Source organism: Aotus nancymaae, unplaced genomic scaffold (assembly GCF_030222135.1).
Source record: "Aotus nancymaae isolate 86718 unplaced genomic scaffold, 86718_ANA_hifiasm-v0.15.2.pri h1tg000012l, whole genome shotgun sequence".
Classification (NCBI taxonomy): domain Eukaryota; kingdom Metazoa; phylum Chordata; class Mammalia; order Primates; family Aotidae; genus Aotus; species Aotus nancymaae.
The window spans coordinates 48,185,430-48,302,651 of NW_026988423.1; the positions used below are offsets into that span (position 1 = coordinate 48,185,430).

At 48.8% G+C, this 117,222-nt stretch overlaps 4 protein-coding genes and 1 non-coding gene across 10 annotated transcripts; 3 read left to right on the forward strand and 2 right to left on the reverse strand.

Annotated features, from left to right (window-relative positions):
- Positions 1-5,642: 5,642 nt before the first annotated feature.
- On the reverse strand, positions 5,643-42,163 carry FKBP6 (FKBP prolyl isomerase family member 6 (inactive)). Of its 4 annotated transcripts, XM_064375332.1 has the most exons (9): positions 41,872-42,163; positions 41,666-41,783; positions 40,905-40,994; positions 40,012-40,214; positions 38,425-38,544; positions 30,029-30,223; positions 29,485-29,594; positions 27,655-27,747; positions 5,643-6,088 (listed from the first exon to the last, which is right to left on the reverse strand). In XM_064375332.1, the coding sequence occupies exons 1-8, from the start codon at positions 41,926-41,928 to the stop codon at positions 27,657-27,659; spliced, it is 984 nt and encodes a 327-aa protein (XP_064231402.1). In that variant the 5' UTR covers positions 41,929-42,163; the 3' UTR covers positions 5,643-6,088; positions 27,655-27,656. The 4 variants fall into 4 exon arrangements, with proteins under 4 accessions (XP_064231402.1, XP_064231404.1, XP_064231403.1 ...); XM_064375334.1 differs by lacking the exon at positions 40,905-40,994; XM_064375333.1 differs by lacking the exon at positions 5,643-6,088 and having other exon boundaries at positions 27,657-27,747; positions 42,048-42,095.
- Positions 31,699-31,806, forward strand: LOC135274662 (U6 spliceosomal RNA). Its single transcript, XR_010342451.1, has one exon. It is a non-coding gene; the product is annotated as a U6 spliceosomal RNA (small nuclear RNA).
- A 2,686-nt stretch (positions 42,164-44,849) lies between the features above and the next one.
- TRIM50 (tripartite motif containing 50) lies at positions 44,850-60,707 on the forward strand. 3 transcript variants are annotated; one of them, XM_012449034.3, is made up of 7 exons: positions 44,850-45,033; positions 45,694-46,106; positions 52,129-52,224; positions 53,601-53,831; positions 53,942-53,964; positions 56,266-56,390; positions 59,729-60,707. In XM_012449034.3, exons 2-7 carry the CDS (start codon positions 45,708-45,710, stop codon positions 60,316-60,318), a joined length of 1,464 nt encoding a protein of 487 aa, XP_012304457.2. In that variant the 5' UTR covers positions 44,850-45,033; positions 45,694-45,707; the 3' UTR covers positions 60,319-60,707. The 3 variants fall into 3 exon arrangements, with proteins under 3 accessions (XP_012304457.2, XP_012304458.2, XP_021527906.2); XM_012449035.3 differs by having other exon boundaries at positions 53,945-53,964; XM_021672231.2 differs by lacking the exon at positions 52,129-52,224.
- Positions 60,708-63,623: 2,916 nt separating this feature from the next.
- NSUN5 (NOP2/Sun RNA methyltransferase 5) lies at positions 63,624-69,193 on the forward strand. The gene is made up of 10 exons (XM_012449032.3): positions 63,624-63,752; positions 63,884-64,006; positions 64,707-64,881; positions 64,960-65,068; positions 67,057-67,195; positions 67,289-67,404; positions 68,034-68,212; positions 68,401-68,611; positions 68,687-68,827; positions 68,900-69,193. Exons 1-10 carry the CDS (start codon positions 63,660-63,662, stop codon positions 69,012-69,014), a joined length of 1,401 nt encoding a protein of 466 aa, XP_012304455.2. The 5' UTR covers positions 63,624-63,659; the 3' UTR covers positions 69,015-69,193.
- LOC105714898 (nuclear envelope pore membrane protein POM 121C) lies at positions 69,187-93,552 on the reverse strand. Its single transcript, XM_012449031.2, has 13 exons — positions 92,966-93,552; positions 92,249-92,464; positions 91,763-91,921; positions 90,237-90,317; positions 87,967-88,138; positions 78,785-78,876; positions 78,058-78,131; positions 77,494-77,618; positions 76,952-77,054; positions 76,475-76,651; positions 73,934-75,610; positions 71,768-71,890; positions 69,187-71,364 (listed from the first exon to the last, which is right to left on the reverse strand). Exons 1-13 carry the CDS (start codon positions 93,523-93,525, stop codon positions 71,267-71,269), a joined length of 3,657 nt encoding a protein of 1,218 aa, XP_012304454.2. The 5' UTR covers positions 93,526-93,552; the 3' UTR covers positions 69,187-71,266.
- Positions 93,553-117,222: the final 23,670 nt, after the last annotated feature.

Sequence of the window (117,222 nt, forward strand, 5' to 3'; positions counted from 1 at the left end):
GTGCTCAAGGGAAGCTTCTTCACCTGCCGGGAGAGAGCAGGTGCTGGGAAAGCAGCTCCGCCTCTTCCCCCACCAGCCCACTTCTTAAGCCCATAAAAGAAGGGGCCTTGCTGGGTGCGGTGGCTCACGCCTGTAATCCCAGCACTTTGGGAGGCCGAAGCAGGTGGATGGATCACTTAAAGTCAGGAGTTTGAGACCAGCCTGTCCAACACGGAGAAATCCTGTCTCTACTAAAAATACAAAATTACCTGAGCGTGGTGGTGTGTGCCTGTGATCGCAGCTACTCGGGAGGCTGAGACAGAAGAATCGCTTGAACGCAAGAGGTGGAGGTTGCGGTGAGCTGAGGATGTGCCACTGCACTGCAGCCTGGGCAACAAGAGTGAAAATCCATCTTAAAAAAAAAAGTGGCCTCTAGCACTGATTTTCTGGGGAGCTCAGGGTCCCCTAAGGGTCCCCTCTGCAGACAGGAGGGGCTGGCTGCCATCATTTCAGGGCTCCTGCCGCTGTGCTTGGAGGACTGACTGTGACCGTGACTGTGCCTGCCACCTTTCCTATTCTTGGAGGGCAAGGGTGGTCTTTGTGTCAGCCCCCAATGCCCTTTCCTGAGCACTGTGTTCAGCATTCAGGTGGCAGAGGCCAAGTGCCCTTCTCAGCAGCTTCCCTGGCATCCAGGGTCAGGCCAAGGGCAGGGGGCCGAGGTGGGCGGTGAATTTCCCCTGGGGCCACCAGGCTCGCCCAGAAAGGAAGGAGTGGGTTATGTCGCCACCTATTGCTGGGTCTGCTCTGCAAAGGTCAGCCCGGCCTTCTGAGCGCAAATCATCCCTTCAAAAGAAGGACCCAGGCTGGGGGAGGAGAGGATCTTGAGAGCCCAGTGGGAAAAGCCCGTGGCTCCAGGCTGCCACCGGGGGCTACCTCAGCTCTGTCCCTGTCCTTGGGGGGATGTCCTTCCTTCCCAGGGCCTCACAACCTTCCTTCTGAAATGACCCTTGAGATTCCACAACGGGGAAAGGTGGGGTGCGACAAGGCAGGTCCCCAGGGCGGACCCAGCCCATGGTGCCGCGAGTGAGGCCAGAAAGGCAGCCCCCGACGCCGGGACCTGAGGAGCAGGTGGGGCTCTGGGAAGCCTCTGGAACCCGAGCCAGCTTCCCCTGTCCTTGCAAAGTGCAGATGCGTCGGTGGTCTCCGGTGCTGCTCGGAGAATGAACTTCTCCACCACACTGTCCGGCAGGCCACCGGGAGCCTGGCTTCATGGCACCAATGGCAGACACGTTGTGCAGGAACACTCTCAAATACGAAGCTGTACACGGAGCATGTGGGCACGGCTGCCCGTGGGAAGAGTACATGGGACGAGAATCATGAGGGTGTCACAGACTGGTGTGGTGCCGAGCGCGACGGCGGGGTGTCGTGAACTCCATGCTCTGCATCTGAGCTGAAAAAAGGGGCACTCAACCCCGAAATCCACCTCAGGTGAAAGGCTGACTGAGATCAAACTGTGATGTGGCTGGACAAGGTCATTGCCACCAGGCAGCCACTTCAGTGCCACGTGCTGCCTGCCTGCCTGCCTGAGTGGGGGCCTTAAGCAGCTCATCTGCGGACCTCCCGTGCGGAAGGTGGTTTCCATGTGCTTCAGGGACCTCATGTCTCCTTGGCAGACACAGTACACACCACCATCCCCCCAAGCCCCCCGCGTGGTGGGTTGGGGCACCCAGCTTGCCTTCCTCCTTGGTGCTCCCTGCACGGGCCTCCAGCAGAGGCACAGGCAAGCTGACGCAGAAGGACCCCACTGCACTCCTGCGCTCCCCAGCTCAAACTCCACAGTCCACGCAGCAGCCAGGTTGCAGTCCTCATTTCTAAAGTGCACTCATAATACATGGATACATCTCAAATTGTTTAGAGCACCCAGGAGAAAACACAGGACCTCCTTCTCCTCCCTGTGCTGTGCTCGCCATAGTGACAGCATGTCTAAGCCTGTGACCTCTGGTGCTGTGTACACACACTAGTCTCCATGTTTTTCTTGGAGACAGGGTCTTGCTCTGTCACTCGGGCTGGAGTGCAGGGGTGCAATCACAGCTCACTGCAGCCTCCAACTCTTGGGGCTCAATTGATTCTCCCACCTCACTTCCCCCTCCCCTCTGAGTAGCTGGGACTGCAGGTACATACCACCATGTCCAGCAAACTTTTAAAAATATTTTTGGTAGAGTCAGGGTCTCCTTATGTTGCCCAGGCTGGTCTGAAACTCCTGGCCTCAAGGGATCCTCCTCCTGCATCAGTTTTTTTTCTAAGAGAGTCTCACTCTGTAGTCCAGGCTGGAGTGTAATGGCATGATCTCGGCTCACTGTAGCCTCCGTTTCCTGGGTTCAAGCGATTCTCATGCCTCAGCCTTCTGAGTAGCTGGGATTATAGGCGCCTGCCACCACACCCAGCTAATTGTTTGTATTTTTAGTACAGACGGAGTTTTGCCATGTTGGCCAGACTGGTCTCGAACTCCTGACCAGATGATCCACCCGCCTCGGCCTCCATAAGTGCTGAGCTTACAGGTATGAGCCTCCTAAAGTGCTGGAGCTACAGGCATGAGCCGCCATGCACCCAGCCTCTTATTACTTTTAAAATGCAACATACCAACTTTATTTAACAAATGTAACAGTTAAAGTAACAGGTAAAGTCCCAGGTAAAGCACTTATCATGAGAACTGACTGGAAGAAATGTTCTCGTGAACACCATGCGGCTTCATCTTGCTGAGTGCTGGGGCTGTCAAAAACTCAGCTCGGTGCAGGTACAGGGGGTCTGTACCTTTCTCAAGTGCTTGCTGAGGACTCACTTACATATGCATGTGTGTTAAATTTGAAAAAGATGTATTGCGGGCTGGGCACGGTGGCTCATGCCTGTAATTCCAGCACTTTGGGAGGCCGGGGTGGGTGGATCACCTGAAGTCAGGAGTCTGAGACCAGCCTGGCCAACATGGCGAAAGCCCGTCTCTACTAAAAATACAAAAATTAGCTGTGTCTCTACTAAAAATACAAAAATTAGCTGGGCGTGGTGGCGCGTGCCTGTAATCCCAGCTACTTGGGAGGCTGAGGCAGAAGAATGGCTTGAACCTGGGAGGTGGAGGTTGCAGTGAGCCAAGATTGTGCCACTGCACTCCAGCCTGGCCACGGAGTGAGACTTCATCACAAAAAAAATTGAAAAAGGTGTAATGGATATCCTCGGACAGGTCTCATTTTGCTGCTCTTTTGGAAGAAGTGGTCTCTAAAAAGATCACGCGGTCTGGCTCACAGATCACAGCCGTGAACCCAGCCTAGACTCTGTCGGATGCCAGGTCTGCTGCCAACCTCAGACGCCAGGTGGGTTTTGGGTACCTGCACGGAGAGTTCTCTGGGTAACGTGACATGCTGTGACTCCCAGTGCTCATCACAGGACCTGTCTGGGCAGCAGATGTGCTGTGGGCCCCCCTGCCAGGGTGCAGAGAGGCAGGGGACGATGAGAGGGCAAGGAGCACATCCCTTCGGCCAAGGCATGGCTGTGATTGTGACCTCTTACTTTTTAAAAGCCACGGAGTCCTCCCCAGGTAGCTGTGCTGGCGTTTCTTTCACCAGTTCCTCTGAAGGCCTCACAGCTGCCTCAGTTTTCCCACCTCATCAGCGATGGTGCAATGAATGAACATCCTTTTAGTCCACACCGGTGCATGTCTTTGAAGGGCAGGGTCTCCAAGCAGAACCCCTGCATGGAGTGTATTCTTCCATTTGGAGTGTTCTCAAGGTAGAGAGTGACTTCCTGAAACCCCGTCTCTTCATGGAACTCCGTGCTGAAGTCCTTCCAACAACCCTCTTCCAAGGAAAAGCCTGGAAAGGAGGCTGGACAGGGGGCTGGCAGTGACAGCCAGCTTCCACCACTGCAGGCTGCAGGAGGCACGTCCGTGCTGTGGAGCAGGAGGCTGGGCGGGGACAGGGAGCCAGGCTGCAAGAAACGAGGCAGAGGAGGTCCAGGAAGGTGACCACAGAGCCACTTAGAGATGACAGGGCAGACCTTTAGAAAGACCATTCTGGGGGCTGAGCGCAGTGGCTCCTGCCTGTAACCCCAGCACTCTGGGAGGCTGAGGTAGGAGGACCACTTGAATCCAGGAGTTTGAGACCAGTCTGGGCAACATGAGGAAACCCCATCTCTACTAAAAATACAAAAAAAAAAAAAAAAATTAGTTGGGCACAGTGGCGTGTGCCTGTAGTTCCAGCTACTTGGGAGGCTGGGGCAGGAGAATCGCTTGAACTCGGGAGGTGGAGGCTGCAGTGAGCTGAGATCGCACCACTGCACTCCAGCCTGGGTGACAGAGCGAGACTCCAGCACAAACAAACAAAAAGCCCATTCTGGCTGTATGGGCATGTTAGAGAAGACGGAAAAGGGACAGCTGGGCAGGTGACCGTGCTGGTGGCTGACGCAGGCCTCAGCTGTGGCTAGGTGGAATGTGGTGTGGGGTCTGGGCCTTCCTGAGTCAGGAGGGATGAAGGGACGTCTCATGCCAGATGAGCCAGACCGTGGTCATGAGGTCTGGAGGTGTAGATGCAGGCACCATCAGCAAGTTCCTTATGACCTCTGAGAAAGCCACTCTTCTGGAGCCACCAGTCCAGCAATGCAGGTTGAAGGGAGCACAGGGGAGGGCAGGCACCTCCGGGGAAGGCCTCTTGGCACCCTGGGCCCCTGGCGGCATCACCTGCCCTCCTCCTCTACAGAGAGGGGCAGTGCAGCCTGCTCCAATTGTCAGAAGGTGAGGCCCTGGAGGGTGGGGGCACAGGCCAGGCGCCTTCTAGGCCAGGCAGCACACCCAGCCCTCGAGCACGACCTGGATAGGCCCTTTCCCAGCCCTCGGCTGCTGGATTACATCTGAAACGCTCTAAAGTGTTTTTGGGGTGGTGGGAGGCAGATGGTGAAGAGCACACAACCAGTGGGCAGCCTTCCCAAAACAGGAGCCAGGAAATCCCGGACCTGGAAGCTTGGAAATTCAAGGAAGACAGTGTCTTGGGGAGGAGGAAGTTTCAGAGGAGTAAAGTCAAGTTCCACTGGGACAAAGAAATGCCTGCTGGATCCAATGCTCAGAGCAGGTCAGCAGCAAGATAGGACGACGGCGGGCCAAGGAGTCACTGGCTGAGTGGAGAAGCCAGTGTAGATGGCACCCTTGAAGAAGGTGGGCCAGGGAAGGTGACCAAGGTGACCAAAGTCAGGGAGGGTGATGAGAGGGGACATGGGGCCGGGAAAGGCTCCGAGGGCAGTGTGGGCGCTGTGGGTGCCTGCGGAGGCTGAGGCGGGGCAGAGTGGGGGAGGGGTGCCTCCTGCCTCCGCCGCAGGAGGAGCGTGGGACCCTGGAACCCTGGAATCGGCCCAGAGAGGCCCGTGTGGAGCCGGGAGCCCAGAGCGTCGGGTGCAGGAGGGTGGAGCAGCTTCAACTTTCCTGTTAAGTTGCTGGCATGGGTTCCCCACAGTGGGAGCGGGTTGTGGGGAACCCCAAGCCTGGTCTGCAGCGTTTCATTATCAATCGAATCAGAACCGCTGGCTGCAGAGCCTGAGCCCAAGCCCCGCTGGCAAATGGCCTCCCCCGGCCCGCCTGGGGACTCTGGAAGCTTAGCGGAGTCCGCGCAATTCACTTATACTGGATCTTGCGAAGACAAGGAAGTGTTTTATTTATTTACAACAAAAACATTTGTAACATAATTCTCTCTTCAAAACAGAGAACCCTACAAAATACACAAAGCAATCTCTACTGGTGTTGACCCAGGGACATCAGCAGCCGGAAGCAGGGCTGGGACTGGGAGGGAAGCCAAGGACTAATTCCATCTAAAAAACAAGAAACTGCCTTCCAAAAAGTTGCAGTGTTCTACTTGTCAGTAGCTACGCTTTCCCCTCCCCTCTGTTATGAACATGGAAAACAGAAAACAGCACCTGTGAAAACACATTTCAGTGGTGGTTGTCAGAGACGCGGGCCCGGGGCACTCCAGCCCCTGCTCCAGATAGGCGGCTGCCACGGCTGCCCTAGGGAGTTCCCTTCCACTCCCCAACGATGGAGAATGCCACAGCTCTCTCCTCTCGTTGGCAGGTGAAGAACCTGGGAATCAAACACAGTTGTTAAAAACACCTCAGGACTCAGCAGCCGCCACACAAAGTCACAGTCACATGTGCTGGGGGCTAGGGTCAGGGAAGGGCATGGCCGGTGACCAGACAGGAGCCAATAGACAAATGCTATCACCGTGCGGCCCTACTAGATGGGCTCTGGGAAACTCTCTTTTTTGAGACAGAGTCTCGGCTCTGGCGCCCAGGCCGGAGTGCAGTGGCACAGGGATGGCTCACTGCAACCTCCACCTCCCAGGTTCAAGCGATTCTGCCTCAGCATCCCAAATAGCTGGGATTGCAGGTGCAAGCCATGACTCCTGACTTTTCTGTATTTTTAGTAGACATGGGATTTCACCACATTGGCTAGGCTGGTCTCTAACTCCTGACCTCAGGTGATCCACCTGTGTTGGCCTCCCAAAGTGCTGGGATGACAGGTGAGAGCCACCTCACCTGGCCCCTCATTCCCTTCTTGCAGAAGAACAGTTGCCTTTTTTGGGGATTGGGGAGACAAAATCTCACTCTGTCGCCCAGGCTGGAGTGTAGTGGTGCAATCACAGCTCACTGGAGTCGCGATCTCCTGGGCTCAAGCGATCCTCCTACCTCGACCTCCCGAGTAGCTGGGACTACAGGTGCATGCCACCACGCCCAACTAATTATTTTACTGTTTGTAGAGACAGGGTTTCCCTATTATTGCCCAGGTGGGTCTTGCACTCCTGGGCTCAAGTGATCCTCTTGCCTTAGCCTTTGAAACTGCTGGGATGGTAGGTGTGAGCCACCATTCCCAGCCCAGAAGAGCAGTTTCTGAAGTGAGGAGAGAAACCTGCCTGTGACACTTTTCTCCTTGGGCAGCAGCAGAGGGGCACAGTGCGGGGTAAACATCTTCTCATTTAAATCTAGGTTGGGCACGGTGGCTTATGCCTGTAATCCCAGCACTTTGGGAGGCTGAGGTAGGTAGATCACTTGAGGCCAGTTCAAAACCAGCCTGACCAACATGGCAAAATCCCATCTCTACTGAAAATACAAAAATTAGCCAGGCGTGGTGGCGTGCACCTGTACTCCCAGCCACTCGAGAGGCTGAGGTAGGAGAATCAGTTGAACATGGGAGGCGAAGGTTGCAGTGAGTCGAGATTGCACCACTGCACTCCAGCTTGGGCAACAGAGCAAGACTTGGTCTCAAAAAAAAAAAAAAAAAAATCTAGTACTGGCCTGGCATGGTGACTCTAACCTGTAATCTTAGCACTTTGGGGGGCTGAGGTGGGAGGATAGCCTGAGCCCAGAAATTTGAGGCCAGCCAGGGCAACATGAGGAGACCCCATCTCTACAAAAAAATTGAAAGATCTAGCTAGGTGCAGTGGTATGTGCGTGTAGTCCCAACTACTCAGGAGGATAAGGCAGGAGGATCACTTGAGCCCAGGAGTTTAAGGCTGCAGTGAGCCATGATTGCACCACTGCATGTAAGACCCTGTCTCAAAAAAAAGAAAAATCTAGGCAAGGTATGGTGGCTCATGTGGATAATCCCAGCACTTTGGGAGGCTGAGGTGGGAGAACTGCTTGAGCCCAGGAGTTTGAGACCAGCCTAGGCAACACAGCAAGACCTATGTTGTTTCTACGAAACAAAACAAAAAAACAACAAAAAACTTAGCTAAGCAGTGCTGTGTGCCTGTGGTCCTGGCTCTACAGGAGACTGACATGAGAGGACTGCTTGAGCCCAGGAGGTCGAGGCTGTAGTGTGTCTGGACCACTGCACTCTAGCTTGGGCAAGAGAGTGAGATTCTGTCTCAAAAATAAATAAATAAATAAATAAATAAATAAATAAATAAAAATCCAGTACGAATAGTGCTTTTTTCGTGCTGGAAATATCATGGCACTCTGTTGGTCAAGCTCTAGCGCACATTTAGCCTTTGTTGAACGGCCTTTATTACAATTCCTAAACATTATGGCACCAGGGAAATCCAACTTACAAAGTCACTGCCCTTACGGAGGGGAGTGGGACAAAGAGATGAATACTCAAATATATAACACGTGCTACGAAGAAACGCAAGCAGAATACGGGGATATAGAGTGACGTGGTTGCTACTTAACATAAAGTAACCAGGAAAGACTTCTCTGACGAGGGGACATTTAAGGAGACAAGGCTTCTTTATGAATGGTCAGAAGAACTTTCTGGGCTGCAGGAGTATCAGTGCCAAGGCCCAAAGTGTCAGGAACATGATCAGAGTGTTTACGAACATCAAGGAAGCCAGTGTGAACACGGAGAGGAAACCGAGGAAATGAAACTGGTGTGACAGCAAGAGGCAGACCCTGCAGAACCGCAGAGGCCTTCGGAAGGACTCTAGATTTTATTCTGAATGTGCTGGGAAGCCAACAGGGGTTGTGAACCTGGGAATACTATTAACAAAAGGATTGCTCTGGCTGCTCTGTGGAAAGCAGATTGCAGGGGATCAGAGCGGAAACACGGAAGGCACCCCTCGCTCTGGGCAGGCCGTGTGGCTGCTCTGCCGGGTAAAAGGGGGAAGTCACGGTGCTGAGCCGGCGCCCTGGTCCGGGCCCACAAAGACGGGCAGCAGCTACCGTGTCTTTTGCAGCATTTCCCTTCCCCTTTATTCCTACGAACCCGGGCTGCCACAGAAGTCCGACTACGTGAGACCATTACATGGACAGTCCTGCGGAGTTCAGGCTTCCCGCCGTCCAGCCAAGGTGCCAAAACGCACGGCTGAAACAACCATCCCCACGCGGCTGAGGCCATCCCCACGCGGCTGAGACCATCTTCACGCAGCTGAGACCATCCCCACGCGGCTGAGACCATCCCCACGCGGCTGAGACCATCCCCACGCGGCTGAGGCCATCCCCACGCGGCTGAGACCATCCCCACGCGGCTGAGACCATCCCCACGCGGCTGAGACCATCTTCACGCGGCTGAGACCATCCCCACGCGGCTGAGACCATCTTCACGCGGCTGAGGCCATCCCCACGCGGCTGAGGCCATCCCCACGCGGCTGAGACCATCCCCACGCGGCTGAGACCATCCCCACGCGGCTGAGACCATCCCCACGCAGCTGAGACCATCTTCACATGGCTGAGACCATCTTGGATGCTCTGGGCCAGCCCATCTGTCAGCTGAATTCCACCAAGTGACCTCAATTGATACCACATGGAGGAGGAGGATTACCTGGTAAGTTCAGCACTAATTCCTAATCTAAAAAACTATGAGACAGAATAAAATGGTGGTTTTAAGCCACTAAATTTTGGAGTAGGTTGTGACTACGTGGCGACAGATAAAGAGGACGGCGAAATGGAAGTATGCTGCTGTAAGGGCTTCCTGGTACAGTGAGGTGGAATAGCATTACTTAGACTGTGATCACTTAAAGCTGCAGATTACACTAGAGCAGCCACTCAAAGAACCACAGTGGTATAGTTAATAATACAATGGAATACTTAAACAAAAAACCCCACAAACCAGTCAATCCAAAAGGAAGAAAGAAAAGAGAAAAAACAGATACAGACAAAGAGAAAACTATGGTACAGCGGGGCTTCCAATAACGTCATTTCATTCAATGTCATTTCCTTATAACGCTGATGAAGGGAAAAAATTCCAGATGGGGCCGCTGTCTGAGGTGGCACATTCTGCTCATGCCTGTGTGGGTTTTCTCGAGGTACTCCAGCGTCCTCCCACATCCCAAAGATGTGCACATTAGGTTACTTAGTATGTCTAAATTACCCCGTGTGAGTGGGTGTGTGTGTACCCTATGATGGAATGTGTGTGTGTGCATATGTGTGTATACCCGATGATGGAGAAGTGTGTGTGTGTATGCATACCCTATGATGGAGAGAGAGAGAGTGTGTGTGTGAGTGTATGCATACCCTATGATGGAGAGAGAGAGTGTGTGTGTGTGTGTGTATGCATACCCTATGATGGAGAGAGAGAGTGTGTGTGTGCGCGTGTATGCATACCCTATGATGGAGAGAGTGTGTGTGCATGTGTGTATGCCTACCCTATGATGGAGAGAGAGAGAGTGTGTGGGTGTGCGTGCGTGTGTGTGTGGGTGTGCGTGCGTGTGTGTGTGTGCATGTGCGGGTGTGCGTGCATGTGCGGCTGTGCGTGCGTGTGCGTGTGTGTGTCCTCTATGATGGAAGGGCATTCTGCCCAGGGTTGGTTCTCAGCTTGTGCCCTGAGCTGCCAAGTTAGGTTCTGGCCGCCTTTGACCCTAAACTGGAAATAAGCAGTCTGAAAAACGAGTAAGTACAAATTACTGCAAAATAAAAATTCATAAAGTGTATGATACTCATACAAATGCACAACAATAAACAGCATGGTATGAAAGTACTCAGCAAGCCTGCCAGATCGGTTACTGTTTTTGAACTGCATGGTGACAGGAGGTGTTCCTTACAATTTCAGCTTCACAAACATTTACTCCTTGATTTAACCCACCTCTACTATGACCACCATCACTCACTGAGATTCACCAAAAATTGGGCAAACAATTACGTGTTTCTATTAATCTTTTCCTGAATGTATCTACAAGGTCACATTTCTTCTAATGTTTAAAATTAGAAGTGCTTGGGATCTTTATTTACGAGTTTGGCAATCAGAAATATGCCAGAGGAACTTAACACTTGTTTATATCAATTTGCCTATACTAAAATTAGTTTCATTATACTTTGTTTCACTTCAAGTCAGTTTCCAAGAACCTATCGAGGATGTTAAGCAAGGACTGACTTACACACAACCGTATCAATACATGTACTAAATATAAATGGTCTAAACACTTGAGCTGCTGAAAGGCAGAGATTGTAAGAGTGAAATTAAAAAGATGCAACTATGCTGTTTATGCTAAGAGATACACATTAAACAAACACAGGTTAAAAATAATAGGATGGGAAAATATATAGCATGCAAACAATAATCAGAAGCTGGCATGACTATATTATGATTTTAGAACAAGTAATATTACTGGAAATAATGGAGGATATTTTATACAAGGGTCAATTCATTAAGAAGCTGTAACAATGTATATGTATCTAATATCACAGCTTCAAAACACATGAAGCAGAAGCTAACAACTGAAAGAAGAAATAGACAAAACCACAATTATAGTTGGAGATTTTTATACACATGGTCCCAACTTCTAAAGATCAGACTTAGGATTTTTTGACTTTATGATGGTGCAAAAATGATATGCATTCAGTATACTCCCTTATGATGGGGCTACATCAGGATAAACTGTCAGCTGACTGTAAGTCTTACACTTTCAACTTACAATATTTTCAGTTTACCATGGGTTTACTGAGGCATAACACCATCATAAGTTGAGGAGCATCTGTATTCCCTTCTCAACTGACAGCACAAGCAGACAGAAAATCATTAAGGATACAGGAAACCTGAACAACTTTACCAACCAATCCAACCTAATTAACGTTTATAGAATACCATAACCAACAACTGTAGAATACATAGAAGTGCATACGGAAAAATCACCAAGATCATGTTGTATCAGAAAACAAGTCTCAATACATTAAAAAGATTGAAACCAGACTAAGCTCTCTGACCACAGCAGAATGAGAAAATCAGGAAAATCTTAAATATTTGGAAATTAAGACACACTTATATGTAACCCATGGGAAAAGAAGAAGAAAATACAAGGAAGAATATCACAATAATACAGCAGGAATAAATTTAGCATATTGAATATCTCAAGATCAAAGAGAGTAAGATTTTTTTTTTTTTTTTTTTTTTTGCAGAGTCTCACTTTGTCATCCAAGCTGGAGTGCAGTGGTATGATTTCAGCTCACTGTAACCTCCACTTCCCGGGTCAAGCGATTCTCATGCCTCAGCCTCCTGAGTAGTTGGGACTACAGGCATACACCACCATGCCTGGCTAATTTTTGTATTTTTAGTAGAAACAGGGTTTCACCATGTTGGCCAGGTTGGTCTTGAACTCCTGACCTCAAGTGATCCACCCAACTTGGCCTCCCAAAGTGCTGGGATTACAGCTGTATGCTACCTCACCTGGCCCAAGATCAGTAAGAATTTAAACTCACAAACAGACAAAGAGGATGAGAGTAAAAACAAACAGTAGGCCAGGCACAGTGGCTCATGCCTGTAGTCCCAGCTACTCGGGAGGCTGAGGCAGGAGAATTGCTTGAACCTGCGAGGTGGAGGTTGCACTAGGCCGAGATTGTGCCACTGCACTCCAGCTTGGGCGACAGTGCGAGACTCCAACTCAAAGAAAAAAAAAAACCAAAAACCAAAAAACAAATAGTAAGCTATCTGACATGACAAAAGAGCAGGACTTTACAATAGGTTAACATAGGGCAGGTGTGGTGGCTCACACCTGTAATCCCGGAAATTTGGGAGACTGAGGTGGGCAGATCACTTGAGGTCAGGAGTTCGAGACCAGCCTAACATGGGGGAACCCCATCTCTACTAAAAAAAAAAAAATAAATAATAATAATAATAATAATAATAATTAGCCAGACATGGTGGTGCACGCTTGTAGTCTCAGCTGCTTGGGAGATTGAGGCAGAAGAACTGCTTGAACCTGGGAGGTGGAGGTAGCAGTAAGCTGAGGTTGTGCCACTGCACTCCAGCTAGGTGACAGAGTAAGACTCTGTCTCAAATAAAGAAATAAAAACATAAAACCCCAATAGGTTAACATAGAAGGCTGCCAGGTTAGAAGCATGTTGTCAATATCTGTTACTCCTCTCAAAGGGGCGTCAGCTAGGGGAGGGTGCTCCCTCCATGGCGCTCAGAAGAATCCACTGGCATCCCAAAAGACAGCCACCATCTGGGTGTGCCCTGCTTGCAAGGTGTCAATAGATAGCCGATCAGTATGGCCAGAGGAGCAGTTCTGACCAAGAGAGAACCTCAGCCTCACCTGATTAAGAGAGGATACCCTTTCTGTTTCCTCTCTACCCCAATACAACCAAAGGAGCTAGCACCTAAGAGAGGAAAGGGAAGTGGGGCATAAAGAACAGACCCCTTTGCAGTCAGACTTGCAGAGCCATAGGCAATGGGAGAGAAATCAGTTAAGACTGAGGTGGTGGCTGGGTACAGTGGCTCACGCCTGTAATTCCAGCAGTTTGGGAGGCCAAGGTGGGTGGATCACTTGACATCAGGAGTTTGAGACCAGCCTGGCCAACATCATGAGTCCCCATCTCTACTAAAAATACAAAAATTATCCAGGCATGGTGGTGGGTGCCTGTAATCCCAGCTACTTGGGAGGCTGAGGCAGAAGAACCGCTTGAACCCAGGAGGCAGAAGTTGCAATGAGCCAAGATCGTGCCACCGCGCTCCTGCCTGAGCGACAGACTTGGTCACAAACATTTTCTTAACGTGATAAGAAACAAATACGACTCAGCCAAAGTCAGCATGGTGTTTAATGGTGGAGCCAGCAGCATCTCCATTACAGTCACGAGGCATGTCCGTCACTACTAACTCTGCTCTGGAAGCAAGCGCCCCCACCATCAGACAGGATCTGAGTAAGACACGAGAGGAGGGCCGGGCATGGTGGCTCATGCCTGTAATCCCAACACTTTGGGAGGCTAAGGCGGGGGGATCACCTGAGGTCAGGAGTTCAAGAACGGTCTGGCCAACATGGTGAAACTCTGTCTCTACTAAAAGTACAAAAATTAGCCAGGCGTGGTGACGGGTACCTGTAATCCCAGCTACTTTGGAGGCTGAGGCAGGAGAATCGCTTGAAGTCAGGAGGCGGAGGTTGCAGTGAGCCGAGATTGCGTCATTGAACTCCAGCCTGGGCGACAAGAGCAAAACTCCATCTTGGGGGGCAGGAAAATATATGAGAGGAGAAGACAAAATGCTGTGGTGTCACACGCCTCATGCATACAGTGAAGCTGCTGATAGAACTCACAGAACTAATGATGAAATTATCGAAAATAACTAAAAAACATCGGAAAGGTGTTTGGTTACAGAGAAGCAAACAGGCGATTTATAGAAAGGACGCCTCAGTCTGTGAGCATGTGCACAGAGTTGGTCAGGGACCTGCTAATGTTAGTCATGAGATCCCATTTGCGATACAGCAACCTGGCAAATATTAAAAAGTCTAGCAATCCAAATGATAGCAAAGTGACAAAATGGAATCTCTCAGACACACCAAGGGCAAACTGGTAGAGCCTCTGGAGAGGTCAGCTTAGCACTACCTAGTTCAGGCAAAGACACACCCATCACAACCAGTGACAGGACTCTGACTATCGCAGAAAAGTCCGACATAAGGATCAACTCCGTCACTAGGCTCCTGTCTGTCCGTCCGGTCTATCAGTCTCGTCTCTACCTACCTACCTGCGAGTCACCATTAAAACTCTTGCCACATCCTGACAGGACGGAATGCTATCCGGTCACTTCTTAAAAATGAGGTAGTTTTTTTTGTGTTAATTTAGAAAACACCCAAAACGTAATGAAAACATATTCTAGTGCAAAATGTATAATTCTTTTTTGTGGGCAAGTTACACATATACTCACGTTCTTGAATATTTAAAAAAAAAAAAACAACAACTTCCAGAAGGCTACATCTGAAGCATGGACAGAAGTCACCTCTGGAGAGGAGGCTTAGGGGCTGGGGATAATTTTACTGTCCTGTCCCTCGCCACTTCTGTTTAAACTATCAGCATGTGGCATTTTTGTAATTCAAAATTCAGTACTACCAAGAAATTGGAGGGTGGGTACAGGAACAGCAGAAGATGCTCATTGTCAAGCCTGGGTAATGATATGTGGGCAGTGATCATGTTTTTTTGTTTTTTTGTTTTACCTTTGGAAAAATGTCAATAATGACAAGTTTAATAATAATCAAGTGAAGAAAGACAGCTTCAATCTAGGTTGTGTCCCATGAAATGACTTTAGAAATAAACCCTAGAATCAATGTTCTGCAGGCATGAATGCAGGTGGGTGGAGATGAACTTCACGCTCCCCTCAGACAAAGGGATCCCACGAGGTTCAGGTAGCTGAATCTTCAAATCGGAGACAATAAAAATAACATTTTAGCATAAACGAGAACGCACCAACATAGGAGAGCTCAGCTCACATTTCATTTTGAAAACCCAATGCACGTAGGACACAGAGGTGCAAAGTCAGAAAAAAGCTGTATCCGTGGCTCAAGGAGAAATAAGCCTGGAGATCGACGAAGACAACGGCAGTTGGGCCGAGGCAGGGAACACAAAGGTCCACAGCCGACTCCAGCTGAATCCCTTCCTGCGAACCAGGCTGCTTCCAGGGCAGACGGGCCCCAGGCCGCGGGAAAAGGCACAGGGACCAAGAACTAGAAACCCAAGCAGCGGTGTCACCAGAATCGCACAACATAATGAGCTGTAATCAAAGAAGGGTGTGAAATGGAACAGAGAAGACAGAGGAGTGATGTCATCGCGGAACCACGAGCTGGAGGCTGCAGAGCCCAGGATGTTTCTGTCGGAAATCCAGGGACAAAGAGCTGAGGATCAGGGCTCAGCAGGTTCCGTTCCCACGGTGGCAGTGGGGGTCGCCTGCCAGCCCTGCCTCGCAGCCCCAGCCTCAGGCACCTCCCCGTATTCCTGCAATGGGGAGCTAAGGTAAACTCAGCCATGAACATCATCCAGTGAGAAGACTCTGGAACTTTTCATGGGTCACTGAGCCCTTCAAAAACACTGATCAAAGTTATGGCTACCTCTTCAAAATGCCAGCAGATGAACCAAGGCTGTACGTAGTAAATGTGGAGACTGGAAGACCTTCCTGCAACCATTCAACTGGTTCCCCTTCCCAAATGCATTACTCAGCCAATCTTAAGAACCTAATCTGGGTATCTCCAATAATTCCAACTGAGGGGAAACATTTTTTTGTGGAGCCCTTGTCCCTTGGGACTCTGCTGTGACACCCTGGCCAGCCCGTAAGGCAGCGGTCCTCTGGCCTGCTGGGTCCTCCACCTGCCCCTTCCATTCCTGCCAGGAGGCTGCTCAGAGCCCACCCTTGCCGTGGGGCCTCCCTGACCTGCTTCTCCCCACCCACCCCGTGTCCCTGGCTCTCTGGCGGTCACTCCATGCTGACTGCTGCACCTCCTGCAGCTGCCCTCATGGCAGGGAGTGCAGTTACCTCCCTACTGTCGGCTGGCCACCTAGTCCTGTGAGAATGTGCACGGAGCTGAGTGGAGCTCAGCTGTTTCCAGGCTTACATGGAACCAGAGCACTTGCAGGCAACTTCCTGGTTTTGGGGGTGGGCCAGGCCTCACAGCGTGGCTCTGCTGCATTTCCTCCGACAACCGCAGCTTGCCACCACCAGCTGCTACTGTGCTGTGATACACTGGCAAAGAGGGGTCAAAGTGCCACCCCAACTGCCACCCTTGTTTAAAAACAAGATTTAGGGAGGCCAAGGCAGGAGGACTGCTTGAGGCCAGGAGTCTGAGACCAGCCTGGCCAACGTGGTGAAACCCCATTTCTACTAAAAATACAAAAATTAACTGGGTGTGGTGGCAGGTGTCTGTAATCCTAGCTTCTTGGGATGCTGAGGTAGGAGAATTGCTTGAATCCAGGAGACAGAGATGAGCTGAGATCATGCCACTGTGCTCCAGCCCAGGTGACAGAACGAGAGCCTGTCTCAAAAAAAAAAAAAGAGAAAGAAAGAAATACTGTGATAATTACCAAAATGTGAATCAGAGAAATAAATTCAGCACTTGCTCTTGGAAAAATGGCACCAATGGACTTGCCTGATGCGGGGTTGTACCAAATCTAGCATCTGCTAACAATGTAAACAATGCAGCAACCCTGAAGGGGATAAAGAAAGAGCAGAAAGATGAGGTGAGCTGTGTCATCAGGCCCCAGCCACCAGAAGGGCGCACAAGAAAGATGGCTGTCAGCATGATCTCATCATCGGGGACGGAAAAGATTAAGCCGAGAATGCTGAGGGTGTAGAGTGCCGAGTTCTCTCTGCATTAGAAAGATGTGTAGTCCCCCACAGATGCTGATCTGTAAGAGGGTATGAGAGACAGGAAAACGCCCCCCAAGATGTCCTTGTTCTAATTCTTGGAAGCCATGACTATGTTACCATACACGGCAGAAGGGATTCTGTGGTTAAATGAGGGATCTTGAGCTGAGCGACTATCTTGGCCGGCCCAGTGTACTCAGATCCTTGTAAGAGGCAGGAGGATCAAAAAAAGAGAAGGAGCCAAAATGATGGAAGCAGAGGGGAGACAGGAGCTGAGAGAATAAGAGACTAACAGAGGGGGTGAGAAAGGGAGAGACGGGGAGGGAGGGAGGGAGAAATATTTGAAGATACCATGCTGCTGTTTGCGAAGACAGAGGAAGGGGCCGCTAGCCAAGAGACGCAGGCAGTCTCTCCAGGCCATTTCTTAGAGAAGCAAAAGGAAGTTACTGAAGATTAGCTCACATTCGTGGCCACGATACTCAGCGCACCAAAAAAATGAAGGCCTACGCGCTCAGGATGCCAAACATCCTGGAGATGCCCTCGGTCTGCCTCTCGCTGCCTTTTCTGTTTGGACGGATGCTGACAATGACTGCTATGGGTGCCCCACAGTGAAAGTGCAACCACATTCTTCTCACCTTGTGAATGTCTGACCATCCTCTCAGCTAGAGAGACCTTCTGCTCATAGCTCTTCACTTCTTTTATCTATTAGATTTGAAAAAGCTTCTCTGGGTTCCTGAACCTCTGGCCTACCCCAGTTCATCTCAGCTTCACCCTGGGTCAGCGGCTACTCGGGAGCATAGGGGAGCATCAAAAGTATGACAGTCAAAAACAGCTACAACCGAAAGTCCTGAGGGCATGATCAGCACCCGCAGAACAGGGGTCAGCCGGCAAAGCTGGTGGCACTCGTGCTCTCCCTAGAAGGCACAAGGCACTGGCTTGATGTCACAATTCCTTACTCAGGTTCACTTCTTTCACTCATTGCCTGTATGCTTAATTATCCAAGGTTGGTGTTTCAGATTATGTATGCTTGGAGGCAGGTGTATGCACTGAACGAACCCAGGAAATTAAAAGCAGACTAAGCCAATATCTGACAGTCTTAACAAAGCATAACCTAAACAACGCCACAGTAAGCTTCAAGATGTGACTGCTCCATGGCTGGGTGTAATGGCTCACGCCTATAATCCCAGCACTCTGGGAGGCCGAGGCAGGAGGATCACTTGAGGCCAGGAGTTCGACATCAGCCTAGGAAATATAATGAGACCCCATCTCTACAAAATAAAAAGAAATCAGCAGGGCATGCTGGCACACGCTTGTAGTCCCAGCTACTTGAGAAGCTGAGCAGGATTGCCTGCGCCTAGGAGGCTGCAGTGAGCTATAATCGCCCCACTACACTCTAGCCTGGGTAACACAGGAGGTCTTGTTTCTCTCTTTAAATAACAAAGTGCTTCAGCTTCACCCTACAGACAATGAAACCAAGGCCCAGAGAGGTGAAATGACTTGGCTAATGTCATAGCAAGTGATAAAACTGAGGATCCGAATGTTCTATCTTTCAAACCCGTAATGAATCATAAAGGACACTTCCATGATTGTGGAAGATCAGCAAAAGGAACCCGGTTACCTCCAGGAATTTAGCTCAGCAGCTCTCATTCATACCTCACCCGCAAAGAACACAGAATCCACAACAGTAAATCTTAGCAGGAAGCAGGGTTTAGGCCCGTTACAGCTGCCAAGGGAGGATGTGGAGAGAGATGAAGGGCCAAAGCAACCCTACCAGGGGAAATGCCTTCCCAGGAACGGGTGTGATGAAAAGGCAGCCACTGAAGTTGAGGTATTTATAGCCACACAACAAAGGGATGACTTCAGGGACACCTCCAGAGCTGGGAGAAAAGGCATTTCACAGATGCCCAGAAGATCAAGAGCCCAGGTCTCGCAGTCTGCCTGGAACACGGCATGGCCTTCATCTGACAACAAGAGAATGCCTTCCGCCCAGATGCCCTGCAGAAAATGCAATGCCATTTTGATGAGGAAAAAAAAAAAAAAGAGGCACAGGGAAGGAGAATCAGAAAAATTAATTACAAAAATCACCAGACATGGTGGCTCACACCTGTAATCCCTGCACTTTGGGAGGCTGAGGCGGACGGATCATCTGAGGTCAGAAGTTTGAGACCAGCCTGGCCAACATGGTGAAACCCCGTCTCTACCAAAAATACAAAAATTAGCTGGGTATGGTGGCACACGACTGTAGTCCCAGCTACTCGGGATGCTGAGGGAGATTGACCCAGGACTCGAAGGCTGCAGTGAGTTGAGATTGTGCCACTGTACTCCAGCCTGGGTGACAGAACGAGACTCTGTTTCAAAAAAAAAAAAAGAAAAAGAAAAAAAAGGCCAGGCATGGTGGCTCATACCTGTAATCCCAGCACTTTGGGAGGCTGAGGCGGGTGGATCACCTGAGGTTGGGAGTTCAAGACCAGCCTAACCAACATGGAGAAATCCCGTCTCTACTAAAAATACAAAAAATTAGCCCTGCATGGTAGTGTATGCCTGTAATCCCAGCTACTCGGGAGACTGAGACAGGAGAATTGCTTGAACCCAGGAGGCGGAGGTTGCGGTGAGCCGAGATTGTGCCACTGCACTCCAGCCTGGGCAACAAGAGCTAAACTCTCTCTCGAAAAAAAAAAAGAAAAAGAAAAAAAGTTAATTACAAAAATATATTTAAATAAGTCTTTGTTTAGGACTCAGAAGAGTCTCATTGGATGCATGAAGTAACTTTTAAAGGCTCAATATTAGATAGTTCTTAATCTCTTTGGGAAGAAGAGGATCAAACAGATTCCCTGCCTAGGTCCAGTCACATACTCTGAGAGACGATGATCTGCTCCTGCGGTTTCCTGGCGACTGAGCAGGACAGCCGGGTCACAGGAAGGCTATTTTGGAACCAGGGAACCCCTGGCCCCAGAGGCCTCCTGTGGCCTCGGCGCTGGCACTGGGCTGAGGGTCCGCTGCTCCAGGGCTCGCCTCAGGCCAGCTCTGAACCAGGATCAAACCCCAGAATCTCAACCGCAGGAGTATGCCCGCCACAGCCTGGCCTTTACTTCCACTGCGGCCTCCTGGGAGCTGCTCTGACTATCCAGAAAACATTGTTTTTCGTCTGTTGAGATCCTCTTTCCCCAAGGCTGGCCAAGCAGCAGGGCTCAGTCCTCTACAACCCAAAGGCTTCAGCTTCTCTTAAATGGGGAAAGCAGAGGAGAGGGAAATTTCCTCAACATCTGAGAGAAGGATAAAAATGCATGGCCACTCCAGGGTCACGTGCCACCCGAATAAAGCAGCTGAATATGTTTAAGACTTCAGGCATCATCTGGGGGCGTAACACTTCAAATCTAATGAAAACACTCAGTTGTTTATACACACGGAGGCCTCCTCAGGGAAAGGGTCCTGATTCTCTAAGGTTTACTCCTTGCCCAGTCTGAGACGGAAATGATCATCTCTTCCTCACAAGAATGCCGGAAAGGTTAAACGGGTTTACAGACATGATAAAGCACTGCAGACGTGGAGCGACACTTCCACTCTGGGACCACGTGGCGATGGACTGGCTCTTTACTGGTGACTACATGGGATTTAGTAACATGCCAGTATCTCTTGAGCTGGACATCGTTTTGCTGTTAAGGGGTCTGTGGCCAGAGAGAAGCAGGTGGACTGTGACATAGGCAGAAATATTTATTTGGTCTCTACCCACTTCGTGGCACACAGGTCCTAAAACCCCCAGAATCTCTGAAATGATGGATGTTTCTCTGTATGCTAATGGCATGAGTGGTGGCTGGGGATTCTTGGACAGCCTCAAAATGGGGGCTGGTTGCCAGGGGAACCAGCCATGGGACTAAGGGAGGGGCTGAAGCAGCCTTCAATTGGCAATCACCAATGGCTAACCATTCAATCAATCGCGCCAGAAAGAACAGGACTCAGAGAACTTTGGCGTTGCTGACCACGTGTGGGTGCTGGCACGTCCCGCCCCTCACACCTGTCCTGTGCACCTTCCCACTGGCTCATCTGTATCCCTTTTTTTTTTGAGACAGGGTCTCACTCTGTCACCCAGACTGGAGTACAGTGGCACCATCTGCAGCCTCGACTTCCCAGGCTCCAGCAATCCTCCCATGTGAGCCTCCCAAGTAGCTGGGACTACAGGCATACGCCACCACATCCAGCTAATTCTTGCATTTTTGGTAGAGGAGGAGTTTCACCATGTTGCCCAGGCTGGTCTTGAACTCCTGACCTCAAGCAATCTGCTCACCTTTGCCTCCCAAAATGCTGGGATTACAGGCCTGAGCCACCATGTCTGGCCCATCTGTATCCTTTTAAAAACCTCTGTAATAAACTAGTGACTGTAAGTAGGTGTTTCTGAGTTCTGAATGCCATATTCCCAATGACTCAACCCAAAGGAACAGGCATGGGAACCTCTGCTGTATATCCAGTTACTAAGAAGCACAGGTGAAAACCTGGAATCGTGACTGGAGTCTGCGCTGGGGACAGTCTTGTGGAACTGAGCCCTTAACCTGTGCAGTGTGCACTAAGTCCAAGTAGAGTCAGAGCTGTCATGTAGGACAGAGCTGCTCTCAGAATTGGCTGGTGTGGGGAAAACCCCTACATGTCTGGTGTAAGAAGTGAAGAGTTCTGCAAGTCCTGAGTCTTGGGAATGAGAGGACAGAAGGAAACAGGCTTCCCTGCTCTACAGGGAGGACGTGGGCGGAGTCACAGAAGGAAATCTTGGCTTTATGTTGTTATTGTTAAAGCTGGAGGTTGAGCACACGGGGGAATCTTAACATTATTCTCTTTAGTTATGTAAGTTTGAGATTTTTCAAACTACAAAGAAGGAAGGGAACGTGTAGTATTATGAAAAAGAGAAATCTGAGGAGCTCATAGATTCAAAACTTTGATTGCTGAAATGAAAATGGAAGAGTTGGAAAATTAAGTACATTTCACAGGGAGAAAAAAAAGATTTTAAGGAGACAAAATAGAGGATCCCTGAAGGAGGGCCAACTTGCAACCAACAGGCATCCCAGAACAAGACGACAAGGAAAAAGGGAGAAGATGTGATTAAGGAAATAGTACAGAGGAATTTCTTAGCTCTTAAAAGCTTAAGATGCGGTGGCTCATGCCTGTAATCCCAGCACTCTGGGAGGCTGAGGTGGGTGGATCCCGAGGTCAGGAGATCAAGACCATCCTGGCCATGATGAGACCCTGTCTCTACTAAAACACAAAAAATTAGCCAGGCATGGTGGCACGCACCTGTAGTCCCAGCTTCTCAGGAGGCTGAAGCAGGGGAATCGCTTGAACCCAGGAGATGAAGGTTGCAGTGAGCCAAGATCATGCCACTACATTCTAGCCTGACACCAGAGCAATACTGTCTTAAAAAAAAAAAAAAAAAAAAAAAAAGCTTAAGCCTCTAGAAGTAAGGGCTCTATCTAAAGGACTTGAGCAACAGGGTGCACCTGGACGTGCCATTGTGTAATTTTAGATGAATTAAGAATAAATAGATATGACTGGGTGCTATGGCTCACGCTTGTATTCTCAGCACTCAGAAGCCCAAGGAGGGAGGATCACTTGAGCCTAGGAGTTCCAGACCAGCCTGGGCAAAATGGTGAGACCCCGTTACAACAACAAACAAAAAATTAGCTGGGCATAGTGGCACGTGCCTGTGGTCCCAGCTGCTCAGGGGGCTGGGGCAGGAAAACTACTTGAGCCTGGGAGGTTGAGACTGCAGTGAGCTATGATCGCACCACTGTACCACAGCCTGGGTGACAGAGTAAGACTCTGTCTCAAAAATAAATAAAAACAAAGTGGAACACAAGAGATACTCTCTTTAGCTATATGAAGCCAAGAGCATCAGTACTGAATGTATTAGTTTTGCTACAATAATCTAATAGAGGATCTACAAGTAGTAATAAGAGAGGAAAGAGATTATATTATAGCAGAAAGTCAACAGATAAATGTCCAAAACATAAATCAAGAAATGGCAATAGAAACATTCAGCCCTGTGGAAGACTCTCCAGAAGAAAGTGAAGTTCAAATCGGGCTCCCTGTGTATATGCAGTGTTTGACTCCGGCTCTATCACTCAGGAGTTCTGCAACCTTGGCGGTTACATAGCTTCTTCATGCCTAAATTCATCAACTGTAAAATGGAGATCGTAGCGACATTACGCAGATCTTACTTTAAAAACAGTAACACACGTAAAACATGTAGAATACCTGGCATTTAAAATATGATTAATAAAACATTTTGAACCAAAACTTATAAAAATACACTAAGGAAAATGTAATAAATGGTAGGCAATACTAGCAAAACCACCTAGAAGAAAATGTTACGATAAACCAAGAGCAAAAGAATGGAAGCCATGCCTAGGTAAGCCGACGGCGCGGGGTCAACTCGCCCTGTGCCCTTGGTCCTGCCACGTGACCCAAGGCTCCCTCAGGTTCTGCCCACCCCTCATGGAGCTTTCCCTGTCACTCCTGGTACATGGGGACAAGCCCTGGACTCCTGATTCTGGCCCCTGCCCACCCACCTCTGTTAGCAGATTGCTGACACGCCACTAAAGCTGCTCTCCTCCACAATCAATAGCTTCGGTCAGGGCACATTCAGACCCTCAGGCACTACAGTCACACTCCCTCAGGTAAGCTCTGGTTTGTCGTGAGAACTCATCACAGAGAGCGCCCTCCTGTTGGCTCCAGATGGGAGGCCGCACCCTCCTGCTGCCTCTCTGCTCCTGCCAGTAGGTTCACCTCCAGGCTGCCTAGGAGTTGCTGACCTCTCATTCAGACACCTGCTGCCTGATGGACCTGCCCCTTCAGCCTCTCAGAGCAGCTCAGCTGTGGCTAGGTCTTCCCCTCCTCTATGATGCCCTACAAAATGCTACCCACGTTCTGAGGAGGCCCCAAATGAAGGGACAATAACAGGACCTCTCACAACTCACTCCTGGTCCCCTTGGGCCCATGTCCCAGGCCTGGCTCAGCAAAGCCTCTCTCTGATCAGGGGCCCTCGCCCACAGCCCACTCTAGAACACGCTGTGATTTAACGGACTTGTGTTGCTGTCCCTGTTTAGACCCCCAGTCCCTGCAGGGCAGGGCTGCAGAAGTGGTACTGGACCTCTCTCCATACGCCACATAGCATCCAGAGTGCCCAGCAACAGTCAGCTCCCCACATGGATGGTGGAAGGAGACAGTGATGGAGGCAGGTCACATGGGGCAAGGCAGGGCATGGCTTTCCCCTGTTCAGAATGCTGTTTCCTCTGGCAGCCCATTCCTTGCATTTGGTATGTTTGGGACCAGCAGGCAACAAAATCTTTGTCTGCTCTTGAACCGGTCTCTCCTGCTACTCCCCTTCCTCGGGTGATGTTTTTTGATGCTAAGCATGGGATGTAGTATTTCATCTGGGCTGGATGCCTTGGGAATGGGAGCTGCTACCTCTGCCTTGAAGGTCTGCAATTGCCTGATGGTAAAAAGGACCAGGAAGGCGATCTAATTTCTCCCATCACCAACCTCTCAGGGCCCTCCAGTTCTGCTTTGACAGACCCTGACAGGGACTGTACCAGCTCCCGAGATGCCCCACAGCCCTGTGGAACACAGTGGAGAAGCCTGGGACAGATGCTTCCCCAAGGGCATTCCCCAAAAGCAGTCAAAGTGGTCCCTTTCCACTGTGTACTCCATGGTGGGAGAACTCTCGCTAGGACCTTTGGCTAGTAAATCTCCTATCAGGCCAGATTCTCTCTTCCCATTGTGTTGGCTTACTGGTCCTGACCTTTGGAAACCACAGAACAAATTTCACCTGCTGTATGTTAACCACTTAAATGGCTGAAAATAGCTAGAGAGCTCCTTTTACAGCTCCTTTCCAGACACAATAAAGTGATCACAAGGGGGTGGTTCTCAGATACCAGCATGTCAGGATGGGAAGGACAAGATACAAACTCCCACTCACGGGGCTTTACACACCCCGTAATTCAAACTGGAGTTATGGTTGGGACAGGAAGAGGCGGGAGGTGTGGGGTACAGAACTCTCCATTATGGAGGAGGCTGCAGAAGGATGCGTGGGCACTCCCTACGGAGGGAGAAAACAAAGCCGAGGGGAAACCGAGTCCCTAAGGCCCTCAGAGCTGCCCGGCCACTATCTGCCCAAGGACTGCCAAACTCCTCCTCAGCTCTGTGAGCCACTCCCAGGACAACTTCTGCAAATCTTTTTTTTTTTTTTTTTTTGGCTGATGCTAAAGATGGGTTTCTGTCCTTGGCAATAGCAAGGGTCTGACAGCCAGTCCCAGAGCCGGCCCAGAGGACGTTTTATGAGAGGCTGGTCTACCACTTTGGCTAGTTCACACTTAGTCCAACCAACACTTCCCGAGCACCAATCATGCGCCAGGCATGGCTCCAGATGCTAGAAAATACAAAGATGGAAAAGGCATGCTGTCTGCCATACCCAGAGGCTTAGAGCACATACATAAGAGAACACTCATTCTACTAGAAGTGAGCTTACAAGTCAGTGGTATCTAACATCTAAGACAAAAAACAAAAGTTAAAATTGTCCTAGGCCAGGTGTGGTGGCTCACACCTGTAATCCCAGCACTTTAGGAGGCTGAGGCAGGTGGATTATCTGAGGTCAGGAGTTTGAGACCAACCTGACTGATATGGAAAAACCCCATCTCTACTAAAAATACAAAAATTAGCCAGGCGTGGTGGCTCACACCTGTAGTCCCAGCTACTTGGCAGGCTGAGGCAGGAGGATTATTTGAACCTGGGAGGTGGAGGTTGCAGTGAACTGAGATCGCGCCACAGCACTCTAGCCTGGGTGACAGAGGGAGACCCTGCCTCAAAAAGATGTCCTGGTTAGTGACAACTAGATTGTCAAGAAGACTGGATTTTTAGCTTCTTTAAAAAGACTAGGTTACAACAACAACAACAACAACAACAACAAAAAAAAAAACGGGGAGCAGGGAGAGCAAAGACACAAAAGCCGAAGCTTATCACAAGCTCGACAGCAGTGGCGATGTGACAGTCACAGCCGCTTCGGAACACAAATGCGGTCACTGCTGATGGTCAGACCACTGCTTGAGTTGGAAACATAGGGGAACCATCTGAAGATCAGTAGCCTCCAGTCCTACAGACTGAAGAGGCTGGGAGGTACACATGATAGAGAGGAAGCCTGCCGCCCAGCTGGGCTGCCCAAGCCCTGGTCTGGGATGGACCCTGGCAGAGCGGGACTTGTGGGGTCATGGTCTAAAATGTCTGGCCAACAGTTACTGCCCTTCATTTTTACTGGATACTAGAAGTGGCTAAACAAGGGAAGTCCCCGTGCTCCTGTCTCAGTTCCGAAGACCTGAGAATATGTACTCCAAAGGCCCCTGAAAGACCTGAAAGCCGGGGTTCACAGGGCCAGCATCGGTGACAAAGGCAACATTAACCTGTGATGCTGATGGGCACATCTCAAAGTGCAGATAGCAGTTTATGGACCACTGTGAAAATGTCTGTGATGAATAGGCCTTTTCATTGCCTCCTCCTTGAAAGCCCCTTTTGTAGGGAGATGGAGGAAGCAACAAAGAAGAGGTTTATCACAGGAGTCCGTTCAGCAGCTGTTTTCTTGTTCCTTGTTTAACTTCTCTCAAGAGAGCAGAGTTATCGGTGCAGCTAAGCAGGTGTTTCGGGCAGGTGATTTTGTTCCATTAATTTTATTAAATAGTAGACCAGACTGGAGGGTTATCTCACACACTTGGGAACCCCCGCCCTGTGCCTGCCAAATAACGAGGTGTGTGCTCGGGAGGAATGTCACATTCTGCTCCTTGTTGCTTTCAGCATCTTCAAATCTCTAACTATAATAGGAAGCAGAATTTAAGAGCTACAGCCCACCCCTACCCTGTGACATCCGGATCTTGTCTGCTTTAGTAATGTGTTAGAGAAACAGTCAAGTTGGAGGCTTTCGAGTTCTCGGGAAAAAGCAGATGAAGAGAAGCCTGACACGTCAAAGCCCAGCTACACCAACCGTCACGCTAATGACTCTGCTCAGTCTCATGCTCCAAGCAACTGCAAGGAGAGTTCCACATAAAACACGGAAAAAAGGTTTTTTAAAAAATAAATTTAGGCCGGGCGCCGTGGCTCATGCCTGTAATCCCAACACTTTGGAAGACCAAGGTGGGCAGATCACCCAAGGTCAGGAGTTTGAGACCAGCCTGGTCAACATGGTGAAACCCCGTCTGTACTAAAAACACAAAATTAGCTGGGCGTGGAGGCGCACACCTATAATCCCAGCTTGTTGGGAGGCTGAGGCAGAAGAATCACTTGAACCTGGGAGGCAGAGGTTGCAGTGAGCTGAGATCGCACCACTGCACTCCAGCCTGGGCTACAGAGTGAGACTTTGTCTCAAAAAAATAAATGAATAAATAAATGAATGTAAAGCTCAAGGCCCCCTCAACCCATACATTGGACTTGCAGGTCGGGGCGAACTTCCTTCTCAAGGAGAAGGCAGGCCCGCAGCACGTGCATTGTGCACTACAGTTGTGTTGTTCGCCACAGCAGGGAACTTTCCTAGCCCTCGCCAGGCCTTAGCTGCCGACAGCCACCACTCCCTCGGGGGCTGGGGAGAGCAGCACGTGTCTCCATCCTGAAGCCTGTGTGCCACCTGGCCCTTTGATTACCTTCAGCTTTCTTCTACTGTAGAGCCATTGTCACAGGGAGCGAACATGCGGTGACACATTTCTTTCTCTTTATCCGTGTAGTCCCTGTAATAGCTGGAGAGAGAAATACACACTTGTTAGAAGAGGTCTGTGTTTGGAGGCAGTGACATCTGGTGGCTACAATTCTCCACTCACGTTCAGAAGCACTGAAAATTCATCAGGACTCAAATTGAACTGGGAGGGATGAAGGTAAGCTTGAGAGGTGGAGAAGCAGGGAAAGCTCCCAGAGCTGGCCAAGGAGCCAAGCCACTGGATAAAAGGCCGGTAACTGGAAAGGATAGCCACCCTGAAGGGCAGGTGCCTCTGGCTATGAGGCTCCAGGCTGAGTCTCGCCAAGTGATCCCCTTACCCTCAGCAGCCTCTAACCTCTCCTGGTTTTTTCACTGAAGAATGGCCAGAGCCCCAAATTTCTGTATCTAACCTGACAGGATACTTTTTTTTTTTTTTTTTTTTTTTGAGACGGAGTTTCGCTCTTGTTACCCAGGCTGGAGTGCAATGGCGCGATCTCGGCTCACTGCAACCTCCGCCTCCTGGGTTCAGGCAATTCTCCTGCCTCAGCCTCCTGAGTAGCTGGGATTACAGGCACGCGCCACCATGCCCAGCTAATTTTTTGTATTTTTAGTAGAGACGGGGTTTCCCCTTGTTGACCAGGATGGTCTCGATCTCTTGACCTCGTGATCCACCCGCCTTGGCCTCCCAAAGTGCTGGGATTACAGGCGTGAGCCACCGCGCCCGGCCCAGGATACTTTTAAATACCAGAAAGGAAATTGTTGGCAAGTCCTAAAAGACCAGAACAGTAACCGCTGGATCCAAACCTAAGAGATACTCACATCTCAGACACCAACGCCAAGCAAGCTTTAACTAGCAATCTGGACGGAATGTTTAATAAAGTAAAGAATTTATTACAGAAGAACATATACATTAAGAGGCACGGATCTATTACCAAGTGATGGAATTACAGGTGACTCCTATTTATACAGATATTTTCAAGGTTTTCTATTAATGAACACAAAACTTCCATAATGAGAAAAAATTACATTACTAAAAGACTGCTGTGCTTAGTCACGTGAGTGACAAGGAGGTGAGTCTGTGGGTATGAGTCAGACTCGAAAGGTGTTTCCGGTCGCACCAGGACCTACTGGGGGCCTTTCTGCACTTGGTTAGAGAGCAGTGGTTCTCGGTGGAGCACATGGGGCAGATCGCACTGGAAGATTCTTTAAAAGTGTCACCATAGTGGCTCACGCCTGTAATCCCAGCACTTTGGGAGGCCAAGGTGGGGGGATCACCTGAGGTCAGGAGTTCGAGATGAGCTGGTCAACATGGCAAAACCTGTTTTTCCTAAAAATGCAAAATCTAGCCAGGCATGGTGGTACATGTAGTCCCAGCTACTTGGGAGGCCGAGACAGGAGAATTGCTTGAACCTGGGAGGTGGAGGTTGCAGTGAGCCGAGATCGTGCCATTGCACTCCAGCCTGGGTGACAGACAGGGACTCCATCTCAAAAAAAAAAAAAAAAAGTGACATCCTCCTGCCTCTCTAGGGGGTGCTTATTTGCGGCAGAGGAAACAGCAAGGTGGGAAATGATGGAGACGTGAGGTCTGGCAGTGTGTCCCACCTGCTTGCTGGGAACTGCTGGTGCAGGGCACCACCAAGCACTTCAGAAACCCAGCTGTAGAGGGGCTGCCTCCTCATGCCCTGGGCAACACCACCAGACCGTCGCTTACCCCGGTGGGCAGACCAGAGTCACAATGACATCCATCTCCTCTCCTCACGCTCCTGCAAACACAGCTCACCTGGCCAGTTTCTTCAGCTCGTTATTGATGTCATGATTGAAGGGCTGCTCCTTCTGGGCTCGAACTAGAAAATCCCGGGCCTTCTGATACTCAGTCAGAAGAAGACAAGCCTGTCCCAAGGAGAGAAGTTTAAAAGCACAGAAAAGGCAGCATTTAGCCAGGCGCAGTGGCTCACGCGCGTAATCCCAGCACTTTGGGAGGCCAAGTCGGGCGGATCAACTGAGGTCAGGAGTTTGAGACCAGTATGGCCAACGTGGCGAAACCCCATCTCTATAAAAATAGAAAACTTGGCTGGGCCTGGTGGTGCATGCCTGTAATCCCAGCTAGTTGAGAGGCTGAGGCAGGAAATTTGCTTGAACCCAGGAGGTGGAGGCTGCAGTGAGCCAAATTTGCGCCACTGCACACTCCAGCCTGGGTGACAAGAATAAAACTCCATCGCACACACACACAAAAGAAAAAGATAGCATTTTTGCAATAGCTGAGTTGAGCACTGCTACCACCTTTTCCTAGGTATTTGTTCCCAGGTCACTGGCTTCCAGCTCACCTGTCCACACCTGAAGAGGGCCTTAACATTCTTTTGGTCAATGATCAAAGCCTGCTCTCCATAGCGCAGGGCTATGGTGGGTCGGTCTAGCTTCAGGTATGTAAAGGACAGGTTCAGGAGAATAAGCAGCTTGGCAGCCTCCGTGAGGTGCTGCTCTTCAGGGGGTACAGATCGCCGGCGCAGAAGCAACAGGGCCTGCGGAGAGGGAAGGCAGACAGGCTGTCAAGAGGAGTTAACAGTCTATGTACAAAACCCCAAAGCATCCACACACAAAAACTATCACAGCTAAAAATCAGCTCTAACAGGTTGCAAGACATAAGATCAACATAAAAAGTCAGCTATACTTCCATGCTCTAGCAACGAAGAAGCCAAAAATGAAATTAAGGCAATGACTCCATTTACAATAGCATCAAAAATACAGTAAGTAGCAATAACCTTAAATCAAGTGAAAGACTTGCACACTCAAAACTACAAAATGTTGTCGAAAGAAATTAAAGATGATCCAAATAAAATGGAAAAACAACTCATGTTCATTAACTGGAAAACTTAACATTAAAGTGGTCATATTTCCCCAACTGGTCAACATATTCATGCAACCCTATCAAAATTTCAACAGCCTTTTCTGTAGATACAGACAAGTTGATTACATAATTCATACGGAGGCTGGGGGCAGTGGCTCACGCCTGTAATTCTAGCACTTTGGGAGGCTCAGGCGGGCGGATTACCCGAGATTGGGAGTTGGAGACCCAGCTGGCCAACATGGTGAAACCTTGTCTCCACTAAAAATACAAAAATTAGCCAGGCGGGGTAGCAGGTGCCTGTAATCCCAGCTACTTGGGAGGCTGAGGCAGGAGAATCACTTGAACCTGGAAGGTGGAGGTTGTGGTGAGCCAAGATACCACTGCACTCCAGCCTGGGTGACAGGGCAAGACCCCATCTCAAAAAAAAAAAAAAAAAAAAAAAAAAAGTCATATGGAAATTCAAGGGACCCTGAATAGCTAAAATACTTTCAAGAAAAAACAAAGCTGGGGAACTCATATTTCCCAATTTCAAAACTTACTAAAAGACAAAAAACAAAAACTTCCCAAAGCTACAGTAATTAAGCCAGTGTAGCACTAGCATAAGTACAGATATGTAGATCAATGAAATCAACAGAGTCCAGAAATAGATTTATATATCTACAGTCAACTGATTTTCAATAAGGGTGTCCAGACCGTTCAATGAGAGAAAAGAACTGTCCTTTCAACAAACAGTGCTGGGATGAGAGGCTATCAACATGCAGAAGAATGTTTACCTTACACTATAGGCAAAAATTAACTAAAGTAGGCAGGGCATGGTGGCTCCCACCTGTAGTCCCAGCACTCTGGGAGGCCGAGGTGGGTGGATCACCTGGGGTCAGGTGTTCAAGACCAGCCTGACCAACATGGTGAAACTCTGTCTCCACTAAAATTACAAAATTAGCCAGGTGCAGCAGTGTGCACCTGCAACCTCAGCTACTGGGGAGGCTGAGGCAGGAGAATCTCTTGAAGCCGGGAGGCGGAGATTGTAGTGAGCTGAGATTGTGCCATTGGACTCCAGCCTGAGCAACAAGAGCAAAACTGTCTCAAAAAAAATAAAAATAAAAATTAACTGTAGTGGAGCATAGCCCTAAAAGAGTTAAAACTCAGACTGTGCTCGCTTCAGCAGCACATATACTAAAAATTGGAAAAACAGGGAGAAGATCAGCACGGCCGCTGTGCAAAGATGACATGGAAATTCATGAAGCATTTCTTATGTTTTTAAAAGACTATCAGACTCTTAGAATAACACATAGATGTAAATTTCTGTGACCCTGGATTAGAAAATGGTTTCTTTCTTTCTTTCTTTTTTTTTTTTTTTTTGAGATGGAGTTTCGCTTGTTACCCAGGCTGGAGTGCAATGGCATGATCTCGGCTCACCACAATCTCCGCCTCCTGGGTTCAAGCAATTCTCCTGCCTTAGCCTCCTGAGTAGCTGGGACTACAGGCATGCGCCACCATACCCAGCTAATTTTTGTATTTTTAGTAGAGATGGGGTTTCACCATGTTGACCAGGATGGTCTCAATCTCTTGACCTCGTGATCCACCCGCCTCGGCCTCCCAAAGTGCTGGGATTATAGGCGTGAGCCACCGCGCCCAGCCCAGAAAATGGTTTGTTAAACACAAAAAGCAAAAATAACCAAAGAATTAAGACTTCATCAAAATTTAAAACTTTTGTGTTTCAAGGGACATTACCAAGAAAGTGAAGAGACGGCATAGAGCTTTTGCAAATCCTTTATTTGATAAGGGTCTAGTATCCAGAGCACATAAACAATATTTACTACTCAATATAAAGACAAGTAACCCAACTTTCAGATATGCATAGAATCTGAATAGACATATTTCCAAAGATAGACAAATAATCATTAAATCCATGAAAATATGTCCAATGTCATTAGTCATCAGGGAAATGAAAATCAAAACCACAGTGAGATACCACTTTGCACCCAGTAGGATGGCCCTAACTTTAAAAATATAAAATAAGTGTTGGTGAAGAAGTGGAGAAATTGGAAGCTTCGCACATTACTGGTGGGAGTGTGAGATAGTACAGCTGTTGTAGAAAACGGTTTGGCAGTTCCTCAACAATTTTGACAGTTCCCACACAAACCAGCAATTGTACTCCTAGGCACATACCCAAGAAAACTGAAAACATACGTTCCCATGAGAACTTGTACATAAATGCTCACTGCATCAGTCATCATAATCACGACATGGAAACAACCCACATGTCCAACTGATGAATGGACAAACAGCAGAGCCATTTGATGGAAGAGCAGCCTTACAAAAGAATGAGGGGCCGGGCGTGGTGGCTCACGCCTGTAATCCTAGTACTTTGGGAGGTTGAGGTAGGCAGATCATCTGAGATCAGGAGTTCAAGACCAGCCTGGCCAACATGGCAAAACCCCGTCTCTGCTAAAAATACAAAAATTAGCCAGGTGCGGTGGCGGGCGCCTATAATCCTGGCTACTTGGGAGGCTGAGGAAGGAGAATTGCTTGAACCTGAGAGGTGGAGGTTGCAGTGAGCTGAGATCACGCCACTGCACTCCAGCCTGGGCAACAGAGAGATACTCTGTCTCAAAAAAACAAAACATAGAATGAGGTTTGTATACGCTACAACATGGATGAACCTCGAAAACATGCTAAGTCAAAGGAGCCAGCCACAAAATGGCACATATTTGGAATTCTACTTAAAGGAAATGTCCAGAATAGGCAAATCCATAGAAACAAAAGAGAACAGAGGTTATCTGGAGCCAAAGAACTGCAAGTTTCATTTCGGGGTGAGGAAGATGTTCCGGAATTAGATAGTGGGGATGGCTGCACAACCTTGTGAATATACTAAAAACCACAGAATTGGACACTTTTTTTTTTTTTTTTTTTTTGAAACAGGGTTTCACCATGTTGGCCAGGCTGGTCTTGAACTTCGGACCTCAGGTGATCCACCTGCCTCAGCCTCCCAAAGTGCTGGGATTACAGGCATGAGCCACTGCGCCCGGCAGAATTGGACACTTTAAAAGCACACATTTTATGGTATGTGAATCATATCTCAACATCAAAAAAAATAGTAAAACAAAAAGTGGATGAAGAAGGCAGAGCCTGCACTCCCTGGGGCCCCATTTGGAAGGTGCAAGTAGAATGGAAGAACTGGAAGCCCAGTTCCGTAATGCCAGCACTTTGGGAGGTCGAGGCGGGTGGATCACTTGAGGTCAGGAGTTTGAGATCAGCCTGGCCAACATGATGAAACACCATCTCTACTAAAAATACAAAAATTAGCTGGGCATGGTGGCGCGTGCCGGTAATCCCAGCCACTTGGGAGACTGAGGCAGGAGAATAGCTTGAACCTGGGAGGCGGAGGTTGTAGTGAGCCGAGATGATGCCAGAACACTCCAGCCTGGGCAAGAGAGAGAGGCTCTGTCTCGAGAACAACAACAAAAACAAACAAACAAACAAACAAACAAAAGGACTGGAAGGTGTGTCAGGAGATGGCAGCACAGCAGAAAGTCATGAGCCATCCTTGGTCTTCCATCTCTAAGCTCTGGGCGTTCACTAGGCAAGTTTCCATCAACTGTCTCCACACCTTCTGAGTGGATTCAGCTCCTGTTCACGCCAGCTGAACCTCAGGCCTGAACCTTGCTCCTGTACCTAAATGAAATTGTGATGCAAGTTGTCACCTGGAAACAGTCTTCTACAGGTCCTGCTTACCTGGCCATTCCCATGAGTAATCAAAATTGAAAGCAACACATTTCTTTCCCAGTTATGCCTTGGTTTAATTTTTTTTCTCAGACCAGGAAGTTTCAAGTAATTCCATTCTTCTGTTTCCTTGATCACTTACATATAAAACCGCATCAAGTCTAACCATTTGTTTTGTGGAAGTACTTGCAGAACTTTTTCTATTTGCACAATTCACAGCTGCTGTAACTCATTCCTGGATCCTGTTAACAGGTTTAGCCGCAGCACGCCCAGCTCAATGCCCAACATGAAACAGATCCCCATGAAGGTGAAGTTTGCCGTCTGACCAGTCCTGCACGCAGTGGTGTGCTGGTACATGTTTAACAGCCAGCTCTCGGGGGGGAGGTGGAGCCCTGCTTTGTAGCACTTGCCTATTCCTGTGCTGTAAATATTTCTACCAGAGCTGATTTCAAGCTTCCAAAGTGACATTAACCAGGACACACAACTCCTGAAAATTTTACAACTGAAATTTTGAGTTTTCACGAGCTCCAGCACAACTGCTGGCTCTTCCCCAAATATGACTTTTATCAGCTCACTCTTCCTCAGTGGTTCCCTGCCATCCACTTCATCTAGTCCAAATTCATGCACACATATTTGAATGTCTTCCTGAATGTGGCCATCTCCTATTACCCGCTATTCCTTAGATATAACACATGTTTCTGACTAGAAATCTACCAACTGTGCCCTGAATAGGCTCTGATCACTTCTGTACCTTTGCTCATCTTTTTTCCTGCCGAGGGTTTATGGCAGATGGGACAAGACAGCTCTCTGGGACCTCTTTTAGAAGGCCACTAACTCCATTCATGAGGGTTCCATCCTCGTGACCTCATCACCTCCCAAAGGCCCCTTCTCCTAACAGCATCACATCGATAATTAGGTTTCAACACACAAATTCTGGGGAGACACAAACATTCAGATCACAGATACTGGTTAGCACTTTGAGCTGCATTTTATCTCCCCAGCTAGATTCAAATCCCTTGAAAGCATGAACCCCAATTCTTCTTGTGTGATCCAGACAATGCTGAGCAAAAGGCTGGAGACGCAGTGGAGCTCAATCAATGTCAGTCTGCTGCTCCGAAGACTGAGAAACGTTCCACTAGGAAAAGACATGCAAAACCTGTGGCTCAGCAAGGCTGGCTTTACACGCATGCCCACCTTCTCCAATCCTAAGGGACTAAGACAGGTAGTACTCCAACATGAGCAAAGGACAGGAAAAGGACCAACACCAAACCCAAGGGGTCAGAGTGGGCGGCAGAGTGGTGCCAATGTAAAAGGGACTGATCTGCCCCTCAGAGACTGGAGAGCCCTAGGAACTGATGGAAGCAGGAGTTAGAGCTATCTGGTGGGGCTGAGTAAAGGAGGTCAGGTCAAACGTTCCCCCCACTCACTGCCCCTATGCGTCCAGATGACCTCAGGAATCACAAGCTCTATTTTCTGGGAAAATGGAACCAAAGAGGCCCTTGATTTGGAGACAGACTGGAGCAGACGGCAGGAAGGTGGTATGATGGTAACAGGGCTATGAAAAGGAATGTCCATCGCAGACAGTGAGAACCTCTGACCCAGAATGCTGGTGCCTCGGCATGTACACGGGGCAGAGAGAGGACTCAGTGGACGCTGAGGTACCACCTACGTGCTCTGACATATGCAGTCTCTCTGACCACACTGCCACTTGCCCTGGCAAGCACCTGGCGTTTCCAATCAGCTCTGTGATGTCTCTTTCAAATCTTAGTGATCAAAGATCACCAGCCATTTGAGGAAAGCCTCTGTGAAAGAAGTGGCCTCCTGTCTCCCAGCAGCAGCTCTCCCTTCCTTCAGAGTAATGGGACTATATATATTTTTTGGGCCAGGAACATGTACAACTGGAATATAGATACTTGCTAGCCTTCTTTGCAGCTAGGCAAGGCCCAGAGAACAAGTTCTGGAAAACGTAATTCAGTAGAAGCGTCATATGACAAGGGCCTTCCTTAACAGAGTGGTACGTGCCCCCAGCCTTTCTTCCCTTCTGCTGCTACAACTCAGAGACCCTCATCCTGGACTACAAGGCCAGAGTCCCACCCTAGAAATGAGAACTGGGTATGTGAAAACATCTGGAGCAAAGCCACCAACCGGCCCTGGCTTGCATGCCTCTAGCCTTTCACGAGTGAGAAATAAACCATCTTTAGGTCATTGAAAAACTTAGTGCAAAAGGACACAGACCCCACTATATAGAAAAACCAGAAAAAGAATGAGATTAAATGATAACAGTCTAAAGAGATAAAATAATATATGCATGAAACAAGAACAGAATGCTGGGGACAAGGAGAACAAAGAGGCCCTCCATTTTCTAAAATTAATTTTTTTTTGTAGAGATGGGACCTTGCTATGGTGCCCTGACTGATCTGTAACTCCTGGCTTCAAGCGATCCTCCCACCTCGGACTCCCAAAGTGCTGGGATTATAGGCGTGAGCCACCACACCTGGCCCCCCAATTTTTAAAAGTCAAGGAAAGCTTCCAGACAATGAAACAAACAGGAGAAAAGATGGAAACTGGGAGGGGGCAAAAAAAAAAAAAAAAAAAAAAAAAGAACAGCCAGAAGCTCAAAGCAGGAGGTCTGACATTAGGAGTTCCAGGTAAAGTGGGTGGAGGGAACAACAGGAAATTATCAAAGAAACAACTTAAGAAAGTTTCCCTCCCGGAGTGGAGGAATAGTTTCCTGAAAAGATGCACTCATAGGCTCAAGAAAAATTTAAAAATACATGCACAAAGGCACGTCACTGTAAAATTTAGGAATACTGGGAAGAAAACATCTTCGTCTCTACAGCGGAAAAAATAGGTCACATTGAAAGGAATAGAAACTTAAGTGGTAATAAGATTTTTTTTTTTTCCTCTCTTTCTCTCTCCCAGAGAGAGTTTCAGTCTTGTTACCTGGGTTGGAGTAATTACATGGTCTTGGCTCACTGCGCCCTCCACCTCCTGGGTTCAAGCAATTCTCCTGCCTCAGCCACTCGGGTAGCTGGAATTATAGGCATCCACCACCATGCCTGGCTAATTCTTATATTTTTAGTAGAGATGAGGTTTCACCATGTTGGCCAGGCTGGTCTCAAACTCCTGATCTCAGGTGATCCACCTGCCTCGGCCTCCCAAAGTGCTGGGACAGGCATGAGCCCCCACGCCTGGACAAAAGACTTCTTGATAACAACACTAGACAAATATATATTTAAATAACTAGAATATTTTAGACATACATCGACATACTCTCTTAAAACAAAGGAGTATGCTGAGAAAAAAAACAGGAAATCCACAAACTAGCATTACAGGGGAGCCCCACCACAAGAGCTGTGTGGCGGGCCCCAGGGAGAGTCCCACCTGACGATGCCCTGTGTGGTCACCTGGTAGGAAGGAGGGAGGGGAGAAGAGCCTGGTGCTTGTGTTACGTTAAGAGCTTTCCAGAAGGCCCTCCAGAGGTTTCCCTTTATGTCTCCTCAGTTAGACCCTTGTTACACGGACACCGTTAGCTCATGGGAAGCTGGGAAGATGTCATTTTTTAATTAGTACACTGCTGCTTTGAATGAATTGGGAGGTTCTGTTAGGAGAAGGGGGAATAGATATTGGGTGACGGTCAGCCACATTTGGCCTATGTGAGCATGTTCCAGAGAGGGCACACATGCGTTTGTGCATGTGTGTGTGTATGGTTTTTTTTTGGGAGACAAAATCTTGCCCTGTTGACCAGGATGGAGTACAGTGGCATGATCTTAGCTCACTGCAACCTCTACCTCCCAGGTTCAAGTGATTCTCCTGCTTCAGTCTCCCAAGTAGCTGGGATTACAGGCTCCCACCACCACGCTGGCTAATTTTTATATTTTTAGTAGAGACAGGATTTGCCAGGTTGGCTAGGCTGGTCTCGAACTCCTGACCTCAGGTGATCCATGGGCCTCTGCGTGGCATGAGGGTTTTTTAAAATGAGATTTTTCTTCTTTTTTTTGCTCACCTTCAACTGTCTTGATCGAGTTATAAAAATGAGATTTTTCTTAATGGCTGCTCATGAGAAGTAGGGAGAGATACAAAAATCTATGTTTTTTAAACAAGGAAGTTTTCAGGATCTAAACCCACACTTAACTTTCAAAGCATTCTCACCCTTTTATATCTCACTTTGGCATCGTAGAAACGATTCTGGCGGAAAAGGTAGTTGCCAAACTCCCGTTCTGTAGCTGCCACCTTAAGGACCTTCTGAAGTGGAAACTGGTCTTGTTGCTCCTGAGGATCAGAGACCGGAAACTCAGCAAGGAAACCAAAACCCCTAACACCACAGTGGAAGTGTTAGTACACGTGAGCCAGGAGTTCGAGACCAGCCTGGGCAACACAGTGAGAACACGTCCTCATTAAAAAAAAAAAAGTCATTGAAGAAAAGTGTTATTACAGCTGTGGGCTCTTTTCTTTCAGATCATGAACTTCTGTTTACAGACTTCTGTGTTGGAGTCACCTCTGAATCCTGACAGAAGCCACATAGGCGTTATAACTGGTCCCATTTTACACACTAGAGCCAGAAGGAAGTCTACTTTTTTTTTTTTTTCGTGATGGAGTTTCACTCTTGTCTCCCAGGCTGGAGTGCAATAGCGCAATCTCAGCTCACCGCAACCTCTGCCTGCCAGGTTTCAAGTGATTCTCCTATCTCAGCCTCCTGAGAAGCTGGGGTTGTAGGCGCCTGCCACCACGCCTGGCTCATTTTTTTTGTATTCTCAGTAAAGATGGGGTTTTACCATGTTGGAAAGTCTACCTCTTTAGTCTTCCCCCAAAGGTCTCTGAGGAAGCAGATTCCCACGGAATTAAAAATGATGGAACGTGCAGAGAAGTCAGTGCTTGAAACCACCATTTGGCCACCAAGCACTGAACAGGTCTTGGTTTGCTCAGGGCCCTGGTGGTCTTTATGGTCATGATGCTCTACCCTGGCCATCTCAGAGTCACCTATAGAGCCTCTTTGGTCCCGGCCCCACCCCCACAGATCCTAAAGGTGGCACCAGGCATCTGCAAGAAACTCTAATCTTTGGAAGGATGGAAAAGGGTGAGCTCCCTCACTTAGAGTGCTGATAGTTTATCTAGGGAGACACCACGTGAAGACACAAAACCTGGGATGAACATCTGAGGCCACATATAGAGTCAGCGTGAGACAGCATGGTAAAGACGGTGCATGTGACTGCTGATGGGGTCAGAAGACTGCATCTATGGGACAGGGTTAAATGAAGAGCAGGCAAGACTTCCGTGGTGATGACAGTGGCCACACATCCCAGTTTGCCTGGGACTGTCCCAGTTTACACCCGATGTCCTGGGTAACCCCTCCAGTTAACAGCCCCCTTTACTCCCACCTGTGCTGGGCTGGACAATTATCCAGTCACCCTAATCATGAGCTACCAATGCCTGCCTTACTGGAAAGCAAACAATGATGAAAAGCAAGTGTTCACTGTCTCACAGGGAGAATCAGTTTAAAACACTAATCCTTAAACTCACAGCCTTACCTTGCCCCAGTACATTCATCTACATGAGAGCCATTACTGAGACAAACACAGACTAGGAAGCAGAGGAACTCCATTGCCACCACCGTGCAGGAGTGCGGGGGACCCTGGGGCAGACCATCAACAGCAGGGGTAGGCTCTCTAGAAGAATTACCAAGAACACCAACCCACTGGCCTCTCTCTAAAGTGCTGACATCTGTGCTTTGGAACTTACAGCTGAGAGATCACAAAACTTGTCCGACTCAGCAGAGTCTAGGAAGTCAAGCAGCTCAATCTCGAACAGGACGGTGGTATCTGGGGGGATCAAGGGAGGGCAGCCCAGTGTTCCATAGGCATAGGTTGGTTTGAAGAGAAATCTGGCCAGTTCTCCTCTCCGCATGCTCAGAAGGCCCAGCTCCATGCCCCACAGAGTAATATCTGTAAGAAGGGACAAAGGCAGTAGCTGAAGTTTGCTCAGTATCATGCTCAATGCCATCACTTCTTTCCCCTGTAATTCAGCAGTATTCTGGCCTCCATGTCTCTCTCACACAGTCCCCTCTTCCTGCAATGTCTTCCTCCTTAGCCTGTGCTCAGCTCCTACTCATAGAAATTTTATTCGAACTTCAGGGCTCAGCTCAAATGCTCCTCCTTCCAGGAAGCCTTCCCTGAACCTCCCAGCTGGAATTGATCATGCCTTCATTAAGCACACTCACAACACTGCTATCACCTCCCAGGCACTATCCAGTTCTACTAAGTGAGCCAAGTATAGGCCAGTCTCCTCCACTACACTGTGAAGTCCTTAAGAGTAGAGATGTTCTAATCTCCTGAGTACATCCTCTCTTTTTGCCACGTATCGTGGGAAGTAAGCATTCGGTTGATTTTTACTTAATAAATGAACGAAGAAACATTTCCAATGGTTAAAGTCAGAGTGCAGATACCTTCCCCGTGAAGCCATCTCTCAAATACCCAGGTCTCAAGGGCAGAGAACATGGCTGTTTTACCAAAACCCAGCCTCAGCAAAGCGAACTCAAATAATCTATGCTCTGACCAGTCTTCCCAGCCTGAAGCATCATGCCTCATCTCGCCCCTAAGCAATCCCTTCTTTTCCAGGTCCCACGCTGAATTTACCCTCTCCAAGTTTCATTAGCTTAGGAGTTCTCCTATGGCAATTAGAATCAAAGGGCCTGTCCATGTGTTCCAGGTATCCAGAGTATTTTACTAGAATAGAAAAAAGAATGTAAGCAAAATGGACCCAAAACACACGCCTCCATAACGTCTTCTCTCATTACCACACAGAAACAATGCGATCAGATAAGCTCAAGCTGTCTGACACCCCGAGGTACAGGAATAAATCTTTCTGCATTTTGGGTGTCTGCCCTTTGGCTCAGAGGTTCGAGAGCTTCAGGGAGGCATCATGCAGAGGGACATAGAGGTCCCAGGCTTTCCTCAAAAAAAAAAAAAGAAAAAACTTCAGGCCGCAAGTAGTGGCTCACGCCTAGTAATCCCAGCTGCTGGGGAGGCTGAGGTGGGAGGATGGCTTGGGTCCAGAGTTTGAGACTAGCCTGGGCAACATAAGGAGTCCCCCATCTCTAAAAAAATATTAAAAATTAGCTGGGCATGGTGGAACGCGCCTGTAGATCCCTTACTTGTGAGACTGAGGTTGGAGGATCACTAGAGCCCAGGAGGTGGAGGCTGCAGTGAGCTACGATCGCACCACTGCACTCCAGCCTGGACAACTGAGCAAGAATCCGTCTCAAAAGCAAAATACAAAAATCCACCTCAAACAAAGCATTTTCAATGCCATTAAATGCTTTTTGAAAACGTGATTTCTCTGGCCCCAACAGAGTGTGATGACATGGATCCTCCAGACAAAACGCCCCAGGGCATACCTAGCACTGTAGCGTCTGGCGCCACCAGGTCACCAGCTCCCTCACGGATGACATCCTTCAGCACGCCCCGGTCCCCGGAAATGTCCAGCATCCTCTGACTCAACCGTTCGTAGGGGGACTAGTGGAGAATGAAAGCCAGGCCTCAGAGCCGCGGACCCACCCGGTCACCCCTCGGCATCGACGCCCCAAAGCGCCCGGGCCCTCACCTGGCCGGGGGCGTCGTCCCCTTCCAGAACTCCCTGGTTTAAGGCGCTTCCCCCCATGTCCTTTCTGCCCTCCCTGTGGCGTAAGCCTTCAGCCTAGTGTGCCCTGCTGCCCTCCCTGGCTGTGACTCTGTTGGGGTCGGGGGGCGGTCACGAAGGACCTTTTATACCGTGCAGACCCCTCCTGACGGCGGCATTCCATTCCGGGTCCACGAGAACGCACTCATCACTCCGTTCCAACCGCCACCAACGGCCCTGGCCCTCGCGAGTTCTGGAACTACAGAGGCCGCGTGGTAGTGCACGAGGTCGGGCCTGTAATGGGAGCATATGGGATATGATGGAGCAACGTGCGGGGGCGCGAGGCCGGGTACATAACGGGACCACGCAGGGCACGTTGGGCACGTGCAGGGGAGTGAGGTGGGGCACGTAATGGGAGCACGCGGAGCATGATGAGGCACGTGCGGGGACGCCAGGTGAGGCCCGTACTGGAGCGCGCAGGGCATGATGGGGCAAGTGCGTGGGGTGTTAGGTGGTGTACGTAATTGGAGCCCGGGGCATGATGGGGCATCTAACTGGAACTTGCGAAGCATGATTGGGCACGTCTGTGGGGCACGTAATTGGAGGGGCACGTTGTTGGAGCCCGGGGCATGATGGGGCACCTAACGAGCACGGAGGGCATGATGGGGCACGTGCAGGAGCGCGAGACTGGGTACGTAATGGGAGCACGTGGGCCATGATGGGGCACTTAAGGAGCACGCAGAGCATGATGGGGCATGGGTGTGAGGTGGGGCACACAGTGGGAGCGCGTGGAGCATGGTGGGCACATGGCGAGGCGGGCAGGGCAGAGAGAAGCACTTTTGGAACATGTGACAGTACTGCCGCCCTTGAAGGAGCCCGCGGAGTGGCTGCGTGGTGGGGCACGTGGGGGCAGCTTCAGGAAAAAGGATGCAGCATGTGATTGCAGGGCAACCTGGTGACGACACAAGAGGCATCTGCCACCGGCGGGGTTCAGGCCTCCCAGCGGTGAGTTACATCCACCTTTTTCCACTTTCTCTCGTCCATTAACACAATGGAAATTTAGGCCCAGACAAGACATTGATTGATTGATTGATTGATTGACAGAGGCTTGCTCTGCTGCCAGGCTGGAGTGCAGTGAGGGATCTCAGCTCACTACAGTCTCTACCTTCTGGGTTCAAGAGATCCTCCTGCCTCAGCCTCCCAAGTAGCTGGGATTACAATAGTGCACCACCAGGCTCAGCTAATTTATGTTTTAGTTTTTAATTTTCTGGAAAGATAGTTTGTGACTTTGTTGCCCAGGCTGGTCTTGAACTCCTGGCTTCAAGTGATCCTCTGGTCTTGGACTCCCAAAGTGCTGGGATTACAGCTGTAGGCTACAGCCAGCTTTCAGTACTGCCCCATTGGGGGTTAAGTTTCCAACACATGAAATGAGGAGGATACATTCAGACCATAGCAGTATATTATGACCGTAATATTCATTAACTGATTAATAGGCTGGGTGCATTCAGGCACAGTGGCTCACCCCTGTAATCCCAGCACTTTGGGAGGCCGAGGCGGGTGGATCACTTGAGATCAGGAGTTTGAGACTGTCCTGGCCAACATGATGAAACCCCATCTCTACTAAAAATACAAAAAATTAGCTGGGCGTGGTGGCAGGCACCTGTAATCCCAGCTGCTTGGAAGGCTGAGGCAGGAGAATCATTTGAACCTGGGAGGCAGAGGTTGCAGTGAGCCAAGATTGTGCCACTGCACTCCAGCCTGGGCAACAAGAGTGAAACTCTGTCTCAAAAAACAAAGAAAACCTGTATAACAGAGTGTTGTTGAATTTCTAAACGTTGAAAGACTTCACTTTTTTTTTTTTAAAAAAAGCTCACTATTATTAAGTGAAAGAAACCAGACACGAAAGAGTACATTTTATATGATGCTGTTTATGTGAAATTCAAAAACAGGCCACATGACAACATGGTAATAAGGACTGTCGCTGTCCTCGTTAGGAGTTATGACTGGGAGGAGGCCGGAGGGAGCTTTCTGGAAACACTCTACAGCTTGCTCTTGAGAGTGCATGTACAAACATCAAGTATTTATCAAGCTGTGTGGTTAAGATTTGCACACTTGTATATGTTATACCTTGATTTTAAAAATCTAAATAAATATACTTTCAAACCTCTTGAAAAAAAAAAAAGAGGCCAGGCTCAGTGGCTCACACTTGTAATCCCAGAACTTTGGGAGGCTGAGGCGGGAGGATTGCTTGAGGCCAGGAATTCAAAACCAGCCCAGACGACAAAGCAAGACAGACCCCTGTCTCTACTAAAATAAATAATAAAATAGAAAAATTTAAATATAGAGATGGAACCATCATCTGCCAGTTTGTATTAGAAAAAAGAGAGAGGGGGGAGGCTGGGGCAGTAAGGCTCATGCCCGTAATCCCAGCACTTTGGGAGGCCAAGGTAGGAGGATTGCTTGAGCCCAGAAGTTGGAGGCCAGCTTGGGCAACAAAGCGAGACCCGGTATCTATGAAAAATTTTTTTAAAATTAGCTTGGTGTGGTGGCATGCACCTGTAGTCCCAGCTACTCAGGCAGCTGAGGTGGGGGGATGTTTTGAGCCTGGAAGTCGGAGGCGGCAGTAAGCTGTGATCGCCCCACTGCACTCCAGCCTGGGCAAAAGAGCAAGATGCTATTTTCCCCCGTGTCCTACATCCCCCTGCCCTCCCCCCAAAAAAGAGTAAGAGCAAGAATTTGAGATTCAGAAAGAACTGTTTCCCAGCACCTGTCTGCTAGTGTCAGGTTGTGAGGTGTGGACGGTGTGCCCAGTCCCTCTGTTTCCGCCCCTCCCCCACACTGGCCAAGGCCAGCACCTTAATGTTATCAGCAGGCCCAGTAAAGGCTGCCTCCCCAGTCCCGTGATGTAACCCAGTTTCCATCTGATTCTGGTGACCTTGGGGACACAGGGGTGTTGCTGGGAAAGGGGAGGAGAGAAGGGGTAGAGACCAGGAGTGGTGCAGGCATCTAGCTGCTCTTCCACTGCTGTCTCCGTGTCTGCTGTTCTCTGCTGGGAAGAAAAGAAGGCTGAGCGATCACTTGAACCACTGGATCAGTGATGCTGGCTTGAGGTGGTAGTGGGAGGCCCAGCGGATCGTGAGGAGCCAGGTATTCCAATGTTGGGCTTCCTGGGGGCTGCTGGTGCTTCTCCTGTCTCATTGACAAGCTTTTGCAGGGAAGCAGGTGGGAGATCAGGGGAGAGACCTCATAGGTCCCAGGCTCTCTAGAATTACCTGGGAATGTCCCCTATAAATGCAGAGTTCTGGGTCTCCCTGGAGACCCCCTGAAGCAGATCCTCTGAAGGTGGAGCTCTGGAATCTCTATTACGCCTGTGTTTTCAACAGTTTCTGGAACGTTTCGGAACTGATCTAGAAGGTTGGGGAGCTTTTCCAGGTTTTGCTGTCCAGTCCTAGGTCTGGGTGCCTGCTGGGGCTGGACCCTGCATTATTAGGGTCACTGCAAATGACTCTGCAGATGGCCCCTTTCATGTTTGCCTCCAAATTTGAGTAAAAAATGTAGACACACACACACACACACACACACACACACACACACACACAAGTATCTTCAAGGGACCAGTTTTTTCCTTGCAGTCTTTCGTTTTACAGATGGGGTAAATGCTCCAAGGTCATGTGGGTTAGGACTGGAATCCAGGACTGAAAGTCTTTCCTTTAAGATTCTGGTGGTCCTTGGAGTTGAGGGTGGTGGGTGAGTTCTGGACAGAGGGAGGGGAGGGGACAGGACTGAGGATGGAAGCCTGTGTTTCAGCCCAGGCAGTGTAGATGGCTTGGCAGGTGAGCCTGCCCGAGCTGGAGGACCGGCTTCAGTGTCCCATCTGCCTGGAAGTCTTCAAGGAGCCCCTGATGCTGCAGTGCGGTCACTCCTACTGCAAGAGCTGCCTGGTCTCCCTGTCCTGCCACCTGGACGCCGAGCTGCGCTGCCCCGTGTGCCGGCAGGCGGTGGACGGCAGCAGCTCCCCGCCCAACGTCTCCCTGGCCCGGGTGATCGAAGCCCTCAGGCTCCCTGGGGACCCGGAGCCCAGGGTCTGCGTGCACCACCGGAACCCACTCAGCCTCTTCTGCGAGAAGGACCAGGAGCTCATCTGTGGCCTCTGCGGTCTGCTGGGCTCCCACCAGCACCACCTGGTCACGCCCGTCTCCACCGTCTACAGCCGCATGAAGGTGGGGAGCGGGTTAGGGGGACGGGGGCGGGGGAGCGAGGGATCGAGGGTGGCAGGGCCCGTGGGGATGGGATCCTGTGCTCTCTGGCGCCGTCACCTGGCCATAAAAGGATCCAGCTATCCTCGATTTCCCTCCAGCCCGCTTCGGCGCATTCATTCCTCAGCGTGAAGCTGTACGCATGGTCCCCTCCTCCCCGCCCACCTCTTCCCTTTCTCTCTTCTCTTTCACCTCTTACTCTCTCTCTTTCTTTTCTTTCTTTTTCTTCTTTCTTTTTGGAGACAGGTCTCACTCTGTTGCCCAGGCTGGAGTGCAGCGGTGCAATCACGGCTCACTGCGGCCTCCAACTCCTGGGCTCAAGCACTCCTCCCACCTCAGCCTCCTGAGTAGCTGGGACTACAGGTGCACACCACCATGCCCAGCTCGTTTTTTATATTTTGTAGAAATGGGGTCTTGTTATGTTGCCCAGGCTGGTGTTGAACTCCTTTGCCTCCAACGATCGTCCTGCCTCGGCCTCCCAAAGTGCTGGAATTACAGGCATGTGCCACTGCCCTTTGCCCCTTGTTTCTGGACACTCCCTTGTTTGCACTCTGGTGCATGAGCGTGGAGACTTCATTTTGTTCCCTGGTGTATTTCAGTGCCTGGAGCCATGCCTGGCACATTGTAAATGTCCAAAATGCTGAATCAGTGAATTCCTGGCTTTATAGGCCATTACCCCAAACCTAGCAGATCATCCTTTAAGACAAGTACTAATAATACCTGGCTGGGTGTTAAATATATAAAACACCTGTAAGCCACCCAGCCACGTGTTTTATAACAGGTGTTTTATATATATAATACCCAGCCAGGTGGTATTATTACTTTGGGAGGCTGAGGTGGGTGGATCATTTGAGTCCAGTAGTTTGAGACCAGCCTGGGCAACATAGTGAGACCCTGTCTCTACAAAAATTTCAAAATTAGTCTGGTTGGCCGGGCGCCGTGGCTCATGCCTGTAATCTCAGCACTTTGGGAGGCTGAAGTGGGTAGATCATGAGATCAGTTCAAGACCAGCCTGGCCAAGATGGTGAAACCCCGTCTCTACTAAAACTACAAAAATTAGCCAGGTGCGGTGGCAGGTGCCTGTAATCCCAGCTACTTGGGAGGCTGAGGCAGGAGAATTACTTGAACCCCAGGTGGCAGAGGTTGCAGTGAGCCGAAATTGCACCAATGCACTCCAGCCTGGTCAACAGAGTGAGACTCCATCTTAAAAAACAAAATATTTAAAAAATAAAATTAGCCTGGCATGGTGGCCTGCACCCACAGTCCCAGCTACTTGTGGGGCTGAGGTAGGAGGATCACTTGTGTTTAGGAGTTTGAAGCTGCAGTGAGCTATGATCGCACCACTGCACTCCAGCCTGGGCAACAGACCAAGGCCCTGTCTCAAAAAATAATAACTCTGCCTTAGGTTACTACTCAGAGCTGAGGTTTATGAAGATGTTTCATCTACACAGTTTCATTCTTGAGAACAAATTTGCAAGGCAGGGAGGGTGGGGTTACTATTGTTTTACAAATGAGTAAACTAAGGCACAGGAAATGGGTTTGTTTTTTTTTTTTTTTTTTTTTAGAGACGGGGTCTCGCTATGTTGCCCAGGCTGGAGTGCAGTGGCTACTCACAGGCGCGATCCCACTACTGATCAGCATGGGAGTTTTGACCTGCTCTGTTTCTGACCTGGGCCGGTTCACCCCTCCTTAGGCAACCTGGTGGTCCCCCGCTCCCGGGAGTTCACCATATTGATGCCGAACTTAGTGCGGACACCCGATCGGCATAGTTCACTACAGCCTAGAACTCCTGGGCTCAAGTGATCCTCCCACCTCAGCCTCCCGAGTAGCTGGGACTACAGGCACGCGCCACTGTGCCCGGCGGAAATGGGTCTTATCCAAGGTCATACAGCTCGGCAGTGGAAGAGCCAGGACTCAGACTGCAGCCAGCTCTCCACTGCGCATAGATCAAGAAAGGGCAGGAAGGGCCAGGTGCAGTGGCTCAAGCCTATAATCACAGCACTTTGGGAGGCTGAAGTGGGTGGATTGCTTGAGGTCAGGAGGTTGAGACCGGCCTGACCTACCTCGTCTCTACTCAAAATACAAAAATTAGCCAGGTGTGGTGATGCACACCTGTAATCCCAGCTACTTAGGAGGCTGAGGCAGGAGAATTGTTTGAACCTGGGAGGTGGAGGTTGCAGTGAGCCGAGACCACGCCACTGCACTCCAGCCTGGGCAACAGAGCGAAACGTGGTCTCATAAATAAATAAATAAATAAATAAATACTAAGTTCCTCCCAAAGTTAGTTCAGCCTATGCCCAGGAATGAACGAGGACAACTTGGAGGTTCGAAGCAAGATGGAGTTGGTTAGGTCAGATCTCTTTCACTGTCTGTTACAAATTTGTAACGGCAGTTTCAAGATCACCTAGAACGTGGATCCTGCATAGTCTCAGGTGGTCAGGGATGGCTTCCTGGAGGAAGCGGGCTGCTAAGCTGAGACCTGTGCAACAAGGAGGACGTGATAGGAAAAGCAGAAGAGGAAAAGCATTCCAGGCATAAAGACAGCACGTGCAAACCAGACGGCAGACAGCATACTGCATTTGAGGACACAGAAGTTGTTCCATAAAGGTGGTGGGGGCGAGATAGGCAGTGTGAGGGCGAGGCCAGTGTGACCCGGGAAGGGATTTGGAGTTTATTCACAGTATGAGGGGGGCAGGGCGGGGGCGGGAGGGTTTTAAGCAGGTGAGGATGTGCTCAGATCCCTCTGGCACAGGGTAGCTTTGAGGGTGAGGCTGAAGGACGGAGCGAGGGATGAGGGTGCCAGGACCTAGGTAGGTGGGAACTGGGACAAAGGCCTGGGGCAGACCAAAGATGAATTTTGAAAAGAAAAAACCCTGGCAACTGTTTGTGGCAAGGACTCAACCTCCTCCCTCTCCCTCCTTGTAATTTTCCCCTTGCACAGATGAAGTGATCGCAGGGAGGATGCGGTGTGGGCAGGTGGAGTGGGAGGTGCCTGGGGATCTGCAGGCAGGTTGAGGGGTGTGCAGACCAGGAGAGTGATGGGGCTCGGCCAAGAGATGTGAAGGTTCTTCCTCCGGGCGGTCACTGAAGCCCCCTTTAGTGGAGAAGACCAACCCAAGAGAGTGCACAGTGATAAGGGAAGACACTGATGATGACCCCAAGGGGTGCCAGGCTTAAAATCTGGATTGAGTGAGAGAGAGCCCTGAAAAGGGGATGGAAAGAATGGTCAGAGTGGAACACTGGCTGAGTGTGGCCTCCCGGCAGTCAGAGAGGCAGAGCATTGTAGGAGGAGGTCATGTGTGTGGAATGGCTTTGAGGACTGAAAAGCGTCTATCAGACGTCGCTGTAAGAACTGTCTTGGCAAGAGCAGGTTGAGGGGGTTGTGGAAGGGAGAAGCCAACTGTAGGTGAGGAAGCTGAGTTTGTGTTTTATTAGTTGATGGGAAGGAGGGAGGGAAATAGGCTGGAAGCTTGTCCATCCTTTGTGGTTAGGATCTAGCAGCCAGCTCGGGTCCCTGTTTTAGATCTGGGCTTAACTTTTTTGAGGGGGGCGGGGGTAGAGACAGAGTCTCACTGTTTTGTCAGGGCTGGACTCAAACTCCTGGCCTTAATTGACACTCCCACCTCGGCCTCCCACTGCAACACGGAATGCAACTAAATTGCACTCCCTTATCACCCTCTTGTGGGCGTTCCTGTTGCCTCCTGTTTACTGAGATCTTGAGATGCTTGATTGATGGGTGTATTGATTTGCATAACTTAGTTCCTCTCACTGGAAAGGAATGAGTCCCATCTGTCTGCCTGGGGAGGGGGACATTGGAATCCCTTCTTGGGCCACTGTGAGATACCCTGAAGCTTCATTCTGCAGAGCAAGGACTCTGTCCGTTTATGCCAGCAAGTGCTTTATTCTTTACCCAACTCCCTTCCTGAAAGACCCTTGCAGCTCTCTGGTGCTTCGGCACGATCCAAGCCAAAGATTCCGTACATTGCGTGGGTAGAAACAGACAGGGGCTGTGGTCAAGTCGTGGAGTAGATAGTGGTCCAGGCTAGGTCAGATTTGGGCCCAGGGCAGTCCAGGAGAAGTGCATTTATGTCAGCCTGGGGAGGTCGTAAATCCATGCTGTGTCCAAGCCCACCAGGAATGGATTCAGGTGTTTATAGGTGGGGGATTCCCCAGGTTTAACCCAGGCCCATGTAGGCACCATTGGCCCTAGAATTAGCCTCACTTGGCGCCGGCCTTTTTGTGATGGCTCCTGATCAAATACCCACTAATTCTGGATCTGCTGGTGACCAGAGTTCATCTGGTGGGCCCCCTACAGGCAGCATTCAATCCAGAAAGTGCCAGCATCACATGGTAACTTCTGGTAGCTGTAACATTCAGTGACTCTCCATGTCATGCAGAGCGGGGGAGGGGTGACATCGAGACCCTCTTATGCCTGGGAAATTCCTGTTGTCAATGCAGAATATTCTTTTTTTTTTGGAAAAATAGAGCTGAGATCTCACTATGTTGCCCAGGCTGGTCTCAAACTCCCTCAAGTGATCCTCCCACCTTGGCCTCCTAAAGTGCTGGGATTATAGGCATGAGCCACTGTGCCCAGCCTAGAATATTCTTGAATTATTTTATTTTTTGAGATGGAGTCTCACTATATCACCCGGGCTGGAGTACAGTGGCACCATCTTGGCTCACTGCAACCTCCACCTCCCAGGTTTATGCGATTCTCATGCCTCAGCCTCCCAAGTTGCTGGGACTACAGGGGTGCACCACCATGCCTGGCTAATTTTTGTATTTTTTTTTTTTTTTTGAGACAGAGTCTTGCTCTGTCGCCAGGTGCCAGGCTGGAGTGGAGTGGAGTGATCTTAGTTCATTGTAACCTCCACCTTCCATGTTCAAGCAATTCTTCTGCCTCAGCCTCCCGAGTAGCTGGGATGACAGGTGCGAGCCACCACGCCCAGCTAATTTTTTTTTTTTTGAGACAGAGTCTTGCTGTGTTGCCAGGCACCAGGTTGGAGTGCAGTGGCACGATCTCGGCTCACTGCAACCTCCTCCTCCCGGGTTCAAGCAATTCTCCTGCCTCAGCCTCCCAAGTAGCTGGGACTACAGGTGTGCGCCACCATGCTCACCTAACTTTTGTATTTTTTTAGTAGAGATGGGGTTTTACCATGTTGGTCAGGATGGTCTTGATCTCTTGACCTCGTGATCCACCCACCTTGGCCTCCCAAAGTGCTGGGATAACAGGTGTGAGCCACCGCACCTGGCCTAATTTTTGCATTTTTAGTAGAGACAGGGTTTCACCATGTTGGCCAGGATGGTCTTTATCTCCTGACCTGGTGATCTGCCTGCCTCCTCCTCCCAAAGTGCTGAGATTACAGGCGTGAGCCACCATGCCCAGCCAAGTTTTTTTTTTTTTTTTTTTTTTAATAGAAATGAGGTTTCACCATGTGATGAGGGGTTTCACCTCAAGTGATGTCCTACCTCAGTCTCCCAAAGTGCTGGGATTACAGGCATAAGCCACTGCTCCCAGCCTATTCTTTTCTTTTTTGAGACAGAGTCTTGCTCTGTCACCCAGGCTGGAGTGCAGTGGCATGATCTTGGCTCATGCAACCTCTGCTTCCGAGGTTCAAGCAATTCTGCCTCAACCTCCCAAGTAGCTGGGATTACAGGCACGCGCCACCACACCTGGCTAATTTTTGTATTTTAGTAGAAACGGGGTTCTGCCATGTTGGCCAGGCTAGTTTTGAACTCCTAACCTCAAGTGATCCACCTTCTTTGCTCTCCCAAAGTGCTGGGATTACAGGCGTGAGCCACTGCGCCTGGCCTATTCTCGAACAATTTAACCTGTTTTGGACTCAGGGGCACCTGGGTGGCTCTGGTTTCCACCCTGGTTTCCCTGGGAGTGCTTGTGCCATTAAGATACTCCCAAGAAGGTGACTCAAGGAGCTGGGAGGGGAAGGGATCAGCTGCTCATGGAGCCATGGCCTGCTGCCTCCAGGAGGAGCTTGCAGCCCTCATCTCTGAGCTGAAGCAGGAGCAGAAGAAGGTGGATGAGCTCATCGCCAAACTGGTGAACAACCGGACCCGGATCGTCGTGAGTGCCCTTCCCTCTGCCCCTGCCGGGGACCGGCCACCTTCACTTTCCTGTAGAGCTCAGTTCTCATTGGTCTTTTACTGAAAGCCATGCCTTCCATATAAAGCCAGAACTCAATGCATTCCGGGGCAGGGTGGGGAAAGCGCAAAGCCTCTTAGGGGAATTCAACCCAGTTGTCGTCAGGACTGGCTCCAAGTTGGTTTTTGTCCTCTGTGTCCTTGGGACTGAGATAACCCAGGACTTGAGTCCCAGGGGTAAACAGCTCAAAGCACGGGTGTGACTCCTCCGCCCCTGTGCCACCTGTGTCTGCTTGACCTTGCCAGCCTGCCATGGTGCCCTCCTAGTACTTGGGTGCACAGGCATGGAGAGGTTGGCAGCCCTGGGCGCTGGCTGATCTCCCGAAATGAGAGGTGCATGGGGCTGGGAGGTGTGGAGCCCCAGCCCTGGAGGTGGCTGTGAAGCGGAAACAGGAGCCAGGCAACATCCAGGGGCAGCAGGCATCCCTTGTTTACCCTCCTCACTGTTGCGCTACAGGTGGTATCAGTCCTGCTGCGCGGAGGCAGAGCTCAGAGTTCTGCGGGAAGTTCTGCTCCCTCATGGTGAAGCCTGCTCTCCCAGGGCCTTCCAAATCCTGTGGTAAAACAAAAGCCTACATGCACTTTTAGCAGCTGAAATAGCCAGTGTAGAGTGTGGTGGCATGCACCTGTAATCCCAGCAACTTGGGAGGCTGAGGCAAGAAGACTGCTTCGGGCTGGGAGTTCGAGGCTGTAGTGAGCTATGATCATATCACCACACTCCAGCCTGAGCAACAGAGTGAGACCCTATCTCTTTTTTTTTTGAGATGGAATCTCACTCTGTCATGCAGGCTAGAGTGCAGTCGTGCAATCTTGGCCCACTGCAGCCTCTGCCACCCAGGTTCAACCGATTCTCCTGCCTCAGCCTCCCGAGTAGCTGGGGTTCTAGGTGCATGCCACTGCGCCTGGCTAATTTTTGTAGTTTTTAGTAGAGACGGGGTTTCATCATCTTGGCCAGGCTGGTATTGAACTCCTGACCTCATTATCCACCCACCTCGGCCTCCCAAAGTGCTGGGATTACAAGCTTGAGCCACCGCACCTGGCCGAGACCCAGTCTCAAAAAAACAGGCCAAAGCAGAGCCACTGCATCTGAAATGGGAGCTGGGGGTCACCCTCCCCACGGCCACCTCCAGGACTCCCCAAGCATGGTGTGAACTCCCTGTCTGGCGTCAGCCCATGCAGCCTCCCCTGGGACTCAGGTCCCAGGACCAGCCCGGTCAGGAAGGCCCTGGGGATACCGAGGCCAGCCAGAGCCTGGCAGCCTGGCTGTGACTCCACAGTGACCAGCCCTCCCTGTCCCAGAATGAGTCAGATGTCTTCAGCTGGGTGATCCGCCGGGAGTTCCAGGAGCTGCACCACCTGGTGGACGAGGAGAAGGCCCGCTGCCTGGAGGGGATAGGGGGTCACACCCGTGGCCTGGTGGCCTCCCTGGACATGCAGCTGGAGCAGGCCCAGGGAGCCCGGGAGCGGCTGGCCCAAGCCGAGTGTGTGCTGGAGCAGTTCAGCAATGAGGAGCACCACGAGTTCATCCGGGTGAGTGGGCAGGGAGGCAGCCCCTCCCCATCGCCCCAGGACCTTCCTCTTCTAACAGTGCCCTGGCTTCCCACTCCCTAGCCTTAACTTCACTCTCTCTTGCCTTCCAGAAGTTCCACTCCATGGCCTCCAGGTAATAACCTTGGAGAGAGCTCAGCCAGGGTCTGGTGGCTGCGGGAACGGGCATCTCAGCTGCACTGGCTCCTCCATTCAGCTTAACCAGCTCCTCCCAAGCAGCTGCCCACAGCTGGCTCTGTAACTGAGCCCAAAAACAGAGGAAAGTCACCTCCCTGCCTTCAAGGGTCTCGCAGATGGGTGGGGAGGCAGATGGTGAACTGTGGGTACCTAGAACAGCAGAAGTTCATTCAAGCTACAGAAATACTAGAGGAGGGTAGTTCATGCCTGCAGTCCCAGCACTTTGGGAGGCCAAGGCAGGAGGACTGCTGGAGGCCAGGAGTTCAAGACTAGCCTGGCCAACATAGTAAGATTCATCTCTACAAAAAATACAAAAATAAAAAAATTAGGCCAGGCATGGTGGCTCACACCTGTAATCCTAGCACTTAGGGAGGCCGAGGCAGACAGATCACGAGGTGAGGAGTTCGAGACCAGCCTGGCCAGCATGGTGAAACCCCCGTCTCTACTAAAAATACAAAAATTACCAGGCATGGTGGTGCGTGCCTGTAATCTCAGCTACTCAGGAGGCTGAGGCAGGACAATCACTTGAACTGGGGAGGCAGAGGTTGCAGTGAGTCAAGATCGTGCCACTGCACTTCCAGCCTGGGTGACAGAATAAGACTTGGTCTCAAAAACAAAAAAATTAGCTGGGCGTGGTGGCATGTGCCTATAGTCCACGATACTCACGAGGCTGAGGCAGGAGGATTGCTTGAACCCAAAAGGTTGATGCTGCAGTGAGTCATGATCATGTACTGCACGACCCAGCCTGGGTGACAGAGCAAGCCCGTCTCGGGAAACAAAACACTAGAGGAGGAGCAGAGGGCCCGGCAGAGGGGCACAGGCCTGATGGCTGAGAAGGGCCCAGGCAAGCCGAGGGAGCGGTCCTGTAAAACGGGAGTGGTGTGCAGACTCTGGTTATGAGAAGCTCAGTGTGGCTGGGTGTCAGGCAGGGGATCGGAGGAGGGGAAGCTGGGAGAGGCGGGAAATGGCCACAAGCGAGGCGGCTCGAAACTTGCTCTGCAGATCGTGGGAAGAGAGTGGGTTCCTGTTCTAGACCCAACAAATGAACACATCGTGCAGTTCCCAAGCCTTCCTCACTCACTGTTTATGGGAGGCTCCTTGTTTCCCAGATTTCTTTTAGTCTTAGAGACAGTTTGCTTAGGAGACATGGGTTTATTTACATATTTATTTAAAGATGGGGTTTCACCACTTTGGTCAGGCTGGTCTTGAACTCCCAACCTCAGGTGATCTGCCCACCTTGGCCTCCAAAGTGCTTGGATTACAGGCGCGAGCCACGAGACATGGGTTTAAATGAAGGGACAGAGGCTGGGTGCGGTGGCTCACACCTGTAATCCCTCCCAGCACTTTGGGAGGTCAAGGCGGAAGGATCACTCGAGGTAATGGTGAAACCCCATCTCAATGAAAACTACAAAAATTAGCTGGGTGTGGTGGTGTGCGTCTGTAATCCCAGCTATTCGGGAGGCTGAGGCAGTAGAAACACTTGAACCTGGGAGGTGGAGGTTTCAGTGAGCTGAGATTGTGCCACTGCACTCCAGCCTGGGTGACAGTACGAGACTCCATCTCAAAAAAAAAAAAAAAAAAAGTCTGGGCATGGTGGCTCATGCCTGTGATCCCAGCACTTTGGGAGGCCAAGGTGGGTGGATTGCTTGAGCTCAGGAGTTCAAGACCAGCCCGGGCAATATGGCGAAACTGTCTCTATGATAACAAAAAGATTAGCTGCGCGTGGTGGCACATGCCTTTGGTCCCAGCTGCTAGGTAGGCTGAGGTGGGAGGATCACTTGAGCCCAGGAGGTCAAAGCTGTACTGAGTCAAAATCACGCCACTGCACTCCAGCCTGGGTGACAGAATGAAACCCTGACTCAAAAAGAAGACATTTTACTTGGCCCCATAATTGGTTTCTGATTGGCAGGTCTGGTGTGGGGCCTGATAACCTGCATTTCCGACCATTTCCCGGGGGGTCCGTTGGCTTTCCAATGGGAACAGGTTGGACCGATTTCCACGCAGCACTGCTGGTCCCCAAACCTGCACTCTGAGAAGCACTGCTATAGTGTGTTCCCCTTCTAGGATGGAGCTGGGTCCTCTCTGAAGAGGCTGTGCAGGGGAGGGGACGATGGGCATTGATGGGCATCATGACTGCAGTCCTGCGCTGTGGATCTGGCTGGGTAGACATAGCTAGGATGGAGGGGTGGGCAGGCCACGTGGTCCATCGCTCTCTTGTACTGTGAACTCTCACCTGCAGGGCAGAGCTGCAGCACGCCCGGCCCTTGGAAGGCGCTTTCAGCCCCATCTCCTTCAAGCCAGGCCTCCACCAGGCAGACATCAAGCTGACCGTGTGGAAAAGGCTGTTCCGGAAAGTTCTGCCAGGTGAGACCCTGACCCATCCTCCTTCCTGAGGGCTGCCGCCCAGGGCGGGTAGCAGTGCATCGACTGTGTCAGAGAGAGGTTAAGCTAAAGAGAACTCTGTAGACGGAGGTTTGCGGAGGGTCCTGGTGAGAGCATGGGACTGAGTTTCTGAACAGCCTGGGTTCCCCCTCACTCCATCCCTTCCTAGGCAGTGGCTGGGCAAGTTGTGTCCTTTCTGAGCCCCAGGTTCCTCAGGTGTGAAGTGGAGTATTAGCACCCACCAGGCTGGGAGGCAGCGTTTGTATACAGACACACGTGTTGCAGTTTAGTAGTTCATAAATGGTATTAGGTTGGTGCAAAAGTAATTGCAGTTTTTGCCATTTCTTTTAAAAGTAATATACTTTTTGGCCAGGCACAGTGGCTCACGCCTGTAATCCCAGCACTTTGGGAGGCCGAGGAGGGCGGATCATCTGAGGTCAGGAGTTCGAGACCAGCCTGGCCAACAGGGTGAAACCTTGTCTCTACTAATAATACAAAAAATTAGCTGGCTGTGGTGGCACACGCTTGTAACCCCAGCTACTTGGGAGGCTGAGGCAGGAGAATCACTTGAACTGGGGAGGTGGATGTTGCAGTGAGTTGAGATCATGCCACTGTACTCCAGCCTGGGCAACAAGAGCAAAACATCGTCTCAAAAAAAAAAAAAGTCCTTTTTAATGGCAAAAACCGCAATTACTTTTGAACCAACCTATTAGTTATTGCTCTCTGTCAAAAACAGCTCAAACACATTTCATTCCTTTATTACTAGCATGTTCTTTTGTACATAGGGAGATTGCTAACAGTGATTTCATCCACCAAAGGCAAAAATAGGGTTTATATAAAAGAAGGGGCCAGGCATGGTGGCTCATGCCTGTAATCCCAGCACCTTGTGAGGACAAGGTGGGAGGACTGCTTGAGGCCAGGAGTTTGAGACCAGCCTGAGCAACATAGTGAGACCACATCTCTACAAAAAATAATTAGTGGGGTGTGGTGTCATGTGCCTGTGGTCCCAGCTACTCAGGAGGCTGAGGCAGGAGGCTCACTTGAGCCCAGGAGTTGGGAGGCTGCAGTGAGCTATGATGGCACCACTACACTCCAGCCTGGGCCACAGAGGAGACTTCATCAGTAAGTAAGAAAGGAAGGAAAAAAAAAAAAGGAACAGGGCTGGGCGCGGTGGCTCACGCCTGTAATCCCAACACTTTGGGAGGCCAAGGTGGGTAGATCATGAGGTCAGGAGTTCGATACCAGCCTGACTAACATGGTGAAACTTCATCTCTACTAAAAATACAAAAACTAGCTGGGTGTGGTGGCACACACCTGTAATCCCAGCTACTTGGGAGGCTGAGGCAGGAGAATCACTTGAACCTGGGAGGCGGAGGTTGCGGTGAGGTAAGATCATGCCACTGCACTCCAGCCTGGGCAACAGAGTGAGACTCCATCTCAAAAAAAAGAAAAGGAAAGGAAAAAATTGCAGTCTGTGAACTGTGAGTCTTGTTTGTACATTTCACATTTCTTTTTTTTTTTTAAGGAAAATTTGTATTACCTTAACATACAGAAAACTCAACAGTGTACATTTTACCCCGTTTAGTGGTGGGTTCTTTAATCTTTACCTTTTTGAGCTTGACAATGTGAGCCACAGACTTGGGACCCAGGACACTGCCTCCCCAGTGACAGTGGATCTCATCACATCCGTCGTTGTAATTAGTCCTGGTAGCTTCCACCAGCTTAGCCAAAGCTCCTTTGTCTTCCGAATGAACCTGTGTGAAGGCGACAGTGGTGCAGGTGTTCCTGGGGACTAGATGTCCCAGCCTTGCCTTCCCCTTGATGATGCAGTCAGGGACCCCCATTTTACAACAGAGGGCAGGCAGGAAGACAGCCAGCTTGACGGGACCCACGCTGTCTGCAGTCACCACTAGCTGTCTTTTTTTTTTTTTTAAATGAGATGCAGTTTTGCTCTGTTGCTCAGGCTGGAGTGCAGTTGTATGATCTCGGCTCACTGCAACCTCTGCCTCCCAGGTTCAAGCAATTCTCCTGCCTCAGCCTCCCGAGTAGCTGGGACTACAGGCGTGTGCCACCACGCCCGGCTAATTTTTGTATTTTTAGTAGAGACAGGGTTTCATTATGTCGGCCAGGCTGCTTGCAAACTCCTGGCCTCAAGTGACCCACCCGCCTCAGCCTCCCAAAGTGCGGGGATTACAGGTGTGAGCCACTCTGCCTGGCCCAGATGAGCCTTCTTGTTCTCCACCAAGGCGGTACCGCTGTTAATTCCTGCTCCAAGGACAGGTGGCCTCTCAGTGGGGACGTCCCTCTTGCCGGCAGTTTTCTTCTCAGCCAGGGCCAACAGCTTCCGCTGCTTGTCTCGCTTGGCCTCTGGTCTGTACTTGTGGGCCAGCTGAAGCAGCTGAGCAGCGGTTGCACAGCCCAGGGCCTGGGTGAACTGGTTGATGGCAGGAGGCACTTTCAGCCACTTACAGAGGATGCCTGTCTCCGCTGCAGCCTGACAGAGTGGGACCACTGCACAAAGTGGGTGAGGCCCCTTTTGGCTGGAGGTCTTGCCAGTGCCAAAAGTCTTAAGCCTTTTCTCAAACGGGATTCGCCACTTTCTTTGCCTCCTGCTCTGGGTGACAGAGCAAGACTGTCTCAAAAAAAAAAAAAAAAAAAAAGAAAAAGAGCAAAGCAGAGGAAGATTAGAAGGACATGTACAGAAAAGAAGGCCACGTGAAGACGGAAGCAGAGGCTGGAATGACATGGCCACAGGCCTGGGAACACCAGGGTTCCCTGGAGGGGGGAATTCACATTTCTGGGGTGAACGGATCAGCCGGTAGCTCGCAAAAAGCTCAGGTGCGCTAGTTTGTCCCTGAATAGGCTGACTAGGCTAGAAAATCCAACAGCGGCAGTTGTTATGGGTTCTCCAGAAAACCCTGAGGGTTGAGCTGTAGTCTCATGGGACAGGTGTCTTCTGGGTCCTTCCCACAGCACCTCTGCCTCAGGCAGGTGGGCCAGAGCCCCTGAGCCCAGTGTTCCCAGCCACCTCAGCCCCTACAGCCCACCAAGGTGGCTCCCTTTTATATAAACCCTGGCTTTGCCTTTGGTGGATACAATCACCATTGATCTTCATGTACAGCTCCATCCCCTCATGCATTCATTCATTCAGCAGCCCTGTACTGGCCCCTTCTAGGCCCTGGGGCTAGAGAGATGAGGCTGACAGAGCCCTTCTCCTTGGGGAGCTCAGGGCTTGCATCAGCCTCTGTGGGGGCAGTGGGGGGGGGGGGGTCTATGGCCCTCTGCATGGCCTCACAGGCCCTCTGTGATCTTTTTCCCAGCCCCAGAGCCTCTCAAGCTGGACCCTGCCACTGCCCACCCGCTCTTGGAGCTCTCCAAGGGCAACACAGTGGTGCAGTGCGGGCTCCTGGCCCAGCGGCGTGCCAGCCAGCCGGAGCGCTTTGACTACAGCACCTGCGTCCTGGCCAGCTGCGGCTTCTCCTGTGGCCGCCACTACTGGGAGGTGGTGGTGGGCAGCAAGAGTGACTGGCGCCTGGGGGTCATCAAGGGCACAGCCAGCCGTAAGGGCAAGCTGAACAGGTCCCCTGAGCATGGCGTGTGGCTGATCGGCCTGAAGGAGGGCCGGGTGTATGAAGCCTTCGCCTGCCCGCGGGTGCCCCTGCCCGTGTTGGGCCACCCCCACCGCATTGGGGTCTACCTGCACTATGAGCAGGGCGAGCTCACCTTCTTCGACGCCGACCGCCCCGATGACCTGCGGCCGCTCTACACCTTCCAGGGCGACTTCCAGGGCAAGCTCTACCCCATCTTGGACACCTGCTGGCACGAGAGGGGCAGCAACTTGCTGCCCATGGTGCTGCCCCCTCCCAGTGGGCCTGGCCACCCCAGCCTGGAGCAGCCCACCAAGCTGTAGGGTCCTGCCAGCCCACAGGCCCATCCCTGCGGGGCACCGGGGACTCGTGGGTTTCTGCTGGGTCCCGAGGTGGTATCTTCATGGTCTAGGAAGGTCTTCAAGCCTGTGTCCCTGGAACATTTAATCATAGAGAACAAGACCCCAATCCCTTTCCCGTCAGCCAGGGGGGTATTTGTAAACTTCTGCCCCCAGGCCTTGGCAGCCACAGGACACACACAGCTCCCCGCGGTCCCTTCTAACCACGCCCTCTGCGCAGACGCTGCCAACTGAGGGCAGTAGTCCCACACGTGCCTTTTCCTCATCACTGGGAACTTTCTACTACTACCAAGGATAATAAATCTGACATTATTTCACTTTAAATTATTTGCAAATATTAGTTGCTGTACATACATACTGCTTTATGCTTGAGTCTTTTTATGTTTTTTTGAGACAGTGTCTCACTCTGTCTCCCAGGCTGGAGTGCAGTGGTCTGCTCTCAGGTCACTGTAACCTCCACCTCCCAGGTTCAAGCGATTCTCCTGCCCCAGCCTCCTGAGTAGCTGGGATTATAGATGCGTATCCCATGCTCAGCTAATTTTTGTATTTTTAGTAGAGATGGGGTTTTGCTGTGTTAGCCAGGCTGGTCTTGAACTCCCGACCTCAGGTGATCTGCCCGCCTCGGCCTCTCAAAGTGCTAGGATTACAGGCATGAGCCACTGTGCACGGCCTTGAGTCTTTATTTTTAGAGATAGGATCTCGCTGTGTCACCCAGGCTGGAGTGCAGTGGTGCAATCATAGCTCACTGCAGCCTTGACCTCCTGAGCTCAAGCGATCCTCCTGCCTCAGCCTCCTGAGTAGCTGGGACAAATGTCTGCCACCATGGCCAGGTAATTACATTTTTACTAGAGGCTAGGTGCAGTGGCTCACACCTGTAATCCCAGCACTTTGGGAGGCCAAGGCGGGTGGATCACCTGAAGTCAGGAGTTTGAGACTAGCCTGACCAGCATGGAGAAACCCCATCTCTACTAAAAATACAAAATTAGCCTGGTGTGGTGGTACATGCCTGTAATTCTAGCTACTTGGGAGGCTGAGGCAGGAGAATCGCTTGAACCCAGGAGGCAGAGGTTGCGGTGGGCCGAGATTGTGCCACTACACTCCAGCCTGGGCAACAAGAGTGAAACTGTGTCCCAAAAACAAACCAAACAAAATTTTTAGTAGAGACAGGATCTTGCTATGTTACCCAGGCTGGTCTGGGCCTCAAGCAATCCTCCCACCATGGCCTTCAAAGTGCTGGGATTACAGGTGTGAGCCACTGTGCCTGGCCTTCCTCTGCCTCTGTCTTACAGGGATACCTGTGATGATATGTGGGCTTGCCCAGATAATCAAGGATAACCTCCTCCTCTCCAAACCATTCACCTCACCACTCCTATAGATTCTTCGATAGAAGGTGACACTTCCAGGCTCTAGGAATTAGGGCCTACTCTCTCTGGTTGGCCATTGTTCACTCCAAAACACCAGCACCGTGTCAACTGCCCAAACCGAAAACCCGAAAACCTATGAGTTATTCTTGACCTGTCCTCCTTCCTGAGCAAGTTCTGTGGACTTAGTAGTCGCACTGCCAACTTCAGCCTGACTCCACCAACTCAGTCCAGGCCACCAGTTCTTCTTGCCTAGGTGACTGCCATGATCCCCATTAGTATCTCCCTGCCTCAACTCTGCCCCTGTCCATCCTATATCCCTACACTCTAGCCAGACTGATCTTTATTTACTTTTGGGAGAGTCTCGCTCTATCCCTCAGGCTGGAGTGCAGTGGCACAATCTCAGCTCACTGCAACCTCTGCCTCCTGGGTTCAAGTCATTCTCATGCCTCAGCCTCCCAAGTAGCTGGAATTATAGACATCTGCCACCATGCCTGGCTAATCTTTGTATTTTTAGTAGAGATGGGGTTTTGCCATGTTGGCCAGGCTGATCTCAAACTCCTGACCTCAAGTGATGTGCTTGCCTCGGCCTCCCAAAGTGCTGGGATTACAGGTGAGCCACTGCACCTGGCCAGACTGATCTTTTAAAGAAGCATATGTGAGTGCAGCACCCCGAGACTTAAAACCCTTAAGAGGACTACCATTTCTCTCAAGATAAAGAACAAAATCCTTGCTGGGCACAGTGGCTCATGCCTGTAATCACTGCTTTGGAAGGCCGAGGTGGGAGGATTGCTCGAGGCCAGGAGTTTGAGACTATACATGGCAAAACCCCATCTCTACAAAAGAAAATTAGCTGGGTGTGGTGGTGCATGCCTGTAGCCCAAGCTACTTGAAGGGTGAAGTGGGAGGATCACTTGAGCCCAACAGTTTGAGGCTGCAGTAAGCTTTGATGGTGCCACTGCACTGCAGCCTGGGTGACTGAAACCTCATCAAAAACAAAACAAAACCAAAAAAACTCGTTATTGTGGCTTTGAGGCCTGGATCATACCTACATACTATGGCCAAACTGGCCCATTTCAGGTACCCAAATACCCCATGTGCTTTCTTGCTTGGCTCTGGGGACTGATAAGGTTACTAGTGGGGGGTGAGTGGCAGGTATCATGAACCAGATTGTGAACCTGGAGCTGCTGGGACCTTCTCCTCTGCCATCACCCAGAAAAAGCCTCCCTGAGAACAGAGCCATCGGAAGACACATGGCAAAGGATCATAAGACAATAAACAGAGACACGTAATTATGGCCAGGCGCAGGGGCTCACGCCTGTAATCCTAACACTTTGGGAGGTTGAGGTGGATGATCACCTGAGGTCAGGAGTTCGAGAGCAGCCTGGCCAACATGGTGAAACCCCGTCTCTACTAAAAACACAAAAATTAGCTAGGCATGGTGGCGGGCACCTGTAATCCAGCTACTCGGGCGGCTGAAGCAGGAGAATAGCTTGAACCCGGGAGGCAGAGGTTGCAGTGAGCTGAGATTGCGCTACTGAGCTACTCTTGTCTTAAAAAAAAAAAAAAAGCAAATTATGTATATATAATGACCAATACACATGTGAAGATACTCAACCTCAATAACTGCAGTTAAACAGCAGTAAAATCCCATTATTTGACCATCAGATTGGCAAAGATTGAAGAACCAGAGAAGTGGCAAAACGAACTCGCAGCACCGCACTCCGCATCCTGGCAGGTGCGCCATCTCACACACACTCCCCGCATAAGCTTATATCAGACCGAAACAACTACTGTTAGTTAACAGCCCAATCATTACACACGCCTCTGGGCCGGGGGACCGGCACTTCCGGTCACGGAAGGTCGTGCTTTTTGACCCCGGAAATCCGGGCGGGCGCAGAGCTGGGTGCGCTTTGCGACAGAGCCGTAAAGGTGCGCGGAACTATGGCGGTGTACGCAGCTGCCGCAGGCGTCCTGGCAGGCGTGGAGAGCCGCCAGGGCTCCATCAAGGGGCTGGTGTACTCCAGCAACTTCCAGGTAGCGGGCCTGGGCGCGAGAAGTAGGGGTGGGGGTGGGGAACCTGGGATAGGGTGGGACGGGCCGGGATGGGGTCGGGAGGTGGGGCCCGGTGGAGCCCCCGACCCAGCTTGTCTCCCTCGGCCACACAGAACGTGAAGCAGCTGTACGCACTAGTGTGCGAGACGCAGCGCTACTCCGCGGTGCTGGACGCGGTAATTGCCAGCGCCGGCCTCCTCCGCGCGGAGAAGAAGCTGCGGCCGCACCTGGCCAAGGTGAGGAAAGGCGAAGGGCCGGGCGGGGAGGTGAATCCCGACGGTCAGCGCCTTGTCATCTGGTCGCAGCTCTGCTGCTGTGCTCGGCGGGACTGGAGCAAGTCGCTTATCTGAAATGAGCATGGGCAGACCTTTCCTGGGTTACGAGTTGGGATGGCATGAAAATGCTATAACTTTGAATGTTGTGAAGGATTAAATAACCGAGGTATAAAGTAGCAGTGGCGGAGACGCTAAGGAAGTCGGGTGTGGTGGCGCGCGCCTGTGGTCCCAGCTACTCGGGAGGCTGAGAAGGGAGGATCACTTGAGGCCAGGATTCGAAGCTGCAGTGAGCTATGATCTGGCCACTGGACTTAAGCCTGGGCGACAGAGTTAGACCCCGATTCTTAAAAAAACAAACAAACAAAAAAAAAAACCCAAACCCACGAAAGGGTAATGTTGGCAAGAAGGATTGGGTGCAGAGGTCTACTGGTGAACATCAGTGGGGAAAGGGTCTAGGACTGGGAAGCAAGACGCCAGGTTCCGATCCTGTTCTGTCGTTAATTTCTGGTGTGATCTTGAATAAGGTACCCCACATTTATCTGTAACCATCTGGACAGGTGATCTGTGTAGCCATTCCACATCAAGCGCTCTATTAGAGTTAGTTCTAAGGCGTTAATGCTTAATGCTTAGGGCGTTTTTGTCTTTGTCTCCTCATCCCCAGGTGCTAGTGTATGAGCTGTTGTTGGGGAAGGGCTTTCGAGGGGGTGGGGGCCGATGGAAGGCTCTGTTGGGCCGGCACCAAGCAAGGCTCAAGGCTGAGTTGGCTCGGCTCAAGGTTCATCGGGGTGTGAGCCGGAATGAGGACCTGCTGGAAGTGGGATCCAGGCCTGGTCCAGGTGAGTGGGAAGGAGTTGGGGAGGAGGGAGGGAGGCAGAAACTTTGCTTCTGCCTACTCACTGCTCATTGCATCCTAGCCTCCCAGCTGCCTCGATTTGTGCGTATCAACACTCTCAAGACCTGCTCCGATGATGTAGTTGATTATTTCAAGAGAAAAGGTTTCTCCTATCAGGGTCAGGCTTCCAGGTGAGAAGAACTTGGCTGCCCTCATCTCGGGAGGTGCGTGCGGTAGTGGGAAGAGGAGAGGCTGCATAGTTGTGATTGTGCTCACTGGGCTTTCTTCTACGTTTCCAGCAGTTTCTCCATCTCCACGGTTTGTCCTCTTCCCATCCCTTAAACATTGAACTTCTAGGAGTCCCAGCCTACATTCTTCTTTGCATTCCTCTTTTTTCTCTAGCTTTAACTCCTGCCTCCCACCTGGTGATTCTCACAGCCCAGTGTAGACTTCCCTCTTGTATTCCTCTCTCCTCAGCTTCATACGCATGCACCATAGATGCCACAGTTGCTGCATTCATCATCTTCCCTCAGACTTTAGACCTAGTGCATCCCCCAGTTTAATCTAGCATATGTCACCATCTTCTACCCATCCGTTCAAGCCAGAAACAGTTATCCTAGGCACTTCCTTCCTCTCGCTCCAATCATTTACTCCTCCACCTTCAGCATCTTTCTCAGTTCCACTCCTTTCTCTCTTTTTTTTAGACTGAGTCTCGCTCTGAGGTTGGAGTGCAATGGCATGATCTTGGCTCACTTCAACCTCTGCCACCCAGGTTCAAGCAATACTCCTGTCTCAGCCTCCTGAGTAGCTGGGATTATAGGCGTGAGCCACTGTGCCCGGCCTCCACTCCTTCCTCTTCATCCTCTGGGACACTGCCTAGGTTAAGCACTCATCATTTCTTATTGCGATGACCACAAGAAGCTCCCAGACTGGTCTCTCTGCATCCAGACTTTCTTGCTGCATTTTCCTCCTTGTGGTTACTGTAGAAAACTCTAAAGGCGGCTAGGCGCGGTGGCTCGTGCCTGTATTCCCAGCACTTTGGGAGGCCAAGGTGGGCAGATCACGAGGTCAAGAGATCCAGACCATCCTGGCCAATGTGGTAATAACCCATCTCTACTAAAAATACAAAATTAGTTGGGTGTGGTGGCGCATGCCTGTAATCCCAGCTACTCAGGAGGCTGAGGCAGGAGAATCACTTGAACCTGGGAGGCAGAGGTTGTAGTGAGCCAAGATGGTACCACTGCACTCCAGTCTGGGCAACAGAGCAAGACTCCATCTAAAAAAAAAAAAACACTCTACATGCAGCTCTGATGCTGTCACTCCCCTGCTAAGTGCTTTCTTAGCTCCTGTGTGCTGTCCCTCCTGCTTCCTCTCCAGGCCCATCTGCTGCACTGGTGTGCCAGCAACAGTGGCTGGTCCCTGCCCTGAGGCCTCCTGCACTGGGCTCACACCTGGCTCCTGCTTTGTCCTTTGGTGACTCTGAGAAGCAGCCTCTGCCCCTCTCCCTTTCCTCCACTCTTTGTAAGACCCTCTTCCTTCTGCCTCTGCCATGTTGCTTGGACACCAGGGTGGAATAGCAGAGAACGGCTGTTTGCGTTTGAATTCCAGCTCTGCCACTTTGATAGATTTCTGGACTGAGACATGTGACTCTCTAGGCCCATTTCTGCATGGGTCGGGTAGAGTGGGCAGTACTCCTTTGCCGAGCTATAGTGAATGTAATTTTAACCTACGTGCCTCACGTGACTAACTCCTCATCCATCAAGAATGAGCTCAGCTCTCACCTCCCTGCATCCCTTCACCGCCTGGAAAATAACCTTTCTCCAAGGTTATGCTTCAGCAGGGATAGCTAACATTTATTTATTAATTTGCGCCAACTAAGTGTCTTGGATATATTACAGCACTCAAATCTCACACCTACTATTTTGCAGGGGTGCCCATGGGGCTTGCGATTCAATCACTTGTCCAGGCTCCCACTGCTGGTAAACAGTAGAGGGGGCTCTTGAGCTTAGTCATTCTGGCTTGAGAACCCATTCCCTCAACTGCAGATTCCACTGCCCGTCACCCTGTTTATTTCTCTGTAGCTGTAGTAAACATTTGTTGCATGAATGAACTGTTGAAATGGGGCGTGGCAGGGCGAAATTGGGGAAATGATGAATGAATGGGTCCTCTTCCCTGGCAGCATTGACGACCTCCGAGCCCTCAAGGGGAAGCATTTTCTCCTGGACCCCTTGGTGCCAGAGTTGCTGGTGTTTGCCGCCCAGACAGATCTACATGAACACCCACTGTACCGGGCCGGGCACCTCATTCTGCAGGACAGGGTAGGGTAAGAGGAATGGAAAAGGGAAGAATGTGCGCTCGGGAAGGGGTCAGCCTGGGGTCTCTTCACCTGGCCCCGGTGCTCTGCCCACCAGGCCAGCTGTCTCCCAGCCATGCTGCTGGACCCTCCGCCGGGCTCCCACGTCATCGATGCATGCGCTGCCCCAGGCAATAAGACCAGTCACTTGGCTGCTCTTCTGAAGAACCAAGGGTGAGTGCCACGGTCAGGAGCGGGAGGAGGGCATGGGGCTTGATCCTCTACCCTTTCAGTGGGTCATGAAGGCCAAAAGGGTGGCTTTTGCTTAACTATTTCCTGCTGCACCAAAGCAGTTCATGGTCGCCCCAAGCTAAGCTTCCCCCACCGCAGGTGAGATGTGGATCCCTTAGCCCTCAGGGCAGAGACCCCAGGTCAGTTACCTCTGACCCTGGACCCTTTAAATGTAGGCCATTTTTGCTGGGCACGGTGGCTCATGCCTGTAATCCCAGCACTTTGCGAAGCTTAGGTAGGCGGATCATGAGGTCAGGAGTTCAAAACCAGCCTGCCCAACATGGTGAAACGCTATCTCTACTAAAAGTACAAAACATTAGCCGGGCGTGGTGGCAGGTGCCTGTAGTCCCAGCTACTCAAGAGGCTGAGGCAGGAGAATTGCTTGAATCCAGGAGGTGGAGGTTGCAGTGAGTGGAGATTGTGCCACTGCACTCCAGCCTGGGCGACAGTGCGAGACTCTAGTTCAAGAAAACAAATATAGGCCATTTCAATATTGTGTGTCCTGACTTAGCATGCAGCCCCTTAGCTGCTCCATACGTTCTCAGCTGACTCCTGCTCTGTCCTCTCCCTAGGAAGATCTTTGCCTTTGACCTGGATGCCAAGCGGCTGGCGTCCATGGCCACTCTGCTGGCCCGGGCCGGTGTCTCCTGCTGTGAGCTGGCTGAGGAGGACTTCCTGGCGGTCTCCCCCTCAGATCCACGCTACAGTCAGGTCCGCTACATCCTCCTGGATCCTTCCTGCAGTGGCTCGGGTGAGATGGGAGAAGGTGTGGCCGAGGGACCCGCAGGTGCACAGCCGCCTAGAACCGGAGTAGTTTTGGTGTTAGTTCAGATGCTTTAATGGGCTTGGGACCCTGGGGCAAAAGTTCTCCTCTGTGAAGTGAGGATTTCAGGACTGAGGCAGCCTGTGAAGCTGACACTGAGATGCGCTTTTCCTTAGGTATGCTGAGCAGACAGCTGGAGGAGCCTGGCGCATGCACACCTAGCCCAGCGCGCCTGCATGCGCTGGCAGGGTTCCAGCAGCGAGCCTTGTGCCACGCGCTCACTTTCCCCTCCCTGCAGCGGCTTGTCTACTCTACGTGCTCCCTTTGCCAGGAGGAGAATGAAGATGTGGTGCGAGACGCCCTGCAGCAGAACCCCGGCACCTTCAGGTAATGGGCGTGCGCCACAGTCGTGGGGGGCAGCGGTTAAGTGGCTCTCTTACCCAGCACGTGTTTCTCTCGCAGGCTAGCTCCCGTCCTGCCTCCCTGGCCCCACCGAGGCCTGAGCAGGTTCCCAGGTGCGGAGCACTGCCTCCGGGCCTCCCCCGAGACCACACTCAGTGGTGGCTTCTTCGTTGCTGTAATTGAACGGGTTGAGGCGCCGAGGTGAGTAAGCAGGAGCATGCTTGGGAGACACAGGATGACCCCAGCACATCTCACATTGCACTTCTCCTCTAGCTCAGCCTCACAGGCCGAAGCGTCGGCACCAGAATGCACACCCAGCCCAGCCCCAAAGAGAAAGAAGAGACGGCGACAAGCCGCAGCTGGTGCTTACACGCTGCCTGGCACATAGCAGGGGCTCCATGCTGCCTCCTTCCTGGTGGGAAAGGAAGACGCCTGTCTTCTCCATGGAGGGCCCTGGGCCTCACTGCAGGCAGCAGATAGGCTACTGGGTCCCTTCCTTGGGCTATGTTCTTGCTGGTGAGAAAAATGTTGCCCACAAAAATAAAACGCAGAACGTGTTCTATGATAGATCACAGTTTTTATTCTTAGTGACATAAGCAGGAGAAAAATCTCACATTCATACTAAAAATTCCAGCTAGACTCAACAGGAATGAAGTCTTTATCTGTAAGGAAAGTCCCGGCCTCCCGCTCCTGTCCAGTGTACATATTGTACACATCCACATTCACACTCACGGTTCCCGGACCGGCTGTCCTGCCTGTGGAACTGAGGTAAAACTAGCTCAGGTACTGAAACTAGAGGGTCTACCTTACATAAGGTGCAGGTAGAAGCTTGATTTCTAGGCCCGGGCCCACCCCGACCCTCCAGTCCTAACAGGTATTTGGGCTTAAGGTTCGCTCCCTCCTCAGCTGCACACACAGCCAGGTATAAACAAGGATCAGAGCTGTTCTGAGGGCTGGCAGGAGCATCCCTGCCCCCAAACACTCACCCTCAGTCACCACGGGGAGGGGGCACCGGTTACATCTACATCACATTATTTATAAAATAAGAATTACAGTTTATATAACATGGCCAGAAGGGGCTCTAGTCCCTCAGAAAGCTGCCTGGGACAGCATCTGAGCCTCTTCTTCGCACAGGCATAACTTAACTATACAGCTAATTCCTAGTCAATAGCATTTATACTTAACCACCTCAATGAACCAAGCTTGAAGGAATTTAAAAGGCAATTTAGCTTAAATATAAAAATAAATTTTTGTTAAAAAATGTTTAAATATTTTTTTCTTTTAATTTAGACACACGCATTCATACTTCTCCCAAAGAGGTCGGGCGTGGCAGCAAGGCTCCTGGGCCCGGAGTATGTGGTTTCAGAATAAAGGAAGGGCTGTAGAGGGCCCTGTTTAGGAAAAATAGGGTTTTTAAAATCTGGTTCATTAATTTAGCTTTTCTAACACATACTCTGGGTGATGTAGCCTCCAATGAGGTCAGATAAGTGGGACAGAAACAAACTGCAGAGGGAAGAGGTCTTTGCTTTTCCCTGGCCCCATCCTCCTGGGCTGCCAGCCCTCAAAGTCAAAACACCATTGGAAAATCCAGGAGTCAGCACTTGTAGCCATAAAGTGGGGCTACTTTCCACACTCAATTAGCGAGGCTCCAGAAAACTTGAAACAGTAAGTCCGGCACTACCAACATGCCGCCACTCATACAACTCAATTCTTCCTCCAAACTCGATTCAAAGAGCAATACACAGAGCATCAGACAAACACACACAGGACAAGTCTTGAAACATACAATCCCGGAGAGGCAGACGAGGGCCTGGTGAGGCCAAAGGGTGGCTGGGAGAGGAGGCAGCTGAAGCAGCGGTGGGCATCCTGCCTGCTCCAAGAGCTTCTTCCTCTTGGAGCGAGGTATCTCACCCCTGGCTCTGCCAGGCTAACAGTCGAGCCACCAAGCTTTGAGGGGCCAAACTGGCAGAGGGTTAGAGATGAAACATTGATTCAGACTTGGCAGGAGGAAAACGGCAGGAGCAGCACCCACTGGGGTCTCCAAGGCAAAGCTAGATTCAAGGGCATGTAAAAAGGAATCAATCCTGCAGGAAACCAGTGAGGGACACAGCAGCAAGAAATGGGGAAGTAAGAGTCCCCGGAAGGGACCAGAGGAAGAGAACTGCTTCTCATAGCCAAGCCAAGCAAGGTAAAGCTTTAGGGACAACCCATTTCCCGAATCCCATCAGGTGCACAACAGCAATCCAGGTGGGCCGAACCCTGCACCCTCCAGCGACGACGGCTCTCGGGGAAAGGCGGAAGGGGCGCCTGCCTAAGGGCGTGCTAAGCGGGAGTCAGTCAGGGCAGTGGATGCTATATACAGGTGTTTCTTGAGTTCTCCAGCATCCCCAGTGGAACTGTTCAAGTAAAGGTCACGGGCTTTGGACCTGCCGCATCCTGCTTCCCCATCCCTGAGGCTCGTTCATGCTTCCTCCAGGAGAAGGGAAAGGGCCCCAGGGCTGCCACTACCCCCCGGTGGCTGAAGCCAGACATCTAGGGTAGGTTTGCTGTATGGAACTCGAAGGGTCAAAGGCTCTTCCTAGCAGGTGCCAAGGTCCAGATTTAGGGAAGGGGTGGGGAAATGGGGCCAGGAGACAAAGGCTATTTTTTGCGGGTGTGCTGCCTTCGGGCCTGCAGCCGCTGTCGAGCCCCTGGGGTCTTGGATCCCGCACCAATGGAAAATGAAGGGGTCGCCGATCCTGGAAAGATTCAAGACCTCATCAGGCCAGCTGCTACCTGAGACTCTGGGTCTGAGTGCCTGAACTTCTGGAAGGCTGGGCGGGAAACACCGTACGGGAGGAGCCTACTGAAATGCAAACTGCCAGAGTGCCTCAGAGCCAGGCCCAAGAATCCATTTTTACCTGGCTTCCCACAGGATGGGGAACTTCCCGCCCAGACAGCTTATCTCTGATCTCTGCCATCCAACTCCCATCCCTGGGCAGTGGCGGACTCCTAACCCAAAATGTCTTTCCTGTGCTGAACCTGATCTTCACGAGGCCTCAGAGGGCCAGAAGCCTGACACCCCACCCAACCCCTCCTCAGACAGACACAGATCACAGGGCCATGGGACTACAGGGGGCCACAGGGTGGCTTTCTGCTTACCGAACGGTCCAACGCCAACAAAGCCTTGGGCGGGTGTTGAGGACGCCCCAAAGGAGAGGCTGCTGCCCGATGTGCCCACTCCAGGCGCAGGGGTGTTCTGACCAAAGGTGGGAGCGGCGGTGCCTGGAATGAAGACAGCAGAGAGCTGGCCAGTGAGCAGAGGGCGGAGGCAGGCAAGGAGCAGAGCAAGAGCCTGCGCTCCTCAAGGTACTTCCTCATAGGACTCTTGGCCCTACTCCTGCTCCTGGCCCACTCCTCCATCAGCAACTGAGCCAGACAACCGAGTCTTCATGCCTGGTGCCCCAGCTCAGCCTGCTTCTCCCACCAGCTAATGGCCACGCCATGGCGGAGGAAAAAAACCCTGCCCTGCAGCCGCTTCCTGGGCCTCCTGACCACTGCTGCAGAGGGGAGTACTCCAGGCCCCTGCCTCCTAGCATACCCAGGTTAGCCACCTCCTCCGTTCGGGCCTTCCCCCCTCCAGCCACTGTCCCCTCCCCTCATCTTTTGTGGTGCCCCCTGGTGCCCAAAGTTGTCATGAATCCCCTTCTCCAGCCTTGCCCTGACTGACTCTGGCTGCCTGGCCGATGCCCTCTCCGGCAGCTCCTCTGCAGGGAAGGCTGCTCTCAGGGCCTGGCCTCCAGCCCGGGCAAGGGGAGGCTCCCTGTGCTCCCATGCTGCTTCCATACTGTTTTTCTTCCTTCCCTAAATGCCATAACCCAAGTTCAGATCATCACTTTATCATAAGCCGCCATGCCCTCACATCACCTGTCAACTGCCAGGTCACTTCCTGATTCACGGAGGACCCTTGGCTCACTGGCTTCCTCCTCATCACCCTCATGGTGACTTCACCCTGTGAGGCTGACAATCCTCGGCCCCTCAACCTTGCCACCCCCATGAGCTCCTCTCCCCCACCCCTGCCACCACTCCTGGGGTCACACCATAACCACAAATCTTGGCTCCCAAATCTCCTGCAAGCACTACACCCCTCCTGCAGCTGACTTCACCCGCTCTCCACTCCTGCACCCCGAGCCACATCGGGACACTGGGACATTGCCCCTCCTGCTGCGCTTGCTGGGGTCCCCATGGCCGGGTGGCACCAGCTGTCCACTCACGTCAGGTCTACACCCCAACACCCAAGTGTCGCTGGGAAACACACACCATGCTGACTGGCCTCATTTGAACTTCACAATCACAACTGTCCAGCCCACAAACTGCCTAGAAAGTGTTGACACTTTTTAATAACGTTTCCCCCACTGTCCCAAGTAACTCTTTCCAAAGGCCCTTCTTTCACACTTCACCCCAGCCCTCTCCCAGATCATCTCTATTTCACAAAGAAAACAGACACCATGGTTCTATGGCCATCTTCCAGTGGGAGGCGCCATCACGGCATCCTTCTACTTACTCTGCAGTGGTTTTCCTGAATACTTAAGTGCCAAACACTGAGCCCCAGCCACAAACCACCCTCACCTCTTGGCCTCCTTCCACACCACTGCCTCTGCCTCCACCCTTCAGCCACGCTTGCCTTTTCCTCTGCTCTTGAACATACCAAACATGTTTCTGCCTCTGTGCCTTCACATGTGCCATCCTGTAATGGAAAGGCATCCCCACTCATGCTCTGCCCACCCCCGTACTCAGCTTACGTTGTTTTGAGACAGTCTTGCTCTGTCACCCAGGCTGGAGTGCAGTGACACGATCTTGGCTCACTGCAACCACTTCCCAGGTTCAAACCATTCTTGTGCCTCAGCCTCCTGAGTAGCTGGGATTATAGGCAGGTACCACCACGCCCAGCTTTTTGGTCTTTCTAGTAGAGACAGGTTTTCACCAATTTGCCCAGGCTGGTCTTGAACTCCTGGCCTCAAGTGAACCACCTCCCTTGGCCTCCCAAAGTGTTGGGATTACAGGCATGAGCCACTACACCTAGCCTTCAGCTTACATTGTTAATTACTCAGAAAGGCCTTCAATGACCAGCTAAATCCACAACAGCTCTTCCAGTCACTCATTACATATTTTACCAAAATGTGTTGTGAGCTGGCATTTCATTCAGTTCTATATTCAATGCCTGTCTCTCCACTGCCATAGCAGAAGGTCCCCCAGAACACAGGCTGTGCAGGCACAGCTCTCTGAACAGTGTTTGGCCTTGCAGCCCGAGCCCATGCCTCTCCTTACCTCCAAACACAGGTTTGCTCTCAGGCGTGCTGCCCACGTTGAAGGCAAATGGTGTGCTCTGGCTGCCAGTGCCCAGGGCATTCTGACCTAAGCCCCCTGTGAAGGGGGTGGGGGTGGTCCCACTCTGTCCTGCTCCGAAGCTGAATGCTCCAGAGGTGGCGCTGGAGCCAGGAGTGGCCACATTGATCCCAAAGCCCCCGCTGCCAGCGGGGGCCGCTGAACCCCCAAATGTGAAGGGTGATGGTGTGCTGCCGAACACTGAGCTGCTGCTCCCGCTGCTGGCGGTCTGGGTGGTGGCTCCAAAGCCAGAGCTGGTGTCTGCACCGAAGAAGATAGCAGTGGTGCCGCCAAAGGCGGGCTGTGAGCTGGCGGGGGCGCCAAAGGCTGAAGCTGCGGCTTTCAACCCAAACGCTGACTGCGTGGCACTGCCAAAGGCAGGTTGGAGGGGTGTGGGCACGTGTGCGGGCACAATCGTGATCGTGGACGCAGGTGCAGGTGCGGGTGCAGCAGCCGGGGCTGGGGCTGCAGAGTTCCCAAAAGTGAAAGAGCTGCCAAAGCTGGGGGCGAGGGCTGGCTTGGCGGCTCCCGGTGGCTGCCCCTCAGCGGCCCCAAATGCGGGCTGGGGGTTGGCTCCTGGATATGATGGGAGCGGGGACTTGGTGCTTGAGCCAAAGGGAATGCTGAATGTGGAGGTGCTCGTGTTACTGAATGTCAGAGTGGGCTGGCTGCTGGTGGCTGGGGCAGAGGTGCTGAGGCTGCTGCTAAAACCACTAAAGCCGGCAGCGCTGCTGGTGGTGGCCGTCGGCGCAGCAGTGGGCAGGGACTGGGTGAAGGTGGTGACTGTGGTGGTGGTGGGCAGGGCAGGCGGCTTGCCAAACTGGAATATGGAGCCCATGGCCGGGGTGAAGCTGGCAGCAGAGGCCGGGGGCGCCCCGAAGAGGAAAGGCTGTGAGGTGGCAGTGGCGGTGCTGGTCGTGGTGCTCACGTTGCTGCTCGCACTGTTTACACCAAAGCCAAACGCAGGCTTCGAAGCAGAGTCTGTGGATGGACTGGCTGTGGTGATAGGAGCCACAGCAGAGGTGGTGGTGGCCAGGCCGGTGAAAAGTGGGGCAGTTGTGGCGGGAGCAGTGGCGGGAGTTGTCTGCTTGAAGAAGGGAGCAGGCAAGGGCACAGATGCAGGTGGCCCCATGCTGCTAAAGATGGGCTGGAAGGTCGGGGCTGCGGTGCTGGTGGTTGTAGGGAGGGAGGAGCTGGAAGGTGCTGTGGCTGGGACTGAAGGGCCAGGCAGTGTGGGGCCTTCCTTCTCACTCTTGGGTGGGGCCATGAAAATGGGCTTGAACATGGGAGATGCTGAGGACTCGGCAGGGGCAGCAGGGCTGGAAAGTGAGGTGCTCTGTGTTCCAAACAGGAAGCTTTGTTTGGGGGCAGGGGACGGGGCAGATGTGGCTTGGGGTTTGGCAGCCGTCTCTGCCTGAAGGGTTGGAGGTGACTTGGTGTCAGTGGCTGGTACTGTGGATGAAGCAGGCATCAGCCCCAGCAAAGTGGTGGGAGGTTTGGAGTCTGAGGAGGGGCCGGGGAGAGGCCCTGGTGGCCCTGACTGTGAGGAGCCCAGTGGTGGCAGGAGGCTGGGTGTCTTTGGAGGCGAGGGGGCCTCAGTGGTTGCTGCTCCAGCAGATTCTGGAAGAATAGAAAAAGTGAATTTGGAGTAAATACCTGGAAGGTGATGGTATTCACTATTTCAGTATCCTCCCCGTGCCTACCACAGAGCCTGGGATCTAAGAGTCAGTTAAACTCAGCTAAGTCTGCACTACAGGCTTGTATGCTAAATCAAGGAAGTGTTCATTATGTCTACCTCACAGATCATCAGACAGACAGAAAGGGATAAAATGGGGCCTAAATGGGGACCTAACGTGTAGAGACTAAGACAACCCAACTGTCTCAACTCTGAAGTTCACATACCAATCTGGATATACTTTATTTGCCTATGAAGCTCACCGGCCCGGTGCTAAGAGCACGCAACTGTGAATGGGCAAGTCTCTGCCCTTGAGCAGGGAGGGTGAGTATGAGCCCCAGGCTACCATCTGATAAAGAGGTGTGTAAGCACAGTGCCATGTAGGCCTGGGCCGGGAACAACCAGCAGTCCCGAAGTACTGGAGGGAAAAGGAGGCAGTGCTGCTCTGGACCTGTGGTTCTGACAGGCATGGACATCCGGACCACATCACCACATTCACACTTCCAAGGCGCCGCGCCCGGGAAGGTCATTCTCATCTGACCGATAAGGAACGCGAGGCTCAGAGCAGCCACGGGCCAGGCTTCAGATCCTGAGTGCTGCAGCAGCCCTTCCCTAACACTCCCTGATGCAGGCTCCTGCGCTGTTAAACGTGGGCCCACTCTGGTGTGGTGGGTCAGGGTGCGCTAGGCCTGCAGAGCAATCTCCACTGACTGACAGGCGCGACGCCTTTACTCCACCCCAAGCAGGGGATGCTACTGAGAAGGCTGATGGTGTCACAGGCTGGATCCACAGGCCCCTCTCCAGCTCACCTGGGCAGGGCAGCAGGCTCGGGGGACTCTGCATCTTCTTCAAGCTGTCTAACAGTGGGTTGGTGCTTGGGGCTGGGAGGGAGGTGGCGGGGGAGGCAGGCGCAGCAGCAGGCAGGGTAAAGGTAAATGAAGGCTGAGTGGTAGGTGGGGTCTCAGTGACAGAGTTCGAGGCAGCATCTAAGAAAGAAAGAAAGGTAAAGCAGTCCTGGCTTGTTTGGGACTTCTTTCCAGATGCCTGTTTGAGAGCAGGGTCTCGGCACAGCTCATGGAGGAATGCCTCCCTCAATCGCAGTGTTCCCTGCTGTCCAGTTCCCATGAAGACCAACACGGATTTCTCAGGGGAGAAAGACCAAAAGAAAACACGGAACCCTACTTTGGATTTTCCCAGAGAAACTTATTTTTTTTAAACACCAAAATAATACCAAAGAAAACAAACACCTGACACACCTCAAGTGTATGGTGGTCTGTCCTCCTTACCGGTCTTATCCTCCAAGGCCTCGTTGAACCACTGTAATGAAGCCTTCTTCTCTGAGTCTAGGTCCTCGGCAGTGATCGAATAGCCAAGCTGGGGAGGTGGAGGCTACCAAAGAGAAAAAGAATAGGTCAGGTCAATCAGAAAAAACAGAAGCCTGGGTGCGGTGGCTTACGCCTGTAATCTCAGCATTTTGGGAGGCTGAGGTGGGTGGATCACTTGAGGTCAGGAGTCTGAGGCCGGCCTGGCCAACATGGTGAAATCCCATCTCTACTAAAAATACAAAAAATTAGCCGGGTGTTGTGGCGTGCACCTGTAATCCCAGCTACTTGGGAGGCTGAGGCAGGAGAATCACTTGAACCTGGGAGGCGGAGGTTGCAGTGAACCAAGATCGAGCCACAGCACTCCAGCCTGGGTAACAGAGTGATGCTGTCTCAAAACAAAAACAAAAACAAATTAGAAAAAGCTGGAAGAAACTTGTCCTTAGCGTTCCTAAGACTTAGGAGAACTAAGTGGGGGAGGCAGGAGTAGATGGACAAGACCATACCAAGGTCAGCTGTTCTCCTCGCCGAGAAGGCAGCAGCTGAATTTTCCGCTTACGCTGCCCAGAGCTGCCAGGTGTAGACGGAGAATTCCATGAGTTTTGTTTCTTCCATGGGGTTGTATCTGCAACTAAAGAAAGAAATCTAGACTTGTTTGCTTCCTTCCCTCTTCCAGAATTGGATGGTTCTGTCCATCCACTTCCAACTTAACACTGGGTTTTCACTGGATATCCCTGACAAGATTCCATCTTCTGTGGTTTGGTTGCTTGGATGGTATTTGCAAGATTAAGGCATGCATACCTACTGCTTACTGCGCAGTAATTACCAGGATCACCCACAGGTGACTCCAACTGAGCTTACTTCTATCCAGTCATGAAACCCCTGTCTGTAACTGTTCTCCCTCATCAGACTGTACACCTCTGAAGGAGAGGAAATCTCTCTCTGTATCTCCCATGCCCTAGACCTAGCAATGCTCAAGACACTTTTTAAATAGGTATTAATCTCTACATCCTCCACAAACACCTCTACCTCCAGCAGCAGCAGCACCTCCTCCTGGCTCAGCAACCTACCCCTTTCTCCCTGGGACTCCTTGTCTGTCACCAGTGGGGTTGAAGAACTGGAATGATGACACACTTCCTCTTCTCTGTCAGGAGAAAAGAAACAATTTAGTCTAGAAAGACTTTCTGGCCTAAGTATTGAATAATTTCTCACACCCTCTTAACTACCAAGTGGCCAATGTCTAAAACAACCATAATTTAAGATCTCAGTATGTCAGGATAAAAAAAGTCAAAAGGAAATTCCAGCAGAATGAAGGGAGGCTGGTTCATGGAGGCCATGGAGATACCTTTTGTCTTAAAAAAAAAAAAAAAAGCATAAACCAACAATCTTGAAAACCTTACTTACAACCTCCCAAGTCCCTGGGAGTTCAAGACACAGATCTGATCCCTGAGGGAATGGTGGTCCAGCCAACTGCAAGCACCCAGTCAGCTGGAGTCAAGAACCTGAAGGCGACTGCCGCCGACTTGACTCTCTGCTGTCCACTCTGCGTGGCCTGTGCTTGCACCCGATCCCTCAGGCTGCAGTGGGAGGTGACAGGCAGAGGCCACTAGAGTCAGTACGTGAGACTGCAGGCTGACAGCAGTTCAGGTGGGTGCTGACTGTCCCTCTCCCAGGGCTTAGTTTCTGTGATTCTCCAAGTCACAGTAGCACAAAGCCTAAGAGCCAGGTTCCTTTCCCACCTTCCTCATCCCCATCTGTCCACACAGCAAATGAAAACGACAGGAGAATACTGAGTACCTGATTTTCTTTGCTGGCCTCTCCGGTGTCTGGGAGCGGGATGAGGCTGGGCTAGAGAAGGGTGATGAACTGGGACCACTTCTCTTCCAGAGCTGAAAATCAAGAGGACGTGACTGAGCCTGCTGATAACTCAGTATCTGACCTTCATGACAAAGTCTCTTTTTACGTGACTAAGAAAATATTTTTTATGGTTAAATGGTTAGTCATGCCTATAACCCCAGCACTTTGGAAGGCCAAGGTTGGAGGATTGCTTGAGCCCAGGAGTTTGAGACCAGCCTGGTTAACATAGGGAGACCCCCATCTCTACAAAAAAACTGAAAAATCAGTTGGGTGTGGTAGTTTGCACCTGAGGTCCTAACTACTCAGGAGGCTGCAGTGAGCTGTGATCGCTCCACTGCACTCCAGCCTAAGTGAAGAGAGTCTCAAAAAAAAAAAAAAAAGGAAAAAAATTTCTTTGTGAAGAAAGACCCCTGAAAAGAAAGTCAATTGCCAGTATTAATTCAAAGCAAAAAAAGAAAAGTCTATAAAAGTAATGGAATGTTAGTAAAGGTAGAAGAAATGGACGCATTTTTTGCATATGTTAACTGGAAAGGTAGACTTGGTAATGATGAGCCAGGACACATTCAAACCTACTCTAGACTGTCTGTGGAAAGGACAGAAGGAAGCTGAAGAAGACAACCCAGTCAACTAATTTAGTCTTACTTCCATTAAATTTTCAATTTTAATTTACTAACTTCATTTTTAAAATATGCTGTCGTAACATTTATGACTTTTGCAACAATTATGGCATTTATCATCATGTGATGATCATCCAAACATGTGCCTCTTCTACCAGAGTTCTTGACAGCAAAGATGGTGCTTTCATCTCTGTGCCCTCCAGAGACCGGCAGCAAAGTAGCTGGCACAGAGCGGACACTGCAAATAGTCTCATAAGTGCTGAGCCTAATGACAAAGGCACTAAGCCGTCCCCTCAGACCGTCTTTCCTACTTGAAAAGCTGCTAGTGATTTGTCACCCAGTACCAGCTACCATCACTGAAGTACAAACAGGAAGTCAACAATGATCAAACAGAGTTCAAAAATGGAGAAAAGGAAGCTTTAGACAAGTGGTAAGCAGCAAACAGTTCCATGAGGCCACCATCAGGAAGCCGGGCCTGGGGGGAGCTTGAGAAAACTGCTCTAGGCAATCACAGCTGAAGTTATGCTCAAGCAACAAGAAAGGCCAGAGCCCAGTGGTTTAAAAAACATGGGATTATAGGGATAGCAAAGAGTAGAATACAAAACCTCATCAAAGTGATCCAAGGACTGAATACATGAGTGGCATTTTCAATCACTTCAGATCCCTGACGCTAGCTCACTGGTTCTCACACAGCTCTCATCAGTCACCCGTGGAACTTCGAAAGTACACAGATGGCCGAGTGTGGTGGCTCATGCCTGTAATCCTACCACTTTGGGAGGCTGAGGCAGGAGAAGTGCTTGGGCCCAGGAGTTTCAGACCAGCCTGGGCAACATAGCAAGACACTGTCTGTCGTTAACCTAGGGCTAGTACATAAATAACTTAGGGCCAGTACATAAGTAACCTAGGGCCAGTTCAGTAAAAGTACATAGATGGCCGAGTGGGGTGGCTCACGCCTATAATCCCAGCATTGTGGGAGGCCAAGGCAGGTGGATCACTTGAGGTCAGGAGTTTGAGACCAGCCTGGCCAACAGGGTGAAACCGTGTCTCTACTAAAAATACAAAATTAGCCAGGTATGGTGGCGCATGCCTGTAATCCCAGCTACCTGAGAGGCTAAGGCAGGGGAATCACTTGAACCTGGGAGGTGGAAGTTACAGTGAGTCGATACTGTGTCACTGCAATCTAGTCTGGGTGACACAGTGAGACGCCATCTCAAAAACAAAACAAAACAAAACAAAACCATGTATCTAGGAATAATTATAACAAAAGAGAAGTAACACCTCTACCGAGCGGAATTAGAGATGATGTAAATAAAAGGAGGCGGCCAGACATGGTGGCTCATGCCTATAATCCCAGCACCTAGGGAGGCCAAGGTGGAAAGACTGTTTGAGCTAAGGAGTTTGAGATCAGCCTAGGCAACATAGTGAGACGCTGTCTCTACTAAAAGTATTTAAAAAAAATTATCTGGGTTGGAAAGAGAAAAATTCCACAAAAATAAAAATAAAAAAGTAAAAATTAGCTGGGTATGGTCATGCATGCCTGTAGTCTCAGCTACTCAAGAGGCTAAGGCAGGAGGATCACTTGATCCTGGCAATTTGAGGCAGTAATGAGCTATATGATTGGCCACCATACTCCAGCCTGGGCCACAGAGCAAGTCCTTGTCTTAAAAGTTAAATATATGAATGACATTCCATGTTCATAGATTAGATTAGAAGTAAACAAGTTCAATATTATAACAATGTCAATTCCATCCAAAGTAATCACCAAAGGCAATCCCAATCAATATTTCAACTTTTTGTGTGTGTGTGTGGAAACTGACAAGTTGATCTAAAAATTATATGCAAATGCAACAGGCCAAGATCCAAGACAGTCCTGAAGAGAAATGAGAAAGTGGGATGACTGACTCTGTCAAGACTTAAAGTATAAGGGTAGGGGTAAAACAAAGACTGGCACAAGGGTAGGTAGAAAAATAGACTGATGGAACAAAATAGTCTAGAAATGGACCCACATATATACGGACACTTAAATTAGACAAAGGCAGTGCTGCAGAGAAATAAGGATGGTCCTTTCAATAAATGTTACTGGGAGAAAATGGGTATTTCTACAGTAAAACAACAACAACAACACACCTAATTTTGATCCTAACCTCACACCATACACAAATCAATTTCAGGTGGATGATGGATTTACATATGAAAAGTATTCATAAAATAATAAAGCTTCTAGAAGGTAGCATAGAAGAAAATTATCATAACCTTAAGTTAGGCAGGCAAAGATTCCCTGAATACTACACACAGTATGCTAACCACAAGGAAGCAGAATGGCAAGAGCAGGACACTTTTTTGTTGCAACACATACATGACAGAGAGCTCGTATCTAGAATATATAAAGAGCGCATTCAAATCTCTAAGAAAAAGACAACTTAATAGAAAAGAGCCAAGAAACCTGAACAGGTATCTCACAAAAGAGGCTGTACAAATAGCGAACAAAAATTTGGTACTTCTATCTCATTAGTAATCAGGGAAATGCACACTAAAACCACAATGAAATATTACTTCACACTTACCGGAATGGCTAAAGAGACTGGCAATACCAAGTGTTGGTGAGGATATGGAACAACATAAACAAAAATCTCATATACTGCTGGTAAGAATGTAAACTAAAACACCCCCTTTAATACACTGCTTAGCAGTTGGGCGCAGCGGCTTATGCCTGTAATCCCAGCATTTCGGGAGGCCGAGGCAAGTGGATCACTTAAGGCCAGAAGTTTGAGACCAGCCTGGCCAACATGGTAAAACCCCATTTCTATTAAAAATAGAAAAAATTAACTGGATGTGGTGGCACACATCTGTAATCTCAGCTACTTGGGAGGCTGAGGCATGAGAATCACTTGAACCCAGGAGGCAGAGGTTGCAGTGAGCCAATACAGTACCAATGCACTCTAGCCTGGGTGACAAAGTAAGACTCTGTCTCAGAAAAAAAACAAAAAACCAAAAAACAAACAAAAGGCTGAGCTCAGTGGCTCATACCTGTAATCCCAGCACTTTGGGAGGCTGAGGTGGGTGTATCATCTGAGGGTAGGAGTTCAAGACCAGCCTGACCAATATGGTGAAACCCCATCTCTACTAAAAATACAAAAATTAGCTGGGTGTGGTGGCATGAGCCTGTAGTCCCAGCTACTAGGGAGGTTGAGGCAGGAGAATCACTTGAACCTGGGAGATGGAGGTTGCAGTGAGCCGAGATTGCACCACTGCACTTCAGCCTGGGTAACAGAGCAAGACTCCGTCTGAAAAAAAATTTTTTTTAGCAGTATCTACTGAACGTACACATATTTTATGTGTACCAAAAGACTTAGACAATTATTTATATTAATATTATGTATAATAGCCTCAAACTGGAAACTCGAATGTCCAATGGCAGAATGGATAAGTTAACTGTGGTTATATTCATAGTGTGGAACAGTATTCAGCAATGACAATTACCTACTGCTATGTGCAAGAATGTGGACAAATCTCTTAAGTCAAACACCAAAGAATGCATACTCTATTTCCATTTATATAAAATTCAAAAACAGGGTATACTATGTAAGGTGCTAACAGGAAGAAAGGAAGGAGCAATGATGGGGAATGGGCAGGAGGGAGGTTTCTATGTGCTGAAAATGTTTTATTACTTGACCTGGGTGGTGGTTACAATTTGTGTTTTTCTGTAAATTATACTGTAGTAAAAAAAGCCATCTAAAGAGTGAAGCAAATTACATGACATGAAATGCTATGCAAGATATAATCGATAAAAGAGAAAAGATGAGTTTTAAAAAGCAAATATGCTGTGACCCTGTTATGTAGAACAGTCAAAAAATTCTGGGTATGATCTGTGTTTGCACACAGTAAGAATGTTAACAATGGATACCTACTGGATGGAGACTGGGATTGCTGGGACAGAGGAATTTTACTTTACTTAAAAAAGCCAAAACCAGGAAAGGTAATACTTGCACATTACATTACAATAAGAATGTACAGTAGGCTGGGTGCAGTGGCTCACACCTGATATCCTAGCACTTTGGGAGGCTGAGGCGGGCAAATCACAAGGTCAGGAGCTTGAGACTAGCCTGGCCAACATGGTGAAACCGCATCGCTACTAAAAATACAAAAATTAGCTGGGCATGGTGGTGGGCACCTGTAATCCCAGCTACTCAGGAGGCTGAGGCAGGAGGATCGCTTGAATCCGGGAGGCAGGGGTTGCAGTGAGTCAAGATCACACCATGAGATCATGCCACTGTACTCTACTGCGGGCAACAGTATGAGACCACGTCTCAAAAAAAAAAAAAAAAAAAGAATGTACAGTAAAAGGTAAATTTCCTTTTTTATCTCAATGATAGTTTCTAATATATCCTCCTCTAAGAATTATTCTATGCATATTAAAAGATTTTAAAAAGTCCAAACAGTAGAGGATCCTATACAGTTCTGTGCCTTGTTTTTTATGTAATTTATTTTTGAGATCATTCACATAAGTACTTACTCAGTTGCCTTATTCTTTTTCAGTTACATAGTATATTTCAGCTTGCTGAAATACTGTTATTCAACCAGCTCCCTGAAAAGATACATGTACACTGTATCCAAGCTGCTGTTATTAAAGCAATGTTAGTCAATCCTTGTACACATCTTCCAGTATGTGCATAGGGTAACTTCCTAAAGGTAAAGCTGCTTGATCAAAAGGTGCGTGCATCTATCTCTCATGTCAACAACTCCTGTCACACAGCCCTCTAGCGAGCTGCACCAACTGACACTCCCACCAGCAACGTGAGAGGAGCCTGTTTCTTGTAATATTGCACTTCTGTGGTTTCTGCTTTTTTCTACTTTACTTTTAAAACTTTGGTTCATTTGGAATAAGTTTCTCTAGTACAGGAAAAACTCTCGAACATGAGATTTGACTAGTAGCCCTTCAGAAAAATGGTATGCTAACTCCAAGGATATGAACTAGCGTGCACGGAAACAGAACTGAAAACAATCATTCAACATATGAATAGATGATCAGACTACTCATAAGAGACAAAAATTAGATAGTTTTTTTTTGAGACAGAGTCTCACTCTGTTTCCCAGGCTGAAATGCAGTGGTGCTATCTCTGCTCACTGCAACCTCTGCCTCCTGGGTTCCCAAGACTCTCCTGCCTCAGCCTCCCAAGTAGCTGGGATTACAGGTATTCTTGGTAGAGACAGGGTTTTGCCATGTTGGACAGGCTGTTCTCAAACTCCTTACCTCAGGTGATCCTCCTGTCACGGCCTCCCAAAGTGCTGGGATTATAGGTGTGAGCCACCATATTCGGCTAGCTACTATATATATATATATTTTTTTTTGAGATTCTCTCACTCTGTCACCCAGGCTGGAGTGCAGTGGCGCTATGTCTGCTCACTGCAACCTCTGCCTCCTGGGTTTCCAAGATTCTCCTGCCTCAGCCTCCTAAGTAGCTGGGATTACAGGTGTGCGCCATCATGTCCAGCTAATTTTTATACTTTTAGTAGAGACAGGGTTTCACCATGTTGGCCAGGCTAGTCTGAACTCCTGATCTCAGGTGATCTGCCCACCTTAGCTTCTCAAAATGCTGGGATTATAGGAATGAGCCACCACAACCGGTCTAGGTACTATTTTTTACCTGTCAAATTGGTAAAACCTCAAAGCTACCATAACTAAATCTGCTTGTGAGGCCATGCAGAAATGGTCCCTCTCATACAACGCTGAGAGGAATACTGAGAGGTACATGCTCTGCAGGGGGATTTGACAATATCCAGCAAAATTATATGCACATTTAACCTTTGACCTGAGAACCTGACATCTAGCAAATTTCCAGAGGCAAAACTGCCAAGGGTGAAATGACATATGAACAAATGTATTCTTTGCAGCATTATCTGTGAAACAACACAATGTTTGCCAACAGAGGACTAGAGCACCTATGCAGTTGTAAGACAGAAGATGAGTTTCTATGCAATGACCTCAACTGCATATTACGGGAAGAAAGCAAGGTTCAAATCTGTATATACTGTCCACTACCTTAAATGTTAGAAGGTGGCAGTTTTCAGATACACTGATATGCATATCATTTAAAAAAAGAAGAAAGGATAATCAAAAAGTAATAAAAATGGAGAAGAAGGAAAAATGTAGAGTGGAAAGGGATGGAAATTGAATTTCTGAGTGTATCTTGTTTTGGTATATGTTTTTTGAAACAACTTAAGTATTTTACATAATTTAAAACAGAACTATTTCAAAAAGGAAAACATAGAAATCCCTGTAACTTTCAAACATACTGAACAAATGAACCTCTTTGTATATAAAGTTGGTGTACCAAAGGACAATTGACATTACTTTAAAACACAATATATTGATTACATGTCCCTAGCATTCTCAGAGGGATATAAAGACAAAATGAATCACAAATAATTCTTTTTTTTTTTTTTTTTTTTTTTTTTTTGAGACGGAGTTTCGCTCTTGATACCCAGGCTGGAGCGCAATGGCGCGATCTCGGCTCACCGCAATCTCCGCCTCCTGGGTTCAGGCAATTCTCCTGCCTCAGCCTCCTGAGTAGCTGGGATTACAGGCACGCGCCACCGTGCCCAGCTAATTTTTTGTATTAGTAGAGACGGGGTTTCACCATGTTGACCAAGATGGTCTCGATCTCTTGACCTCGTGATCCACCCGCCTCGGCCTCCCAAAGTGCTGGGATTACAGGCTTGAGCCACCGCGCCCGGCCCACAAATAATTCTTAAACTGACTTCAGCAGTCTTAATAATGACAGTGTTAATAATGACACTGATATCGTAAGTTTGAAATTGCACAGGCCGGGCATGGTGGCTCACACCTGTAATCCCAGCACTCTGGGAGGCCAAGGTGGGTGCATCACCTGAGGTCAGGAGTTCAAGGCCAGCCTGGCCAACATTGTGAAACCTTGTCTCTATTAAAAATACAAAAATTAGCCAGGTGTGGTGGCTCACATCTATAGTCCCAGCTACTTGGGAGGCTGAGGCAGGAGAATTGCTTGAACTTGGGAGGCAGAGATTGCAATGAGCCAAGATTACACTACTGTAATATAGCCTGGGCAACAAAGCAAGACTCCATCTCAAAAAAGAAAAAAAAATTGCGTGTACTAACATCAAAGTAATTATAAACCAGCATTTTTGGTGTAATAAATGTCACCCAGCCAGTATTACGGTTATTAATGTTCATTTATATAACTGTCAGAGCTTCTGGGCTGAATTCGTTTGAAAATGTTCTCCTCTCAAAAACATTTGTCCGGGTTGGGCGCGGTGGCTCACACCTATAATCTCAGCACTTTGGGAGGCTGAGGCGGGTAGATCACAAGGTCAGGAGTTTGAGACCAGCCCGGCCAAGATGGTGAAACCCTGTCTCTACTAAAAATACAAAAATTAGCCGGGCATGGTGGCAGGCGCTTGTAATCCCACATACTCGGGAGGCTGAGGCAGGAGAATCACTTGAACCTGGCACCTGGAGGTTGCAGTGTGCTGAGACTGCACCACTGCACTCTAGCCTGGGCAACAGAGCAAGACTCTGTCTCAAAACAAACAAACAAACAAACAAAAAATATTTCTCCAACAATGTTTACATCTTTTTGTCTGGCTGCTGTATACTGAGTACCGACTTACTGACAGCCACTGTAACAGGTGCTTTTCAAATATTACCCTCAATCATTACAATAGCACTTCAGAGACAAGAAAAAGCGATGTTAGGTGATTTGCCTGCCCAAGACCTTTGGCTACTCTATGTCAAAGCCAAGCATTTTTTCTTTTTTCTTTTTTGAGACACAGTCTTGCTTTGTTGCACAGCCTAGTCTTGAACTCCTGGGCTCAAGAGGCTCTCCCACTTTGATCTCCCGAAGTGATGGGATTACAGGCATGAGCCACCCCGCCCAGCCTCAGAGCCAAGATTTGAACCTAAGTCTGTCTAGCAGCAAAGCCTGTTCTGCTCCCTATACTATGCGATAATCCCCTTTCCAAAAAATCATGACCACTTCTTGTTTTAAAAATCTGCACTTAATTCTAAATGCCTATGATAAATCTCTTTTATGACTCAATACAACCTAGACTCAGTGTACCTTCCCAATCACCCTTAATCTACATCACAGCTCTGTCTTGTATCAGCTCGCACACATGCACTGGTCTATATTCCAGGCTTTCTACTCTGTTGCATTGATCATTCAATGGTCTGTATCTAATAGAAGATAGATATTAGAGACAGTCCTAATGTCTGACAGATAGAAGGTGATTAGTAAATCTTTGCTAATCAATTACTTTATTTTAAAAAAATTTCTTTAAAAATTCTTTTGTACAGGCAAGTCTCACTATATTGACCAGGCTGGTTTTGAACTCCTGGGTTCAAGCAATCCTCCTGCTTTGGCCTTTCAAAGTGCTGGGATTACGGGGCTAAGCCACCACGTCTGGCCCTCATCAATTAATGAATGCTGGGAATTCACTTCCCCCACATCACAAGAGCTGTACTTGTACCTGTGAGATGCCTCGAGTGGAGCTGTAGGAACTGGTAATGGCATTGCGGCTGGAGCTAGGGATGCCACTTGGGTAAGTGCTTGTCAAGGAGCTCATGGAAGAGGTTCGGGATCTCTTATTCAAGTGGTCATCTGAACTCTGAGAATTGAGGCCTCTCTTCAGAGACCCAGGCCTAATGAAAGAGAAAAAGACAGATACACCTGTTAAAGGCAACATTCTTTTATGGTTTCATCCACGGTCATGAGATCTTTCTTAATAAACATGAAGGGAAGAGAATAATGCTTTTAACTTTTAGTGCTAACAATCTGGTCAAATCTATCTGACAAAGCCAGTAAGAAAAGCCAAATATTTAAAACTTAAATGTATGATTCCATTTAAAGAATATTCTGGAAAATGCATATCTGTCTACAAGTGACATAAGGCAGATCAGTGGATGCCCGGGCACAGGGGTGGAAATAAAAGGAGGGATTACAGGCATGTGGGAACTTTTGGAGGTGATGAATGTTCATTATCTTGATGGTAGGATGGTTTCACAGGTATATGCACGTCGAAATGTAACATACGCTTTAAACAAGTACCGTTTATTGTATGTCAATTATACCTCAATAAAGCTGTTAAAAAAATCAGAGTTAAGAGGAACTCATCATTTTTCCACACCTCCAACTGAAACAGAAATCTCCTATGCATCTTTCCTGTAGGACAGTCATCCAAGGTAGATGTAGACAACTCTCTCCTAGAGTGACCCACGCCAACCATGAACCAGTTTATGCTCACTGGAGAATAAACAGTAATACATCGGATTAAAATGTTTTTCCTCTAACTTTCACCCAAGGATCCTATGTGAAGCTAAACAGAGCAAGTTATTTCACCTCTTTTTTTTTTTTTTTGAGACAGAGTCTCACTCTGTCACCCAGGCTAGAGTGCAATGGCAGTCTCCGCTCACTGCTGCCTCTGCCTCCCAGGTTCAAGTGATTCTTCTGCCTCAGCCTCCTGAGAAGCTGGGATTACAGGCATGTGCCACCACGTCCGGCTAATTTTTGTATTTTTAGTAGAGAAAGGGTTTCACTATAATGACCAGGCTGATCTTGAATACCTGACCTCATGATCCACCCACCTTAGCCTCCCAAAGTGCTGGGATTACAGGCGTGAGCCACCGTGTCCGGCCCTATTTCACTTCTTTCAAGGGACAGTCTTTTGGTTTTTTGGGGACCATTATCCTTCCCTCACTTATTTCCTTATCCCCCCTGAGATTTTTCTCCTCTGGGCTAATACTTCCATACCTCCAAAACCCCGTCATCCACCACCACCCCTCACTTTGGGCTGTTGCAAATCTCCTTAATATCTTTGTTGCTTCACTGGGAATGAATTTCCATTTGTGTACATCCTCCCTTGCTGTGCAGTACACTGAACAGACCACAGCACTCCACAGACAGTGAGCAGAACTACGGAAGGCAGAAACACCGTCTACCTGCCTCATTCTAGTCTTGCTTCTAACAGCACAGACCAGGAGCACATTAGCCTTCCTGAGAGCCACATCACACTGCTGACTCAGAGGAGGTATCTGAGTGATCCTAAGTCTTTTCACACATACTTCTGAGCCACTTTCCTTTCCATCCAATTCTTCCTCCAATTTATTTTTAAACTGACATGTAGAAATTTAACATTTAAGGTTCATACTGTTTTATCCACTGCACAAACTTTGCAATCCTTCTGTTTATGTGCTTACTTATTAAATATATTTATAAAACCTCTTACTCTCATCAGCACATTTCGTATTTCATCCATTTTTTTGTTTTGTTTTGAGACAAAGTTTTGCTCTCACCCAGGCTGGAGCACAATGGTGCGATATTGGCTCACTGCAACCTGCACCTCTCAGGTTCAAGCGATTCTCCTGCCTCAGCCTCCTGAGTAGCTGGGATTACTGCCACCATGCTGGGCTAATTTTGTTTTTTTTGTAGAGACAAGGTTTCATCATGTTGGCCAGGCTGGTCTCAAACTCCTGACCTCAGGCGATCTGTCCGCCTCAGCCTTCCAAAGCACTGGGATTACAGGCATGAGCCATTCATCCATATTAATGCAAGAATATTAAAAGGAATTAGACAGAAAGCAGTTAATTGCAGCAAGTTACTCAAAATGTTCCTCTCTAATTTCAAAGATGTAAACTTGAATTAAGCAATACAAAAAAAAAGAGGAAAATCTATAGGGCAACGGCTCTGACAATGTCCTTTTTCCAAACAGCTGGTATTTCATCCATAAGGACTTGCACTTACTTAGGCACAAAAGAAGCGGGAACTCCATTGGCCACCAGGGGCTCAAATGCTGAATGTCCACTGCCACTGCTATCATGGCGCCTGGAACAAATCAGAAAGTTCTCAATGAAATGACATGACTTTTTAGTCCCTTTAAAGTGTATTCTCACATTTCTGGGACCTTATACTAACTCTATGGAGCACAGATTCCATGCTAGACCAGAAAAGGGTTTTTTAAAATCCCTAAGCTTTTGAAAGGTAAATTTTTTTTTTTTCAGATGTAGATTCACTCTTGTTGCCCAGGCTAGAGTGCAGTGGCATGATCTTGGCTCACTGCAACCTCTGCCTCCCGGATTCAAGTGATTCTCCTGCCTCAGCCTTCTGAGTACCTAGGACTACAGGTATGCACCACCACACCTGGCTAATTCCTTAATTTTTTGTAGAGGCGAGGTCTCACTATGTTGTCCGGGCTAGTCTTGAGCTCCTGGGCTCAAGTGATGCTCCCATCTCAGTCTCTCAAAGTATTAGGATTACAGGTGTACAACAGCACACCCAGCCTTATAAAATGGTGCCTCCCTCAGAAGAGTCCCATGAAAGCAGGTATTTTGTCTTGTCCACTGCTCTATCCACAGCACTTGTGAGAGTAGGGTCTCTGTAATATACAATGGGTGCTCAATAAATTCTCAGCCACTTCATTTTCCTTTCTTTCTATATTTAGAAAACTATTTAGTCCATTTTCATTAGGCTATTCTATAAACCACATAAAAAAATTGTTTGTTTTTTTTTTGTTTGTTTGTTTGTTTTGAGACAGAGTCTTGCTCTGTCGCCCAGGCTGGAGTGCAGTGGCAGAGTCTAGGCTCACTGCAACCTCTGCCTCCCGGGTTCAAGCAATTCTCCTGCCTCAGCCTCCCCAGTAGCTGGGACTACAGGCGTGTGCCACCATGCCTGGCTAAATTTTGTATTTTTAGTAGAGATGGGGTTTCACCATGTTGGCCAGGCTGGTCTCAAACTCCTGACTTCAGGTGATCCTCCTGCCTCAGCTTCCCGAAGTGCTGGAATTACGGGTATGAACCACCTCACCTGGCCAGGAAATTGGTTTTAATCTCATTACTAATAAATCTACCAAACTCTATAGTTTTCACTTTTCTTTCACAAGCATTTCCTTCAGCACAATTAAGACACTGGAATTTGTGTTACCCAAATAATTGAATGCCACAAAATTCTGAGGGGAAGACGTAGAGCCTTCTTTCTTGAAAATAAACTTTGACACATTTCTATCAAAACCATGAGGCTAACATGGCTAATAGCTGTTAGCTTATCTCTACTACTCATGGAAAAGGTAAATTATAACACTGATCTAACCTGTGCCTTGAAATGAACAGCATTAAAACCCTTGGTATCAGGTTCTTCCATGAAAGACAAAGGGGACCTATAAAGAAGGCTCACAAACTGGAGGTGGCCTCTGCATCTTTATGGGAATGATCTACATCTCCATCCCATAGGAGTCCATGCAGGAAACCGGCTTAGTACCTTCCTGAGCCTGTTACCTTCTTTTATTTTCCTGGCCATCAAGGAATATTTGGTCTTCTTCCTCCACTGTCCTTTTCTTCTTCTCTTTGAGGGCACTCAGTACAGTCTCCTTTGCACATGGGTCTGGGGCATTACTTGCCGGTGAGGAGAGTGTTGAGCTGATTATCTGCTCTGGTCTATAATGAAAGATAAGATTCTAGCCTTAAGTTATTTTAATTCCTATGCCATATAGCAAAGACTTCATTAACGGTAAATCAGAAGTAACCAACGGGCCAAAGTATAATTTATACACTCACAGCGGCTGTCCTCAGCAAGTAAAGCTACTTTTTCGTCAAAGGCAAAAAGTGAAAAACAAAAGGTTTTACTAGAATTTGGTGTTTCTCATTCAAATAAGCAGCTTCGTCCTTTCTTTTTTGCGTTGTAGTCATACTGTCATAGGAACAACTGCAGAAGAATAAAGTGGACATGAAAAGGGAGAGTATTCTTCCAGTACTAATACTCACATCGCAGATCTCGAAAACCTTCTGTCAGGAGGGGCGATCCTCACAGTCACCGGGCTACACACCATCCTGGAGTTGCGAGGGGACAGCACAGCCTTCTTGTGATAACCATTCCAGCACACTGCGGGAAGTACCCCCAGGCAGGAATATTGGGCCTGATGGATCGGATAGCGTCTTCGAGGCGTTACTACAAACCGATTTGGTAAAGTCCCACAATCCCTGCAGAGAACGCGAAACAAATCATGGAACCAAAGCATGAAAGAATGTTAAAATTTTAAACGGCTAAAAGCCCACCAGTTCAGACATTTTCCAAAGAACTGAAGTCTCTTTCTAAGCAACACAGAACACGGCGTTTTTATGGCAACCTTCCCTTATTCCATCTAAGGGCAGAGAGTGACAGCTGCTTCACAGCTGTCTCAACAAAGGACTTCAACAATTTGAGAGGGAAAATCTAAATCTCGGCTAAATCTAGACTGCACTAAAATTCAGGGAGTTTTTAGAACTGGAAAGAAGGGAATTGTTTTGGCAACACAACATCTCATCCCAAGAGTTAGAGGGGGCAACAGACGGCTGGCACACACCAAGGTGCTGTTAAGGAGGGCAAAACCACACACAATCCCCTTTGGACTTGAGGAAAAAGCAAATCGGATTTAAAAGTTAAGTCCTCGATTTCAAGCCAGTCGAGCCAGAGGATGATCTGGCAAGATCAGCGTATCTTACCGTTGGGAAGGCCTCCTGGAGGGTCGGAGAAGAGGAGTGGGGAGAGAGGGGTATACGTGGTGAACGCGATGGGTCGGCGGGGAGCGCGGCGCAGAGCAGGCGGGTGGGCGGTGGCCAGGCCTCTGCCGCAAGTCCTGGTCCTCCGGAGCGGGGGCGGGCTGCGGCGGCCCGGGCTTGCCCAGGTAACTGCCCATGAGTAGCAGTTCGGCAGGGTCGGGTCCTTCGAGCAGGGTCCGCGGCTCTAGGAGATTTCCGTTGGCTGTCGACTTGGCCGGAGGCGAAGCGAACAGTGTTCGCCGATGTCGCGCGTTCCGCACGGAGGACAAGGGGCGCGAACCTCGGGGCTCGCGGCTCAGTCCCCACCAGGCCGCGGTAGCCCCCACGGCCAGCCAGGCCAGCGCAGCCGCAGCCGGCACAAGGTACAGCACGAGGCCGACCAGCGACAGGCCGAGGAGCGCCGCCCCGGTCGTCCCGCCGCAGGCCCGGCCCCGGTTGTCCCTGACACTTGCTATGGGCCGCCGCCGCTCGCCTGCTCCAGCCGCCGCAGCCGCCGGAGACATCGCGGCTCCGCGCCGCGGAGGAGACTTAAATATCCCAGCGTGCACCGCGCCGCGCGTCGCGTCATTGCGCGCCCGCTACGTCATGCGCGCGTGACTCGGGGAGACGTTACCGTCCCGTAGCGCCCGAGACACACCTGGTTTGGAAAATGCCGCCCGCCTTCATTCAACACCCGTTTCTGACTCTTGAGGTTTCCCGCGCGGCCAGCGTGACACCCATCCGGAGGCGAATCGCGTCCAAATTAAAAGGACCCGAGACCCTTTTAAAAGCTGGGGAGTGGGTTTGGGGGTGGGGAATATAAAGTGACTGCTCGTGGTTCTCTTAGCAGCATAAACATATTTTAAAATTAGATTGTGGTGGCGGTTGCACCACCCTATGAATTGTATGTTATGTGAATTATATGTTAATAAAGCTGTTAAAAAAAATCTGGCAGTCTGCCGATAAACTTGGGCGTAGCTCAGTTTCCTCAGCCATTCATTTATTCATTGATTTATTCATTCCATTGTTTATCTGCATTAAAGAGATTAAGGGGGAAAATAGAGGATCTCTGATCTTTAGTAGCTCGGTTTAGTAAGGAAGATGTGTAAGTAAAAGATTGCAATTCAATGTTATCAGTGTGAAAACGGGAACAAAAAGAGAAAGAGTCTGGATGCGGTGGCTCAAGCCTGTAATTCCAGCACTTTGGGAGGCTGAGGCGGGTGGATCACCAGAGGTCAGGAGTTCCGGACCAGTCTGACCAATATGGTGAAATCCCGTCTCTACAAAAAATGCAAAAATTAGCCGGGCCCGGTGGCGCGTGCCTGTAGTCCCAGCTATTCGGGAGGCTCAGAGAGAATTGCTTGAGCCCAGGAGGTGCAGGTTGCAGTGAGTCGAGATCCCACCACTGCACTCAATATCAAAAGAAAAAAGAAAGAAAGAAAAGAAGGAATGATAAAGGGCAAGGTAGGCAGGGAAGTGCTCCTGGACCTAAGAGGTCTGGCAGGTTCAAGGTAGATGAAGGAGCACTGTGCAGAAGCTCAGAGATGGAATTGTTCAGTATTGCTGGAGATTAGGGTGTTGGGGGGATAAAAAAGTTGCAAAGGTATAGATACCTCTGGGGCAACTCAGAAAGATGGGAAGAAAGTGCAGTTTGGGTTCCAAATCCTCATCAAGCCAGTCCCAAAGCAATTCTGCTTCTATTTAATAGATTGTGATTTCACATAAGACTTAATTAGAAAAAGAAAAGCGGGGTGGGCTGGGTTGCTTAAGAAAAAAATCTCAGTATCAGAATAGTGCTGCCCTGTGTTGAACAGTGACTAGAAGGTGAAGAAATGGAAGCAGTGACTGCAAAAACTAATCAAGAAACTTGGGTAATAGGGGAAGAAGAAACATAATACCTAGGTCAGCAGGGATTCTTTACATTATTGTATACGGCTGGAGTTAGGTGGAGGAGCTACACAGGAGGCTGGAGTTAGGTGGAGGGTACAGATGTGGTGAAACTAAGCAAGATTATTGAGAATTAATGTAAATAGGTCCATAGCCTGAGCCCTCGGGGCACTCCTCTGTTTAGAGGTCAAAGAGATGAACACACAAAAAACACAAATCATTTAGGAAAATATAGATAAATATGACTACATTAAAAAGTTAGCACTTCTGCGCAGGGCATAGTGGCTCACACATAATCCAGCACATTTGGAGGCCAAGGTGGGCAGATCACTTTGAGCTCAGGAGTTTAAGACCAGCCTAGGCAACACGGTGAAACCCAGTCTCTACTTAACAAGAAAGACAAAAATTAGCCTGCTGTGGTGGCACGTGCCTGTAGTACCAACTACTCAGGAGGCTGAGGCTGGAAAATCACTTGAACCCATGAGGCAGAGGTTGCAGTGAGCTGAGATGGCACGACTGCTCTCCAGCCTGGACAACAGAGTGAGACTCCGTTACACACTCAAAATGTTAACACTTCTGTATGGGAAAAGACAAGACATGCATCTGAAAGACAAGCCAAGACTTGGAAAAACAACGCTAATACATATATTAGTAAGTAGAATTTGTAAAGAACTCCCAAGAATAACAAAAAATGACCCAATTTTTTAAAAGGACGATTGACATAAAAAGCAATTTTTTGAATGGGAAACACAAATACCTAATGATATATACCTATGTGCATATATGTACACCCACATATACGTTTAAACTCACTAGTAATCTAGGAAAGACTAAAGTAACAAGATTTTGCATTCATTTACATACTAGAAAAATTAATTAGCAAGATCAAGTCTTGGCATGGATGTGGAACACACAGATCTCATGCTGTTGTGAGTATATGAAGCAGCACAATTTGGAAAGCAATTTGGTAACATCTAGTAAAAAGTCAGGGTGAAGAAGTATGTATCCTGTAAACCTGCAATCCCATTCTGAGTACTAAGAAAGTCACTAAAGCATTATTTGTATCAAATTCTATCAAAGACAATTTAAACACACTTCATGGGCAATGTTTATCAACATGAGGATGGGCAAACTGGTATAATTCATATAATAAAATACGATAAAGCAGCTGAAAATTAATCCTTCCAGCTATAAGTTAGTGCTCCCATCATAAACAACTGTAGACATGGACAGAATGTATTGCTGGTAAAACAAAACAGAACAAAATCTGGTAGTCTGCTGATCCAGACTTTGGTTTAGCTCATACTGTTGTGGATATATAAAACAGTACAACTTGGCAACTACTTTCAGGCAAAGGACAACAGGAAGCAAAAGACTGATCCCTAAGAGAAAGGAAACTTGTGAGATGTGCCCCAAAGTCACCTAGTTCCTTTACCTGGGGATAATTTCCCTACTGCAGTACAGAGAGCTGGAGTCTGAGCAGAGTAGGGGGATCCCACTGGACTGAGGAGGCAGAGATCAGGATGAGAGCTGAAATGGGGCAGAAAAAAGAAAGGAGGGCACTATGCAAAGAGGGAGTTCTAGAAATCTGTGTATAACACAAACCCATGGCTGAAGGCTGGAGTGATTTTAATTCCCCATGGAGGAAGGGACCATGGGGTGTACAACTTGAAGGGACCATGGGGTGTACAGATACTTTGGTTAAGCATTTATTTCTGGGTATGTCTATAAAGGCGTTTCTGGATGAGGTATTCTGGCTTGTGGTTTTCAATTATTTTTATTTTTTGAGATGGGGTGTCGCTTTTTAAAATTATTTTTATTTTTTGAGATGGAGTGTCGCTCTTGTTGCCCAGGTTGGAGTGCAGTGGCACGATCTCGGCTCACTGCAAACTCCACCTCCCAGGTTCAAACGATTCTCCTGCCTCAGCCTCCTGAGTAACTGGGATTACAAGCACCCATGACCACGCCTGGCTACTTCTTTGTATTTTTAGTAGAAACAGGGTTTCACGGCCGGGCACGGTGGCTCACGCCTATAATCCTAGCACTTTGGGAGGCAGAGGCAGGTGGATCACAAGGTCAAGAGATAGAGACCATCCTGGTCAACAAGGTGAAACCTCGTCTCTACTAAAAATACAAAAATTAGCTGGGCATGGTGGCGCACACCTGTAGTGCCAGCTACTCGGGAGGCCGAGGCAGGAGAATTGCTTGAACCCAGGAGGCGGAGGTTGCGGTGAGCCGAGATCATGCCATTGCACTCCAGACCGGGTAACAAGAGCGAAACTCCATCTCAAAAAAAAAAAAAAAAGAAAAAAGAAACAGGGTTTCACCTTGTTGGCCAGGCTGGTCTCAAACTCCTCACCTCAAGGGATCTGCCTGCCTCAGCCTCCTAAAGTGCTGGGATTACATGTGTGAGCCACGGCGCTTGCCTGGATGAGGTATTCTGGATTTGAATCAATGACTGAGTAAAAGGTGAGTCGGCCTCATCCCATCTATTTAAAGCCTGAATAGAACAAAAAGGCTGATGAAGAATTCACTTTCTGCCTGAATGTCCTCCAGCTGGGACACTGGTCTTCTTCCTTCACATTTGCACTTGGACTGGAATTCACACCACGCACTCTCTTGCTTCTAAGGCCTCTGGGCTCAGACTGGAGCTATGCCACTGGCTCTCCCCGGTCTCCAGCTTGCCAATTGTGGATCTTGGGACTTCTCAGTCTCCATATTCACGTGAGCCAATTCCTTACAATCATCTCTCTCCTCCCTCCTTCCTTCTGACTAATACATACAGCTGAGCTGTGGATACACAGAGTGAGACCACCTGATTACTGGAAAGCAGGTACTACAGGGTGAAGATCAGAACAGAAATGCTGGGGTTAGAGCAGTCCTGGGATGACAGCATTGACACGGGAGTTCTGGCCCTGCCAAAGCGGAGTTCTTGTAAACACTTGGATGTAAAACAAGGAGGTCTTTAGCGTCCTTGGCATCCAGCTGGGACAGCAGAAAGGTTACAACTTGGGGTAAGGACCATGGCCTAGAGTAAGACCTACTCTAGGTTTGTCCTAACAAAATCTAAATTCAAGCCATGACGACGGAAAGAGGTTGGAGGCTGAGTCTCAGTAAGTTAGAAGGGCTTGAGAAACACTTGAGGCTGTCCATCAAACTGTAAAAATGAGGCATAAAATCAAGCCTCGACAAGTGTAAGGTCACTGGCCAGTAATGACATTGCTGCTAGCACAAGACCCCATATACTCCAAGGAAAGATAACAGAATCCAGGGGATTGTTCACAATGTCCAATATCACATTTTAAAAATCCTTTAGACATACAGAGAAGCAATAAAATGGGATCCCTGGTCAAGAAAAAATGCAGTATGCATGAAAAGGAACTCAAGGTGACCCACACATTGCCAGCCAAGACATTAAAGAGGCTTTGTATATATATCCAAAAAATGAAAGGAAAACACGGTTTTAACAAGGGAGTAGACCGGGAATCTCTGCAGAGACATGGGAGTTATAAGGAATAAACATAAAAATGCTAAAGCTAAAAAAAAAACTGAAATAAAAAAATCAATGAGATAGGCTTAACAGCATATTAGAGACAGTAGAATAAAGTCAGTGACTTGAAGACAAGTAAGTAGAAATTATAATGAACAGAGCCCCCTGGGATCTATGAGGCAATATCAGTCTGCTGGGAATATGTGTCACTGGACTTCCATAGGAGCAGAGACTAAGACTGACGCAGAAATAAATATTTTTAAAGTAATGTTTACATTTCTCAAATGTGAAGAAAAATAATGACCCAAAGATCCATGAAGCTGAGCAAACCACAAACAAAAAGACAACTGTTAATTCTCATCAGAAACAAGGTAGGCTAGAAGAAAATTCAAGTTTCTTTCTTTCTTTCTTTATGAAATGGAGTCTCGCTCTGTTGCCCAGGCTGGAGTGCAGTGGCACAATCCCGGCTCACTGCAACCTCCGCCTTCCAGGTTCAAGCGATTCTCCTGCCTCAGCCTCCAGAGTTGCCAGGATTACAGGCCTGTGTCACCATGTCCAGCCAATTTTTGTATTTTTAATAGAAACTGTTCACCATGTTGGCCAGGCTGGTCTCAAACTCCTGACCTCGAGTGATCTGCCCACCTTGGCCTCTCAAAGGGCTGGGATTACAGGCGTGAGCCACCATGCCCGGCCTCTTTGTTTTTTTGTAGAGATGGGGGTCACCACAAGTCACACTGGAAAAACTCACAATTTCTAGGGCTCTGCGCAGAGTACCCAAGCACCCCAGGAATGGGAAAGAATCAGTCTTGGATTGAGCATTGCTCTGAACCTACCAAGTGAATCAGAAAATCAAGACCCGAAAGGATCAAACTTTCCAATGGTCTTAAATACATCCCAAAACAAAGCTGAAGAAATGTATATAGGAATAAAAAAAATGACCATTACTCAACAAGGTAAAATTTACAGTGTCTGGCATCCTATTACTAGGTATATAAATAAGCAACAAAACGCCGCCCATAATAAGAACCACCACTCAATCCTTATTTTGATCCAAACTAACCCAAAACTGACACATATTAAAATAAGCAGAGAAAGACATTAACATTAATTTTAACTATATCCCATATGTTTACAAAGTTGGGACATGGAAAAATATTAGAAGAAACAAACGGCCCAAAATTTTCCAAACATAATGAAAACTATAAACCCACAGACCTGAAGCTCAGCGTCAAGCACAAGAAATACAAAGAAAACTGTAACAAGTTACATAATCAAATTGTTCAAAACCAATGATATAGATCAAGTCCTGAAAGCAGCTGGGAAAAAAGGACATGTTATTTACACAGGAACAAAGATAAGAATGATATCAAATTTCTTGTCAGAAACAGTGCAAATGAGAAGACAGCAGGGCAACATCTTTAAAGTCCTGAAGGAAAAAACTGCAAACCTGGAATTATGTACCTGATAAAAATATGTTTTAACAAAGTGACATAAAGATATTTTCAGACACAAAAAAGCTGGAAGACTTTTTGAGAGGCTAAGATGGGCGCATCAGTTGAGCCCAGGAGTTCAAGACCAACCTGGGCAACATAGTGAGACCCTGTCTCTAAAAAAATACAAAAATTAGCCAAGCATGGTGGAACACGCCTGGAGTCTCAGTTACTCAGGAGACTGAGCTGGGAGGTTCCCTTGAACCTGGGAGGTTGAGGCTCCAGTGAGCCATAATTGTGTCACTGTACTCCAGCCCGGGTGACAGAGCGAGACTCTGTCTCAAACAAATAACTAAAAAGCTGAAAGAATTCATCACCAACAAACACTATATAAGAAATGTTAAGGGATGTCCTTCAGGCAGAAGAAAAATACCAATGGAAATCTGGATCTACACAAAGGAATGACAGCCATTGAAAATGGTAACTACGTGTGTAAATATATATGCCTATTTTTCCCTATTATTTCAATCTCTTTAAAATATAATTGAGGAGTGATATCAGCAAAAGGGCAGAGTAGACGCTTCAAGCTCTCATCACCCAACAGAAACATTTTTTTAAAAAAAAGACCGGGTGTGGTGGGTCACGCCTGCAATCCCAGCACTTTGGGAGGCTGAGGTAGGTGGATCACCTGAGGTTGGTAGTTCCAGGACAGCCTGACCCACATGGTGAAACCCCATCTCTACTAAAACTACAAAAATTAGTTGGGCGTGGTGGTGGGTGCCTGTAATCCCAGCTACTTGTGAGGCTGAGGCAGAAGAATTGCTTGAACCCGGGATGCAGAGGTTGCAGTGAGCTGAGATCGTGCCACTGCACTCCAGCCTGGACAACAAAAGCAAAACTCCGTTTCAAAAAAAAAAAAAAAAAAAAAAGCAGTAATTGTTAGAAACAGCTTTGTCAGAACTCTGAAAAACAGCCAAAGCTTTACAGCAACCAAATGAATGCTGAATCAAGAAAAAGGTAACTTAAAAAGGAAAGGTGGAAAACTTTGTGGCGATGTTTTTTAAGAGACAGGATCTTGCTCTGCTGCACAGGCTGGAGTGCCGTGGCATGATCATGGCTCACTGCACCCTTGAACTCCTGGGCTCAAGTGATTCTCTCACCTCAGCCTTCCAAGTAGCTGGGATGCAGGCGCACCACACCTGGTTCTACAGGAGTCTTGAAGACAGAAGCCTACATTCCTAGTGTGGGAGCCCTGGGCATTCCATAGGGACGGGACGTCACTTTCAAATTATTGGTAAATCTGCTATTACATGGCTGAGGGCTATGTGTCTGAGGGAATGATGTAGACGCTTGTCTGTTTGCTGAACTTGGAACTCATTGAGGCTGGGAAAGTGGTGAGCATTGCCTAAAAACACTGCAAGGCAAACAATCTACACATGCCTGGCGAAAAACCTGACAGTCTAGACACACAACACTCTAGTGTTCTTTTTTTTTCTTTTGAGACTGAGTCTCGCTCTGTTGCCCAGGCTGGAGTGCAATGGCACCATCTCAGCTAACTGCAACCTCCACCTCTTGGGTTCAAGCGATCTTTTGTGTCTGCCTCCCAAGAAGCTGGGACTACAGGCATGCACCATCACGCCTGGCTAATTTTTGTATTTTTAGTACAGATGGGTTTTTGCCATATTGGCCAGGCTGGTCTCGAACTGCTGACCTCAAGTGATCTGCCTGGCCTCAGCCTCCCAAAGTGTTGGGATTACAGGCATGAGGCACTGTGCCTGGCCTCCACTTTGTTTTTTTTAATGTGGCCATTCTTGCATTGCTACAACACTCTACTGTTACGGACTTGATTGTGTTCCCCCAAGTGCATATGTTGAACCCTTAACCCATGTGACCTACCTGGAGATAGGGCCTTTAAAGAGGTAATTATGGTTAAACAAGGTTATAAGGGTGGGGCCCTAAGATAGTATGACTGGTATCCTTATAGTACAGGAAGAAATGCCAGGGACAGCTGGCTTCAGTGGCTCATACCTGTAATCCCAGCACTTTGGGAGGCCGAGGCCAGCAGATCACCTGAGGTTAGGAGTTTGGGACCAGCCTGGCCAACATGGCAAAACCTACTAAAAACACAAAAAGTAGCTGGGCGTGGTGGTAGGTGCCTGTAACCCCAGCTACTAGCGAGGCTGAGGCAGGAGAATCGCTTGAACCTGGAAGGCGGAGGTTGCAGTGAGCTGAGATTGCACCACTGCATTCCAGCCTGGAGACAGAGTGAGACTCTGTCTCAAAACAAACAAATAAACAAAGAAACAGAAATGCCAGGGACATGAAGAGAAAAGGTCATACGAGGACACAGCAATAAGGCAGCTATCTGCAAGCCAAGGGGAGAAGACTCTGGAGAAATCAGCCCTGACAGCACCTTGATCTTAGACTTCTGGCCTCCAGAACTGTGAGAAAATAACTTCCTGTTGTTGAAGCCACATAGCCTGTGGCATTTCGTTATGGTAGCCTAGAAAATGAATAGAGACTTCCTAAAGTCTGAGAAGGAAAACTGGGGAGAATTCCTCTGAGAAATCAGGGCAGTCACAAGCACTCAGGTGTTAGAGGGACTTTAGAAGGCCATAAAGATGCCCAGGGCAAGATGCATGCTCAGAAACACCTGACAAGACCCTAAGCTTTCACCTTGGCCTGATCAGGAAGCTCAGTGCAGGCCTAGCTAAGTGCTGAAGAAAAGCTGTGGAGCAAAGGCAAACTTCAGAGACCGGGAGACGTGTTTTCTTACATTTTTAGCTCCTAGTATTCAAGGAAATCTCTATCAAAATGTGAGCTACAACACAAGCTAAAAGAATCAGAGACTTCAGTGACCACACATGAAAATGATAAATCTTTGCAAAAAGATCGGATAGTTTGGAAGTCGCTAAACATATGTACTACTACAGCCCTCGATGATTAAACACACACACACTCACACATAGCAAACACAATGAGAATCATCTAAATGCCAGAGTTACTACAATATTCAAATGTCCAGGTTTCAATGACAATCACAAATCATGCCAAAACAAAGAATTCAATGTAACAAGATAAACAGATGGAAATCTCCCTTAGGAAGCCCAGACACTGGACTTACCAGACAAAGACTTTTTAAAAACTCATAAATCGTGAAGGACCTCTCAAGCAGAACTACAAACCACAGCTTAAGGAAACAGGAGAGGACAAAAACAAATGGAAATACATTTCATGCTCATGGATAGGAAGAATCAATATTGTGAAAATGGCTATACTGCCCAAAGTAATTTACAGATTCAATGCTATTCCCAACAATCTATCACTGACTTTCTTTGCAGAATTAGAAAAAAATACTTTAAATTTCATATTGTACCAAAAACGAGCCTGTATAGCCAAGACAATCCTAAGCAAAAACAGCAAAGCTGGAGGCCTCATGCTACCTGACTTCAAACTATACTACAAGGCTACAGTAACCAAAACAGCATGGTACTGGTACCAAAACAGATATATAGACCAATTAAACAGAACGGAGACCTCAGAAATAACACCACACATCTATAACCATCTGATCTTTGACAAACCTGACAAAAACAAGCAATGGGGAAAGGATTCCCTATCTAATAAATGGTGTTGGAAAGACTGGCTAGCCATATGCAGAAAACTGAAACTGGACCCCTTCCTTACACCTTATAAAAAAATTAACTCAAGATGGATTAAAGACTTAAATGTAAAATCCAATACCATAAAAATCCTAGAAGAAAACCTAGGCATGGGCAAAGATTTCATGACTTAAACACCAAAAGTAATTGCAACAAAAGTCAAAATTGACAAATGAGATTTAATCAAACTAAAGAGCTTCTGTACAGCAAAAAAACTAGCATCAGAGTGAACAGGTAACCTAGAGAATGGGAGAAAAATTTTGCAATCTGCCCATCTGACAAAGGTCAGATCTAGAATCTTGTAGATTTTTTTCAGATCCAGAAACTACAAGAAACTTAAATTTATAAGAATAAAACAACCCCATCAAAAAGTGGGCAAAGGGCCACCCACAGTGGCTCATGCATGTAATCCCAGCACTTTGGGAGGTTGAGGCGGGTGGATCACTCAGGTCAGGAGTTCGAGACTAAACATACAAAAATTAATTACTAAATTACTCTACTAAAAGTATAAAAATTAGCTTGGCATGTTAGTGGACACCTATAATCCCAGCTACTAGGGAGGCTGAGGCAGGAGAATCGCTTGAACCCAGGAGGTGGAGGTTGCAGTGAGCCTGGATCACCCCACTGCACTCCAGTCTGAGCAACAGAGTGAGACTTTGTCTCAAAAAACAAACAAAAAGGCTGGACACAGTGGCTCACGCCTGTAATCCCAGTGCTTTGGGAGGCCAAGGCAGGTGGATCACCTGAGGTCAGGAGTTCAAGACCGGTCTGGCCAACATGGGGAAACCCTGTCTCTAGTAAAAATACAAAAGATTTAGCTGGGTATGGTATTGGATGCCTGTAATCCCAGCTACTAGGGAGGATGAGGCAGAAGAATCGCTTTAACCCGGGAGGCAGAGGAGGAGGAGCCAAGATTGAGCCACTGCACTCTAGCCAAGGCGAGTGAAACTCCTCTCAAAAACAAAAAACAGTGCATGTTGGCTAGTTTTTAAATCAATATTAGTTAGTTATTAGCTCCGAATAGATGCCAGGTAATATGGTAGGCACTGGTGAGATAGACTCATGATACAGACCTGGTCCCAATGCTAGAATGATCTTTGTTCCTGAGATAGGTTGCTGCAGGGTGTAACACGGTGGGAGTTCCTCGGGGCTACCGCCACTAGGGGGCAGCTGAAGCTCATCTGTAATGGCACAGTAATGGCTGGAAGCCCAACGGACTAACACTGCCAGGAAAGAGCTGTCCTGAAGGGCCAAGTACCAAACTACCTAAAGTTTGTTTTGATTCTCTCGAGATTATTGCTCACAAAATTTTTAAATGGGTCAAGTTTGTGTTTGGAACCCCTATCTTCTCATTTCTTCACCCTCTTCCCTGCAGAGGTGGAATGAACAATACAGGTACTACCTTGTAAGTAAAAAATGTGGCACATGGAGAAACCCCGTCTCTACTAAAAATACAAAGTTAGCCAAGTGTGGCGGTGCATGCCTGTAATCCCAGCTACTCGGGAGGCTCAGGCAGGAGAATCGCTTGAACCTGGGAGGTGGAGGTTGCGGTGAGTGAAGATGGAACCATTGCACTCCAGCCTAGGCAACAAGAGCGAAACTCCGTCTCAAAAAAGAAAAAAAAAGTGGCAGAAACAGTCAGTTGCCAAAGGGCAGCCGAAGCTCATGTGTAATGACACAGTAACGGTTGGAACCCTAACAGTCTAACTCACCAATAGGTCAGTCAGGGTGGGGAGGGAGAGGAGATTCCTGGAGAGGAATGGATCAAACTGGGAAGTACAGAATTGCAGGCCAGAAACAACTCTAGAAGCAGAAACAGGTGTGTGCCTGCAGATGTACAGACACCAACTGTGTGACACCCACATGAAAAGGTGACACACCACACCACATAAATTCACTGTTGATGGTGCACCTACTACCACTACCTACTTTGTGTAACACAGGAAACAGCAAGAAATACTAAAGACAGTGACAGGCCAGGCACGGTGGCTCACGCCTGTGCCCCCAGCACTTTGGGAGGCTGAGGTGGGAGGATCGCTTGAGGCCAGGAGTTCAAAACCATCCTCAGCAATACAGTGAGACTTTATTGCTACAAAAAATTAAAAAAAAAAAAGACACAGCCTAGGTGTAATGGCTCACACCTGTTATCCCAGCACTTTGGGAAGCTGAGGTGGGCGGATCACCAGAGGTCAGGAGTTCAAGACCAGCGTTACCACCATGGAGTAACCTCATCTCTACTAAAAATACAAAATTAGCTGGGCGTGGTGGTGCATGCCTGTAATCCCAGATACTCGGGAGGCTGAGACAGGAGAATTGCTTGAAACTGGGAGGCAGAGGTTGTGGTAAGCTGAGATCACGCCATTGCACTGCAGCCTGGGCAAAAAAAGTTAAACTGTTTACAAAAAAAAAAAAAAAAAGACACAGTCTCATTCCCTAATAAGTATAAAGAAGTAAAGTCTGTTTCACTTACTAATTGCACAAGAAACCAATCCAAAACATAGTGGCATAAAGCAATCATTATCATTAGGGATTGGGATTGTGTGATTCCAACAGGCCTGGCTTGTCTCTGGTCCATGACGTGTGGGGCCTCAGCTAGCAAGATGTGGAAGCTAAGTTTGATCAATGGGAGGGGGCTGGAATCATTTAGAGGCCTCTTCATTCACAAAACCAGGAGCTGATACTGGCTATCAGCCAGGACTTCAACTGACCTGTGGGCTGAACCTGTACACGTGGCCTCTCTGTGCAGTCTCCCCAACTGGGCTGGCCTGGACTTCATTACAGTCCAGCAGTTCACTTCTAAGAGCAAGCATTCCGAGAGAACACAGCAGAAGGGCAAGGCATTTAGACAGTGCAGTCTGGCAATCTCATAGCGTCGCTTCCGTCCTACTTTATTTGTTGGTCAGGGCAATCACAAAGATTTGCATAGGCTCAAGGAAAAGAGAATAACCCTGACCACGCGATGGAAGAAGTGACAAGGCCATGTTACAAGAGGAGCGTGTGGGATGGGAGCTAGGCTGTGGCTACCTGCAGAAAACAGCATCTGCCACAGCCTGTCATGGTAACACAGGATGGGGATTTAGCCTAGCTGAGGGGTCAACAAAGGCCTCTGGGAGGAAGTGAGATCTTTGGCTGAGGATGTGAGGGTAAAAGGAGGCTGAGGAAGAGTTTCAAGGAGAGGAATCGAGGCTGGAGTCCAGAGAGAGGCTGGTGAGTTGAATGGCTTGTTTCAGTGTGATGATAACACAGATGGCAAGGAGACTGGCACAGGAGGAGAGGGAAGGTGCCATGTGCTCTGGGTCACGCCTTCTGCGCCAGACCCCCTCAGAAGAGGAGCAGCCTCCAGTCAGCGGTGTCCCAGGAACACAGAGGCTGGAGGGGACAATGGCAGACAGTCCCTGCCCCCCAACTGGTGACAGTGGGGAAAAGCTGCATGGTCTAGATCCACCCTGCTCCCTGGCCCCAGTATAGAAATAAAATTCAATCTGCTCAATCTTATCCAGATAAAGTAAAGGAAGACTGGAAAAAAGAACTAATCCATGGCTCCATCTGCCCCTGACTATTCTCTGCAGATGCCAGAGGCAGCTACGGGTAAAAAGAGACTGCATTTGGCATGTTCCAACGCCGTGGAGGTGGGGACATCCTGCAATTCTACAAGCAAAGAGTGAAGCTGCTGTCACCTGGGCATCTACTACTCTCTGCTCTTCTGCCTCATCCTCAATTCAGACAATGTGGAGCTGATTTTCCCCCATTTTATACCTTGGATTGAATGTGTCTTGAGCTACTGGTCTTGTCTCCAGAGTCGCATCCAAGTGGTCTGTCTTTCAAATAAATGCTGTGTATCAGTGTGCTGTGTATATAATTAATTCATGATATCAGACTAAATTAAAGATAAGACAAGAGATGAAATTAGAGAGTTAAGTGGGAACCTGATGATGAAGAGCCTTGTAAATCAGGGAGAGTCCAGGTCATGTGCTTCTCCAGACACAAGTTCAACACAGCTGCAGGCGTGTACCACTGATGATGCTGACACTGAATTACCCGCTGTGCTGGCCTGTGTCTCTCAAGTTTTGCTCATTCTGCTTCTGCATGAAATGCCTTGACTCACCTGGGGAAAACCCACTTATCTTTTAAGATTCAGCCCAACTGTCACCACCTCTGGGAACCTGTCCTCAGCCCCCAACGTATGGCCACTCTCCCTTTGGGGTCCCCATTCTACTGTGTCTATTTTCATTACATTCCTATCAGTTGATTGCACCGAAAGGCATATGTATTTCTCCCCACACTAGCCTGGGGGATCTTTGAAGACATGGGCTGTATCTTGCCTATCTTTTGATCCTTAACATAGGATACAGTACATGGGGAGCACTCACTAAGTGTGTGCAGAGTACTGCATGAGGAAAAACTTCATCCAGGCCGGGTGCGGTGGCTCATGCCTATAATCCCAGCACTCTGGGAGGCCGAAGAGGGCGGATCACCTGAGGTCAGGAGTTTGAGACCAGCCTGGACAACATGGTGAAACCTCGTCTCTACTAAAAAAAAAAAAATACAAAAAACTGGCCGGGCGTGGTGGTGGGCACCTGTAATCCCAGCAATTTGGGAGGCTGAGGCAGGAGAATCGCTTGAATCCAGGAGGCGGAGGTTGCAGTGAGCCAAGATTGCGCCACTGCACTCCAGCCTGAGTGACAGAGCGAGACTGTCTCAAGTAAGTAAGTAAATAAATAAATAAATAAATCTTCATCCAGGCCAGGCACAGTGGCTCATGCCTATACTCCCAGTACTTTAGGAGGCCAAAGTGGGAGGACTGCTTGAGTCCAACAGTTTAAGACTAGCCTGGGCAACATAACAAATACCTCATCTGTACTAAAACAACATCAACAACTGGCTGGGTGTGGTGGCATGCACCTGTAGTCCCAGCTACTCGGGAGGCTGGGACAGGAGGATCCCCGGAACCCAGGACTCGGGAGGCTGGGACAGGAGGATCCCCGGAACCCAGGAAGTCAATGCTGCAGTGAGCTATGATCGCTACACTGCACTCCAGCCTGGGTGACAGAGTGCAACCCTGTCTCTTAAAAAAAGAAATTTCATTCATAAACAGAAGTGAACAGGAATCTGACACTTGTCCTTTGGTGGGAGTTTGGGTTATCTTTTACCTGAGGTTGCAGCTAGGCCAAAACTGAGAGCTATAAAACCACCACCACCATGTAACCAGTGCTGCTTCTGTGCCACAGGCTCTCCTACGAGCTTAACACACATTCATCTATTTGATCCTCCCAATAATCCTACTGCCTACAGCATGTCCAGAAAGAGTGAAGAGGCTGAGGCGGGCCACCATGCAGAGGAGGTCCCCAGTGAACAGATAGAAGGGGGAAGATCTGGAGAGGCGGCATGAGCAGGAGTACAAAGGCACAGGGGCTGAGGTGCGGGGTCTGTAGCAAGGTGGCTTGGGCTGGAGATGGGGTTGGGTTTTTACTGTCTGATGCGAGATGGGACCATGCGACACAATCGACGTGCAAATGGGCAGGATGTTTCATCACATGGAAGCAAAAAGTATTGCTGCTAAAATGAGAAATAATACCAGAAAAGTTACCGAGACAACAATTTTCAATGCCGAATCTTGTTTCCAGTTGCAAAGGGGATGGAGTAAGCACACCCATTATATTTCTCTTCTAATTGCAACTAAAACCCCTGTTCAAAATCCATGAAGTGGCTGGGCATGGTGGCTCACATCTGTAATCCCAGCACTTTGGGAGGCCGAGGTGGGTGGATTACAAGATCAGGAGTTCGAGACCAGCCTGGCCAACATGGTGAAACCCTGTCTCTACTAAAAATACAAAAATTAGCCAGGCATGGTGGTGCGCACCTGTAATCCCAGCTACTCGGGAGGCTGAGGCAGGAGAATTGCTTGAATCCAGGAGGCGGACGTTGCAGTGAGCTGAGATTGCACCACTGCACTCCAGCCTGGTGACAAGAGACTCGGTCTTAAAAAAAAAAGACCCAAAAAACTGGGCTTGGCCTTCTTCCAAGTATACTTTCTTTCCTTTCTTTACTGCTTTAAGGCTTTTTAATAAACTTTCACTCCTGTTCTGAAAGAGATCTGTATATGTATATATATATAAACGGTTCTTGGAGTTATTATTAAACAGGACTTGTCTTAATCCTAATGTAACAGAAATGTATACAATGTTATGTTAGGATTAGAGAGGAGTATTCTGTGGGCCATGGGATGGGGAATGGGAAATGGGTTAAAGAATCCTTTCTTCTAGCTCCTCACTGTCTTTGAGAGAGGACGGGGTGCCCCCTTTGCACCCATTTTGATTCCATTTTGCGTGGGTTGTGGATGGTCGACAGGGCCCTTCCACGCAGTCTTTTCAGTGCTTGGTGAAGAGGGGAGCAATGCCACCTCAGCTTGTGTTGACCAAAGGTGAGGAGGGGCAACAGGTCTTGGTTCCACAGTCTCTGCAGTATCAGGGGCAGGGGAATGTCCAGCTTTTTTCAGGGTGTTTTCCTAGAGTAGGGTGTGTGTAGTCAAAAGGGCGCCATCCTGCAGTGGCGCGATCTTGGCTCACTGCAACCTCTGCCTACTGGGTTCAAGCAGTTCTCTTGCCTCAGCCTCCCGAGTAGCTGGGATTACAGGTGTGCACTACCACGCCCAGCTAATTTTTGTATTTTTAGTAGAGACAGGGTTTCACCATATTGGCCAGGCTGGTCTCGAACTCCTAACCTCAAGTGATCCACCTGCCTCAGCCTCCCAAAGTGCTGGGATTACAGGCATGAGCCACCGCATGCAGCCCAAGATCAGTTTTCATATTTTTCACATTGAAAATCAGATTTACTTCAGCCTCAAAAGTGTGTTAATGTAAAATTAAATGAGTGCTAGCAGCGAGCTGCACTTTTTTTTTCCTGAATGGGAAACGGGATAAAATATGTGTAGGAAGTCCTGGCCATGCCCTCCAAGTGCTCATGTGTGAAAACGACCAGGATCAACATAGCAAAAGCTTTGATAATTCAACTGCAATGTGGAATACTCTGAGGTTTCAAATTGGCCTCTAGGTCTGGGTGCGGTGGCTCGTGCCTGTAATCCCAACACTGTGGGAGGCCAAGATGGGAAGAACACTTGAGCCCAGGAGTTCAAGATCAAACTGGGTACCAGAGTAAGACCTTGTCTCTACTCAATATAAAAAATTAGCCGGGTGTGGTAGTGTGTACTTTTGGTCCCAGCTACTCAGGAGGCTGAGGAAGGAAGACTGATTGAGTCTGGGAGGTTACAGCTGCAGTGAGCAATGACTGGGCTGCACTCCAGCCTGGGCAAAAGAGCAAGACCCCATCTCTAAACGACAACAGAAATGAAAACAATTTGGCCTCTGGGTTGCACACAGGTGGGAGAGGCCAGAAGAGTTCTGCAAAAACTTTGAGAACTAAATTATCTTAGCACCAGAGTCCTGCTGGCCACAGAGAGTGCATCCTGAATCTAAACAGGTGGAGTGGCTGCCCATACAGAATATTTAAACAGGAACTACAGTCTCATGATCTAATACTCAAAGTGTCCAGGATAAAATTAAAAATTACTCCTCAGACTAAGAACCAGAAAAATCTGAACCCAAATGAGGAAGACAATGGATGCCACACTAAGATGACAAAGATGTTAGAATTATTGGACACGGATTTTAGATGAGTCATCTTAAAAATGGCCCAAGAAGTAATTATGAACACTCTTGAAACACACTGAAAAATATAAAGTCTCACTGAAGAAAAAGATATAAGGAAGAACTACATTGTAATTTCACAATAGAAATTATAATAACGAAGTAAAAAATTCAATGGATGAACTCAATAGCAGACAGGAGATAAAACAGAGAAGAAAATCAGTGACCCTGATGATAGAGCAGCAGAAATTATCCGACCTGTATCATGACAATCTTGCCACAAGAAAAAAAAAATAATGTAGAAATAATCCCATTTTACCAACAGAAAGAAAACAAATAGAAAAAAAATGAACAGGTGTTTATGAGATAACACCAAAAGGTCTAACATTCACATCACTGAATTCCCAGAAGGAAAAAGAGTGCAGTGCACAAAAAATATCTTAGGAGGCCGGCACAGCGGCTCATGCCTGTAATCCCAGCACTTTTGGAGGCCAAGGCAGGAGGATCACTTGAGGTCAGGAGTTCAAGACCAACCTGATCAACATGGTGAAACCTCATGTCTACTAAAAATATAAAAATAACTCGGGAGTGGTTGCAGGTGCCTGTAATCCCAGCTACACAGGAAAATTGCTTGAACCAGGGAGGCAGAGGTTGCAGTGAGCTAAGATCACACCACTGCACTCCAGCCTGGGCGACAAAGTGAGAGTGTCTCAAAAATTAATTAATTAATTAAAAAGAAATGTCAAAAAGCAGTTAGAGGGTAAGTAAATACCTGGGTGAATATAATCTGAGTTTAAAAATTGTATTTGATGGGTGAAAGCAAAATCATAGCATTATCTCACATGGTTCTCAATGTAAGTAGAGGGGATATTCAAGACAACAATACCATTAAGAGGGGGAGAAGGAGCTAGGAGGTGGTAGAGTACCTACACCCCACTTGAAGTGGTAAAAGGCTGATACTAGCCAAACATCATGAGTATGTGTAACATAATCTCTACAGCCACCACTAAAAACCTATACAAAAAGATATACTAAATGGCATACTGAAGTGAGATGTACCACGGCATAGGAAGTTAAATGGCATGCTAAGAAATACCCCATAAAAAGGCAAGAAAAGGGAAACAGGCATAAAAACACCCCAGAGGGAACAAGTAGAAAATAAACAATAAAAACCCATCCAAAATTAAATATAAATCTTTTCAACACAGCAATCAAAGACAGCTTGTTGGAATCTGTTTTTTAAAAATGACTCACGGCTGAGCATGGTAGCTTACGCCTATAATCCCAGCACTTTGGGGGGCTGAGGTAGGGGATCACTCGAGCTCAGGAGTTTGAGACCAGCCTGGGAAAGACAGTGAGACCCCCATCTCTACAAAAAAGAAAAAAAAAGATTAGCCAGGCATGGCAGCACGTACCTATAGTCCCAGCTACTTAGGAGGCTGAGGTGAGAGAATCACTCAAGCCCAGGAGAAATTCAAGGCTGCAGTGAGCCATGATTGCACCACTGCACTCCAGCCAACAGAGTAAGGCTCTGTCTCTAAATAAATAAGTAACAGTAGTCACACAAGATGGCAGATAGGAAGCTGCAGGGGTCAGCCCCTTCACTGAAGCAACCACTGAGCTAGAAAGAGTGACCGGAATCAGCTCTTTCAGAACTCTGAAACGTGACCAGAAACTCCTAACGACCAGAGACACACTTAAAACAATGAAGGGAGAGGCTGCTGATCTTCACAAGTGAGTGGCATGTGCCAACCAGCCAACACTGCATTCCTTGGCCTGAGTTCCTGAAGCAGCTGGTTGATGCCAGGGCAAGCAGTGGAACTCTGTCCTCCACAACCGTGGTTCTGCACTTTGGTCGGTCCGATGGGTCTCTGAGGACCAGCACAGATGCTTGCCTTGGTTTATCTGGCCCTCTCAGCAATAGCGGCTTCCCCACAGACATCCTTCAGAAGATTTAAAGAGACAAAATCCTCCTCTGCCCCACCCCATGTAAAGCCACATATGTAAGGAAATCGATGTTAGGTGGGGCTGGCTGACTGCAGAGATAATGAAACAAATTTTAGTGACGACACAAACACAAGGAATAAACGCTTTGCAAAAATAGTTTGGAAAAGTAACAAAAGGAGAGCTCCAGACCTCAACAAGCAAAACTCAGCAATCCCAGGTGACTGAGAGAATCACATATTGAGGGCCATCACATTGTAACACTTAAAATGCAACGTTCTCAACAAAAAACTCAACAAAACGTTCTCAACAAAAAATATACAAGGAAACAGGAAATAGAAAAGCACAGACCATTCATAGGAAAGAAAACAGCAAAGAAAAGCAGCCAACAATACAATAACTGAACATCATCATCAACCAATGGAACCTAACTGACATTTACAGGAGACTTCACACAGCAGCAGTAGGGTACACATTCTTTCCCATAGAAGATTCAGCAAGATTTTCTAGAACCTGGGTCATGCAGACAGAGACTCCATCATTGAGATGGAGTCTTGCTCTGTCACCCAGGCTGGAGTGCAGTGGCATAATCTTGGCTCGCTGCAACCTCTGCCTCCTGGGTTCAAGTGATTCTCCTGCCTCAGCCTCCCGAGTGGCTGGGATTACAGGCATGTACCACCATGACCAGCTAATTTTTGTATTTTTATAGTAAAGAAGGGGTTTTGTCATGTTGGCCAGCCTGGTCTTGAACTCCTGACCTCAGGTAATTCACCTGCCTCAGCCTCCCAAAGTGCTGGGATTACAGGTGTAAGCCACCACGCCCAGCCAAAACAAATCTTAAGAAATGTAAAATGAGTGAAATCATACAAAATATGTTCTGTTACCATACGGGAATCAAACTAAACCAATTAAAAAAAGAAACCAGAAAATCTCTAAAACACATGGAAATTAAATATACTTCTAAATAATTCATGGATCAAAGAGTAAGTCACAAGGGAAACTGCAAAACATATTGAATTATGTAAAAGTAAAAATATAACATGTTGACTGATTAAAGCAAAAATGGCAGAGTAGGTAGCTCCAAGTTCCCATCGTCCTCACAGAAACATTGATAAACCAAGCAAAACTGTCTGAATCAACTTCTTAAGAACTGTAGAGAAACAATCAAAGGTTTACAATAACCAAATGACATGGTGTGGCTCTCCGTCCCCACGAAAATCTAATTTTGAATCGTAATCCCCAGGGGACAAGGAGGGACCTGGTGGAGGTGATGGGATCATGGGGGCAGTTCGCCCCATGATGTTCTCATGATAGTGAGGGAGTTCTCACGATATCTGATGGTTTTTAAGTGGCAGTTTCCCCTGCACTCTCTCCTGCCACTCAGTGAAGAGGGTACTTGCTTCTCCTTTGCTTTCCGCCATGATTGTAAGTTTCTTGAGGCCTCCCCAGCCAAGTGGAACTGTGAGTCAATTAAACCTCCTTTCTTTATAAATTACCCAGGCTCAGGTAGTTCTTTCCAGCAGTGTGAAAACTGATTAATACTCCAAATGAACACTGAATCAAGAAAAAAGCAACGTCAAAATGGTAGGACAATTGTGGCTTTTTTACTTGCCCTTGCCCCACAACCTTCCATGGTTTGGTGGGAGCCTTGAAGATGGCAGCCCACATCCCCAGCGTGGGACCCTGCTTCCTGGTATTGAAGGCAGCAGAGCAGACCTTATTCTCAAAGCGTTGTGTTCTCCTGTTCTCACCTGCCCGAGGGCTGCCAAAAGGACTGATACAAGGCACCTGCCTTTGTTTTACCTAACCCAGAACTCAGGCAGGGCAGAAAAATGGTTACACAGAGGGTATTCCTTGAAAACACTGTAAATCAAATGCGCACCCTGCTGATGCCTAGGCAAAAGCTTACAGTTGAGACAAACTATAGGTGTGCTGGCAGCATGGGAGAAAAAGCTGTGGAGAGTTTCTAAGGGAAATTTGGGTACTGTAAAGTGCCCATGTGTACTGTGGAATTTCAAAAGCCATGCACATGCTGAGGGCAGAGCACATTCTCAGAATAGACCTGAAAAAGGATGCTGAGCTTTCATCTGTGGCTCCTCTCCATCCTCCATGCAGGCAGGAAGTAAAGCCTAGGGCCAAGCTGTACACAGACTGGGCTGGGTGCAGTGGCTTACATCTTAGGAGGCCAAGGCAGGCAGATCACTTGAGGCCAGGAGTTCGGGACCAGCCTGGCCAACATGGTGAAACCCCATCTCTAATAAAAATACAAATATTAGCCAGCTGTGGCGAAAAAATTAGCCAGGCGTGGTGGCATGCACCTGTAATCCCAGCTACTCAGGAGGCTGGGGCAGAGAATCACTTGAACCTGGGAGGTGGAGGCTGCAGTGTGCCGAGATTGTGCCATTGCCCTCCAGCCTAGGCAACAGAGTGAGACTCCATCTCAAAAAAGTAAAAAATAAAAAGTTGTACACAGACTGGCTAAGCCCTGAAGGAGTGCTCCAGTACCCCAGCACAGAGGCAATCCACAAAGATAGGAAGAGCCGGGTTTTTCTTCTTTTTTTTTCTCTTTTGGCTCCTGACATTCAAGGAAATCCCTTTCAAAACACTAGTCGAACACAAGCTAACAGCAGAAAAGACTTTCAGAGACCACACATGTAAAAGAATACACACTTTACAAAAATGGTTAGAAAGCCACTTAACAAAGAGCTACAGCCCACAGCAAAAACAAACCCAGGGGTGATGGGATAGGATAAAATAATTTCCAGTTACCCTGTTATAATACTCAAAATGTCTGATTTTTTCTTTTTAATTTTTTTCTTTTTTGGGGGGAAGAGGATTATAGGTATGAGTCACTGTGCCTGACTCCAATTAAAAAAAAAATACAAACCATACAGTGACATAAGAGAGTACAGCCCATTCGCAAAAGAAACAAATTGTCTTTAAGAAAACACAGACATTGAAAGTACTTTAAATCAGCTGTCTCAAATCTGCTCAAAAATCTAAAAGAAACTATGAATAAAGAGTTAAAGAATACAAAAAAAAAAACAACATCTCAACAAATACAGAACATCAATAAAGAAATAACAAATAAGGACAGGTGAGGTGCAGTGGCTCATGCCTGTAATCCCAGCACTTTGGGAGGCTGAACCAGGCAGATCACCTGAGGCTAAGATTTCAACATCAGCCTCAGCAACATGGCAAAACCCCCTCTCTACAAAAAAAATACAAAAAATTAGCCAAGTGTGGTGGCATGCACCTGTAGTCCCAGCTACTTGGGAGGCTGAGGTGGGAGAATCGCCTGAGCATGAGAAGTCAAGGCTGCAGTGAGCCAAGATTGCACCACTGCACTCCAGCCTGGGTTATAGAGTGAGACTCTGTATTAAAAAAAAAAAAAAAAAAAAAAAAGAATGTATTATAGACAAACTAAAAAAAGTTAAAAAAAAAAAAGAAGAAAGAAAAAGAAAAATTATTGGAAGGCATCAAAGTCTAAAGTTGAAAAGTATACAAAAATTAGCCATGCATGGTGGCAGGTGCCTGTAATCTCAGCTACTCAGGAGGCTGAGACAGGAGAATTGCTTGAATCCCAGGGCAGAGGTTGCAGTGAGCCGAGATCATGCCATTGCACTCCAGCCTCGATGACAAGAGTGAAACTCCATCTCAAAAAAAAAAAAAAAAGTATGAAAATGGAAATGAAAAATTCACCAGAGTATTTCAAGAGTTCATTTGAGCAGGTGGAAGGGAGTCACTGAACATGAAGACAGGTAGATGAAACTATCCTGTCTACAGTTTTTTTTTTTTTTTGGAGTTTCACTCTTATTGTCCAGGCTTGAGTGTAATGATGCGATCTCAGCTCACTGCAACCTCTGCCTCCCAGGTTCAAGTGATTCTCCTGGCTCAGCCTTCCATGTAGCTGGCATTACAGGCATGCACCACCACGCCCAGCTGGGGTATGTATTTTTAGTAGAGATGGAGTTTCATCATGTTGGTCAGGGTGGTCTCGAACTCCTGACCTCAGGTGATCCACCCGCCTTGGCCTTCCAAAGTGCTGGGGTTACAGGCATGTACCAGGCCAGTTTCTTTCTTTCTTTCTTTTTTTTTCTTTTTAAATACCAGGGATTACAGGCATGTACCAGGCCAGATTTTTTTTTTTTCTTTTTTTAATAAA

What these genes read in the sequence shown, in the direction of transcription:
- LOC105714898 (XM_012449031.2), bottom strand. Translation starts at nt 93,525, where the DNA reads ATGTCTCCGGCGGCTGCGGCGGCTGGAGCAGGCGAGCGGCGGCGGCCC. An exon ending in TCCAGGAGGCCTTCCCAACG is followed by an intron (nt 92,465 to 92,965) that starts GTAAGATACGCT and finishes CGTTCTCTGCAG; the next exon opens with GGATTGTGGGACTTTACCAA. An exon ending in CCACTCGAGGCATCTCACAG is followed by an intron (nt 78,877 to 87,966) that starts GTACAAGTACAG and finishes CTTGATTTTCAG; the next exon opens with CTCTGGAAGAGAAGTGGTCC.
- FKBP6 (XM_064375332.1), bottom strand. Translation starts at nt 41,928, where the DNA reads ATGGGGGGAAGCGCCTTAAACCAGGGAGTTCTGGAAGGGGACGACGCC. An exon ending in AGTTTTGTGATCTCTCAGCT is followed by an intron (nt 38,545 to 40,011) that starts GTAAGTTCCAAA and finishes TCTGATCCTCAG; the next exon opens with GAGCAACAAGACCAGTTTCC. An exon ending in CCAAAGTGAGATATAAAAGG is followed by an intron (nt 30,224 to 38,424) that starts GTGAGAATGCTT and finishes CCCTCTCCGCAG; the next exon opens with GCCCTGTTGCTTCTGCGCCG.
- TRIM50 (XM_012449034.3), top strand. Translation starts at nt 45,708, where the DNA reads ATGGCTTGGCAGGTGAGCCTGCCCGAGCTGGAGGACCGGCTTCAGTGT. An exon ending in ACAACCGGACCCGGATCGTC is followed by an intron (nt 52,225 to 53,600) that starts GTGAGTGCCCTT and finishes TCCCTGTCCCAG; the next exon opens with AATGAGTCAGATGTCTTCAG. An exon ending in GTTCCGGAAAGTTCTGCCAG is followed by an intron (nt 56,391 to 59,728) that starts GTGAGACCCTGA and finishes TCTTTTTCCCAG; the next exon opens with CCCCAGAGCCTCTCAAGCTG.
- NSUN5 (XM_012449032.3), top strand. Translation starts at nt 63,660, where the DNA reads ATGGCGGTGTACGCAGCTGCCGCAGGCGTCCTGGCAGGCGTGGAGAGC. An exon ending in CAGAACCCCGGCACCTTCAG is followed by an intron (nt 68,612 to 68,686) that starts GTAATGGGCGTG and finishes TTTCTCTCGCAG; the next exon opens with GCTAGCTCCCGTCCTGCCTC. An exon ending in GAACGGGTTGAGGCGCCGAG is followed by an intron (nt 68,828 to 68,899) that starts GTGAGTAAGCAG and finishes CTTCTCCTCTAG; the next exon opens with CTCAGCCTCACAGGCCGAAG.